The sequence below is a fragment of the Heptranchias perlo genome, chromosome 35 (genome assembly GCF_035084215.1).
Source record: "Heptranchias perlo isolate sHepPer1 chromosome 35, sHepPer1.hap1, whole genome shotgun sequence".
Classification (NCBI taxonomy): Eukaryota; Metazoa; Chordata; class Chondrichthyes; order Hexanchiformes; family Hexanchidae; genus Heptranchias; species Heptranchias perlo.
In genome coordinates, this window is record NC_090359.1 from 21,759,298 (window position 1) to 21,900,538 (window position 141,241).

Consider the following 141,241-nt stretch of genomic DNA (forward strand, 5'->3'; position numbering starts at 1 on the left):
ATCTGACTTTGGAGGTAGTGCAAAATGGACAATAGCAAATTGGCAGCCCTCCGAAGTCGAATTTCACCTCAGGGCTTGGACCAGTTATTTCTTCACAAGGGTGGAGAGAGAAATTCGGAGGACAAGAATTTGTTGTATGCTGTATGTCCCTCTGTAGCTCACTCAGAGAAGTATTTGTGGAAGCAATGAAGCACATTATCTGCCTGCCCTCTCACCTGCAAGTTGCGCATCATCCGCAGAGAGCATAGGAACTGGGCGAAAGTTGAAAGATTTGGACACATAGAAAAACGAAAATGAATAAAACTATATAATTGTAGTATTTACTGAATACTGTAATGACTATTACTGAGACACTTATTACACCATATGTGCTTCAGTGACAATCCCTAATGTTTATTACAATTTTAAATGCTGTAATTATTGCTACTAGTATTTGTTACACATTATTAAATGGTGCCATGATCACGGAGGCACCAGAGATAGATATTGTGGGAAAATGTATGGCAGAATTGAATAGTTGTTTGAGGGAGTTGGTGACTGCTGAGTGTTAGCTTTTGGGACCAGACAAATGGACTGCAGAGTCTTTTCTGGTCCTGTACTTTCCTACAATCAAAACTAATCATTACACAAACTGCTATAATACTATCTGAGCTATTTAGTACATTACAGGTTATACTGAGGTATTTATCACACTACACACTATAATGTAAAGACAGCTGTTCATCCCAATAGCTGCTCTAATGCAATAGTTAAGATAATTCTACACTAAGCATTATAACGCTATACAGCGGAAGTATTTTTCACACTAAGCATAATGGTGCAGCTGTGTTTTTACACTAAGTGCTATAATGCGAGAGCTGTGGCTTTTTCACAAAGCACTATAGGTTGAAGGCATTTATCATACTACATGCTATATTGCTAGAGTTGAAGATTTTATCACACTACCTGCTATATTGCTATTCCTGAAGATTTTATCACACTAAGTCCTATATTGTTAGGAATGAAGTTTTTATCACACTACATGCTATATTACTAGAGATTATTTTTATCGCACCCTGTGCTATATTGCTAGAGATGAAGATTGTATCACACTAAGTGCTATATTGCTATAAATTATTTTTATCACACTACATGCTATATTGTTAGGGATGAAGATTTTATCACACTAAGTGCTATATTGTTAGGGATGAAGATTTTATCACACTAAGTGCTATATTGTTAGGGATGAAGATTTTATCACACAAAGTGCTGTATTGTTAGGGATGAAGATTTGATCATATTAAGTGCTGTATTGTTAGGGATGAAGATTTTATCACACTACGTGCTATATTGTAAGGGATGAAGATTTTATCACACTAAGTGCTATATTGTTAGGGATGAAGATTTTATCACACTAAGTGCTATATTGTTAGGGATGAAGATTTTATCACACTAAGTGCTATATTGTTAGGGATGAAGATTTTATCACACTAAGTGCTATATTGTTAGGGATGAAGATTTTATCACACTAAGTGCTATATTGTAAGGGATGAAGATTTTATCACACTAAGTGCTATATTGTTAGGGATGAAGATTTTATCACACTAGGTCCTATATTGTTAGGGATGAAGATTTTATCACACTAAGTGCTATATTGTAAGGGATGAAGATTTTATCACACTAAGTGCTATATTGTAAGGGATGAAGATTTTATCACACTAAGTGCTATATTGTTAGGGATGAAGATTTTATCACACTACATGCTATATTGTTAGGGATGAAGATTTTATCACACTACATGCTATATTGTTAGGGATGAAGATTTTATCACACTACATGCTATATTGTTAGGGATGAAGATTTGATCATACTAAGTGCTATATTGTTAGGGATGAAGATTTTATCACACTACATGCTATATTGTTAGGGATGAAGATTTGATCATACTAAGTACTACATTGTAAGGGATGAAGATTTTATCACACTAAGTGCTATATTGTTTGGGATGAAGATTTTATCACACTACATGCTATATTGTTCGGGATGAAGATTTTATCACACGAAGTGCTGTATTGTTAGGGATGAAGATTTTATCACACTAAGTACTATATTGTTCGGGATGAAGATTTTATCACACGAAGTGCTGTATTGTTAGGGATGAAGATTTTATCACACTAAGTACTACATTGTAAGGGATGAAGATTTTATCACACTAAGTACTATATTGTTCGGGATGAAGATTTTATCACACGAAGTGCTGTATTGTTAGGGATGAAGATTTTATCACACTAAGTGCTATATTGTTAGGGATGAAGATTTTATCACACTACATGCTATATTGTTCGGGATGAAGATTTTATCACACGAAGTGCTGTATTGTTAGGGATGAAGATTTTATCACACTAAGTGCTATATTGTTAGGGATGAAGATTTTATCACACTACATGCTATATTGTTCGGGATGAAGATTTTATCACACGAAGTGCTGTATTGTTAGGGATGAAGATTTTATCACACTAAGTACTATATTGTAAGGGATGAAGATTTTATCACACTAAGTACTATATTGTTAGGGATGAAGATTTTATCACACTATGTGCTATATTGTTCGGGATGAAGATTTTATCACACGAAGTGCTGTATTGTTAGGGATGAAGATTTTATCACACTAAGTACTATATTGTAAGGGATGAAGATTTTATCACACGAAGTGCTGTATTGTTAGAGCTAAGGTATTTTACACGGGACGCTACAATGCTGTTTTCAAGTTATTTCCTACATATTTGGTTTTCCAGGCATTTATTTCACCAACTGCTATATTTATGGTATTTATTATCAAGCACTGTTCTTAAGGTATATTGAACTGTTCTTGAGGCAGTCGTCACACTTTTACCAAGGCATTTTGAAAATATTAGAGGTATTTATTCCACTATTTCCATTCTTTCCTTCTATTTTTAAAGTATTTCTTCCACTATTTTGAGATATTGCTCTTTCATGGTACTTATCTCACTGTGTTGAAGTATTTGTCACACTGTCAAGGTAATTATCCCACTGTATTGGGGGACTTTATCCCAGTTCTAAGCTATTAAATGTACTATTTTGGGGTATTAATCCAACTGTTTTAGCAGTATTTATCCTTCTTTTGGAGGTCCTTATTCCTCTGTTTTGAGTGGTTTTTCTCCCTGTTTTGAGATATTTAACCCATTTTTGAGGCATTTACCCCAATTTTTGAGGGATTAATTTCCTGTTTTGAGGTATGTATTCCCATTCTTTTAGAATTATTTGCTGTGCTGTTAAGGAAGTTATCCCATTGCCTTTGAGGGATTTATCCCAGTTTTCTGAGACGTTTATCCAAATAAATTTGAGGTATTTATCTCTGTTTTGAGGTATTTATCCCATTCTTTTAGAAGTATTTATCCTAGTTTTACAATTATTTGTCCAACTAATTTCAAGGTATTCATCCTGTTTTTCAAGCATTTATTCCTATGTTGAGGTATTTATCCATTTTTGAGACATTTATCTGACAATTTTATAATTAATTATCCAACTAATTAAGGCATTTATCCCACTTCTTTTGAGGTTGTCATCTCCCTATTTTGAGCTATTTATCCCATTCTTTCAGAAGTATCTGTTATACAGTTTTTGAACCATTTATTCTAGTTTTACTAATTATTTATCCAACTGAGTACTCATCCTGTTTTGAGGGATTTGTCCTACTGTGTTTTTAGGTGTTAAACCCTGTTTTGAGGTATTTATCCATCTAGTTTCAAGATATTTATCTCTCTATTTTGTGGCATTTTCCAACGATTTTGGAGGCATTTCCCCACTGTTTTGAGATACTTATCTCCATTTTTGAATAATTATCCCGCTATTCTTCAGACATTTATCCCAAATTTTCGATTAAATTCTACTGTCAAGGATTTAACCTACTGGTCCTCAAGTATTATTGAACATTTATTCCACTGGTTTTCGAATATTTATCCCACAGTTTTTGAATATTTATCCCATATTTTTAATACTTACTTGTTTTTGATGCATGTCCCAGTTTAAGTATTTAGCCCCACTGTCTATTATTTATCAAGCTTTTTTTTTGAACACTTACGGCAGTTTTTGACAATTATGCCACTTTCCATCCCAGTTTTTTTTAAAATATTTCTCCCAATGATTTGACCCATTTCTCATACCTTTTGGGAAATATTTATCTTGCTGTTTCTGAGGTATCTACCGCCCGGTTTTTGACGCCTTTATCCCGCTGCTTTTTTTTTCAGGTACTTAATTCTCAATTTTTTTTTTGGTACCACGCTTTTCGTTGGGGATTTGACACACAAACACACACATATACAAACACACGGAGAAGTTTTAAGGTAATTTTTCCTCGCGGTTTTTTGTTTGTTTTGCCCGGGGGGGGGGGGGGGGGTTGTTCGGCGTTGATCCGGCGCAGCGTTGATCCGGCGCATTAACTCTTCCGCTCTCGCCCGCCGCCACCGCGCGCCCGGCTGGAAAATCCGCCTCGCGCTCATTTGCCGCCCGCCGGCTCAGCCAATCGACGACCGCCCCCCCGGCTCAGCCAATCGACGACCGCCCCCCCGGCTCAGCCAATCGACGACCGCCCGCCGGCACAGCCAATCGACGACCGCCCCCCGGCACAGCCAATCGGCGACCGCCCCCCGGCTCAACCAATCGACGACCGCCCGCCGGCTCAGCCAATCGACGACCGCCCCCCGGCACAGCCAATCGACGACCGCCCGCCGGCTCAGCCAATCGACGACCGCCCCCCGGCACAGCCAATCGGCGGCCGCTCCCAACCCTCCCGCCCCCTCTCCCACCCGCACCCACTCTCCGCGCATGCGCACCGCTCTGTACGGCGAGCGCTTGGGGATTTGGAGCTGCTGGGCGACCGAAAATCGAAATCCCTTTTCCATTCCCCTCCCCCCCCCCCCCTCACTCCCCTCCTCCCCACCAGTCTCCAGAACATGTATGTGTGTATGTTCTGACGACAGGGCTTCGACCTGAAACGTTAACTCTGTTTCTTTCTCCACAGGCATGACCTGCTGAGCTTCTCCAGCATTTTCTGTTTTTATTTATTCCAGGACATGTAAACCTCCCTCTAAAACCTGTACGGCGAAGATTGGGCCCGACTGGTCCACGCCGGAGTTTACGCTGCGAGAATGGTACAGCGCAGGATGAGGCCGTTCGGCCCATCGTGCCTGCGCCGGCTCTTTGAACGAGCTATCCAGTTAGTCCCACCGACCCCCACACCCGCCCTTTCCCCACAGCCCTGCAATTTTTACCCCCCCGTGCTGCTGTGGGGAAAATAACCCCACATTTAAAATGTACCTCGGGGTTCAGATTTTTGCTCAGACAAACTTCACTCTGGCAGTTTCTTTGCTTTAAAATTGCCGGCCATTTTGAGCAATCTCCTTAGCATAGAGACTACCGCTGGTGATAATAGCGAATCAACGCTTAACGCCTTCGATACCATTGCTTTGTCTGCTCTTTTAACACATATATTAACTCAATTGGTTTAAATTGGCTATGGCCATGCTGAAATAATGAAAGAACTTTCATTGGTACAGTGCCTTATCATGTCGTCTGGATGTCCCAAATCACTTTTAAAAAAATTTTTTATTCGTTCACGGGATGTGGGCGTCGCTGGCGAGGCCGGCATTTATTGCCCATCCCTAATTGCCCTTGAGAAGGTGGTGGTGAGCCGCCTTCTTGAACCGCTGCAGTCCATGTGGTGACGATTCTCCCACATTGCTGTTAGGAAGGGAGTTCCAGGATTTTGACCCAGCGACAATGAAGGAACGGCGATATATTTCCAAGTCGGGATGGTGTGTGACTTGGAGGGGAACGTGCAGGTGGTGTTGTTCCCATGTGCCTGCTGCCCTTGTCCTTCTAGGTGGTAGAGGTCGCGGGTTTGGGAGGTGCTGTCGAAGAAGCCTTGGCGAGTTGCTGCAGTGCATCCTGTGGATGGTACACACTGCAGCCACGGTGCGCCGGTGGTGAAGGGAGTGAATCGAAGGGCTACTTTTTCTTTTATTCATTCTGAGGATAGGGGTGTCACCAGCAAGGCCGTCAATTATTGCCCGTCCCTAGTTGCCCTTGAGAAGGTGGTGATGGGCCGCCTTCTTGAACCGCTGCAGTCCAAGTGGTGAAGGTGCTCCCGCAGTGTTGTCAGATAGGGAATTCCAGGATTCTGACCTATGAAGGAACGGCGATATATGTCCAAGTTGGGATAGTGAGCGACTCGGAGGCGATCTTGGAGGTGATGGTGTTCCCATGCACCTGCTGCCCTTGTCCTTCTAGTTGGTAGAGGTGGCAGAGCTGGGAGGTGTTGTCGAAGAATATTTGAAGTGCAGTCACTGTTACATAGGCAACGGGAATAGGTGGAAAATTGTAGGCCGCCCATGTTCCAATATGTGCTCCAAGACGGGCAATCTCCAAGCCAGAAGTGTCTGATTGGAGGACTGGCTGTGGGAGAGAGTTAGATTGGAGGCTGGAGAGCTGTCAAACTATGATGTCCCAGAGCTGCTAAGTCAGGGAGACATGGTCAGCCTGGCTCAGCTGGTAGCAATCTTGCCTCTCAGTCCAAAAGTTGTGGGTCCAATCTCCACTCCAGGACATGAGCCCATAACCTAGGCTGACACTCCAGTGGAGTACTGAGGGAGTGCTGCACTGTCAGACCTGCCATCTTTCAGACGAAATGTTAAACCAAGGCCCCATTTGCCAGTTGGGGTGGTACTCGTCAAAGAGGAGTGGGGAGTTCTCCTGGCCAAATTCCTCCCTCAACCAACACCACCAAAAACAGATTAATTGGTCATTCATTCATTTGCTGCATGTGGGACCTTGTGTGCAAATTGGCTGCTGCTTTTGACTAATTCACAAAGTAATCCATTCCTTGTGAAGTGCTTTGAGGCGTCTGTGGCTGGAGTGTGTACTACTATCTACAGGGTGCACTGCAGCAACTCACCGACCTCACTTCGACGGCACCTCCCAGCTTTGCCACCTCTACCACCAAGAAGGACAAGAGCAGTGAAATCATGGGATCTTAATCAATATCAAGGTCCCCATTCAAGTTTCACTCCTGGCTTGGGTATACATCGCCGTTCCTTCATCATCTGTGGGTCAACAGCCTGGAATACCTAACGCCATCGTGGAACTCACCATCAGCATAGTCAGGACTGCAAAACGGTCTCCGCTCGCCACTGATTGCCTCAGTGGGGCGTTCGACCGTGAATGGCAGTCACTGTCTGGCATCAAGCCCATGATCCATGGGTGAGCCTTGACAGTGAGGGTCAGCGGGTCCAAACCCAATCCTGTCCCCATTCCCACTTCCAGCACGGGTCACCGGGCAGTGAGCAGGGGGGCAGGACCCCTGGGATACTTGCCCTGCCCCAATCCGGAGAAACTGCGGCCTAACATCGCCCCCTCCGCGGCTGCTTGGCTGGAATCAGCTAACCCAGCACAGACTGAGGAATCGAATCAGAGGCAGCAATTCTGACTTTGAACAATCGGGACACCTCTCCCAAGGTTAGTGGGGGAGCCCGTTATAAAAGGGGGGGCATACTAATTTGCCAGTAACATCACCCGCGGGCGCTAAATGGTTTAACTCTTCAAACAGTACAATTCTTCTTTTGCTGACCTGAATTTTCTTCTCTCCGCTGCTCTCCTCGGGATACCGACTCCTATTGGGGTGTAGTCCCACGACGGACCAGCAGTACTCTGGTACCTCAACCATTCATCATTCATGTGTGAGTTCAGACAGTGACTATCGGCAGGTTATTCCACCGCAAGGACATCACTGTCAAGCCCCTTCCTGCCTTCACTGGGCGTGCACACACGTTCACATTCCAGCAGAGGGTTGCTGGCTAGTGATTAGGATAAGGCGACATGGCTGATTTAAAAAAAAATTGTTTCCCTCTAACCCAAGGCCAACTGTAATGTCCCGACCGTTTCCCTGGCTGATATCAGCTAATTCTTTATTTTAGGCAGTAGGAGGGGTGACCGAAAGCTTGGACAAAGAGGTGGGTTTTGAGGAGGGTCTTAAAGGAGAGAGGAGCGGAGAGATTTACGAACATACTGACAATGATGGACAGGAAAGGGCCCTCTGGTTCAGCCAGCCTGTCCCACACAATTTGCGGTACCTTGCTACCCCGCCACACCCAAAACCGTGTGATTTCCTGGGAGAGGCGAAAAACCAGATAAAAAATCCAGGCCAATTTGGGAATAAAAAAATCTGGGAAATTCCTCTCCGATCCGCTTTGGCGATCGAAACTAGTCCAGGAGTTCACTCTGGCCCTGATAATTCTATCTTTTGGAAGAGATGATCTCCGCCCCCAGCCGGGAACAGGTCCAGCTCTCGCCTGAAGGAATTTAGTGAATTGGCGTCCACCGCATTAGCCGGCAGCTCGAGCCAGAGGCCCACTATTCTCTGGGAAAAGAACCACCTCCTGACATCTAACCTCGATCTGGCCTTACGCAACTTCAAATCGTGACCCCTGGCCCTCCCTAACGTATTTAATTGGAACAAACTGTCAACTCGAACACAATCCACTCCCTTCATCATCTTATAAGCCTCAATCAAATCACCCCTAAGTCTAGGCCTCTCTAAAGTGTAGAGACCCAGGCACTTTTAGCCCATCTTGATAACTAAGATGCTTCAAACTGGGAATTAGTCTAAAGGCCCTCCTCTGCATTCTTTCCAAAGCCTCAATATCACCCACCATGTGAGGAGACCAAAACTGGACACTGTATTCTAACTGAGGCCTGACCACGGTCTTGTCCAAGAGCAAAATAATATGCTTTGTCCGATAGTCAATTGTCCTATAAATGAGTCCCAACATTCTATTCGCTCCAGCTATCGTTTCACGCCATTGCTCAGGAACCTTTAGAAATCCTTACACTAAGACACCCAGATCACTTTCTGAGAGGGTAGACAGGGCCTCGGTTTAACATCTCATCTTAACTTTAAACATGAACACGTCATCAGGCGGAAAATGAAATGAATAAACTTGGCTGATGTCAAGGAGGTAAGACCATTAACACCTTAGGTGACCAACTCCCTGCCTGACTCAAAGGATGTTGCCACGGATGCGTGAATTTTGCAGGGAGACAACTGTGCTTCACAGTGTCTCCCTCATACGTTGCAGGAAAGGATGCCCCGGAGCATGGTACATTGGCGAGACCATGCAGACACTGCGACAACGGATGAACGGACACTGCACAACAATCGCCAGACAGGAGGGTTCCCTCCCAGTCGGGGAACACTTCAGCAGTCAAGGACACTCAGCCTCCGATCTTCGGGTAAGCGTTCTCCAAGGCGGCCTTCGAGACACACGACAACGCAAAATCGTCGAGCAGAAATTGATAGCCAAGTTCCGCACCCATGAGGACGGCCTCAACCAGGATCTTGGGTTCATGTCACGCTACATGTAACCCCACCAGGGTGGGGAGAAATAAGTTATCTGTTTTTAATACAACTGGCCATTCTTTGTCTCTCTCTCTCTCTCTCTATCTTTGTATTTCTGACCGCTTGCGTATTCAGTGGTCTTAGGTGTAATGTTCCCCTGTCTGAACACCATCCATGCTGAGGTGTGATAGCAGGCTTTTACAGATTACAGATTATTACAGATTACAGATTATTACAGATTATCTGTAATCACCAGGCATTGTTCTGTGACTATATATGCGGTGCTTTGATGGAAACCTTCACACACCTGACGAAGGACGAAAGCCCCGAAAGCTTGTGATTTTCAAATAAAACTGTTGGACTATAACCTGGTGTTGTAAGATTCCTTACAGTCCATCACCGGCATCTCCACATCATGTCTAAAAACCACGTGCCGTTTCGTGTATCTAATGCATCGAGACGGCTGGCCACTGATTACCCCGTGACAGGCAAAGGTGTCAGCCTTGGCTCACAGATCGCACTCTCGCCTCTGTGTCAGAAGGTTGTGGGTTCAAGTCCCGCTCCAGAGACTCGAGCACAAAACCTCGGCTGATACTCCCGGTGCAGTACTGAGGGAGTGCCGCACCGTCGGAGGTGCCGTCTTTCGGATGATGCGTTGCAGCAGCAATCGCACGGCACAGAAGGAGGCCATTCAGCCCGTCGTAAAGAACCGGTCCAGCTCCCTCTTGAAGGCGTACAGAGGGTCAGCACCCTCCACACCAGCCAGTAACGCATTCGGCTGTTTGAAAGAGCTATCCAATTAGTCCCGCATTGAATATGTCAAACTGGTGGAATAAGGAGAAACTGTTCTCAGTTCAGTTTCGATGTGCTCAGAGAGTGGGCGCCACAATGGCAAGTGGCGTTTAATTGAGATAAATATAGTATCAGGCATGTTGGTGGGGCCAACACAGAATACACGTATCATTTGCAGGGAACAAGCTTGAAAGAGGTTGAGAGAGATCTAGGTGTTATTGTGCACAGATCACTGAAGATTCATGACAAAGGTAGAAAAACTATAACTATAGCTAAAAGAGTATTGGGTTGTATTAATTGAATCAAAGGACACCATTTTGACACTATACAGGTCGCTGATCAGACTGGAGTATTGTGCCCAGTTTTGGTCCCCCCCCACATGCTGGGTGATATAATGGACCTTTGAAAAGGACCAGAGGAGAGCTACAAGAATGATTCGTAGCTTAAAGAACCTCAGCTTCTCAGATAGGCTCAAGGCCCTTGGTCTATTTACTTCTACGGCGAGTGACTCACCTCCTGACTCCCCAAAGCCTTTCCACCATCTACAAGGCACAATTGGGGAGTGTGATGGAATACTCTCCACTTGCCTGGATGAGTGCAGCTCCAAACAACACTCAAGAAGCTCGACGCCATAGCCTGGATGGTGGTAAGAAGGGCCCTCCCAGCGCGTTCCTTCCAACACGCAGGGAATCTCAGCGCCTCCGCGAGCTGCCCTCGAGGCTGCAGCAGGGAGGAGACCGTTGTCCACCTCCTGATGGGCTGCCCCTTCGTGCAGAGGGTGTGGAGAGAGATGCATTGGTATCAGTCCTGGTTCGTTCCCAACATTTCGGTAACACAGGACGCCGTGCTCTACGTGCTGTTCCCCGGGACGCACACCGAGACAGACATCACCTGCGGCTGGAAGACCATCAGCTCGGTGAAGGAGGCCCTCTGGTCCGCCCGAAACCTGCTGGTCTTCCAGCTGAAGGAGCTGTCCACGACCGGGTGTTGCCGACTGGTACACTCCAAGGACCAGGACTACGTGCTGTGGGACGCACTGAAGCGAGGTGCAGCCTACATAAAGGCTCAATGGGGAAAGGCCACCGTGTAAGGCCATCCCACCTTTTATTGTACAGAATATATTAGAAGATATATACTGTGCTTTAAAATTATAATAATGAGACCATAGTGTATACGATCTGCATTGTATTGCTTTGAACTGTATGCCTCTTTAAATTTTATGAAATAAAGTATATTTTGAAATATTAAAAAAAAGCAACCCGCTTGATTGGCACCCCATCCACCACCCTAAACATTCACTCCCTTCACCACCGGCGCACAGTGGCTGCAGTGTGTACCATCCACAGGATGCACTGCAGCAACTCGCCAAGGCTTCTTCGACAGCACCTCCCAAACCCGCGACCTCTACCACCTAGAAGGACAAGAGCAGCAGGCGCATGGGAACAACACCACCTGCACGTTCCCCTCCAAGTCACACACCATCCCGACTTGGAAATATATCGGCCGTTCCTTCATCGTCGCTGGGTCAAAATCCTGGAACTCCCTTCCTAACAGCACTGTGGGAGAACCTTCACCACACGGACTGCAGCGGTTCAAGAAGGCGGCTCACCACCACCTTCTCGAGGGCAATTAGGGATGGGCAATAAATGCCGGCCTCGCCAGCGACGCCCACATCCCATGAATGAATTTTTAAAAATTACTTTAGAGCTGCGTAGACTTGGAGGTGACCTGATAGAGGTTTATAAAATAATTAAAGGGCTGGATAGAGTGTCTTTTGATAGATTATTCCAGTTTAACAGATTAGGGAGGACCAGGAGACACGAGTTTAAGCAATGGAAGAGCAGGAATAGACTGGGTGTTGGGCGGTTCCTCTTTTCCCAGAGAGTAGTGAGCCTCTGGAATACGTTGCCGGCTGGTGTGGTGGGTGCCGACTCTCTGCCTTCAAGAGGGAGCCTGACCGGTTCCTGACTGGGGGCAGAAGTCACATCAAATAGAAGGTAAGTGTCTTTATAGGTAACACTCAGTCCGTGAGATCTCCTGGGGCTGGTTTCGATCGCCTGAGGGGGTTGGAGAGAAATTTTCTAGTGTATTTTTTCCCTTATTGGCCCTGGGGTTTTTTCTCTGTTTTTTGCCTCTCCCAGGAGATTACATGGCTTGGGGGTGTGGGGGAGCAGGCAGTAGGTGGGAAGGGGGAGGGGGGGAAGTGTTTAGTCATGATGGACTAGCTAGTCTTTTCCTGCCTGTCAATTTCGTATGTTTGTATGGTTCTACTGGCTGGAGGGGCGGTAACCAGAGCACACAGATTTCAGATAATTGGCAAAGGAACCTGAGAGGAGATGAGGAGAATTACTTTTACGCAGCGAGTTGTTATGGTCTGGAATGCACTGCCTGAAAGGGCGGTGGAAGCAGATTCAATAGCAATTTTCAAAAGGGAATTGGATAAATACTTGAAAAGGAAAGATTTGCAGGGCTATGGGGAAAGAGCAGGGGAGTGGGATTAATTGGACAGCTCTTTCAAAGAGCCGGCACAGGCACGATGGGCCGAATGGCTTCCTTCTGTGCTATAAGATTCCAGGTGCCTAAAGAAAGAACTTGCATTTATACAGCACCTTTCACGACCTCAGGACATCCCAAAGCACTTTACAGCTAATGAAGTACTTAAGTGTAGTCACTGTCGTAACGTAGGGAAAGGGGATGAAGGGATCCGGGAACAGGGTGGGTAAATGTGATTAGGAATATCTGTTTGTGTGGAGGGTAAACGCCAACATGGACTGGTTGGGTTCTATGACCTGCTTCTGTGTTGTAACGTCTATGTCTTTCTGTGTTATTCTTTATGATGTAGTCAGGTGCTCTATAAATGAAATAAGAACAGAAAATGCTGGAAATCCTCAGCAAGTCAGACAGCATCTGTGGAGAAAGAAACAGCGTTAACGTTTCAGGTCGATGACCTTTCGAAGGGTTTCTTTCTCCTCAGATGCTGCCTGACTTGCTGAGGATTTCCAGCATTTTCTGGGTTTTTTTTTGGGGGGGGGGGGGGTTTAGGGTGTGTTTATGTACAGAAAAAACCCAAAGAAAACCAAAACCAGTGTCAAATAAAAATTGTATTATTCTCGTCCAGGATGCACTCCGGCCCCTGCGGTGCCCACCGCTCGCGGAAACATTTTCTGTTTTTATTTCAGATTTCCAGCACCCGCAGTATTTTGCTCTATGAATGCGTTTACTTCACAGAGTGATTTCTTTCATTGAGTCGTTGCCCCTTCTCCAAAAGTTAAAGAAAAGCAACCACTGCAGAGCATATGACCTGACGTCACACATGTAAGTTGCAATTTTAGCCCTTTTAACACCTGAATATTTTTAGGTGGGATGGTTGAGGTGTTATTGCAACTTGAAGCGTTATCAGGGGGGGGCGGGGGTTGGAAAACGTACCTAAGGGTTAAAATTTAAATACAGTTCCGCAGAAATCGTTAGGGGCTGCCCGCAATCAGCAGAACCAGTCCTAGTAAACTCCAACCAATTGGTGGCTCCAAAAACCACTTTCTAGCCATTTGCTTCCTGCCAGGACTAGCTGGGTCACTCAGCAGTTGGCAGGAGTTGGAATTTGTCATCTCCAGGACGGGGATAGATTCACTGGGTGCTGTGTCTCTTTGTGGGAGATTGACCACTGTTGAAATGCAGGTGTCATGGTTGTGAGACTGGAGCACTGGTGCAGTAGCCTCCTGGGGGGGGGGGGAGGAAACTACAACTCCCGGCACGCACCGCGCACCCCACCGGCCAGGGATCACGTGGTGCCCCTCCCGGGTCGCGCTCGCACCGGAAGTCGAATTGGGCGCAAACCAACATAAACGAAAGTAAATCAACAGGATAAATATCGCCGCTCGAATGTCGGCCGTGCCCGGGAGGCTCGGGAAGCACATTCCGTGAAGTAAACGCGGAATTTTGTCGCTTAGTTCCCGAGTTTAAGTCGGTTTGTTATCGTCCGATGTTTCGTCGCGTGGAAGTAGATAGGCGGCCGTACTCGTGCCTGTTTTGAAACACGGCGATAATCGCAAAACATCCCCGCCCCCCCCCCACCAACCAATTGATGCCCCGCCGAGACCAACTGATTGTCGGCTCCTCTCTGCGCCATTGCGAATAAAAAAAAAATATTTCTATCGATGGATGAATAAAAAAAAGATAACCGCAGAAGTAAAATATATATTTAAAAAAAATATTTTCTGTCAAGACGCCTATCTTCTCCAGGAGGTAGCCCCGCCCACAGCCTCGATGGTGATTGGGCGAGGGCGGACCTCGGCCCGCCATCTGGAACGGTTTCCTCGGCTTGCGGGGCTGCTGGTTGGCTGAGCCCGACGTCAATCAACCAAGCCGAGGTCCCAGCTCGGTATAAAAAGAGACGCAAGCGCAGTGTGAGGAGACAGAGCGAGTGCGCGTTAATAGCTAAAGGGTCAGGTTGAGGGGGGGTTGTGGGCAAGCGTTCAAAGTAAATTTATTTTTATTTTTTTTTAAAAAAAAAGCAACTGTGTTACTTTATCCGAATTAATAAGCACGGACTGCCGGTGCAGGATTTATTTCTGCACCGCATAAGTTCCACAAACTTGACAATTGAACCTTTTAAAGTTGCCATTTTGGAATTTTATTTTTTTTCTCTCGGTGTTGGAAAAACTGTCAGTGGCGAGAGAGAGAGAGAGGAGGAAAAAAAAGAGAGAGAGACTCGATAAACAAAAAAAAAAGACCCCGTGGAGGAGGAGAAGCGAGAGGGGGTGAATTGATTGTTCGCTAGGTCCCAGAATATGAATAATTCATTTATGTTAATGAGACGCGGCGACGTCACGGGCGACGTGGGATTCCGTTAGTGGACGTACGGCGACGTCGTGGTGGAGCGAAAAGGGGGGGGGGTGGTGGTGGTAACTTGTGCAAGTTTGGGAGCTGAAGTTGGGGGGGAAGGGGGTCCTGTGCATGGGTTGCATTGGAGGTGGAGGGGGAGCTGCAGCAGGGATACTCGTGGAAGTTGCAGCTGCACTCGGTGGTGGGAGGGGGAAAGGACCGACCGACCGACCCCCCCACCCCCCCCTCCGGTGCATGAGCTGAGCTGAGCTGCACCGCCCGGCGATCGCAGTCTTCCCGCTGAGACTCTGCCCATGTTGTCTGATGAAGAAGCTGATGGAGATGTCGGTCAAAGAAGAGTCCGTGAGGGAGGTCACCCTCTTGAAGCCCGAGTACCTGTCGGCTGTCGGGGCCAAGGTGGAGGTGCTGCAGAAGCAGCAGCAGCAGCAGGAGGAGGAGGAGGGCGGCAGGGTGCTGGCGCCCGTCACCGAGGAGGTGGAGGAAGGGGGGGCGGCGGCGGCGGCTGCTGCCGCCGCTGCCGCCTTGTCCCCCGGTGCCAAGGATGAGCTGGGCGAGGACGGGAACGTGGCGGAGTTGACCCGGCCCAGGAACGGCCTGCAGCCCCTCCAGCAGCAGCAGCAGCGGGCCTTCAAGCGCAGGAACAGCCTGAACGTGGGCTTCAAGCACCCCGGCTTCAAGCGCCGCCGCAGGGCCAACTCCGACTGCGACCCGGTGCTGCCCAGCAACTTCCTGCTGGGCGGCAACATCTTCGACCCGTTGAACCTCAACAGCCTGCTGGACGAGGACGTCAACCAGGCGCTCAACGCCGAGACCCCCAAGTCCTCTCCCCTGCCCAGCAGGAACCGCGACCCGGTGGAGATCCTCATCCCCAAAGACATCACCGACCCGCTCAACCTCAACTGCGGCAACGACTCGGGGGTCCTGCCGTCGCCCCTCAAACTCGGCCGCAAGAGGCGGCACCGGCATTACCACCACCCGCCCCAAGCCGCCGGCGGCGGCGGCGGCGGGGGGGAGTCGGCGGAGAGGAGCCAGGCCCCAGCGCTCCACCCCAACGCCCAAGATTGCGAGAAGAAGCAGCAGCAGCAGCCGCCACCACTACCGGCGGCGGCGACGACGACGACGACAAGAACCGAGGCCGCCGCCGCCGCCGCTCCTCCCGAGCCCGAGGGGCCGCAACCCTACGAGCTCAACACGGTCATCAACTGCAGGGACGAGATCGTGTCGCCGGTCCTCCGCGGCGCCGAGCAGAGCTCGGGCGGGACGAGGCACCGCAAGCGCCGGAGGACCTCCAGCAAGTCGGAGCCGGGCAAGGCTCACCCCCCGGGGGCGGAGGACGAGCCCAGGGCGCCGGGGTCGGACGCCAAGAAGCCGACGCCGCCGGAGAAGACGAAGGGGAAGGGGTCCCATCATCACCATCATCACCACCATCACCATCACCACCAACAGCAGCAGCAGCAGCAGCAGCAGCACAGCTACCACCGCCACTCCAGCCTCAACAGGGACGGCAAGGCTCAGCCCAACTTCAAGAGCAAACACAAGCGGTTCCAGTACGGCAACTACAGCAAGTACTACGGCTACCGCAACCCGGGCCGGTGCGAGGACCCCCGGCTCGGCATCCTCAAGCCCGACTGGTTCAGGGGCAAGGACATCCTGGACCTGGGCTGCAACGCCGGCCACCTGACTCTCAGCATCGCCAAAGACTTGAAGCCCTCCCGCATCGTCGGCGTCGACATCGACGGCGGCCTCGTCCACTCGGCCCGGCAGAACATCCGGCACTTCTTGTCCGAGGACGTGCTGCCGTCGCAAGGCGATGGCCGGGCCAAGAGGCACTTCCCCGTCTCGCTGACCAAGTGCAAAGGTCCGATCGCCGCGCCGCCCGTGGCGGTTGATCGATGTGTGCCAGAGTTCCCCAATAACGTTACATTTATCCAGGTGGGTATACTTGTTGCATGTGGTGGGAGATGAGGCTTTTTTATTTCAAGGGAAAGGGCTGAACCAGGCTGGCAGAGCGTAAACTAAACATTCAGAGCTGCTCAAGGCTTCAAAATGACCACTGAATAAAACCCCAATTGTATTGTAAGGAGTCTTACAACACCAGGTTATAGTCCGACAGCTATAACCTGGGGTTGTAAGGCTCCTTTCATTTGTCCACCCCAGTCCATCACCGGCATCTCCACATCATGCCCAATTGTATTTGGGTTAAGGAGGGGGAGGGAGGAGACAGTACCTGTGACTAGCCTGCTGTTTTTCCCCCTAACTTCGGCCAGATCAGCACTGTGGACTTGGTGATTGAAGGAGGAACAGCTCTCAGCGGATCTTGTGCAGCGTTAGATGTGTAACCTTGTCAGCTAATGTGTTCATGAAGCACAAACCAGTGCAAGTGGTAGGATGGGTAAACCAAAACTACTGTTTTTGTTTTCCTTTTTTTTGGTTGTGGTTGGCAAGAGACAAGACCCAGAGGACCCTATTGTTTTTTTTCCAGGGACTGTAACCTTGCTCAAGCCATTGGAAACAAACAGGGAGTTTCTTTGACCCCAGAATTTTATATCTGCCTGGATGTGGAGGAACCCTTGTATAGATTGGTGTGTCATCGGCTGGGTTTCTTGCAGCATACTTTAAATTCTGTTTTCTAAAGTGGGTGTTCAGTGGGTTGTTAAGTAACTTTTAAACTGGGCTTCCAAAAAAAAGCCCACTTAATGTTAACTTTTTCCCCCTTTTTTTTAACTTGGCATGAGTCCATCAAACTTTCATGGGGCCTGCGACTTGCTGTTCAACTGTACCAATTTAAAATGCCTTGCCAATACTGTAACCCATTGCATTGAGTTTTGGGATGTGGTTTATTCTGTCTCCTGAGTGGGTGCTGGAAAATCTTGAAGGTCTGCACGTTTTAATAAAGGAACTTGTTTTGAAGACTGGCCAACGGGAGGTGTCCTTGCAATGGGTGTAGTGAAGTGAGGAACTACTGTTTGTTCTCGAGCTTTGAATTCTCTTGTTGCCTGGGTCTGAACTGAAGAGCTTTCCAGCCTCTGGAACAAACAGCTCCTGAACTCCCTCGAGAGGGATGTCCATTCTCTGAAATGTGATCAGTGTTGGCAGTTTGAGCTCCTCTGGTGCCTTGTTCAAATATTGACCCAGCTATCCAAAGGAAAACTGCTATAATTGCAGAAACCACCTTGGTCTTCAGTAACACTTGGAAAATGGACAGTATACTACTCGATTGAAAGTTACTTAATTTGAATGATTATTGGTAATTCACTTTTTTTGGGGTGTAGTAGTATTGAGCTGCCCAGTTGCAGGTGGTAAAAGATGACCCCAGTTTGAAAGCTTGTGATATAGGGGTTTGCTTTGTCCTCCAGATCAGACTTTGGGTGCAAGTGACATTTTTGTGTAGTTGCTTCTGAATGGTGAATTTCTCTTTCTGACTTCTGTGTGTAGAAGTGTTGCTACATTCCTGAAGGGATCAAGCCCCTTTCGTAGTGGTCTGTGACACTTGGTTGGTGTGTTGCTTGAGGATTGAAAGATTCACCTGGTACGATCACATTAACAGTATACAGCTTTGACCAGTTGTGTCCATCTCTGTCAGGATGAGGAGCCCAAATGTATTTCAGTGCCAAGAGCTGTTATGCTGGCTCTTCACTGTTCATATCTCTGCTATGAGTTGTTCCCTTCCTGATGGACAACTCCAAATGGCTGTCCTTACTGTAACCTGATTTTCTGTTGCACTTTTTCAAATCTGCTGTTGTCACTTGAAATGGCGACAGGCTCTGCAAATGGCTGCCTGGTAGAGTTTAGTTCCAGGGTGAATCTTAGACTGGAAGTCTGCTTTTTTATTTGTGAATAAGCTTGAGCAGACTAGCTGATCTGAAATTAGTTGTTTAATCCTTTTGATAAACATTTGCACGACAGGGACTTCGAATGTGACTATAAAAATGTTTCTGCTCTACCACTGTCTCCCAGGACTTCTCACTTTCTCATCTTACAGAAGTGTTAATTTGGCTCTGAGTAGTGGCATAGGAGGAAGGGGAAAAAAGAGGGTAGGACAAGCTTGCACATGTAGTTTGGGACTATGTGCCGGCTACATTTTGGGGGGGGGGGGGGGAGGGAAGAAAAGTAACAAACTTCAGACCTGCACACTCACTGTTTGCCAATTTTCTTTCCTCAACATGATGACTCCTTGCCACTAGTCCAGAGGATGCAAATCACTGGTGCCTCAGCAACTGTCCATTACTTGAGTTGGGGAGAGGGGGTTTTGCATCTTTCACGTGGTGACCCCCAGACACACTTTGAACAGGAGTTGCTGGATAGTGATTAGGTGCAGAAACCCTGGCTGCTTATCCTACAGTCAGAGGCCAGTTGTAGTGGCCCTTCTGCCAAGCGTCAGTTCTCAGCACAGACTGAAGATCATAACTTGGTGACCACCTTGTGGATAGTGTGCGTGTTGGTCTGTGTAGCGCAGTTAATCACTAGATGCTCAATGAGCAAGTGGAACCAGCTTTGTCAAATTTGGGTACTGAATGCTTTCAATCCTGACTCTCTTGACCTGGGACTTTGTACTGAGTCATGGGATTTTGTGAAGGCTCTTGTAATTTCAGAAAAATTCCTCTTCTCCTCCTGCCCCCCCCCCATACCCATATTTAGAATTGAATTACCCCAGCAGTTTTATTAGTTGGAGAGGCAATGTTTCCCTCCCCCTATTCCCAAATTACACTCTCTCTATACTGTTCCTGAAGTTGATTGCCTATCAGTTCTGACTGGATGCCTTTAGTGTTTTTTTTTGCACCTGCTCAGGCAAGGCTCAAGTTTTAATGCATACAAAACCACTGCCAGTGAAATGATTGACACATTTTCTATCTAAAGCTGTATTTATATAATGCCTTGCTATGTCTCAAATGTCCCAGATCTCTCTCCACATGTTGGTAAATGCAGCAGCCAAGCACAGCAAGGTTCCACAAACAGTGGTGAGTTGAGTGATAGATAATCTGTGTTTGAGCATGTTGGCAAGGGCATCGGGAGGTACTTTGTTCTTTAAATAGTACTGTGGGGGTCTTTTAATAAGAAGGGGTCTAGGTTTACACCACATGACAATGTAGCACTCCTTAAGTAGTGTGCGAGTGTCAGCCTAGATTATGTGTTCAAGTACTATTGAACCCATAACCTTCTAACTCCAGACAATGTTAACAATTGAGTCAGGTGGGCATTTCACTAAGTATAATGTCTAGTCTGTCTCTTTAGAGTAGCAAGGGTTGTCAGGCTGTCTGACTCTATCCTAACTTGCCATTCACGTATCTGCATTTTCCAGCAGGGATTGTCAGATTTGGGGAAATACTCCCCCCCCCCCCCCCCCCCCCACCCCCCTCTCTGCAGTCCAAGGATGGTGAAATTCTAGCATCCCTGTCCAAGATCAACTGACCCAGCACAGACTGGGGACCAAATTTGGGTTCCACCTAGTCTCTGTGGCTCATTGCACTGCCTACTATGTCATTCAGTCACCAAAACTTTTGCTGGTTCTACTGTTCAACTGGCTTCTAGGAATGTTCAAGTGCTTGTCTGCCACTCTGTACACTGGCACTTCTCCTAAACTGTAGAACAGTATTGGGTGCTGATTCTGGCTGCAGTGTCCCATGCACTAAAATATTTTTCTTTCCACAGGGAAACTACGTGCTAGAGAAGGATGAGCTGCTGGAGACGCAGAGGCCGGAGTATGATGTCATTCTGTGCCTAAGCCTGACTAAATGGATTCATCTCAACTGGGGCGATGAGGGGCTGCAACGAATGTTCAAACGTATCTACAGGCACCTGCGGCCTGGTGGGATGTTCATCCTTGAGCCGCAGCTCTGGTCGTCTTATGGGAAACGACGGAAACTTACGGTAAATGAGTGGGTTTGATGCTGTTAAAATTATGGTACCTTTTGGAGTCGGGGTGGGGGGGGGGGGGGGGGGAAAGAGAGGAGAGAAAGGAGGGTCAAATGAAAAGGTTGTGATTACAGCTGACTGGACATGTGTATCATTATAGATATAGCACAAGAGGAGGCCATTCAAAGAGCCAGCACAGGCATGATGGGCCGAAAGAGCTTTCCAATTAGTCTCTTTCCCCATAGTTCTGTAAATTTTTTACCTTTTTAAAGTATTTATCCAAATCACTTTTTAAAAAGTTAAGATTGAATCTGCATTCTAGATCATTACAACTTGCTGCATTTTTTAAAAAAAAAAAGTTTCCTCATGTCGCCTCTGGCTTTTTTGCCACTCACCTTAAATCTGGGTTCTCTGGTTACTGACCCGCCTGCCACTGGTAACAGTTTCTCCTTGTTTACTCTATCAAAACAATTTATGATCTTGAATACCTCTGATATCTCCCATTAACCTTCTAAGGAGAACAACTCAAGTCCCTCATCCCTGGCACAATTCTAGTAAGCTGTACTTTAGCACTTGTGAAATGACTTGCTACTACAGAGAGAGAGAGATGATGCAAAATCCAGGACATTGATAAAAGTTCACCACCAACTGGGGTACTGAATCATTGAGCAAGGTGGTCCTGGGTTTGATCTCCCTAAACTATGGTGAGTTAGCAGTTCTCAGTCGGGGTACTGCAATTGGCCTTGGTGGTCCAGGGTTGCAGTCAAGGTAGCTGCTCTCAGTTGCTTTCCAGTAACTGGATGGATGTTGGGTGAGCTCAGCTATGATGCTATCCACCGTTGAATACCCTACTAGTACCCAGTGGGCTCTTGTATGAAGAATGGCCATTTGAGTTGAGGTGTTGGAACAGCTACTGGTGCCCATTGAACTGTACCCCAGCAGGAGGCAACACCTTCAGGGGGAAAATGGAAGATCCAGGCAAAGAAAAGCCTGACCCTAGATTTTGGGTATTGGCTGGTCCCCCAAACATTGCAAAATCAATATTGAAATGTTAATACTTGTGTTCAGTGGACTTAAGTTGTGCAATAGATCATTTATCAATTCCCTAATTCCCCGGTGAGAATGACTGTCCTTTACATCAAGGCAGCATTTGACAGAGTATGGCACCAAGGAACCCTAGTAAAATTGAAGTCAATGAGAATTGGGGGGGGGGGGGGGGAAGCTCTCCAGTGGCTGGAGTCATACCTAGCACAAAGGAAGATGGTAGTGGTTGTTGAAGGCCAATCATCTCAGCCCCAGGACATTGCTGCAGGAGTTCCTCAGGGCAGTGTCCTAGGCCCAACCATCTTCAGCTGCTTCATCAATGACCTTCCCTCCATCATAAGGTCAGAAATGGGAATGCTAGCTGATGATTGCAGTGTTCAGTTCCATTCGCAACCTCTCAAATAATGAAGCGGTCCGTGCCTGCATGCAGCAAGACCTGGACAACATCCAGGCTTGGGCTGATAAGTGGCAAGCAACATAGGTCATTGCCAGGCACAAATCTCCAACAAGAGTCTAACCACCTTCTTTTGACATTCAACTGCATTACCATTGCCAAATTCCCCCACTATCAACATCCTGGGGTTCACCATTGACCAGAGACTTAACTGGACCAGCCACATAAACACTGGCTACTAGAGCAGTTCAGAGGCTGGGTATTCTGTGGCGAGTGACTTTCCTCCTGACTCCCCAAAGCCTTTCCACCATCTACAAGGCACAAGTCAGGAGTGTGATGGAATACTCTCCACTTGCCTGGATGAGTGCAGCTCCAACAACACTCAAGAAGCTCGACACCATCCAGGACAAAGCAGCCCGCTTGATTGGCACCCCATCCACCACCCTAAACATTCACTCCCTCCACCACAGGCACATTGTGGCTGCAGTGTGTATCATCCACAGGATGCACTGCAGCAACTCACCAACGCTTCTTCGACAGCACCTCCCAAACCCACGACCTCTACCACCTAGAAGGACAAGGGAAGCAGGCACATGGGAACAACACCACCTGCATGTTCCCCCTCCAAGTCACACAGCATTCTGACTTGGAACTATATCGCCGTTCCTTCATCGTTGCTGGGTCAAAATCCTGGAACTCCCTACCTAACAGCACTGGGAGAACCTTCACCACACAGACTGCAGCGGTTCAAGAAGGCGGCTTACCACCACCTTCTCAAGGCAATTAGGGATGAGCAATAAATGCTGGCCTTGCTAGCAATGCCCACATCCTATGAATACTGAATTTTAAAAAAAAATTCAGCAAGGTCATATGCAAAAGTTGGGGGAGGTCAGAACACCAAATAATGGCATTAAAAGTTCATTCTTTTTAAGGCTGTGGTGTTAATCCTTAGCAAATGTGCTCCCACATGCTAGTTCATCTTCCTCTGTAGCAAGTCAACCACGGAGGTTAGGCTGTACTTGAAGGTGTTTGTGACATCGCACTGAGGCTTTTTGGTTTGGGATTGGCCCTAATGGAATAATGGGCCAAAATGCAAAGTCAGATTCCTGTATTTGTTCATTTAGCACATTATTTCTGTTCTATACTAATGGCAAGCACTTGCTGGCCAGTGATGGCCCTTTTCATTTGGGTAGTTGATAATCTTTCAGCAGTTAGTAACTGGCTCCCTTGGAGTTGCTATCTGTAGGATTCCCCTCCCCACATAGTTTCAAAAGCCACTGGGCTAAACTACAGTCTAGATTTAGTTAGAATTAAAATAATTCACAAGTACTGGCATGATACTATCTGATATCAGCACATCTGATAACTTGCAGTAGACAACTGGGGTGGCTGTTACTCCCAAGTATTGTTTGCTCAGCTCCCTTTAGCAAACTGAAAATCTCTAGTGGTAAAACATGTAAGCCATGTTTAGAGCTCTGATGCCTTCAAACAGAACTGCTGAGCAGAGACACCTCCTGTGTTTGAAGGATGTGTTCCCTTTTTGAAGTTGCAAGCAATTTAATTCCAAGGCAGAGAACAAACTATTTACTACCTTGGTAAACAATCGGGTGATGGCCGTTAAGTCTTGTTCCATCTCAGCAGCTTTCCTAGATATCTACTAGACAATCTTGACGTGCAGTTGCCAATCGTTGGCTAAATGCTGTATACATTAAAGGCTTGAATTTGACTAATTCTTGATAAGTGCCAATGATTCCATTGTCTGAGTAGCCACTTCAGTTTTCATTAAAGCTCATGGAAGTCACCCTTTTAGAACTAGAATAATGGGCTTATATATCACACTTGTGCATAACCAGACTAGTTCAATTTTTCTTGTGCAGTAGTAACCTTTGCAGTTGAGACACTTTGTTATTACAAATACAGTGCTCTAGTTCAAAACAGTGGTGTTGCTGGCCAGGGGTGGTAAGGGTTACTTTGTTCAAACTAAAATCCAGCAACACCTCCTATAATCATCCCTGATCACATTTGGGTAAAGCTTTTTTGACTATTAAACTCATGTAATATATTAGTCAAAATCTGCATGCTTCCTAAGATAAAACGTCTTTGCACAAGGGATGGAATTTTTTTTTTGCAATCCTGAGTTGATTTGACTTCTTGGTGAGGGCTGCTGGTACTTTTCCATTTCTATTGACAACTGGTACCAGAAAATACTCCTCAGTCAAGATGTAGCAAGGTTGGATGCAGAGTAAAGTTCCCTCTGATCTGCCTCTGTTCCAACATCTGGGGTGCTGATATATTCTATACAATGGCTATCGTGTAGCCTCTCTGAATGAGACTGCCAAGTTGGGGACAGTTTTGTGTCATGGGTCTATGTCTGTTAGGACCTGGATAGAAACTTACCCAAAAATGGGTTTGGGGCAGTCTCCTTCCTCACCAGATAGAAAAGACTTTACTCTGATTCTAGACTGAATTTGAACCCTGGTTCCAATATCTAAGTTGCTATACCACTCTGTGCTCTCCCTGGTCTAGAGTTTTAATGTTGTGACAGTGATAAAAGTGTCTCAATTCTAGCCACTCGTGGTTGATCCTTGATATTCTTGTAAAACATCTGTTTGTTCTTCCTAGGAGACAATCTACAAGAACTACTATAAGATCACCTTTAAACCAGATCAGTTTACGTCGTATCTGTTGTCCCCTGAGGTTGGATTTTCCAGTTATGAGCTGGTGGGAACACCTCAAAGCACATCTAAAGGTAAGGGATTGTTTTAAAGTAGAAGCAGCATCTATCCTGTTACACTTGGAGCAGTTTGTATTTCACTTTTTGCTCAGCTGAAGGAGCTTTTGGAGTGGTGTGGACACTGACTACAAAGTAGAGTACTCTTCTAGAGAGCCGGCATGGGCACAATGGGTTGAATGGCCTCCCTTCTGTGCTGTAAAATTCTGATTCTATGAAATCATAGGGTTGAATAACAGAAGTGAGAGAACCAACTGAGTTGAAATAGAGACAACGGGTTGCAATTGGCTTTGACCAGACTCTGCAGCTCTTCATTCTTAGCTGTTTTTGGATTTTCACAAAAGCACATGATGCTTGGTGGGATAGAGAAAGTAAGCCAGGACAGTGTTTTCAGATATGCCAGGGCAACAAGACATGGGTTTGAAGTTATGAAAGGCAAACTGCATGGATGGTTATGACACTGGATCTGTAAGAAATGGTTAGATGTTGTAATTAGATCTAAAATGGTTAAATTAGGAGGACAGGTTGCATAGACCAGGTTGTGTTCCCTCGAGTGTAGAAGATTAAGGGGTGATCTAATTGAGGTATCCAAGATGATTAAAGGATTTGATTAGTTTCTCCATCTACCCTATTTCCTCTGGTGTGGGAGTCCAGAATGAGGAGGAGGGGGGGGGGGGCATAATCTTAAAATTTAGAGCTAGGTTGTCCAGGGGTGATGTCAGGAAACACTTCATGCAAAGGGTAGTAGAAATCTGGAAACTTTCCCCCCCACCCCATCAAAAGAATTGTTGGGGCTGAGGGTCATTGAAAATTTCAAAACTGAGATTCATAATTTTTTTTTGTTAGGTAAGGGTTATGGAACCAAGGCTGGTAAATGGAGTTAAGATACAGATCAGCCATGATCTAATTGACTGAACAGGCTTGATGGGCTGAATGGCCTCCTCCCTGTTCCTAATGGGGCAATGGTATGATCGGTACCCTTCAAGGGTGACATCAAATGGGCTGAAGAACTATCTTCATCTGAATCTCTTGTGATTTTCCCTACTAGGCTATGGTGTAGCTGTGCGAGGCCTAATGAAGGTATGCGTTAGTAGTATGTGGATTTTGATATGTTCTGCTTGGCAATGATGTGGAGCATTTTATTCTGCCAGTTGGAAACTAGAAGCCATATTGAAATTACTGGAGGTTGTGTATAAAGGAGTTGGGGGAGCTGAACATAAAATGTCACTTAGTTTGTTTGAATCCCTCCATTAGGTTAGACTTTATCTTTTTGTTTACGGATATCCAAAGCAGTATCTCGTCACCAAGCTTGCAGTTACCAAAAAATAGGCATGTTAGATGATAATTAGTAATGTAACCAGATTTGGATAGTTTAGGTGATTGGGACACAGTTCAGTGCCCAAAAGTGGGAGCTTGCTATGCTACTTTTCTAAGAGGGCATTACATGATGTGTAGGTTGCTTTACCTGAACTACATTAGTGAACTAGTTGCATCTTTACAACAATTAGGCTTTCATAGGTTTTTCAAATTCAGATTAGTGAATTCAATTTCACAATTTGCCATGGTATGATTTGAACTCCTGACCTCCAGATTTCTAGACCAGTACCATAACCACTATGCTACCATCCCCATACGACCATTAATCCAGGCAAACTGCTCACCATGTCAATAGATTCAAATATGTAGGCATAGCTTTTTAAAACTAGGAAATGGGAGTTTAGTTGCACTATATTGAACTGGGTTGGGGGGCGCAGTGTAATAGAGGTATAAAAGAGTGGCATTTTTATGTAGCACTTTTCACAACCTCAGGATGTCCCAAAGTGCTTTACAGCCACTTCTTGAAGTGTAGTCACTGATGTAGGAAATGGTATGTGGCAAGTTACCAGGGAATGGTGATTAGTTGGACTTTATTAATCTTGGGTCGGTGGGGGGTACATGGGATGTTACCAGGGATGGCTGCTGATGCAGGGTGTAAAAAAGTTGGTTAGAGATAACGAGATGCATTTCTGGAGAGATGAGTGATTGAGATCAATCAAAAGGACAGACAATTTACTGTTCACTTTCTTTATGTATTGGCAGGCTTTCTGTGTAGTTAAAGGCATTGAAAAGTCAAGTGATCAATTCTGTTGGTTTAAGGTATATGAAATAGCAGAAGAGCTAACATTTTGGGTGTAGTTCCTTTGTCTTCTCTGTACAGATGCTGGCATTTTCTAGTTCAGATTGTTTGTTTTTGTGTTGTTTCAACATCCAACAAAACTGATTCTTCTCTCTGCAGGGTTCCAGCGTCCTGTTTACCTCTTTCACAAGAGTCGTCCATCCAGTGCGAACTAAGACTTCCACAGCCAGCTCCTGGCTGCTTTTTCTGTTTTTTTTGTTCATCGATGGCTATTTCCTGACCATCTCCTCTCTCGTCGAAGCCAATGGAAAGACCCTGCAGGGGACACCTGGTCCATTGTCACAAGCACTGCCTTTTGGTTGTTTTAAATTGACATGCTGTTATTTCAAACTGCTTCATATAAAAGGCTCACGAATGTAAAAAAAAACATTTAGGGTTATAAAGACTGCATTTGCTGGGTTTAGGCACCTCTTGGGAAGGGGTTGTGACTTTGAAAGGATAATTTCCATTCTTGAATTGCAGTATCCAAATATGTTGACAAATATTGTTGGTGTTGCATCCAGGAAAACCCCTCTTCTGTCAAACTCCCATTGTTTGAGTGTGCTATAGATCTGTTGTGTGTTGGAGAGAGGGATATAGACTAAATGCAAAGACACGTTACAGCAAGATAGTAACCTACGCCTTGCATTAGGTGTTTTTTTTTATGGGACATACTTGCTATCAACCACTTGTCCTGGTAGGGTAATTTTCCACTTCATTCTCCCCAACCCACTCTGAGGAAAAGTCTTTCTGGAGGCTGTAAACCAGCCTCCTCCTGAAACCAATTGGCCGTAGTCATCCAGATGGATGCAACTAAAATCAGCCATCTTCATTTTGCTAGCATAGTGAGCAGTGACTTGGCAGTGTGTTTGGAGGATATGATTATGGTGAGCTGTGTGCAGACCCTTGTTCTGTTTTGGTGACCACTTCCGTGGTCTAGTGGCAGAGCAGCATATAGGTAAATGTTTTGGAATTTACAGGACACTAGCAACTTCAAGCTTGGGATCCTAACGTTTGTGGCCAGTGTATTGGAATTCCCACTTGTAATCTGATTCCAAAAAGGGAGGAAAAATTGCTCAAGTTGGCACTGATTCTTCCCCCCCCCCCCTTAACAGACACAATTGTCTCATCTGTGTTTCTAGCTCACACATCCCTCGTTTGGGGGAGGGAGGTGATTAGATGTTCATGTCTTTCTCCTCCTGAGGAGCCTCAAACCTCAACAAATCCATTTTGTTTGTTCTCAACCCCCCACCCCCCAACGAGTGCATCCCGAGCTAAAGTATTGAACTCCTTCTGTACACGCATTAGTATGACATGGCCTGTTTGATTAAAAGGTAATTTTAAAACATGGTGATAGCAACAAGTATGGGAGTGGGGTTAAGAGGTCTGAGCACTGAGATGCTGTATTGTCGGGACTTGCTTTTTAGATGCATAGATGTTACTGCTGTGTAACTGAGCAGGCTACGGTTTGCATTTCCCCCCCCTGTGTGTAAGTGCCACCTCTAGAGCCCATTGGAATCTGTTTTAAAATAATTTTTTTTCCTCTTTCTTCACCTCACACCACCCCCCCTCCCCCTCCCGCCCTAAAGTAATCTGCCTTTAGCTGGCACTGCTCTGCTTTTGGGCTAGTGTTGGTCTGGTTCACTAACAGATATAATGAAGTGAGATGATTGTTCTAGATATGACTCCAGGTGTTTTTTTAAAATCACTAGAGTTTAGACTTTCCTGCCCTTTTTGTGTGTGTTGGGGCGGGGGGAAGGAAAGGGAGGGAAGAGAAATGGGATTTGTATACAAGCTAAACATCCTGAAACTAACACATTTTAAACTAAAGAACTGTTAAGTAACATTAGTTGCAACAATGGGCCCACTGCACTTGTTTTTAGTTCTGCTATTTTATTAGACTAATGACTAATTTTTGGAACTCCAGCTCTTTAGAAATGGACATGGCAGCGTGCGCATGTACTGGAGGAGTTTTATTTGTCAGAGACTAAAAGTTTTCCTTTTCTTCCCGTGCCCCCCCCTCCCCCCATCTCTTTGCAAACTGACATTAATCTGTGGTGAAGATACAGAATAAAGTGCATGTTAACACTTCCCTCCCTCATCTGGACCAATGAGCTAGACTGATGAGTGGCTGTGTTGGATGCATGCAGTAACCCTTTGCCATGCATTTGTTGCTACGCACTGTAAATATATCTGCAGTACAGTATGGAAATGATGCTGTTACTGATGTAAGTTTTTTTTAAGTAAAGAGGTTTCCTGACTTCCATGGGCCATTCACTGTTTTATTTTGGCATAATAACATCCTGACTCCTCTTATCTTAACCCTCCTAGGTTCCTGTTCAAAAGGCCCACGTGCTAGTAATAGGGGGTCCAGGTAGATCCAGTGCTTGTTTGCATTATGTGCTAAAGCCAAACAGCTGTTCTGGTTTGGGGGGGGGGGAAGCTCATGGCCTTATCAGTGTTTTTGGGTCCATGTAGACCTGTGGATCCTAGGAGAGTTAACTATTCTATTGTGCTGTACAAAGAAATGTGATTTTATTTTTTATTTCATTGGTAGACCAGTACAAGCCTGGGGCCAGGGCTGAACGTCTTTTATATAAAAGTTTGTTTTCCTCTGACCCTCACTGGGACACTCTGTCGGCTTTGGATGCTGGTCCATGTAGAATCCACCCACTTGTCAACCTATGGAGGCCACCACCGCCTATTTGACCCAAATGTAAGGAACACAAGGGCAGATCGAGATTATTTGGTTCTGATCTGATATCAATATCCGGGGAACCTGGGATCATAGATTTCTTTTATCTGTGGTAAAAGGGGGCGTGTCTGTTTCATCCCTTCCTGACTTCACAATCTTTTTGTGTACAGTTTTGTGGTTTGTATCGTAAGGCACTTAACGATCTTTGTCTAGATTAGAAGCCCCCTTTCCCCAAACATTCACCTTTGCTTCATGGGGCTGCCTCCTCTGAATCTGCCTACAATATTGCTAACCCTTTGAACTTGTTCACTGAAGTTCAGGTTGGGACTTTTAGTGCACATTCTTCCCAGATGGTCAAAGATGTCTGTTCTCCATCTGGGTTTCAGTCACATGGAGTTTTAAGGATCCTGCTTCCACTTGTTTATTGGCAGGGAGGTGGGTTTACATGTACATTGATGCTATTGCCTTTTGGGTGAATCCCTTTTGTCAGACACCGAACTGATAGATGACTTCTACCCTGTAGGAGCTCGACTTGGCAGCAGAGAGCCTCCCGTTCCAGAATAATATCCAGATAGATTTATCCTTTGGCACTTTGTAATCTATCCTTCTTTATGATTCTTAAACTTTCAACCCTATCAACTTTTTTTTTCCCCCCGTTCCCTGTTATTTAAAACTTCCAGTACAGAGGTTGAATGGCCTGCTTATCACTCTGCTGGCTCTCATTTTGGAGCTAGAATCACAGTAGCTATTTCCCTGCTCTGCCCGCCCCCCGTCGTGCCCTTTTCAATTTCTCACAGGTTTTGCAAACCCTGCTCCCTGAGAGCAAGCAGACGATTAACCCGTGCTTCTGAAGAGCTGTGGCTGCCTTAAGACCTGGGCCACAGCGTCAGTGTGGCAAACGTGATCTGCCAATAGCAGACTGAGCCTGTAGGCAGTTGTACTGGTCTATCGGTTATTTTTTAATTAAGCCATGTCTTGTAAAAGAGGTGCTTTTTCCAGCTATTTACCAGCTCTGTACAGGAGATTTTCTTCAGTATGATAACACTGTATCTTTGACAACTGGTTCACTGCAGCTTCCAAACAGGGAGGGAGGGGAGGGTGGGCAACTGTATGTACATGTCTGCATTACAGGGGATGGCAAGTGCAAATAAACTTGAGATTCTAGATTTTTAAGAAAAAAAGTAAATAAAATAAAATGTTGTCTTTGATAAAAAGTTTCAGGAAAAAAAATTGTCATTTGTGAATTTTTGTAAAAAAAAATAAAATAAAATGCTGCAAAAATCCAATGTCAAACATACATCAAGTGTCATTACAATAAAGGAATAGAAAGTGTTAAACTGGCTCCTGTCGTTTGATGTTATTTTCAAAATCATTCTTCGTTCATACACTGCTTTTAATTGCTCTTTTTTTCTGCTTCCCACCTTCCTGAGCTCTGATCAAACATGGGACCTTTCTAGGTTTTGGAATGCTACAGCACAGGAGGCCATTTGCCCCATCATGCCTGTGGCAATGCTACGTGGTTGCATTTAGCTGTGGAGGTGAATAGGACTCTTTGACTGCTTTACAATCTGCAATACAATTTTGTGTTTCTTTTTTATATATTCTCTTGCATTTCTAGAGTGCCTTTCATGATTGCGGGATGTCCTAAAGCTCTTTACAATCAATGAAGTACTTTCTTTTTTGAAGTGTAGTCACTGTTGTAATGTAGGAGCAGGTTGCAAATATTAGACTGTGCTTTCTGGAAGAGAAAGTTTGGTTCATGTTCTGCAGTCTCATTTAGTAAAACCCCAAAATATTCAGATACTGACTAACCTGTAATGCATTTTCAGCACTTAAATTTCTTGTTTCTGGCAGCTGAGATTTCATGTGTGTACTTTGTTATTGCTGTCTTAATTTTAAACCAGGGTCCAGGGCTGAAATCCACTGGTTCAGAAACATAACTGGCCCATCAAGTTTTTTTTTGTGTGTGTGTGTGTTGCTATTGGTTTTTCTAATCTTTCGGGTGGATAAAGTACAAAACTCCATTCAGTGCTTCATTAACTCATCCTAGCTGAGATTGGGCAATATGAGACGGAGCAATGAGTTTGATAGGGAACCATCCACCAGCTTGACTCCAGTGTTTCGTTAATGGGAGCGTTGAGTCTGCAGGTGCCACCAAACTCCCCACATCTGAAGTACTAGGTTGTTTTATGCAGTTTCAAAAAGTGGGCAGCCCAAAGATTTTGCAAGATGACAATTGTTCATTTGAATAAGTTGTGCTACTGAAAGGGAGTGTAGGATTTGGAAAGTTTTTTATATATACACGATCAGCTCGAATAGTGAAGTTTTTGGAGGCAGATAAATTTGTTTCCCTCACGCAAGTTATAAATTATTCCATATATTTTCACTGTCCTTATGCATAGGGTATGGGTTTCTATACATGTACTAATTTGTGTATTTCCTCTACCAAATTACTAATAGTACTTTGCTACTAAAACTTCTGATTAAATATTGAAAATCAATGTAAATCAGAACAGAATCTCTTTTTTGCTGTTAATTTTTCTCCAAGAAATATTTTAAAAATGCAGCTAATTTAGAATATCAGGGCAGTACTGAGGGAGTGCTGCACTGTTGCAGGTGCTGTCTTTCGGTTGAGACATTAATCTGAGGATCCGTCTGCCCTCCAGTGGTTTTTTAAAAAAAAAAATCCCATTGCACTATTCAAAGAAGAGCAGGGGTGTTCTCCCTGGTGTCCTGGCCAATATATATCCCTCAACCAACATCACTTAAAGCAGATTATTTATGATGTGGAGATGCCGGTGATGGACTGGGGTTGACAATTGTAAACAATTTTACAACACCAAGTTATAGTCCAGCAATTTTATTTTAAATTCACAAGCTTTCGGAGATTTTCTCCTTCCTCAGGCAAATGTTTCAAGAACTCCTTGAAGCCTACGCATTTATACATATAGAACAATACATGGTGTTTACAGACTGCCCCTGCAACTGCCCGATGCCAAGGCAATCACCGTGTTCAGACAGAGAGGTGTCACCTGCAGAACCCCCGAATACACATTCAACAAAAAAACAAACAGGGAAAAAAAACAGTTTTTTTTTTCTCTTTTTTTTCCCTGTTTGTTTTTTTGTTGAATGTGTATTCGGGGGTTCTGCAGGTGACACCTCTCTGTCTGAACACGGTGATTGCCTTGGCAACGGGCAGTTGCAGGGGCAGTCTGTAAACACCATGTATTGTTCTATATGTATAAATGCGTAGGCTTCAAGGAGTTCTTGAAACATTTGCCTGAGGAAGGAGAAAATCTCCGAAAGCTTGTGAATTTAAAATAAAATTGCTGGACTATAACTTGGTGTTGTAAAATTGTTTACAGATTATTTAGTCATTGATCTCATTGCTGTTTGTGGGAGCTGTCTGTGTGCAAATTGGCTGCTGTGGTTCCTACATTACAACAGTGATTATACTTCAAAGGTACTCCATTTGCTGTAAAGCGCTTTGGGATGTCCTGAGGTCATGAAAGGCGCTATAGAAATGCAAGTTATCTTTCTATGTTAGAAAATAAGACTGAATGATGCCAAAGTACAAAATTTCATTTGTAACATGTTTGTTTACTAAATAATCAATCCCTTGAATAGAATTAAGTTCTTTCATCTACTTGGGGGAAAAAGTTGAGTTCATTCTACTCCTAAAAATGGTTACCATCAATTTTTTTTTTATTGATAACCTGTAGTGGATGTGACTTACAAGCACCAACTCTGTGAATGACCAGGGTTTCAGACAATCGTATTAAAAGAATCTGGGCGGTGTAGGTACAGGTGTGTGTTGGGAGCTGTATTTTGCCATCTTGGGGCTTGCTCCCCTGTTTAAACAGTGATGGCTCTGGGAAGCCCTGTGAACTCTTAACCTCTGGCTCCTCGGTGAGGCACAAGTTTCTGACTGGAACCGTTGTTTGAGTCGTTTTGTGGGATCGCGTCGTAAATTGTGTGCATTTTTTTTGTCTTTTTATTGTGTTACAAAACTTAATTCCAATAACAAGACCACAGCTTAGTGGCGAAGCCAAAAGTATTTTTTAAAAAAATATTTGGAGGGATCTGATTGGTTCCCTCTTCTCTCATAGTATCATAAAAGGTACAGCACAGGAGGAGGCCATTCGGCCCATTGTGCCTGTGGCAGCTCTTTGAAAGAGCTATCCAATTAGTCCTATTCCTCTGCTCTTGTAATTTTTTTTCCCTGCAGGTATCTATCTAATTCCCTTTTGAAAGTTACTATTGAATCTGCTTCCACAGTAACTTTCAAAAGGGAATTAGATAGATACTTGAAGGGAATAAATTTACAGGGCTATTGGGGAAAGAGCAGGGGAATGGCTCATTGGTACATTTGATGCTTGATTCATTGCTTTCAAGTATCAGTTCCTCGTTGAGAGATTTTTTTTTTCACCCATGTTAGTTGCCGCTTCAGTTGTGAATTGTTGCGGCTTTATGAAGGTGAAGCTTGTGCCGATTAAGTGCAATAAATTTCCAAACGTACCAGCGTGACGGGCAAATCGCGCTAGCTGTGAGGGGGTTTTATTAGCAGTAGCTGTTTCATAAGGCCGGGAACATTAGACCATATGAAAAAGGACTTGCATTTATGTAGCGCCTTTCTTGTCCTCAGGACATCCAGCCAATGAAGTACTTTTGAAGTGTAGTCGTTTGTAGAGAAATACGGCAGCCAATTTGTGCAAAACTAGGTCCTACAAACAGCAATGAGATGAATAACCAGATAATCTATTCTAGTGGTGTTGGTTCACAGAAAAGCTCCCCTGCTCTTCAAATATAGTTACGAGACATCCACCTAAGGGCAGGCAGGACCTTTGTTTAATGTCTTATCTGAGAGAAGCACCTCTGACAGTACAGCACTCCTTCAGTACTGCACTGAAGTGTCAGCCTAGCTTATGTGCTCAAGTCTCTGGAATGAATGTTGAACCCACATCCTTCTAACTCTTGAGGTGAGAGTGCTATCACTGAGCCATGGCTGACATCTAAAGTGTAGGTGTGGCTCCTTTTAAGGCTACAGAGTCTTGATTGCTGTTAAATAAACACCAGTGTTCAGATAGTGACCGATTAAGAGACTATGGGAATTCTGGCTCCAGTATTTTGTGCTCTTGGAGAGTGTTTCTTCATACATTTCTTGAAACATGGGCAAGAAGTGCATCTTAGATGTAGAGATTTTCATAAGTGTTGCTTGTAGGAAATTAGAGGATGTGCTGTTTTCTAAGAATAGAGATATTACACCATGTGATGTAGAATATACATGGTGATGAAATAAGTGAAATTGAGTATTGGGGCATTGTTTGTTTTTAGTTGTGTTTTGGGGATCAAATTGTGCTAAAATCTTTCAGTGAAAACTAAATCTGGGCTTCGTAACTATTATGTGTCGGTTTAGTTATGGATTTAATTGTTACATGTTTTGTATTTTAATGGAATACTATACAGGAAGATGGTAGGATATCTTTGGAGGTTCATCATTTATCGTTCTCCCACTGATACGGCCGGAGCACTGGATCTGATAACAATTTGCATTTATAAAGCGCCTTTAACGTAGTAGAGCGTCCCAAGGCGCTTCACAGAAACATTATCGAATAAAATTTGACACTGAGCCGCATAAGGAGATATTAGGACAAAAGCTTCGTCAAAGAGGTGGGTTTTAAGGAGCGTATTAAAGGAGGAGAGAGAGGTTTAGGGAGGCAATTCCAGAGATTCAGGCCTAAGTAGCTGAAGGTAAGGCCGCCAATGGTGGGGCAATTAAAATCGGGGATGCTGAAGAGGCCAAAATCAGAGGAGTGCGGAGATCTCGGAGGGTTGTAGGGCTGGAGGAGGCTACAGCGATAGGGAGGGGGTGAAGCCATGGAGGAATTTGCAAACAAGGATGAGAATTTTAAAATCAAGGCGTTGCTGGACTGGGAGCCAACGTCAGTCAGCGAGCACAGGGAGTAACGGGTGAACGGGACTTGGTGTGAGTTAGGATACGGGCAGCAGAGTTTTGGATGAGCTTAAGTTTACAGAGGGTGGAAGGTGGGAGGCTGACCAGGAGAGCATTGGAATATTCGAGCCTAGAGGTAACAAAGGCATGAATGAGGTTTCAGCAGCAGATGAGCTGAGATGGAGTGGAGACGGGCCATCCTTTTAACAATGTAGATGTTAACCTTTCAAGAAGCCTCCTCTTTCTCTGATGGTTTCTGAAGAAGTGCTGAATTGAGACAAGCTTGCCCAAGATATACTGTCTAACTCCTTCGAGATTTAACCAGGAACAAGGGAAATCAAATATATATAGCTCATGGCTGTCAGCCATAGGGTATCACAGATAATGGCTCTGCTTCCCAGAAACTGAGGGACCAAGGAACTCAATTCAATAATCTGCATGGAAACATCTAACTGGAAATATATGCAAATAAAAAGACAGGGCACTGCCAACCTAATAACTATTGGAACAATCTGATTAATATCTAGTTGTAACAACCCCTCTGAACTAAGAACAAAATAAGCATCTGTTACATAGAATTTACAGCACAGAAACAGGCCATTCAGCCCAACTGGTCTATGCCGGTGTTTGTGCTCCCTCCATACTTCATCTAACCCTATCAGCATATCCTTCTATTCCTTTCTCCCTCATGTACTTATCGAGCTTCCCCTTAAATGCATCTATGCTATTCGCCTCGACCACTCCTTGTGGTAGCAAGTTCTACATTCTCACCACTCTCTGGGTTTCTCCTCGAGTTCCTTATTGGATTTATTCGTGACAATTTAATGTATTAACATATCTCCCTGATACCAAGAACTGACATGTCATCTGATTTAGGTTGTGCATCAAGCAGATTTTTTTTAACGTGTTTGGTTTTATGCCTCAAGGTATAAAACAAAATTCCAGGGACAAAACACTGCAGGAGTAGGGGGAGGGAGTTTGTAAGGCCTGGGAGCTTTGTGGAATGGGATCAAGACGTATGCAGGGGGGGAGGGGAGTCCCAAGTCCAGTATCATTAACAGACATCCTGGAGTTTGGAAGCACCGTTGAGTTTGAGAATGTGGCACTTACAAGAGTAAGGAAGTCTTGCTACAGTTGTACAGGGCTTTGGTGAGACCATACCTGGAGTACTGTACAGTTTTGGTCTCCTTATCTAAGGAAGGATATATTTGCCTTGGAGGCGGTGCAACGAAGGTTCACTAGATTGATTCCTGGGATAAGGAGGTTGTTCTATGAGGAGAGATTGAGTAGAATGGGCCTATACTCTCTTGGAGTCTAGAAGAATGAGAGGTGATCTCATAAGATTCTGAGGGGGCTTGACAAGGTAGATGCTGAGAGGTTGTTTCCCCTGGCTGGAGAATCTAGAACTAGGGGGCATAGTCTCAGGATAAGGGGTCAGCCATTTAAGAGTGAGATGAGGAGGAATTTCTTCACTCAGAGGGTTGTGAATCTTTGGAATTCTCTACCCCAGAGGGCTGTGGCTGCTGCGTCATTGAGTATATTGAAGGCTGAGAAAGATAGATTTTTGGAGTCTAGGGGAATAAAGGGATATGGGGATCAGGTGGGAAAGTGGAGTTGAGGTAGAAGATCAGCCACGATCTTATTGAATGGCGGAGCAGGTTCGCGGGGCCGTATGGCCTACTCCCATTTCTTATGTTCTCTTGGACAGGGGCAGACTCGAGCAGCATTGAGGGGAGGAGGACCCTGAGTCGTATTTATATAGTGGTTTTGACGTAGAAATTATATTCTCTTGTCCAAAAGCTTGTCAAAGAGGTCGTGTTCAAGGAGGGTCCTAAAGGAGAGGGAGGCGCAGAGGAGGAGGAGGGGTTTAGGGAGGGAATTCTAGAGCATAGGGCCTAGGCTGCTGATAGCACCTTTAATAATGGTGGGGGTGAAGCAGGGTGGGTGTACAAGAAGCCAGAGTCAGAAGAATGGAGAGATGGGGGTGGGGTGGGGAAGGAGTGTAGGGCTGGAGGAGATTAAATGCAAATTGTTGTTCTATGGGTGGAAAATATTGCAGAAATAGGGAGGGTTGAGGCTATTAAGGGACTTACCTACAACAAAAAGAATCTTAGGCCGGAGGCATTGGGGGAATGGGAGCCAATGTAGGTTAGCAAGGACAGGGGTGATGTGTGAGGGGGCTGGTGTGGGAGACGATAGGGGTAGCAGAGTTTTGGATGTGCCAAAGTTTACCGAGGGTTGGAGTGGGAGGCCAGCCAGCAGAGCATTGGAATAGTCAAGTATGGAGATGACAAAGGCATGGATGAGGGCTGCAGTGGCAGATGGGCTGAGGTGGTGGCAGGCAATGTTCCAGAGGTGATACAGAGAATATGTGGTCAGAAGTCAGCTTGGGGTTCAATAGGACGTCAGTCTGGTTCAGCCCGAGCTAGGGGTGTGGAATCATTTGCAATGGTACGGAGTCTGTGAGAGGGGCCGGAGACAACGCCTTCAGTCTTTCCCACCTTTGGCTGGAGGAAATTGTGGCTCATCCAGGACTGGAAACAGTGACAACAAAGAGTCAGTGAAGAGGCCAAGAGATGGTGGGGAGGAAAGAGCAGGCTGCTGGCAGTCCACAAGTGGAAGCTGTCCCCATGTCTGCAAATGATATTGCCACGGGCAACATGTAGATGAGAAAGAGAAGAGGGTTGGGGGCAAGGATAGATTGTTTGGGGACTTGGAGATAACGGTGTAGGAGTGGGAAGAGAAGCTCTGACTACAATCGGATAGGAAAGAGTGCAACTAAATGAAGGCAGTCCCTGGAGGAATGACGTTGGAGGAGGATGGTATGGTTTGGTTGACCATGGAAAAGGCTGCAGAGGATGAGGAGGTGCGGGGATAATACATCATGGTCATGGTCACAGTTACAGACAGTATCTTTCATGACCTGAATTAAGGCCATTTCAGGAGAATCTGGACCTAGCCAGCTCTGCACCACATAACCAGGCAGTCAGCCTTTTCCAAGGCCTGAAGCCAGCTGAAAGGTGCTGTAATAGCATTGTTGATGATTGCACACTTAATGTGTAACCAGCACGGCTTTATGTAGTTAGAATACCATCAGATAACACAGGTGGTGGAATTAGCTTCTGAAGCACAAAGGTTAAAATGCAAGTGTGTAATTAGGTTGCTCCAGGTAACGGAAATGTTTTCAAAATTCAATTTCTTTTTAAAAGATAGAAAAGATCTGCAAATAATCTTTCTAGGATAATAAACGGAAAAGAAAAACTGCATTTCACTATTACATAATTAGAAATGCACTTTTTTCTCGATTGAGCTGCTCTGACTTAGGATCATAGAGCACGGGAGGCCATTCAGCCCATCATGCCTGTGCCAACTCTGAAAGAGCTATTCAATTAATCCCACTACCCTCCTGCTCTTTCACCATAGCCCTTCAATCTTTTTTCCTTTTTAAGTATTTATCCAATTCCCTTTTGAAAGTTACTAATGAATTTGCTTCCACCGCCCTTTCAGGCAGCGCATTCCACTCACATAGAATTAAGCTTTGGTGATAGTTTATATGTGAAAGATTACCTGGTTTTAGTGTTTAAACATTCTCCAGGTAGTTTACACGACATTTCCAAACACAAAGAAGCATAAAAGCAGCAAACACCAAGGGGATAAAGCTTGTACTGTACTTGGGAAAAATCCAAAGAGGGACTTGCTGGTGTATCCTTGGAAATTCTTCAAACCGCACACGCTCAGATTGCATGGGTTGGTTTGTAAACCTCATCACCTGTTCTGGGGGGAATAGCTGCAGCTTTTAAGGCAGGCGGAGACACTGATTGTTAATAAAGACACAAACAGCAATCTTATGAGTAAATTTAATCACGTTAGTGTGAAATGCATGATTCGTTGAGGTTTTTATGTTGGTTGCAGTCTCATTTTGGAGGTTAAAAATTACAATTACTAAGGGGATAAAAAATTGATCGACATAACGTCTGGGCGTTCAAGTGACTGGATCGCTTTGCCTTCTTCAATTCGTAGATTCTTCTGACTGGTTCTTCAGGATTCCTTTCTCTTCACAAGTCCGTAGCAGTTTCTTACTGGTAGATTTGTCGCCGCTTTCCTCGCTATTGGTTGGTACATCTCTACCCCCACCTCTTCAATTCGGACTTGCTGCTGCCAGTCAACACAGTGCGAGATAAAGGGATGGTGGGAAAAGTGACAGAAGGGAGTCACAGAAAACGTTGGGATCAGATACCAAAACCGTTTGCGTATTACTAGTGGATCTCACAGCATTACTCATGGTGAGGCTGGAGATACACAGACTTATTCCATGTGGCACAGAATATATCCGGGCCACTGATTCAGTGATTAATAAAAATGCAGCTGACTTACTCACACAGTATAGTGGGAATGATAGTTGTACTTTCCGGAGTAAATTCTATTATGTCCAAATTAACAGTCTTTATTATTTATATGCCCATTTAACTTACGCAGTTAATTTTAATTTTCCCTTTCAAAGTTTAGGATACACAGGAAGATGCTGCAGGAAGGAAGTGTGTGGCAGTATGAGGGTTGCTATGTGGTTTGGTAGTGGTGGGAGAGCGGACTGGAATGTGACAACACTGGGATGGAGCGGTAGAGTCTGGCTGGGGTAAAGGGCAATACTTGGTGCCAGGGGTGGTGGGCCAGTGTTAGATAGCAGTTTTGGGTGGTGGCAGTGATGAGAGGGTTGGTGCTGGGAGTACTGAGGAGAGGGTCCTAGGACAGCAGGGTTTGGAAACCCTGGGAGGGGGCTCCTGAATTTTGGAATGGAGGAGAGGTCTCCAGGTGTTGGGAGAGAAAAAAAAAGTAGGGGAGGGGTTCCTGTCATCTGGGGGTATTGGGGGAGGGGAAAGAAGAGTCCTCAGTCTGGGAGAACTAGGGGAGGGTGGGTTCTAGAGTGTGGGACTATCAAGGTGGTCATTGGAGAGGTGAGCAGTACCACTGGGGTCCTAGGGTCCTTCAGTAGTGGAAAGGATATTGCAAGAGCAGAGAGTCTTTGCAGGGTGGTCCTGGGAAGCAGAAATACTGGAGAGGAGGTCCCAGGGCTGAGGAGTGGGGAGCAGGATTTTTGGGAGTCCCTCGACGCTGTTACCATTAGGGGTGGGTCTCCCGGAGGTATCAAGAGGGGGAGCAGAGTGGAATGTGGCCCCAATTTCCCCTGGCTGTTTTGGAATCAATGGGAAACCCCTCTCCCTCAAGGTCCCCACCCCAACTCAACCCCTGATAAGTAGGCGGCATTTCACATTTTAGAGTAAACAAATGGAAGAACTGGATCACTGGCTGGCCACAGAATCCGGGAAATCACATTGTTCTAAAAAGGGGCCGAGATGGATTGGGGGAACGGCAGAGGATTAAATAGCAGAGGGGGGGAGGAGGCAGCAGCGACAGGATAGAAAGGTGCCTTATGTGTTTTGGGTCGGGGAGTGGGGGGAAGAGCAGACTTGCTGAAGTAGGTGGTCCCGTGGAGAACACAGCCAGAGTGCCACCCAGCTTGGAGTCGGAGCATCAAACAGAGGTACGTGTCGTAGAGGTATGTTTTTAAGCGTGACAGTAACATTATATACAAGATTTTTAATATATTACAGATGTGATGACTGTAAAAGAAATATCAAGAGTATTATAAGTCCTTAAATCCGGTAACACTTCGAAAGAAAGTGGTAGATTTAGTTTGGCAATGTGAGGAATTTATTAAGATATCCAGTTAAAACAACACGTCCAATGTCTCCTTAGAGTGAATCAGTTTAAACAGCAAGGGACCAAATAACCACCGGATGATCAGTAATACACCAATAGAATTACACATCAGTCACCAACCGCCCCTGGACAGACAACAGGATGCAGCTGGTACAGTGAAATGCAGACTGCCAGTAGCACACAGTTGTGTCAGCAGAAGGGATCAGTTGGATCATTTTTCGATTAAAACTACAGAATGAGCTTGAGTATTAATTATAGGTCTTCTATGTTCCTATTATGCATCGTTTTCAAAAACCAGTATTGCTGGGCCCCCGATTCCTGTACTGGCTCCTGATACCACTTCCCTCTTTGAGTTCTCATTCTGAACACGGAGCCAGTCAGAGCAAGCTTGTTTCTGACATTATCAAATGATCCGTTTAAGACAGCGTCTCAGTGCAAATGATCTGGGGCAATTCCTGTTTCAACTAAACTGGGTCCTAGCAGACCACAGAGATATTATCGCTGGTCATCAGACCCAAGAATACCGGCACGTTATAGGAGGAAAGAGCACTTTTAGCTTTAATGTTATGTAATAATGCTTCAGCCCACTGAGGCTTTCATCATGGTGTTGTCCGTAGAATCAGGACAGTAAAGCCACTGGTTCCAAGGGCCAATATTCTAGTGATGCTGAGGAATCAATTGATAAAGAGATTGATTCAATCCTTGGAGCTCCAATGCAGCTGGCTGCGGACACTGAAATAGAATCATTCCACATGGGTTGCAGTAGTGGGTACTCTGAGGGAGGGAGCTTTCCTCTGTATCTAATCTGGTCTGGGATTGCTCAACATCCAAAATGCTAAGCACTCCATTCCCTTGCACAAAATTTCTGCCACGAGCACAAAATTCACACTAAAATGCTTAAAGTAAGAGAAGGAAAATCTATAATCATATCAGTGGTTAATAAACACTTCCAGGACAGGTTCGCTCTCTCTACCTCAGCTGTTACAATCTTTTTCTGCAATGATCCTTCAAGTTGCAACCACAACCCTTCACCATGATCGCCAGCACCTTAAGCCTGAGGAACGTCCGCCTGCTTATTTACAGTCGACACAGTGCTCGTGAGGGTTGCCAGTCTGTTCTGAAACATACTCCACACCTGATCAGAAGGAAGCCAGGAAGTAGATTAGTCTAACAAACATTTAGAACCATTTTGCATTCATAATTGATGCTACGAAGGATTACGGAGAGCGACAAAGTTACACACAAGCCACTGTACAGCATGGTGTATATTACTTTCCATTAAGAAATACTCAACAGTTCTACTTATCAATGGCTATTTATGGTATAGAATTATACTGTCATGAGGTGGTGTGATATTGGGTGCTGCTTATTCTAATGGTGGAGCTGCTCTCTAAAACTTAGCACAAGGCTCCCCGTGGGATTCTCGAGTAAAGCACCAAGCCAGGCCCGGGGTCATAGGTTGAAATCCTAATCTGATCCCAGTTGATTACAGCTAGCCTCTGCGCAGAGGGAAAGACAGCCATAGTTTTTCCTCCGTGATGACTATCGAGTGACCCGACCGGAAAGCCTGCACATCAGGCGCAGGTTGGGCCTCAACAACTTCCACCATCAAACAGGTGGCTGAAACTTTCCAGAGTCACACATGGAGAATGGAGTCCAGACAAGTAACCTCGGGCTGCAAGCAACACGGAACCGTAACCACGCACAAGTCAGAAGAGAGTAGAAAACTCCCAACTTCTCATCCAATGGCGTAGCTGCTACTATTTATCACCGCACAGACTGGTTCTCACACTGGTGAATCCTTGTTGCTGTGACGGAATGGGTTTTCACTTGTGAAACTTCACAGCACACACTTAATGGTATACTTTCCATGACTGTGGCTGTGTGCAAACTAAAGTAGAGACACTTGAATCAATATCGATACGGCAACAGGGCGAATCCCAAACACTGACCTGCGCCAACTTCTCCACATCTCCTGTTTTTTCCGCCCAGTAGGAAAGGTTCTTGTTTAGTTTATTCATCAGTTGTGCAGCTTCTTCCAGCTCCTACAGGAAAACATTAAGACCTGATAATGTACAGGGCATGAATATCCAGCAATTCTAAGTAACACCTCTTCCTTTCTTTATCCCAGGATACTGCTCTAAGTAGCCCTGTCTCTATCACTTCCAGTCTTCTGTAGGGCTGTTACTCTCTGTCCCGGATTGGTCCTGTGTGTAACCCGGTCTCTCTCTCTGTCCCGGTTTGGTCCTGTGTGTAACCAGGTCTCTCTCTCTGTCCCGGTTTGGTCCTGTGTGTAACCCGGTCGGTCTCTCTGACCTGGTTTGGTCCTGTGTGTAACCCGGTCTCTCTCTGTCTGTCCCGGTTTGGTCCTGTGTGTAACCTGGTCTCTCTCTCTCTCTGTCTGTCTGTCCCGGATTGGTCCTGTGTGTAACCCGGTCGGTCTCTCTCTCTCTCTCTCTCTCTCTCTGTCCCGGATTGGTCCTGTGTGTAACCCGGTCTCTCTCTCTCTGTCTGTCCCGGTTTGGTCCTGTGTGTAACCCGGTCTCTCTCTCTCTCTCTGACTCGGTTTGGTCCTGTGTGTAACCTGGTCTCTGTCCCAGTTTGGTCCTGTGTGTAACCCGGTCTCTCTCTCTCTCTCTGTCTGTCTGTCTGTCCCGGTTTGGTCCTGTGTGTAACCCGGTCTCGCTCTCTCTCTCTCTGTCTGTCTGTCTGTCCCGGTTTGGTCCTGTGTGTAACCCGGTCGGTCTCTCTCTCTCTCTGTCTGTCCCGGATTGGTCCTGTGTGTAACCCGGTCTCTCTCTCTCTGTCCCGGTTTGGTCCTGTGTGTAACCCGGTCTCTCTCTCTGACCCAGTTTGGTCCTGTGTGTAACCCGGTCTCTCTCTCCCTCTGACCCGGTTTGGTCCTGTGTGTAACCCGGTCTCTGTCCCAGTTTGGTCCTGTGTGTAACCCGGTCTCTGTCCCAGTTTGGTCCTGTGTGTAACCCGGTCTCTCCCTCTGACCTGGTTTGGTCCTGTGTGTAACCCGATCTCTCTCTGTCCCGGTTTGGTCCTGTGTGTAACCCGGTCTCTCTCTCTCTCTCTGACCCGGTTTGGTCCTGTGTGTAACCCGGTCTCTGTCCCAGTTTGGTCCTGTGTGTAACCCGGTCTCTGTCCCAGTTTGGTCCTGTGTGTAACCCGGTCTCTGTCCCAGTTTGGTCCTGTGTGTAACCCGGTCTCTGTCCCAGTTTGGTCCTGTGTGTAACCCGGTCTCTGTCCCAGTTTGGTCCTGTGTGTAACCCGGTCTCTGTCCCAGTTTGGTCCTGTGTGTAACCCGGTCTCTGTCCAGGTTTGGTCCTGTGTGTAACCCGGTCTCTGTCCAGGTTTGGTCCTGTGTGTAACCCGGTCTCTGTCCCGGTTTGGTCCTGTGTGTAACCCAGTCTCTGTCCCAGTTTGGTCCTGTGTGTAACCTGGTCTCTCTCTCCCTCTGTCCCAGTTTGGTCCTGTGTGTAACCCGGTCTCTCTCTCTCTCTGTCCCGGTTTGGTCCTGTGTGTAACCCGGTCTCTCTCTCTCTGTCCCAGTTTGGTCCTGTGTGTAACCCGGTCTCTGTCCCAGTTTGGTCCTGTGTGTAACCTGGTCTCTCTCTCCCTCTGTCCCGGTTTGGTCCTGTGTGTAACCCGGTCGGTCTCTCTCTCTCTGTCTGTCCCGGATTGGTCCTGTGTGTAACCCGGTCGGTCTCTCTCTCTCTGTCCCGGTTTGGTCCTGTGTGTAACCCGGTCTCTCTCTCCCTCTGTCCCAGTTTTGTCATGTGTGTAACCCGGTCTCGCTCTCCCTCTGACCTGGTTTGGTCCTGTGTGTAACCCGGTCTCTCTCTGTCCCGGTTTGGTCCTGTGTGTAACCCGGTCTCTCTCTCTCTGTCCCGGTTTGGTCCTGTGTGTAACCCGGTCTCGCTCTCCCTCTGACCTGGTTTGGTCCTGTGTGTAACCCGGTCTCTCTCTCTCTGTCCCGGTTTGGTCCTGTGTGTAACCCGGTCTCGCTCTCCCTCTGACCTGGTTTGGTCCTGTGTGTAACCCGGTCTCTCTCTGTCCTGGTTTGGTCCTGTGTGTAACCCGGTCTCTCTCTCTCTGTCCCAGTTTGGTCCTGTGTGTAACCCGGTCTCTCTCTCCCTCTGTCCCAGTTTTGTCATGTGTGTAACCCGGTCTCGCTCTCCCTCTGACCTGGTTTGGTCCTGTGTGTAACCCGGTCTCTCTCTGTCCCGGTTTGGTCCTGTGTGTAACCCGGTCTCTCTCTCTCTGTCCCGGTTTGGTCCTGTGTGTAACCCGGTCTCGCTCTCCCTCTGACCTGGTTTGGTCCTGTGTGTAACCCGGTCTCTCTCTGTCCCGGTTTGGTCCTGTGTGTAACCCGGTCTCTCTCTCTCTGTCCCAGTTTGGTCCTGTGTGTAACCCGGTATCGCTCTCCCTCTGACCTGGTTTGGTCCTGTGTGTAACCCGGTCTCTCTCTGTCCCGGTTTGGTCCTGTGTGTAACCCGGTCTCTCTCTCTGTCCCGGTTTGGTCCTGTGTGTAACCCGGTCTCTCTCTCTCTGTCCTGGTTTGGTCCTGTGTGTAACCCGGTCTCTCTCTCTCTGTCCCGGTTTGGTCCTGTGTGTAACCCGGTCTCTCTCTCTCTGTCCCGGTTTGGTCCTGTGTGTAACCCGGTTTGGTCCTGTGTGTAACCCGGTTTGGTCCTGTGTGTAACCCGGTCTCTCTCTCTCTCTCTGTCCCGGTTTGGTCCTGTGTGTAATCCGGTCTCTCTCTCTCTCTCTGTCCCGGTTTGGTCCTGTGTGTAATCCGGTCTCTCTCTCTCTCTGTCCCGGTTTGGTCCTGTGTGTAACCCGGTCTCTGTCCCAGTTTGGTCCTGTGTGTAACCCGGTCTCTGTCCCAGTTTGGTCCTGTGTGTAACCCGGTCTCTGTCCCAGTTTGGTCCTGTGTGTAACCCGGTCTCTGTCCCAGTTTGGTCCTGTGTGTAACCCGGTCTCTGTCCCAGTTTGGTCCTGTGTGTAACCCGGTCTCTCTCTCCCTCTGACCTGGTTTGGTCCTGTGTGTAACCCGGTCTCGCTCTCTCTCTGTCCCGGTTTGGTCCTGTGTGTAACCCGGTTTCTCTCTCTCTGTCCTGGTTTGGTCCTGTGTGTAACCCGGTCTCTCTCTCTCTGTCCCGGTTTGGTCCTGTGTGTAATCCGGTTTCTCTCTCTCTGTCCCGGTTTGGTCCTGTGTGTAATCCGGTTTCTCTCTCTCTGTCCCGGTTTGGTCCTGTGTGTAATCCGGTTTCTCTCTCTCTGTCCCAGTTTAGTCCTGTGTGTAACCCGGTCTCTTTCTCTCTTTGTCCCGGTTTGGTCCTGTGTGTAACCCGGTCTCTCTCTCTCTCTGTCCCAGTTTGGTCCTGTGTGTAACCCGGTCTCTCTCTCTCTCTGTCCCGGTTTGGTCCTGTGTGTAACCCGGTTTCTCTCTCTCTGTCCCGGTTTGGTCCTGTGTGTAACCCGGTCTCTTTCTCTCTCTGTCCCGGATTGGTCCTGTGTGTAACCCGGTCGGTCTCTCTCTCTGTCCCTGTTTGGTCCTGTGTGTAACCCGGTCTCTCTCTCTCTCTGTCCCGGTTTGGTCCTGTGTGTAACCCGGTTTCTCTCTCTCTGTCCCGGATTGGTCCTGTGTGTAACCCGGTCTCTCTCTCTCTCTGTCCCGGTTTGGTCCTGTGTGTAACCCGGTTTCTCTCTCTCTGTCCCGGTTTGGTCCTGTGTGTAACCCGGTTTCTCTCTCTCTGTCCCGGTTTGGTCCTGTGTGTAACCCGGTCTCTTTCTCTCTCTGACCTGGTTTGGTCCTGTGTGTAACCCGGTCTCTCTCTCTCTCTCTGTCCCGGTTTGGTCCTGTGTGTAACCCGGTTTCTCTCTCTCTGTCCCGGTTTGGTCCTGTGTGCAATCCGGTTTCTCCCTCTCTGTCCTGGTTTGGTCCTGTGTGTAACGCGGTCTCTCTCTTCCTCCTCAGCTGCCGGCGTCACTCTCGGTACCTGGTTAATCCCCCGCTGGTAGGCCCGTTTCGCCTCCTCAAACTCCACCGCCCCGCTTCTTCGCGCCATTTTACAAACGGCCGTCGACGCTGCCTCGTCACCATGTGCGCATGTGCGGCGAGGCGCAACCACCGCCCCCGTGCGCAAGGGGCGCCCTGCAACCACGCATGCGCTCACGGGTCTCTGGCCTCCCTGGAGCACGTGTCCCTCGGCTGGGATTCCGACCCAGTGCGCCTGCGGCAATCTGCAACATGTGCGGAATTGGCCGACTGCGCCTGCGCATTGTGAAAGTTTTGTCCCTGTGTGCTGAGCCTGTTTAGGAGGGCTTGCATTTAAACAGAACCTTTTAAAGGGTCGTCCGAGGCCGCGACTTCCCTCTCAGATGGATGTAAAAGATCCCTTGGCACCATCTCAAAGAAGAGCGGGGGAGTTCTCCCCCCATGTCCTGGCCACTATTCATCCCTCAAAACAACAGATTATCTGGTCATTATCGCATTGCTGTTTGTGGGATCTTGCTGTGCGCAAATTGGCTGCTGCATCTCCTGCAATACAACAGTGACTACACTTAAAAAACGTACTTTATTGGCCGCAAAGCACTTTGGGGGGCGCCCCTGAGGTCGTGAAAGACGCTATAGAAATGCAAGTTCTTTCTTATAATCATCCATGTGAGAGCAGCCATTGGCAACTCTCCACGGGAGGAAGCAGCTCTCTTTCCCCACCACCACCCCCCCAAAAGCAGGGATCAATAACTCATTGCATGGTGGATAATAAGGTGTCAACATGGCTCAGGTGGTGGCCTCAGAATCTGAAGGTTGTGGGTTCAAGCTTCACTCTGTGTGACAGCCTCTGTGCAGTGCTCAGGGAGTGCTCCATTGTCAGAGATGCCATCCTTCATACAAGATGGTAAATGAAGGCCCTGTCCATCTGTTCAGATGGATATTGCATAGTACTTACAGCACAGAAACAGGCCATTCGGCCCAACAAGTCTATGCACCACACGCGCATCGTCGCACCACACGCGCATCGTCGCACCTTACTTCATCTCAACATATCCTTGTATTCCTTTCTCCCTCATGTACTTATCTAGCTTAACAGGTCCAAAAGACAGCACCTCCAACAGTGCAGCAGTCAAACATCCCATGGCATTATTCCAAGAGGACGGCCGTTGTCCTGGCCACCAATTCTCCCTTAATTAATATCACAAAAAAAATACATTCACTGATCGTCTTAATGCTGTTTTCGGTTCCTGGCGCAGATTAGCTGCCATATTTGCCTACGTAACAGTCACCGCACGCCAAAAAATAGTTTGTTGTGTGAAACACCGAGATGTGATAAAGGTGCTAAATGAAAGGAAGTACTGATCCTTTTCTTTCAAACAGGTTATAAGCCTCAACACTCCATGACACTCACTTTGACGTGTTTAAAAACACAATTACATTTTGAAAACTGTAAACTGATAAAAGCCAACCTTGGAGACAAAAGAAAAAACAACCTGAGCTTTAATTAAAAAATATACTCTTACATCAGTTTCTAATGTAACAAATTACAAAATCTACATGGTTAAAATTGGCAACATACATTGAAAGGGTAAGTGGTTGCATTATCTATGATCAAGATCATGAATGTCGTTCAATTGCAAGAGGGTAATAGCCATGAAATGGTGCAAAACAAAGTGAAGCAAATGAAAAGTTTTTATTTGTTCTCATCAAGGTGATGATCATGTTGGGAACTGGGACACTTTCCATTTCAGGTACCCTGTTGTCAGCATTAAGCAGCCCCCAGGTCAAGAACAGCGTGGCTTCGATGCAGAGTAAAGCTCCCTTTACACTGCCTTAATCTGAGTGTCCCAACCGCACATTTTGCCACTCTGCTTTAGAGTCGCTGAGGGAGACTGCCAATTAGAGGCAGTTTCGTGCAGTGGGCCCAATGCCGGCTAGGAACTGGGTTCAGACTGCCTGAATCCATTTCATGGACCCTTACAGCCAGCAGACATTGCCCATCAATCTGGGCTGGATCTGAACCCAAGTCCCAGAGGTGAAAGGCCAGTGCTTATCCCACTGTCACCCAGTCCTCAAAAAAAGTGTTATAGAAAGTTGCGTTCCCATTATTGCTACATTCCCTGTCGGATGGAGCTGCCTATTTGGTGTATTTATTCCGACAGCAATTTAGTATCTACGCTGCTACACTGAGCTGCGCATTATGCAGACATTACAATATGGAAAATGGCTCCTTGAGGTTGTGATAAATTAAAGGTACAATTTAAAATAGGTCGGCGAACCAGCTATCAAATGCAATTGAGTGAATAGACAGAATTGTGTGTGTGTTTTAAGTTTCTCCTGACGCTGCCAGATCTTACTGGGGATTGATTATACAGACCCAACCCTGACCCAGCAAGTGACCATTCTTCACGTCTAAGCCTGGACATTAGGCATCGGCAAGATTTGGGGGGGAGGGGGGGGGAGTGCATGGCAGCCTGGCCCAATTCCACCCTCATCAGACGCCAGAAATGCACACTCTCCAACAAAGCTGGATGTTAAGATTCAAGAAACAATTCAAAGAGAAGGAGGTGGTGGGGGGTTCTCCCAGTGTCCTGGTTAAGGTTGCTCCCTCAAGCAACACCACCAAAAACAGATTAACTGGTCATTCGTCTCATTTGCTGTTTGTGCGAGCTTGCTGTGCGCAAATTGGCTCCTGCATTTCCCACCAAGCAGTGGTGACTGGACTTCAAAAGTAATTTGTTGGACATGAAATCCTTTGGGACAACTCTAGGCTGTGATCAGGTGCTTTACAACAGCAAGTTATTTTTCTTGATGATGATCGAGAGTGGGAACCCCGGCTGATTTATCGCTGCTCGGTGACACTGAGGCCAAGTGTGGGACCCATATTGCCCTCCCCCAATCAGCTAACTCTCGAGAGCCCGGGGAGCAGACCCAGGGCCTTTCCGGTGGGGCATCGACAAGACAATTTAAAAACATTTAGGAATTTCTCTCTGTCCTCCCAGGGGTGTCAAAGCTGTGGCTTAAGAGTTACGTAAGAGTCACGTGTCGGGGGTGGTGGTGGGGGGACAGAGCCCGGGCAGCCTGCCTCTCAAAGTCCTAGTTGCGCTTATATTGTTTTTTACTGGCTGGTTTACCCTGTTTGAATTTCGTGGGCCTGGAGGTTTGGAAAGGGGCTGTTCTTAGTGCTGTTGCCTCACTGGTGGGTAAATCCTAAATCAGAACACAGTGGTCGGTCTGCATCAGCGACTCGAGGTATATTAATGGCCTCGGAAGATCCATGGTACTCACATAAGCTGCGCACAGCGGCAAAAAGGTTCCGAAGACACATTCTGGCACTACCAAACTTAAAATGCTTTGCCCGCCTTCTGGCTTCACACAATGTCCTGTGATGTTGCAAAATCCCCAGTTATCATAAATACAATTCGGAAAGACTTTATACAGGTGAAAAGACTAATAAATATTAGATATATACTTTTTTTTATATATACAAAATCCATACTCCCGCCGTTTTTCCACAGCTTTTCCAAACTGCTGCTCCCTAGGCTTCCCACTGTTTCAGCTTCCGATAAAGGTCAAAGGGTGAAGTTGCTGGTTTCGGCCTTGCCTGCAACTTCAGTGCTGGCAGGCCCTCCACAGTGAGGTGGGGGATCTCAGTCAACAGCTCCGAGGGCACGTACATCATCATCAGGTCGGGGGCTTCTGTCCCGACAACCTGTAACAGGAGCAAAAACAAATTAACACTTCTGCAATCCCCTCGTCTGCTTGTTCTAATACTTTGGGGTGGAAACCATCAGGTTCTGGAGATTTATCTATTTTTAAGTCCCGTTATTTTCTCCATTACCATTTTGTTACTTATATTGAATCCAATAAGTTCCTCCTCTTGATTTATTTTTAGTCTCCCTTCTATCACTGGTATTTTATCCGCTTCCTTTGCTGTGAGAACAGATACAAAGTACTTGTTTAATAAATCTACCGTTGCCTTGTTGTCTGTTACAGTATCACCTGCGTCTGTCTTTAATGGGCCCATATCTCCCTTAGCCACTCCCTTACTCTTAATATATTTACAAAATCTTTTATTATCCAGTATATTACTTGCAAGTTCTTTTTCGTATTCCCTTTTTGCAGCTCTTAATATTTCCTGTGTCCTTTTGTGGCTTTCTATATTCCTCCCAGTCTGCTGGATTACCACTTTTCTTGGCATTTGTGTAAGCCATTTCCTTTAGCTTTATACTCCGTCTTAACTCATACGTTGACCATGGTTGCTTGACTTATGTGGAACTTTTGCTCTTCTGGATCCCTGATTTTAATCACTCAACCATTGGCGGCCATACCTTCAGCTGCCTGGGCCCTAAGCTCTGGAGTTCCCTTCCTAAACCTCTCTGTCTCTCTCTCCACCTTTAAGACGCTCCTTAAAACCTACCTCTCTGCCCAAGCCTGTCCAAATATCTCCTTATGTGGCTCGTGTCAAATTTTGTTCGATAATCGCTCCTGCGAAGCGTGTTGGGACAGTTTACTATGTTAAAGGCACTATATAAATGCAATTTGTTGTTATCGTATTGGTCTAGGGGAAAAATTACGGAATAAAGATAGAGTCGGGGACAGTTTAAAGGCGAGGCATTACTGCACGCAGCCTTGATTTGGACACGTGAAAGTTAAGTTCCTCTCATTTAGAAGAGTGGGGTGGACAGAGCAGCAGGGAAAGGATGGAGCAGGCAGTTGGCAGTGGAGTACAGAGCTTTATAGTTGCTACTGTTCTCTCTTGGCTAGAGAGAAGACGTTGATGGTGAGATGCATGAGTCAGGTGTGGCAGTGAACAACCTGAAGGGACATTTGAGCTCGTGACCCATGGAGGGGAGCTCTTTTACCAATGGGCGCCAGGTGCACGAGAGGTTGGCCAAAACAGAGTGGGAGTGAGGATAATAAAGGTGGAGGTGAGGCTATCGTGGGAGAGATTAACAAAGGCTTAATTATCAATAAGGGCGCCTGATTTCATTGTTTGGTCGTGGCTTTCACATTGATAGGTCTGAATCTCCGAAGAAACCTTGACCCTGGACTGCAACCTCCACCTCAGACAGCTCACAGACATTCCAGGACCTAACACCCCAGCCTCCGAACGCTCCAGAGAACTAGTTTTTCTTTTAAAAGCCCGCAACGGCTCAGTGGGCAGCGCTCTCGCCTCTGAGTCAGAAGATCGTTGGTTCAAGTCCCACTCCAGAGACTTGAGCACATAACCTAAGCTGACACTCCCAGTGTCAGTACTGAGGGAGCGCGGTACAGTCGGAGGTGCCTTCTTTCGGATGAGACGTTAAACCGAGGCCCCGTCTGCCTTCTCACGCGGAACATAGGAACTGGAGGAGGCCTTTCAGCCCCTCAATCCTGTTCTGTCATTCAATTAGATCATGGGCTGATCTGTATCTCAACTCCCATCTACCCGCCTTGGTTCCGCATTCCTTAATACCCTCACCCAACAAAAATATCAGTTTTGAAATTTACGATTGACCACAGGCCTCAACAGCTTTTTATTATTAATTGAGCTGGCATCTACTGCTTTTTGTGGGAGAGAGTTCCACACGTCTACCATCCTTTGTGTGAAGAAGTGCTTCCTGACATCACCCCTGAAAGGCCTAGCTCTAATTTTAAGGTTATGCCCCCTTGTTCTGGACTCAACCCCACCAGAGGAAATAGTTTCTAACTACCCTATCAAATTCTTTAATCATCTTCAACACCTCAATTAGATCACCCCTTAATCTTCTATACTCAAGGGAATACAAGCCTAGTCCGTGCAACCTGTCCTCATAATTTAACTTTTTAAGCCCTGATATCATTTTGGTGAATCTGGACTGCACCCAAGGCCAATATATCCTTCCTGAGGGGCGGTGCCCAGAGCTGAACGCAGTGCTCCAGATGCGGTCATAGAATCACAGAAAGGTTACAGCACGGAAGGAGGCCATTTGGCCCATCGAGTCCGTGCCGGCTCTAGCTTCTCAACATTTAGAAAATGCTCTGATCTATCTTTCTTAGGTTCAGAGTGGATGACCTCACACTTCCTGGATGTAAGCTCCAACATTGGCCGCTGTGCCTTCAGCTGCCTAGGCCCTAAGCTCTGGAATTCCCTCCCTAAACCTCTCCGCCTCACTCTCCTCCTTTAAGACGCTCCTTAAAACCTACCTCTTTGACCAAGCTTTTGGTCACCTCTCCTAATATCTCCTTATGTGGCTCGGTGTCAATTTTTTTCTGATAATGCCCTTGTGAAGCACCTTGGGATATTTTACAACGTTAAAGGTGCTATATAAATACAAGTTGTTGTAAGTGGATGTAAAAGATTCCATGACAGTATTTGAAGAAGAGCAGGGGGAGTTCTCCCCGGTGTCCTGGCCAATATCTATCCCTCAACAAACATCACTAAAACAGATTATTTGGTCATTTATCATGTTAATGTTTGTGGCATCTTGCTGTGCGCAAATCGTCGACCGCGTTTCCTACATTACAACAGTGACTACACTGCAAAAGTATTTCATTGGCTGTAAAGTGTTTTGGGATGTCCTGAAAGATCTTTCTTTCGATCTGAAGTCGTGCTGAAAGAGAAACTCACTGCGTGTGAGCGGGCTCGTTACCTTTTTATTCTCCGCCCTGGGTTTGACCAGCATCATTTTCTCCTGCGCGGCCGTACTCAGCACCTTGTCCACGGGCACCTCCAAGCTGACCAGCCCTCTGTAACGTTGGAGATCCTTTGGCACGTTCAGGCCTGCAACAGAACAGCAAGTATCATGGTGGTTCTCGTCTAGCCCCGCCGGGTCGGGGCAAACCAGAGCGGCCTCCATTCTGGCTCCGAGCCGAATTGCCATCCAGCGGAGAGGCCGCAAAAAAAAAAGCCTCTCCAAGCCAGTAAAAGGCAAATCGCTGGAGATAAGATCTTCCTTAATGGAGAGTCAATAGGCTCCCATCCATCCATAACCCTCTCCACCACCAATACCTTCCTTGCCCAAGGAAATGAACAGAGTTGTGCAGCATTGCGACTGCCAACTAAACAAGACAGCAAACATAAGAAATAGGAGCAGGAGTAGGCCATACAGCCCCTCGAGCCTGCTCCACCATTCAATCAGATCATGGCTGATCTTCGACCTCAACTCCACTTTCCCACCCGATCCCCGTATCCCTTGATTCCCCTAGAGTCCAAAAATCTATCGCTCTCAGTCTTGAATATATTCAATGACTCAGCATCCACAGCCCTCTGGGGTAGAGAATTCCAAAGATTCACAACCCTCTGAATGAAGAAATTCCTCCTCATCTCAGTCCTAAATGCCCGACCCCTTATCCTGTGACTATGCCCCCTAGTTCTAGACTCTCCAGCCAGGGGGAAACAGCCTCTCAGCATCTACCCTGTCAAGCCCCCCTCAGAATCTTATACGTTTCAATAAGATCACCTCTCATTCTTCTAAACTCCAGAGAATGTAGGCCCATTCTACTCAATCTCTCCTCATAGGACAACCCTCTCATCCCAGGAACCAATCTAGTGAACCTTCGTTGCACTGACTCTAAGGCAAGTATATCCTTCCTTAGATAAGGAGACCAAAATTGTACACAGTACTCCAGGTGCAGCAAGACTTCCTAACTCTTGTACTCCAACCCCCAAATTAAACTTTCAAATCACTGCAGGAAAAGGGAGGGTCACAGGGTATGTTTGGACAAAGAGGGTTCTTTGGTCCATTTCAACTCATCCTTCCAGAATTCTAATCTTAATTTCCAGTGCATTTCTTTTCTCTTAAAAACGTCCGCTGGAACAGATAAGACAAGAATTTGAGATCTCATTTGAAGGACTCGCTCACTGGGGTGTCAGTCTAGATTATGTGCTCTGTGGAGCTTCATACCACAGCCTTCTGCGCCGGAGGTGGGAGTGCTACCAATTGAGCTGAGCTGGCTTTATAGTCACGAGTCGTGGATTTGATTCTGTGTGACAGGCCGGGCGGGAGATGCTCACCACTGTACTGGCGAGCCACCAGACGGGCCTTGGAGAGGGTGCAGAGGAGATATACTAGAATGATATCAGGTGAGGGACTTGGCTGTCGGGGTTCCTACATTACAACAGTGGCTATACTTCAAAAAAGTGCTTCATTGGCTGTTAAGCGTTTTGAGATGTCCTGAGATTGTTAAAGGCGCTGTTTAAATGCGAGTTCTTTCTTTCTTTAGATCCTCACTCGTTGTGGTGGGTGGAGTGGCAGGCAAGAAACTGCACGCCATATTCTGCGTTGGCAGGTTAGTAGAGCCCGTGCGCCCCAAACTCCCCCCCCCTTCTGTTAGGCTTTTAGCAAGCTGCAGCCTTTCTCTCGACCGTACCGCTCGACCTAGTCCCCTTTTACCTTCTGCCACTTTCCCCTCCACGCACTGCCGCGTCACCGACGACCTCTTCAGCTGGTCAGCGGCCGCTCTCTTTGCGTCGAAGCCCGCTTCCTTCAGCTGCTGCAGCTCCTGCCCCAGTGCCAGGGTGGTGTTATACTCGGGGGTGGCCAGGGGTCGGTCCCCGTGGGGGTCGGCACCGTCCAGGAGCACGCCCTGCCTCGGAGGCTTGCACGCTTTATTCGGTCCGACTGCTTTCACCTGTCTGTTCTTCCACGAAGCACTGTGGGCCAGTCCTTTGCCCTGTCGGTCACTGGAGAAAATGGAGGACGGGTTCGTTAGGGTGCGGTCGTTAGATTCCCCCGCTTCAGGATCCAATTGCGGAGCTGGATTTACAGGGCTCGCAGCCTGCTCCCTGCTGTCTGGGTCCCTCGGGATTAACTCTTCCTTGTCATGGCTCTCGGACTCACAGCCAGTGTCAAAACGGACCTGTAACCGAAAGCAAATTGGATTCAAAATCGGACATTTCGCAAACAGCCAAGGGCTGACTCTCTGCACGCACACTCTGGCGCAGGTCCTCGCCCGCCGGCTCACATAATTGGGAGATCGTGGGCGCCCGTCTCGCGACTGTCCGTCCATTGAAGAGAATGAAATCATGGGGAGCGCGGCCACAATTTCTTGGTACGTGCTGCTGGCACTACATTAGCTCCCAGCCCGGCAATGCCTCGATTTTAAAATTCTCATCCCTCCATGACCTTGCCTCTCCCTATCTCTGTAACCTCCTCCAGCCCAACAACCCTCTCAGATCTCTGGGCTCCTCCAATTCTGGCCTCTTACGCATCCCCAATTTTCATCACCCCACCATTGGCGGCCGTACCTTCAGCTGCCTCGGCCCTAAGCTCTGGAAATCGCTCCCTAAACCTCTCCGCCTCTCTCTCCTCCTTTAAGACGCTCCTTAAAACCTACCTCTTTGACCAAGCTTTTGGTCACCTGTCCTAATATCTCCTTATGCGGCTCGGTGTCAAAGTTTGTCCGATTACACTCCTGTGAAGCACCTTGGGGACGTTTTACTACGTTAAAGGCCCTATATAAATGCAAGCTGTCGTTGTTGAAGCTTCTCGTTACCTGCCGACGGCTGACTCTTCCACTCATCACATTGCCGACCAACCCGTCCCGCTTTTTCAGTATTCCTGTACATTTGCCGATTTTGTCCGGTGTGAGGGAAACGTCCAGGTCTGAAAGGGTGTCCATCCGATCTGGTCCCATGAGCAGGGGTCTCGGGACTGCCCGAATGGGGAGACTGTCTTCATCCGTGTAGTTCTGAGGAGCGTACATCTTCGGTGGGAAGGCCGAGGCGTCGATCTTCATCTTCAGCAATGGAGAGGAACAAACGCCCACTTACACTGTAACAAGAACAGGTCGATAAAGGTCGCACCTACACAGAGTCCTTCCCCACCCCAAAACCCTGCCCGTTATAGAGAGAGATGTTAATAAGAAATTACAGAGATCTTAGATAGAATTTACAGCAGAGAAACAGGCCATTCGGCCCAACTGGTCAATGCTGGTGTTTATGCTCCACACGAGCCTCCTCCCACCCTGCTTCATCTCATCCTATCAGCATATCCTTCTATTTCTTTCTCCCTCATGTGTTTATCTAACTTCCCCTTCAATGCATTTTTTCTATTCGCCTCAACTACTCCGTGTGGGAGCGAGTTCCACATTCTCACCACTCTCTGGATAAAGAAGTTTCAGCTGAATTCCCAATTGGATTTATTAGTGACTATCCTATGTTTATGACCCCTAGTTTTGGATTCCGCCACAAGAGGAAACATCTTCTCTACGTCTACCTTATCGAACCCCTTCATCATTTTAAAAGACCTCTATCAGGTCACCCCTCAGTCTTCTCTTTTCTAGAGAATAGACCCCAGCCTGTTCAGTCTTTCAGAGACCTTGCATGAGATGGGGTGAGGAGCACATGATTAGGACAGTTATGCATAGACAGTGGAACGATGAGGCTTGAGGGGGAAATGGCCTTCTCTCAGAAGATAATTATGCAAGAGGAAGGCCATTCGGCCCATCTTAATTTATCATTGTGAGGATACGAAAGGTGCAGTATAACTGAAAGTTCTTTATTGGTTATGCCTGAAGGGATAGGCCTGGTAGCCACTTCACTGAAGCTCACAAAATAACCAGTCCAACTGCAAAGTGCAGTTCCAATTACAAATCACTGACCGACATAGGAACAGGAGGCGGCCACTCAGACCCTTGAGCCTGTTCCGCCATTCGATCAGATCATGGCTGATCTGTATCCTAACTCCATCCACCCGCTTTGGCTCCATATCCTTTAAAACCCTTGGCTAGCAAAAATCTTATCGATCTCAGATTTAAAATTATTAATTGAGCTGGCATCTACTGCTTTTAGTGGGAGCGAGTTCCACACGTCTACCACCCTTTGTGTGAAGAAGTGTTTCCCGACTTCTCTCCTGAACGGCCTGGCTCTGATTTTAAGGTTATGACCCCTTACATAAGAAATAGGAGCAGGAGTAGGCCATCCGGCCCCTCGAGTCTGCTCCGCCATTCAACAAGATCATGGCTGATCTTCCACCTCAATGCCATTTTCCTGCACTATCCCCATATCCCTTCTCCTAGACTTCCCCAATAGCAGAAAAGGTTTCTCTATCTACTCTATCAATTCCTTTCAAAATCTTTTAAAAAACCTCAAATCAAATCACCCCTTAACCGTCCTCATTCCAGGGAACACAAGCCTAGTTTATATAATCTCTCCTCATAATCTAACCATTGGAGCCCTGACAATGCATCGTCTCCAGAGATCTCAACCACCCTCGGGTTTCCAGAAACCTCCTAATGCAGATCTACCTCTTGTTAAAGCCCAACGTGATATAGAAAATGCAGGAAGACACTTGAATCAAAGTCAGATGAATGAGGACGACTTCTGAAGAAAACTCCCCCTCCTTCTCAAAAGGCCGCTGCTGGAGCGCCACAGTTGGCCTCAGCACCCCTGAGCTATGGGGAGGGAAATCAGCCAGGGTTCCTGCTCCCGACTGCCACCTTCGACTTCCGGCTGGAAAGTACACACGCATGTCAGGCGACGACAGGATGGGGCTTTGGCTGTGATGCTCCCCACGGTAGAACATTCTGCTGACATTCACTGTCTGGGCTCACACGGCGGAATGGTCGCTTGGGTAAAGTACCGGGCAGGAAGAGCCTGCAAAAACCTCACACCAGCCGGGATCTCAGCGGGAAAATCGGTAAATGAGAAAGAAAAAAAAATGCGCCCTCTACGCGGACAAACATTGCCAGATCAGGCGCTCCGACTGAGATTTAAGATAATTGGCAAAAGAATGAGAGGGGGAAAGACAAGAATTGTTTTTACGCAGGGAGTGGTTATGATTTGAAATGAAAGGGCGGTGAAATCAGATTCAATAGTAACTTTCTAAAGGGAATTGGATAAATACTTGAAATGGAGAAATTTGCAGGGCTGTGGGGAAAAGAGCCGGGGGGGGGAGTGGGACTAACTGGACAGCTCTTTCAAAGAGCCAGCACAGGCACGATGGGCCGAACGGCCTCCTTCTGTGCTGTAAGATTCTATAACAGCAGCAGCCGGGACAAGGATGGGCTCTGGATAGTGTTTGACTCCTGTCAGATTATTAACCTCAACCTCACTCTTTTAAAATAAGATTATAAAGCTGCCATTTTGCTCACGTCTTAATTCCACGCGGAAATAACGTTTAAACACCGAGCGGGCGCGTTCACCGTGGGGGAAAAAAAACCAGGACACCAGGCTGTAGGTCCAGGCACAAAGAAAGTCAGTCAGTCATTTACATCCGCCCGCCCGCTCTCCCCGGGGGCCTCTCTCCGTGTCCCGGGGTCTCTCTGTCCCCGGGGGCCCGCTCTGTGTCTCCCCCCCCCCCGGGGGCCCGCTCTGTGTCTCCCCCCCCCCGGGGGCCCGCTCTGTGTCTCCCCCCCCCCGGGGGCCCGCTCTGTGTCTCCCCCCCACCGGGGGCCCGCTCTGTGTCTCCCCCCCCCCGGGGGCCCGCTCTGTGTCTCCTCCCCCCCCGGGGGCCCGCTCTGTGTCTCCCCCCCCCCCCGGGGGCCCGCTCTGTGTCCCCCCCCACCCCCCGGGGGCCCGCTCTGTGTCCCCCCCACCCCCCGGGGGCCCGCTCTGTGTCCCCCCCACCCCCCGGGGGCCCGCTCTGTGTCCCCCCCACCCCCCGGGGGCCCGCTCTGTGTCCCCCCCACCCCCCGGGGGCCCGCTCTGTGTCCCCCCCCACCCCCCGGGGGCCCGCTCTGTGTCCCCCCCGACCCCCCGGGGGCCCGCTCTGTGTCCCCCCCACCCCCCGGGGGCCCGCTCTGTGTCCCCCCCACCCCCCGGGGGCCCGCTCTGTGTCCCCCCCACCCCCCGGGGGCCCGCTCTGTGTCCCCCCCACCCCCCGGGGGCCCGCTCTGTGTCCCCCCCACCCCCCGGGGGCCCGCTCTGTGTCCCCCCCACCCCCCGGGGGCCCGCTCTGTGTCCCCCCCACCCCCCGGGGGCCCGCTCTGTGTCCCCCCCACCCCCCGGGGGCCCGCTCTGTGTCCCCCCCACCCCCCGGGGGCCCGCTCTGTGTCCCCCCCACCCCCCGGGGGCCCGCTCTGTGTCCCCCCCACCCCCCGGGGGCCCGCTCTGTGTCCCCCCCACCCCCCGGGGGCCCGCTCTGTGTCCCCCCCACCCCCCGGGGGCCCGCTCTGTGTCCCCCCCACCCCCCGGGGGCCCGCTCTGTGTCCCCCCCACCCCCCGGGGGCCCGCTCTGTGTCCCCCCCACCCCCCGGGGGCCCGCTCTGTGTCCCCCCCACCCCCCGGGGGCCCGCTCTGTGTCCCCCCCACCCCCCGGGGGCCCGCTCTGTGTCCCCCCCACCCCCCGGGGGCCCGCTCTGTGTCCCCCCCACCCCCCGGGGGCCCGCTCTGTGTCCCCCCCACCCCCCGGGGGCCCGCTCTGTGTCCCCCCCACCCCCCGGGGGCCCGCTCTGTGTCCCCCCCACCCCCCGGGGGCCCGCTCTGTGTCCCCCCCACCCCCCGGGGGCCCGCTCTGTGTCCCCCCCACCCCCCGGGGGCCCGCTCTGTGTCCCCCCCACCCCCCGGGGGCCCGCTCTGTGTCCCCCCCCCCCCCGGGGGCCCGCTCTGTGTCCCCCCCACCCCCCGGGGGCCCGCTCTGTGTCCCCCCCACCCCCCGGGGGCCCGCTCTGTGTCCCCCCCACCCCCCGGGGGCCCGCTCTGTGTCCCCCCCACCCCCCGGGGGCCCGCTCTGTGTCCCCCCCACCCCCCGGGGGCCCGCTCTGTGTCCCCCCCACCCCCCGGGGGCCCGCTCTGTGTCCCCCCCACCCCCCGGGGGCCCGCTCTGTGTCCCCCCCACCCCCCGGGGGCCCGCTCTGTGTCCCCCCCACCCCCCGGGGGCCCGCTCTGTGTCCCCCCACCCCCCGGGGGCCCGCTCTGTGTCCCCCCCACCCCCCGGGGGCCCGCTCTGTGTCCCCCCCACCCCCCGGGGGCCCGCTCTGTGTCCCCCCCACCCCCCGGGGGCCCGCTCTGTGTCCCCCCCACCCCCCGGGGCCCGCTCTGTGTCCCCCCCACCCCCCGGGGGCCCGCTCTGTGTCCCCCCCACCCCCCGGGGGCCCGCTCTGTGTCCCCCCCACCCCCCGGGGGCCCGCTCTGTGTCCCCCCCACCCCCCGGGGGCCCGCTCTGTGTCCCCCCCACCCCCCGGGGGCCCGCTCTGTGTCCCCCCCACCCCCCGGGGGCCCGCTCTGTGTCCCCCCCACCCCCCGGGGGCCCGCTCTGTGTCCCCCCCCCCGGGGGCCCGCTCTGTGTCTCGCCCCCCCCCGGGGGCCCGCTCTGTGTCTCCCCCCCACCCCCCGGGTGCCCGCTCTGTGTCTCTCCCCCGGGGGCCCGCTCTGTGTCTCCCCCCCGGGGTGTCTCTGTCCCGGTGACCGGCCGCGGTTTTTTTTACCTCACCCTCAATCCGCCTTTAAATCTCCCGCCGCCATCTTTCCCACCGTTACCAGCCCGACCTCTCACCTTTGCACTTTAACCCGACACAAAAAAAAGGCTAAACACTAAACTGTTGCACAAATGGCACCGAAACCACTTGAATATCACCAAACCTGTCACTTTTTGAAAGAAATTTCAAGTCGAAGAATACTTTCTTTTTATTGTTTCTATGCCAATGACAACCTGAACCGTCGCTCCGGACGTGAGATAATTAAAAGGAGGGGGCGGGAGCAGCAGGATGATGGACAGCGGGAGCAGCCAATCATAGGAAGCAGACATGATTGACAGGTGAATGGTATCGGGCATGATGGCCAAGGCCTGATTACAGCTGCAGTGTGAGCATGTGTGTATACGTAATGAGTGTGTATATGTAATGTGTATATACATGTAAAGTGTGTACATGTAATATATATGTAATGCGTATATATGTGTGTATGTACATGTAATTTGTATATGTATGTAGTGTGTGTGTGTATGTAATATGTGTATATGTAATATGTAAGTCTCCCCTCAATGAGACCATCCAACCGTTTCTTGACTGATTCCAAACTTATTGCCTCTACAGTACTACCCTGCTTTTATCGGGAGAAGTTGCTGTAGTTTCGGTCATGAGTTCCGTTTGCTGTAGTTCATAGACTCTCTTTAAATAGACTCTGTGGACTGTTTGCTGTAAGGTGCGCCGTTTGCTGTGAGTCCCGCCCCGCCCCGCCTCCAACTCATTGGCTGACACAGTGGCGTCACTAGACACTCGGTGAAAAATCTGCTGCTGTCTTTCATTTGCCTCTTTCCCAGTAGTTTGAGAAACGGTTTAATTGAATCGGAATTAGCGTTGATGATGCGTCACCTCAAGAGATGCACAGGAAAATCGGGGTGTCAAATTACGTGCGTAAAATCAGTCCCAGTCACTTAACAGCAGTGCGGTCTCCAGGAGTGATGACGGGGAAATTACCCAATTATCTCCATTCTGGCCGGGAACAGTGGTCTCACCATATGCAGCCGATTTTTCATGGTAAAGTAATTCCTCCCAAGTAGCCAACAGCCACTGCTGTTCAACTCTATAAGTACATGAGGGAGAAAGGAAGAGAAGGATATGGTGATAGGGTGAGATGAAGTAGGGTGGGAGGAGGCTCATGTGGAGCATAAACGCCGGCGCAGACCCGTTGGGCCGAATGGCCTGTTTCTGTGCTGTAAAATTCTATGCAATTCTGAGAGGCCCAACGGCCGCCTTCATTAAAAAGGTCAGAGGTCCTGAACACAGGCTTCCAAATTCGGATGACATTTACGGTACATCCTCCACACCCTCTGAAATGGACAGCACTGACTGTTCATCTTCTGATGTCGTCTCATGGAAGAGTTCATGTGGAAAGGGCTGACTACCACTTAATGTAACCGACCCATCACAGGGGAAGATTTAAAATCACATCACCTTTATTTCATCCTCTGCATTCGCTGGTTCACACCTGGCACTGGGTCAGGAGAGTCGGGTGGGAGGGTGTCGGGAGAGTGTAGGCGGAAGGCGGTGCTGGATCGGGAACGGGTAAATCCCTTCAACGTATCCGACAGCTGGAGGTCAGCCGGACCCGTTGACCCTACATCAATCTCTCCATATTATCAAATGTTTTTGCGTTTGTACAAACTCCTTTCGCCCAAGCATCCCATGCACTGGAAACTGTCCATCAGCTGTTGCTGCCACCACCTCCACAGCCCCCCCTCCACAACTTCCCCTCCCGAGCATCACCTCCCCCACTGACTCCCCCTCCCGCGCATCACCTCCCGCCCACCCCTCCCCCACTGACTCCCCCTCCCGCGCATCACCTCCCGCCCACCCCTCCCCCACTGACTCCCCTCCCGAGCATCACCTCCTGACTCCCCCTCCCGAACATCACCTCCCCCACTTGATTCCCCCTCCCACACATCACCTGCCGCCCACCCCTCCCCCCACTGACTCCCCCTCCCGAACATCACCTCCCCACTTGACTCCCCCTCCGAGCACCACCTCCTGCCCACCCTCCCCAGCTGACTTCCCCTCCCGAGCATCACCTCCCACACCTGACTCCCCCTCCCCCCCCATCCCGAGCATCACCTCCCACCCCCCCAACTGACTCCGAGCATCACCTTCACACCCACTCCCCCTCCCGAGATATGCCCGAGCATCACCAAGGTTAGCCATTCATACACCCCCCCCGCCCTGCTGACCACAAGCAACACTACGGGAGAAGATAGGAACAGGAGTAGGCCATTCAGCCCCTCGAGCTCCACTTACAGTACACACTCAGATTTTCAAGAACTGTTCACACAGGGCAAATTTAATATAATTACTTTTATTGTGAATTTATATTAATTAAAATACTCAATAGCAAAGCCTCTTCAATATACTTTTATCTCGAACCTTAAATATAAGGTGCTGCTTTGAAGGGATCGAGCTGGGCTGGGATCTGGGCGAGACGGGACTTGTCCCTCAGAGCAAAGGACTGCAATCCATCAACTCGTTCTGTAATTTAAAAACACCCAACCCCACCTCTCCCTCCCTCCCTGCCCCCCCCCCCCCCCCCAAATAGTGCTGCGGGCAATAAATAAATATAAGTTAGTTATAGATTGCCGTTCAAAGCCTGTTCGGTTTGGGGCTGGAGATGCTCTCCAGCCTGTGGAGAACGGAATTGTGCAACCCCCGCCTCACTCAGAGCCCATGACCCCAAGTCTATCTCACCCGAAGCCTCGCCCAGTGTCCCCATCTACTCAGACCCCACCTCAAGCTTGTGACGTGCTTTGGAGTTTCAACCACCTCTCCCCCCACAACACCTTTTCCTCTAAGGCGCCGACTCTTACTGGGGTACGGTTGCAAAGATGCCCATCTACCCTCCCGGTGCCTTGCCAAAGTGGCCCTTCTTCATGCGGGGGTGAGCCTAGACCCAGTCGGCTATTCGACCACCGGAGGCAGCCCCGTTCACCCGGCCATCCGCAAACATAAAAAAAGGTGCATTTTGCAGCGAAGGAGTTATTTCAGCCCCTCCTCGCCCACGGGGCTGCTCGAGCAGAGCCTGGGACGTGCTGGGCCTCCCTCGGACAGAGAACAGAACCGGGCAGTGGCCAACTGGTCAGCTAACCCGGGCACAGACCAGAGAGGGAACTTCCCTGGGGACACTCTGGGCTGTATGGCTCTCACCTGCTCAGCCAATGGGGGGAGCTACCGTGCAGTTCCGTATGTCGGGCCCTCCACCCTCCCTGATTGCGTTGACTGCCATAATGGAGGGCTGGAGCCCACAGTCACGGACACATCTCAACCAACCTCCTCTCCCCGTCCCAATAAACTCAAGGCCCACCAACTGTGAGGCGGGGTGGGGGGGAGCCCGGATATAAGACAGGGGAAGCTGGAAATCGGATCCTGGGAACTCTGCGTAACTGCGATTGATTGGCGTCAGAATTCGGTTCAAAAGAGAAACAAATTGGAAAATGGGGGTTCGAGGGGGAGAAGAGTTGAAAAGCAGAAATTCACCTCAGACTGGGTTAGCAACTGAAAGGGAGAGAAATGGAGGGGGGGGGGGTGAGGGGGGCTAGTGGGAATGGGGGGGAGGGGGAGAGAGAAAGCGAGAGAGGGGAGAGGAGGGAGGGACAGCGAGAGCAAGGAGAGAAAGATGGGGGAGTGAGAGATGGGGGTAGGGAGGGGGAAGAGAGCAAGAGAGAGGAAGAGAGCGAGAGCAAGGAGAGAAAGAGGGGGAGTGAGAGATTGGGAGAGAGAGATGGGGAGAGAGGGAGAGAGAGAGATGGGGAGAGAGAGAGAGAGAGAGAGAGATGGGGAGAGAGAGGAGAGAGAGAGAGATGGGGAGAGAGAGAGAGAGATGGGGAGAGAGAGAGAGATGGAGAGAGAGAGAGAGATGGGGAGAGGAGAGAGAGAGATGGGAGAGAGAGAGAGAGAGATGGGGAGAGAGAGAGAGAGAGATGGGGAGAGAGAGAGAGAGATGGGGAGAGAGAGAGAGAGAGATGGGGAGAGAGAGAGAGAGAGATGGGGAGAGAGAGAGAGAGATGGGGAGAGAGAGCGAGATGGGGACAGAGAGCTGAGATGGGGAGTGAGAGCGAGATGGGGAGTGAGAGCGAGAGAGAGAGCGAGATGGGAGTGAGAGAGAGATGGGGAGTGAGAGAGAGATGGGGAGTGAGAGAGAGATGGGGAGTGAGAGAGAGATGGGGAGTGAGAGAGAGATGGGGAGTGAGAGAGAGATGGAGAGTGAGAGAGAGATGGGGAGTGAGAGAGAGATGGGAGTGAGAGAGAGATGGGGAGTGAGAGAGAGATGGGGAGTGAGAGAGAGATGGGGAGTGAGAGAGAGATGGGGAGTGAGAGAGAGATGGGAGTGAGAGAGAGAGGGATGGGATGGGGAGAGAGAGAGATGGGGAGAGAGAGAGAGAGAGATGGGGAGAGAGAGAGAGAGAGATGGGGAGAGAGAGAGAGAGAGATGGGGAGAAAGAGAGAGAGAGATGGGGAGAGAGAGAGAGAGATGGGGAGAGAGAGAGAGATGGGGAGTGAGAGAGAGAGATGGGGAGTGAGAGAGAGAGATGGGGAGTGAGAGAGAGAGATGGGGAGTGAGAGAGAGAGATGGGGAGTGAGAGAGAGAGATGGGGAGTGAGAGAGAGAGATGGGGAGTGAGAGAGAGAGATGGGGAGTGAGAGAGAGATGGGGAGTGAGAGAGAGAGATGGGGAGTGAGAGAGAGAGATGGGGAGTGAGAGAGAGAGATGGGGAGTGAGAGAGAGATGGGGAGTGAGAGAGAGAGATGGGGAGTGAGAGAGAGAGATGGGGAGTGAGAGAGAGATGGGGAGTGAGAGAGAGATGGGGAGTGAGAGAGAGATGGGGAGTGAGAGAGAGATGGGGAGTGAGAGAGAGATGGGAGTGAGAGAGAGATGGGGAGTGAGAGAGAGATGGGGAGTGAGAGAGAGATGGGGAGTGAGAGAGAGATGGGGAGTGAGAGAGAGATGGGGAGTGAGAGAGAGATGGGGAGTGAGAGAGAGATGGGGAGTGAGAGAGAGATGGGGAGTGAGAGAGAGATGGGGAGTGAGAGAGAGATGGGGAAGTGAGAGAGAGATGGGGTGTGAGAGAGAGATGGGGAGTGAGAGAGAGATGGGAGTGAGAGAGAGATGGGGAGTGAGAGAGAGATGGGGAGAGAGAGAGAGAGAGAGATGGGGAGAGAGAGAGAGAGAGAGAGATGGGGAGAGAGGAGAGAGAGATGGGGAGAGAGGAGAGAGAGAGATGGGGAGAGAGAGACAGAGATGGGGAGAGAGGAGAGAGAGAGATGGGGAGAGAGAGGGGGAGGGAGAGAGAGGGGGAGGGAGAGAGGGGGTGGAAGGCCGGGGCGGGGGGGGGGGGGGGGGGGGGCGAGGGCGGGGAGAGGGGCTAACGTTTGGGCAGAAATCTTTGATCAGAACTGGCCCAGAACATTCTCTCGTTCAGGTGCAGACCTGTTTGGGGCGTTTTCTATTTATTTTTATTTTAGATTTCTGGTTGTTCTTTTCTCTTTTCAAAAAAAAAGTTTCTATGGCCCTGTTGGGAGATGGGAGTTGGACGCCCGAGACTGCGGTGTCAGAATAAGCTGGGGGAGTGACCCCTGGGTGAGGTCGTGACCCTTGGGTGAGGTCGCGACCTCCCCGACTGCACTGCTCGAAGCTTCGAGGAATAAAATGATTGCCATCCCTCCCGGAATTATTATTATTATTATTTTTTTTCTTTCAGTGTGCTTTGATTTTTCCTCGTGAACTGAAAAGGAGCAAAAATTTGCTTTTGTTTTTTTTTAAAAAAAAATGTAAAAATGGATTGAATGACTAGTCCCTTTTCGATTTCACGTCGTGTTTTTAGTTCGAGAGTCACTGTGGGCCGTTCAGTGGCTGCGGTACAGGCCGACGGTCTCCATTCCCGCATTCGACAGCAAACTTTCCCTCCGGCGACCGTTTCAAGTCGCGTGGAGATAGCAAAAAAAAAGTGGACTGACGCACGAGAGGCCGGCGCGCCACGCTCGTGCGAGGGGTTCGGGCGCGCCACGCTCGTGCGAGGGGTTCGGGCGCGCCACGCTCGTGCGAGGGGTTCGGGCGCGCCACGCTCGTGCGAGGGGTTCGGGCGCGCCACGCTCGTGCGAGGGGTTCGGGCGCGCCACGCTCGTGCGAGGGGTTCGGGCGCGCCACGCTCGTGCGAGGGGTTCGGGCGCGCCACGCTCGTGCGAGGGGTTCGGGCGCGCCACGCTCGTGCGAGGGGTTCGGGCGCGCCACGCTCGTGGGAGAGGTTCGAATGCCACGCTCGTGCGAGAGGTTCGGGCGCGCCACGCTCGTGCGAGAGGTTCGAACGCCACGCTCGTGCGAGAGGTTCGAACGCCTCGCTCGTGCGAGAGGTTCGAACGCCTCGCTCGTGCGAGAGGTTCGAACGCCTCGCTCGTGCGAGAGGTTCGAACGCCTCGCTCGTGCGAGAGACTGGCACGCCACGCGTGCGAGAGGTTCGAGCGCGCCACGCCCGTGCGAGAGGGTCGAGCGCGCCACGCCCGTGCGAGAGGGTCGAGCGCGCCACGCCCGTGCGAGAGGTTCGAGCGCGCCACGCCCGTGCGAGAGGTTCGAGCGCGCCACGCCCGTGCGAGAGGTTCGAGCGCGCCACGCCCGTGCGAGAGGTTCGAGCGCGCCACGCCCGTGCGAGAGGTTCGAGCGCGCCACGCTCGTGCGAGAGGCCGGCGCGCAAAAAAAAACATGCCCGAGTGCTCAGTTTGAGACGGGGAGATCGCCTCTGTTGTCATCAAGGACTGCACGGTGGGGGAGGGGGATCGAATCGCCACCTCGCCCTGCCGCAAGGGGATCGATCGACGGATGCCGCCACTCTGTGGCCAGTGGACCGGCCCGAGAACCAGCGATTCGCCCCAGCGCCCGCCCGCACCCCCCCCTTTCAATATCGCCTCGCACGCGTGTGGTGAAACGCACGCGCAACAGTCGGGACCAAGACGTGCGCAACACAACACGGTCGATGAGCACCTCGATCTTCCCGAATCGAAAGTTTTGGGCGGTTTCCCCAGGAAAGTTTGCCTGTTTTAAAGACCGTACGTCGCCAGATAACGCACCCACTGAACGGCCCCGCTCCTCCCCCTGGGCGCCGGCCTGCCTGAATCGCTGCGGCCCCGCGCGGTTAGTCATAACTGCGTTGCCGTGTCGCCTGGGCCCCGGCCCTGCCGCCGGGGGCCGCCGCTCTCCGCGGGGAGGCCTCGGGCCTTGGTGCTGGTCTTTGGTTTGGGCGGCCAGTCCGGGTCCACCAGCAGCTCCTGGGCCAGGCGCTTGTACTTGGCCTTGGGGCTTCGGCCTCCTTTGCCCCACAGTCTCCTCCAGCACGAGGCCGGCTCCGAGTCCAGCTGAACACACACACACAGAGAGAGGCCAAAATAAGCAACACATTTCAAAAGGTAAAAAAAAAGAGGCGGGGTGAAGGTACAATCTTGTTAACGGGCACCTTCACCCCCTCCGCAAGCCTGGGGTGAATTTCGTTTTTCTAATCATTCATTAATTCTCGGGATTTGGGCGTCGCTGGCAAGGCCGGCATTTATTGCCCCGTGATCTGACTGAATGGCGGAACAGGCTCGAGGGGCTGAACGGCCTCCTCCTGTTCCTGTGCTCCCAACCTTAGTCGCCCCGAGGTGGTGGCGGTGGTGCTGGACCACTTCAGAGGGCAGTTAAGAGTCAACCACGTTGGTGTGGGACTGGAGTCACGTATAGGCCCAGATCGTGAAGGGTTTCCTTCCCTAAAGGACGTTAGTGAACCAGTTGGGTTTTTACCACAATCCAACACTTTTACTGAGACCAGTGGGATTTGACCTCACGTTCTCTGGATTATTAGTCCAGTACGCGACCATATTTCATGCCCTAGATATTAGGGTCCTGAGCATCGCTGCTCAGTTATCCGAGAGAGACCGCAGTTCCACACATTGCCACTCGGCAATCACACCCACTGAGTTCACCCCTTTATAACTGAGTCAGGAACAGAGGGCTCAGAATCAGTGATTACAACAACTTGCATTTATATAGCGCCTTTGACGTGGCAAAATGTCCCCAAGGCGCTTCGGAGGGGTGTTAATCAGACAAAATTTGACACCGGGCCACATAAGGAGATATTAGGACAGGTGACCAAAAGCTTAGTCAAAGAGATAAGAGCGTCTTAAAGGAGGAGAGAGAGGCGGAGAGGTTTAGGGAGGGAATTCCAGAGCTTAGGGCTGAAGGCACGGCCGCCAATGGCGGGGCGATGGAAATCGGGGGATGCGCAAGAGGCCAGAATTGGAGGAGCGCAGAGATCTCGGAGGGTTGTAGGGGCTGGAGGAGGTTACAGAGATAGGGGAGGAGGCGAGGCCCATGGAGGGATTTGAAGACGAGGATGGGAGAATTCTAAAATGGAGGCGTTGCTGGACCGGGAGCCAATGTAGGTCAGCGAGCGCAGAGCAGGGGGTGATGGGTGAAGGGGACTTGATGCGAGTTAGGATACGGGGCAGGAGAGTTTCGGATGAGCTGAAGTTTACGGAGGGCGGGTGGTGGGCCAAGATTAAGAAAAGGAAGGTCGGGGTGGGGGGAGTGGAGGGCAACACTTTTTGTTCAAAGCCCCCCCTCCTACTTTATAAGATAAAACAAGATACGCGGATAAAATGTTTAGACAACAACTTGCATTTATATAGCGCCTGGAACATAGGAAAACGTCCCAGGGCGCTTCACAGGTCGGGGGGGGGGGAACACAGAGACACAGGAGGAGAGGTTTCTATTGGGGAAACAGCAGGGGAATGGGACTGACTGGATTGCTCTCACAAAGAGCCGGCACGGGTTCGATGGGCCGAATGGCCTCCTTCTGTGCTGTAACCACTCTATGGTTCTATGTTAGGGGAGGGGCGACCAAAAGCTCGGTCAAACAGGTGAGTTTTAAGAAGGGTCTTAAAAAAGGAGGCGAGAGAGAGGTGGAGAGGTTTAAGGGTGGGAATTGCAGAGCGTGGGGCCTCGATGGCTGAAGGCACGGCCGCCATTGACGGGCCAAAGGTGCACTAGAGGAACAGAGACATCCTCCTGGCGATCTATCGGCTCAGCTCGGCCTCTCCGCCGGGGGCGGGGTGGGGGAAGCTGGCTACATCACCGCGGAGCTTCCACCGGCCGTAACGTGCGTCCATCGAATCGCGACGTAACGCCCAGGGGCTGAACCGTCTCCCGCATTTCAATCGCGGAGAGGAGCCTCCCCTCCCCCCCCCTCCCCCTCCTACCGAGCCCCAGTCCCCCTGAAAAGTGCTGTCTGACTACCCCCTCCCTACCTGTGGGTAGATACTGGGGACAGGATGCTCGTCGTGGCCTCCTGTGTACAGAATCCTCAGCCACTGGAAGCTGCAGTCGCACAAGAAATTCTGCAATGAACCGATAAAAACAGTAATCAATGACACTTTATTTTAGCTGCTTGCTTCGCCTCTCCTCCTCTCCTAAAGGTGCTGATTCTTGCTGGGGCCCTTGGGCAAAGACAGTCATCCTAAATATTCACTCCCTCCACCGTGGCTGCAGTGTGTACCATCCGCAGGATGCACTGCAGAAACTCGCCAAGGCTTCTCCGACAGCACCTCCCGAACCCGTGACCTCCACCACCTGGAAGGACAGGGGCAGCAGGTGCGTGGGAATGCCATCACCTCCAGGTTCCCCTCCGAGTCACACACACCATCCCGACCTGGGAGATACATTGGCCGTTCCTTCATCGTCGCTGGGTCAAAATCCTGGAACTCCCTCCCTAACAGCACTGTGGGAGAACCTTCACCACACGGACTGCAGCGGTTCAAGAAGGCGGCTCACCACCACCTTCTCAAGGGGCAACTAGGGATGGGCAATGAATGCCGGCCTCGCCAGCGACGCCCACATCCTGAGAATGAATTAAAAGCTGGCTGCATACAGTGACACCACAAGTCCCAGCCCAGAATGGAGATGATTGGGTAATTCCCCCATGAATCACAACTGGAGACCGCACAGCTGTAAGTGACTGGGATTGATTTTACACACATAATTTGTATTATGTAACTATCCTCCGCTCTCTGCATTTTGCTGGAGAGATAATCAATTTGCATTAAATAGACTCTGTTTGCTGTAAAATAGACTCGGCTGTAAAATAAACTCTGTTTGCTGTAAAACAGACTTGCTGTGAGTCCTGCTGTAATTCCCGCCCTGCCTCCAGTAAATTGGCTGACACAATGGTGTCAATACTCACTCTGTTTAAAAAAATACCTCACCCAAGTGCCCATCAACTTGTGAATGCAGCAGGATATTCCAGTTTGGAGAGGGAAGCATCGTGGCCCGGCCTGTTCGTACCCCTAGCTACCTGCACTGTCCCAAACAGACCGGGGAATAAACTGGGTACAATTTATAACACACTAGTCGCTGCCTTTAGCCACATGGCCAACGGGCGAGCCCCGTTCGACGGATGTCAAGTTAAGTGCGGCAAATGATACGTACACAGGCCATTCGGCCCATCGTGCCGGTGCTGGTGCTGTGCGAAGGTACCGTTGCCCAACAGTGTCATGCTCCCCAGAACGCAAGGTGGCGAGGAAGAACGATCGAGGCGTCAAAACAATTTTTACCGAACTTTTCCGCCTTCTAATTGGCCTGGGTTTTTAAATCTGGTTTCTCGCCTCTCCCAGGAGATCTCATGGCTTTGGGGTGGGGCGGGGAGTGTAGATATTGTGACGCAGAGGGTGTCGCAGCTGTCTGGACCCATTGGGTCTTTTCCTGTCCCGCCATTGTTCGTATACGTATATGCAGAATAGAATCGTAGAAAGGTTACAGCACAGAAGGAGGCCATTCAGCCCGTCGAGTCCGTGCCGGCTTGCTGCAGGAGCAATCCAGCTAGTCCCACTCCCCGTAGCCCCGCACATTTTTCTCCTTTCAAGTACTTATCCAGTTCCCTTTTGAAGGCCACGATTGAATCTGCCTCCACCACCCCCTCGGGCAGTGCATTCCAGATCCTAACCACTCACTGCGTAAAAAAGTTTCTCCTCATGTCACCTTTGGTTCTTTTGCCAATCACCTTAAATCTATGTCCTCTGGTTCTTGACCCTTCCGCCAATGGGAAACAGTTTCTCTCTATCTGCTCTGTCTGGACTCCTCATGATTTTAAATGTGTCGGAAAATGGAAAAATAAAATGCTTATTCCTGTTTCATGCCCTTTCTACCCCCACCCAGCCTTGATCCTTCTGCAAATCCTTGATCCAGAACAATACTGGTCACCTCTGAGAATTCGATCTTAAATACACGATTACGAGGGGTGCCTGCACCTCCACTCCGCCCCCCCCCACATAGGTTTTTTTTTAAAGAACAGGTTGACTGAACTCTATGCCTCCCTTGAGCGGGAATCTGGCCGCGCCCCGTCTTCCACGGGTCTCCCAGCTCCGAGAACAGCCAGGAGGCCGAGGGAGAGCGTCAGGTCCACATGCACTCACCTCCACTAGAATACAAACGGCTACGTTGGCCAGAATTAAAAGCAGCATCTTATTCCGCCAATCCGAGGGTACGCAGACCAGCTGGAAAAGAGAGAGAGAGAGAGAGAGAGAGGCAGAGTTTGATTATCAGGTCATTGCATCAATCATCAAAAGATATTTTTCTATTAAATCCCTCTCCCCCCCCCAGTTCTTCTCGTTTCTCTCTTTTCCTGAAGCCGGGGTACAATTCCACAGCAGTTGACAGGTCTCCGGTCATCGGCCATGTCGTCAGGCTATTCGACTGCAAGGGGCATCTCGTTGAGCCCGCCGCCCAACATCCACACAAGTGCACTCTGCAGCAAGGGTCGCTGGGTGGTGATCGGGAGTGGGGGAACCCGGCTGCTGTCCCCTCCCCACTCCCCCATCGTAATCCTGAGGCTGATTATAGTGACACAACTGCCTCCCGACTAAGATCAGAACACTCGGTGCACAGAGACCACCCCTCCCCACCACCCCTCCCCCCCAACTCCCACATCCATCCCCTGGGGACAACCTGCTTCCAAGTCCCCTCCAAACTGCTCCACGGATTTTCCGTCACTCCCACCGCCCCCCCCCCCCCAACCCCGTCACGCACCACCGTGCTGGAACTTCCATGGTTTCAGCAGGCCACCCACAAGGGAACGTCTCCGAATGTCTTAGAAAGAACGCCAAGCACGAGGCAAGAAGGGAGGAGAAACGAACGCAAGGGTCGAAGAGGGACTTTTCTCAAGGGGTTTTTGAAGGGAGGGAGAGAGGAAGTAGTTTACGGGGGAAAAGTCTGAGATAGCAGGGAACATAGAAACAGGAGGAGGCCATTCAGCCCCTTGAGCCTGCTACGCCATTCAATTAGATCACGGCTGATCTGTACCACAACTCCATTTTCCCGCCTTTGTTCCATATCCCTCGACAAAAATCTATCGATCTCAGTCTTGCAAGTTCCAATTGACCCCCAGCATCCACAGCCTTTTTGGGGGGGGGGGGGGGAAAGAGAGTTTCAGATTTCCACTCCCCTTTGTGTGAAAAAATGCTTCCGGATTTCATTCCTGAACGGCCTGGCTCTAATTTTAAGGTTATGCCCCCTTGTTCCGGACTCCCCCCACCAGAGGAAATAGTTTCTCTCTATCGACCCTCTCAAATCTGTTTATCATTTTAAACACTTCAATCAGATCACCCGTCAACCTTCTAAATTGAAGGGAATACAAGCCGAGTTTATGCAACTCTTAATTTGACCCTTTAAGCCCCGGTATCATTCTGGTGAATCTGCACTGTATGTCCCCTCTAAGGCCAATATATCCTTCCTGAAGAGCGGTGCCCAGAACATAATGGACTAAAAAGATGGCCTTTAATGGTGGAGGGCAGGGCTGGGATATACAGCTGGAGAAAATTGCCGGGACAGCCACATGTGCAGGAAGTGTCGTCAGCTGGTGGAGCTCAAGCTCCGGGGTTTGGACCTTGAGCAGCAGCTGGCGTCACTGCAGTGCATCCGCGAGGCTGAGAGTTTCGTGGATAGCACGTTTCAGGAGGTGGTCACCCCGCAGATTAAGAGAGCGCAGGCTGAGAGGGACTGGGTGACCACCAGACAGACAAGGAGGACCAGGCAGGTAGTGCAGGAGCCCCCTGAGAGCATTTCACTCTCCAACCAGTGTTCAGTTCTGAGTACTGGTGGGGGACAGGGTTTCTCTGGGGAGTGCAGCCAGAGCACCATGGGTGGCTCAGCTGTACAGAGGGGGAGGAGAAAGGTTGAGAGAGCAATTGTGATAGGGGATTCTATAGTTAGGGGAGCAGACAGGCGTTTCTGCGACCGCAAACGTGATTCCAGGATGGTATGTTGCCTCCCTGGTGCCAGGGTCATGGATGTCACTGAGCGGCTGCAGGACATTCTGAAGGGGGAGGGTGAACAGCCAGAGGTCGTGGTACATATCGGTACCAACGACATAAGTAAAAAGAGGGATGAGGTCCTACAAGCAGAATAAAAGGAGCTAGGAAATAAGTTAAAAAGCAGGACCTCAAGGGTAGTGATCTCAGGATTACTCCCAGTGCCACGTGCTAGTGAGTATAGGAATAGGAGAATAGATCAGATGAATGCGTGGCTGGAGGGTTGGTGCAGGAGGGAGGGATTTAGATTCCTGAGGAATTGGGACCGATTCTGGGGAAGGTGGGACCTGTACAAGCTGGACGGGTTGCACCTCAACAGATACGGGACTAATATCCTCGCAGGGGGGGTTTGCTACTGCTGTTGGGGAGGGTTTAAACTAGAATGGCAGGGGGATGTGAACCTGAGCGGGGAGTCAGGAGAGAGTAAAGTTGAAAGCAGCAAGAGAGGGGAGGACCCAGGGGAAATTTACAATACAAATAGTACAAACAGTTGTTCAAGAACAAGTGAAAGGGAAAAGCGTGGAGCAGCAGAAAGCAAGTGTACTTTAGGCACTGCAGATAAAGTAAAAATTAGAAGGTGTAAGGTGATTAACCCAGCATCAAAGCTGAAGGTCAGGCTAGGGTGTGTGGCCCAACTAAGAGTTCTATATACAAACACACGGAGTATAAGGAATAAATTAAATAAACTACAGGCACAAATTTAAATTGGAGGGTATGACATGATAGCAATTACTGAGACATGGCTGCAGGATGGTCAGGATTGGGAACTAAATATACCGGGTTATAAGGCCTACAGGAGAGACAGGGAAAATGGAAGAGGGGGAGGAGTAGCCTTAGTGATTAGAGATGAAATCACTTCAATGATAAAGGAGGATATAACGAGAGGTAAGCAGCCATCAGAGACCTTATGGGTTGAATTGAGAAATAGGAAAGGATCTAAGACTATAGTGGGAGTTGTGTATAGGACCCCTGGCAGCAGCTCTGAAGTGCTAGATTGTATAAATGCAGAGATTAGACAAGCGTGTAACAAAGGCATAGTGGTCTTAATGGGGGACTTTAACCTTCACATAGATTGGGAAAAGCAAACTAGCAACTGTCGGAAAGGTAGTGAATTTCTTGAGTGTGTCCGGGATAGTTTTCTACAGCAGTATGTCCTCGAGGCAACAAGGGGGCAAGCCATACTAGATTTAGTAATGAGTAATGAACCAGATTTAGTTAACAGCTTAACTGTGCGTGAACATCTATCCAATAGCGATCATAACATGATCGAGTTCAAGGTAGTGTTTGAAAGGGAAAAAAGTGAATCAGCTGCTAAGATTCTAGACTTGGGTAAGGCCGACTTCAATGGGATGAGACAGAGACTGTCCACAGTAAACTGGGCAAATCTGTTAATGGGTAAAACGACTGATGATCAGTGGGAAATGTTTAAAGAAACATTTAACGAGATACAGAACCGGTTTATACCCCTGAGGGGCAAGAACTCTACTTGCCAAAAAAAACAGCCATGGACAACTAAAGAGGTAAGGGACAGTATAAGACATAAGGAAAGGGCATACAAAAAGGAAAAAAATGGCACAGATCCTGGCAAATGGGAAAGATACAAAGATCAACAAAGAGTCACAAAACAGATAGTAAGAGCTACAAAAAGAGAGTATGAAAAGAAAACCAATACGAAGAACTTTTATAGTTATATTAGGAAAAAGAGGGTGGTCAGGAGCAGTGTTGGCCCCTTAAAACTGAAAGTGGGGATATTGTCATTGACAATGGGGAAATGGCGGACATGTTGAATAATTACTTTGCTTCAGTATTTACAGTAGAAAAAGAGGATAGCATGCCGGAAATCCCAAGAAAACTACTGTTGAATCGGGACAGGGACTCAATAAAATTAACATAAGTAAAACAACAGTAATGAAGAAAATAATAGCACTAAAGAGTGACAAATCCCCAGGACCAGATGGTTTCCATCCCAGGGTTTTAAAGTAAGTACGTGAGCACATTGCAGATGCCCTAAATATAATCTTTCAAAGTTCTCTAGATTCAGGAACCGTCCCTCTGGATTGGAAAATTGCACATGTCACTCCACTTTTTAAGAAAGGAGAGAGAGGGAAACCAGGGAATTATAGACCAGTTAGCCTAACATCTGTTGTGGGGAAAATGCTGGAGTCTATAATTAAGGATAGGATGACTGAACGCCTCGAGAATTTTCAGTTAATCAGAGAGAGCCAGCATGGATTTGTGAAAGGTAGGTCGTACCTGACAAACCTGATTGAATTTTTTGAAGAGGTGACTAAAGTAGTGGACAGGGGAATGTCAATGGATGTTATTTATATGGACTTCCAGAAGGCATTTGATAAAGTCCCACATAAGAGACTGTTAGCTAAGATAGAAGCCCATGGAATCGAGGGAAAAGTACGGACTTGGTTAGGAAGTTGGCTGAGTGAAAGGCGATAGAGAGTAGGGATAATGAGTAGGTACTCACATTGGCAGGATGTGACTACTGGAGTCCCGCAGGGATCTGTCTTGGGGCCTCAATTATTCACAATATTTATTAACGACTTAGATGAAGGCATAGAAAGTCTCATATCTAAGTTTGCTGATGACACAAAGATTGGTGGCATTGTAAGCAGTGTAGATGAAAACATAAAATTACAAAGGGATATTGATAGATTAGGTGAATGGGCAAAATTGTGGCAAATGGAATTCAATGTAGACAAATGTGAGGTCATCCACTTTGGACCAAAAATGGATAGAACAGGGTACTTTCTAAATGGTAAAAAGTTAAAAACAGTGGATGTCCAAAGGGACTTAGGAGTTCAGGTACATAGATCATTGAAGTGTCATGAACAGGTGCAGAAAATAATCAATAAGGCTAATGGAATGCTGGCCTTTATATCTAGAGGACTAGAGTACAAGGGGGTAGAAGTTATGCTGCAGCTATACAAAACCCTGGTTAGACTGCACCTGGAGTACTGTGAGCAGTTCTGGGCACCGCACCTTCGGAAGGACATATTGGCCTTGGAGGGAGTGCAGCGTAGGTTTACTAGAATGATACCCGGACTTCAAGGGTTAAGTTACGAGGAGAGATTACACAAATTGGGGTTGTATTCTCAAGTTTAGAAGATTAAGGGGTGATCTGATCGAAGTTTATAAGATATTAAGGGGAACAGATAGGGTGGATAGAGAGAAACTATTTCCGCTGGTTGGGGATTTTAGGAGTAGGGGGCACAGACCTTTCAGGAGTGAGATTAGAAAACATTTCTACACACAAAGGGTGGTAGAAGTTTGGAACTCTCTTCCGCAAACGGCAATTGATACTAGCTCAATTGCTAAATTTAAATCTGAGATAGATAGCTTTTTGGCAACCAAAGGTATTAAGGGATATGGGCCAAAGGCAGGTATATGGAGTTAGATCACAGATCAGCCATGATCTTATCAAATGGCGGAGCGGGCTCGAGGGGCTGAATGGCCTACTCCTGTTCCTCTATTCCTATGACAGGATAGTGCATGTGTGGGATTGAGAGACTGAAACGGTGTCCTGTGTTTCCCCCCCTCCCTCCCTTTGAGGTAGGATGGTGGAGCTGCCGCACCATTGCACCGCCCCCAAAACCCGTGGGGAGAAGCAAGAAGACCACACCTTTCCAAAAAAAAATTACCCCAACCGTACCAAGAGACCAGTTAGAAAATGCCCTGTGCAGTGAGGTTAGACCCCTTTCCCACTGGCACGGGTTTGAATCGAGCCCCGATGGGCGGGGTGAGCACGGTGCTGAGCCTGGTGAATTTGGATCGCTCCGAGTTAAACAGAAACCCTATTTCTGTTACCTGAAAGAAGTCATCAATAGTGTCGATCGGGTACATCATAATCAGAATGATGAAGCCGTATAGGACCAGAATACAACCCATAAATAAATCTGAAACAGAGAGTCAGAGAGGTCAGAATGTGAACAGATTCCAGCCTGTAACTCACCCCTGGGTATCTGTTATTCTATATATAAACCCCCCGAACCCCTTGATTAGATTCCAGCCTGTAACTCACTCCCGGGTATCTGTTATTCTATATATAAACCACCCGAACCCCTCGATTAGATTCCAGCCTGTAACTCACTCCCGGGTATCTGTTATTCTATATATAAACCACCCGAACCCCTCGATTAGATTCCAGCCTGTAACTCACTCCCGGGTATCTGTTATTCTATATATAAACCACCCGAACCCCTCGATTAGATTCCAGCCTGTAACTCACTCCCGGGTATCTGTTATTCTATATATAAACCCCCCAAACCCCTCGATTAGATTCCAGCCTGTAACTCACTCCCGGGTATCTGTTATTCTGTATATAAACCCCCCGAATCCCTCGATTAGATTCCAGCCTGTAACTCACTCCCGGGTATCCGTTATTCTATATATAAACCACCCGAACCCCTCGATTAGATTCCAGCCTGTAACTCACTCCCGGGTATCTGTTATTCTATATATAAACCCCCCGAACCCCTTGATTAGATTCCAGCCTGTAACTCACTCCCGGGTATCTGTTATTCTATATATAAACCACCCGAACCCCTTGATTAGATTCCAGCCTGTAACTCACTCCCAGGTATCTGTTATTCTATATATAAACCACCCGAACCCCTTGATTAGATTCCAGCCTGTAACTCACTCCCGGGTATCTGTTATTCTATATATAAACCACCCGAACCCCTTGATTAGATTCCAGCCTGTAACTCACTCCCAGGTATCCATCGTTCTATGTGACATACCCTTGATTGTAGGGTCTCTAGGTGAGTGGCGCCAGTTCCTTATGTGTGGTTCAGTATGACAGCAAAGCGCAAGACTCCGAAGCTGGGAGCACGGGCGCACTCCCCCGTTACGACGGAGACTGAAAGGTTGCTGGCAGGTGAGCAAAGTGCCCCAACACCCGCCGTGTAACAGCGTGGCCCCACCCCCATCGCCCACCACAGAATCACGTCACCGGCTAGCGAGAAGCGCCATCCGCCGTGGCCTTCGGGCAGTCAGATGCATGCCTCCCTCTGAAGGATATCATTGAGGAGACAGGAAGGCACACGGTGGGTATAATAAAGAGGAGGAGGAAAGAACTTCCATTTATATAGCGCCTTTCACATCCTCAGGACGTCCCAAAGCGCTTCGCAGCCAATGAAGTACTTTTTTGAAGTGCAGTCACTGTTGTAATGGAGGAAACGCGGCAGCCAAATTGCGCACAGCAAGATCCCACAAACAGCAATGAGTTAAAATAATGATGTGGAGATGCCGGTGATGGACTAGGGTGGACAAATGTAAGGAATCTTACAACACCAGGTTATAGTCCAACAGTTGGACTATAACCTGATGTTGTAAGATTCCTTACAGTTAAAATAATGTTAGTTGAGTGAGGAATGTTGGCCAGGGTACGGGGAGAACTCCCCTACTCTTCTCTGAATTGTCCCGTGGGATCTTTTACGTCCACCTGAACTCAGTATTAACAGCACAGAAACAGGCCATTCGGCCCAACAGGTCTGTGCTGGTGTTTATGCTCCACACGAGCCTCCTCCCACCCTATCAACATATCCTTCTATTCCTTTCTCCCTCATGTGTTTATCCAGATTCCCCAGAACAGGCCCAAAAGACGGCACCTCCGACAGTGCAGCAGTCCCTCAGTGCTGCAGTGGAGTGGCAACCTACATTATCACGCCCAGACCCTGGAGAGGGGCAAGAACCCCACGAATGAGCCAAGCTGGCACCCCTAAAACGCGCTCAAAACAAGACACAGGCTGTCGTTTGACTTACAGTTTCTGTAGACGGGCTGTTGAAAGGGCTTTCCCTTCGAGAACACAAAAGCAACTGCCAGATACTGGCAACAGGAGACAAAAAAAAGTGTAGTATTTTCATAATTCGAGATATTGTGCTCGTCCACTTCAGTCCCATTGAGAACTGAAATGCTTGTGTTTGTCAGCTCGTCACCCCGACTCCTGTTACAAGCACTGGGAAAAGAAGACAAGTCGCATCCAGTTATATAAAGTCCATATCGTAGATGTTTCAGCATTAAAAAATGGTGCTCATTGAAATCAGGGACAATGGTCCTTGGAATTTCATGTCAGGCATCCAGCAAACACTCCCAGTGAGGTACAGCATGGGTTAGATACAGAGTAAAACTCCCTCTACACTGTCCCATCAAACACTCCCAGGGCAGGTACAACATTGGTTAGATACAGAGTAAAGCTCCCTCTACACTGTCCCATCAAATACTCCCAGGGCAGGTACAGCATGGGTTAGATACAGAGTAAAGCTCCCTCTACACTGTCCCGTCAAACACTCCCCAGGCAGGTACAGCACGGGTTAGATACAGAGTAAAGCTCCCTCTACACTGTCCCATCAAACACTCCCAGGGCAGGTACAGCACGGGTTAGATACAGAGTAAAGCTCCCTCTACACTGTCCCATCAAACACTCCCAGGGCAGGTACAGCATTGGTTAGATACAGAGTAAAGCTCCCTCTACACTGTCCCATCAAATACTCCCAGGGCAGGTACAGCATGGGTTAGATACAGAGTAAAGCTCCCTCTACACTGTCCCATCAAACACTCCCAGGGCAGGTACAGCACGGGTTAGATACAGAGTAAAGCTCCCTCTACACTGTCCCATCAAATACTCCCAGGGCAGGTACAGCATGGGTTATATACAGAGTAAAGCTACCCCTACACTGCCCTATCGATGCGTCTCAGCTGCAATCTTAAAAATGAACTGGATTGATATGGATCTAAACTCATTTCCTGTAGGAAATGAAAAAAATTTAAAATGAGAATCAGAAATAAAAATCAGAAAATTGTGCAAATACACAGCAGGGACTGTGAGTTAAAAGGTTCGGGGTGAATCAGAATTAACAAAAATTCGCAACTCAAAAACAGGCCTGCTGCGTACTTGCAGCATTCTCTGTAGGACCATTACAGGCACCTCGAGAAGGATATATCGGCCTCGGAGGGGGTGCAGCGCAGAGTCACCAGAATGATACCGGGGCTAAAAGGGTTAAATTATGAGGACAGGTTGAATAGACTAGGTTTGTGTTCCCTCGAGTATAGAAGATTAAGGGGTGATCTGGTCGAGGTGTTTAAGATGATTAAAGGATTTGATGGGGTCAATAAAGAGAAACTACTTCCTCTGCTGGGGGGAGTCCAGAACAAGGGGGCATAACCTTAAAATTAGAGCCAGGCCGTTCAGGGGTGATGTCAGGAAGCATTTCTTCACACAAAGGGGAGTGGAAATCTCGAACTCTCTTCCCCCAAAAAGCTGTTGAGGCCGGGGGGTCAATTGAAAATTTCAAAACTGAGATTGAGAGATTTTTGTTGGGTGAGGGTATTAAGGATTACAGAACCAAGGCGGGTAAATGGAGTTAAGATACAGATCAGCCCGTGATCTAACTGAATGGCGGAACAGGCTCGAGGGGCTGAATGGCCTCCTCCTGTTCCTGTGTACCAAGTAGAGCTGCTGATTCTCACTCAGTGTATTCATTGTATTCAGATCATGAGTATAACACAGCCTTGCGCAGGGTTTCATAACTGCCAGCCACCCTTCAACACCTCGCCACCCGCCCCCCCCTCCCTCCCTCACGAAGTGGCCAGGGGTGTCCGCCCGAACGCTCTCGGCAGGGTATTTGACTGCGGGGGGATCGACGGTTGCAGCTGTCGTCACCGGACACGCAGGTCAGCAGGGATCACGGGATAGCGATCGGGAGCTCGTTTTTACATAGCAGCTTTCCCGGTGAAACGTCCCAAAAGTGCGCCACGTAGTGAATTACCCGTTGGAAGTGAAAGGGCTGCCGTTGCGTGGACCAACGCAGCGGCCAATTTTGCGCACAGCGCGATCCCACATTCAGCCGGGCGACGAGCGGCCAGTTAGTCGGTCTGAGGAACGTCGGCCAGGGCGCCGGGAGAACCGCCTGCTCTCCGAATAGAGTCACGTGATCTTTGAGGTCCACCCGAACCTCGGTTCAAAGTCCCATCTGAAGGGGCAGATGATTCCCCCACCCCACCTAACCCCAGCCCAGTGGCACTGAGGCCAATCACTGCCCCGGCTAAACGCAGCACAGACAAGGATTCGGCTCTGGGGCCTTCAGGCCAGTACGGCTCAGTACTACACCGGCCGTTGCCTTTACCCTCTAGGCTAGAAGGGGAATCTCCTTCCTGTGGTTACCGATGGATTCTGAAGTCAGAGTCGGGGGGAATGGGGGGAATGGGGGGTGGAGGGGGGGAGACCCTCTGCTCCATAACCACGTGCTGTAATCGGTGATCTCGCAAACCCACGACTTCCACCCCCTAGAAGGACAAGGGGCAGCAGGTGCACTGGAACACCACCACCTCCAGGTTCCCCTCCGAGTCACACACACCATCCCGACTTGGGACATATATCGGCCTTTCCTTCATCGTCGCTGGGTCAAAATCCTGGAACTCCCTCCCCCAACAGCACCTGTGGGAGCACCTTCAGCACACGGGACTGCAGCAGCTCACCGCCACCTTCTCAAGGGGCAGGCAATAAATGCCGGTCTTGCCAGCGACGCCCACATCCAGGGAACAAATTTTTTAAAAATGTCTGTCGTCACTGAGTGACGCTTACTTTGAGGAGGGGGTCCACGTCTCGTACCAGGGCTGTTCCTTAACCAGCAGGAATGCCGTGACCTGGAAGGCCAGTGAGAGAAAGATCTGCATCGACACAGACAGCAGCATCGGCACGGACATCAGGCTGGACGGTGGCCTCTGCGGGACAAGCTCCTTCCAGGATGAATTCACGCTCACTGCAAGGCAAGGATTGTAAGCGTTATAGACGTCCCTCATTTCTAGCTTCCCTTACTCATCCCCCCAACAACTTCCGGTCTCAGTCAGACCCTTCCGTACATCTACTGCCTCTCGGTGGCTGGACCTGGCTCCAGAGACCCAAGCAGAGAGGCGAGAACAGGACCAGGTTAAACTACCTCCTGCCTGTCCCGGTCATGCTAACCACCCACTTCCCTCTGCCCCAGGTCATAGGCCCTTGGCCTAAACCCACCCCTCTCTTTTCAGGGTTACAATCCATTTGGGGTTTTTTTTTTGGTGTTGGGCTGATTGAGGTGAGGGATGTTAAGTGCTGGGGATTTTGGATTCTTCCCATTTCAGGCGCCCAGTGTCTGCATCCAGCACAGAGTAAAGTTCCCTCTGCAACGTGTCTCAGTCTCAACCTGAGGAGAGCGAACCAAAATATTCTTCCAATTTCCCACACTGACCGTCCTGTGGCTTCACCGAGTGAGACTGCCAAATGAGGAGCAATACGAACTTTATTCATATGGGTACACAGGACCCTTACAGCCAGCAAAAACAGGAGACTTTCATCCCATCAGCCTGGGCCAGATTTGAACCCAGGTCTCAGAGGTGAAAGGCCAGAGGTGAAAGGCCACTGTGTGCGGCATTTTATCTGATAACTTTGAGCCAGAACACACCCAGCCATTTGTTACATTTGACTCGCAGTCCCTAAATCATAGAATCTTACAGCACAGAAGGAGGCCATTCGGCCCATCGTGCCTGTGTCGGCTCTTTTAAAAGAGCTGTCCAATTAGTCCCACTACCCCCTGCTCTTTCCCCAGAGTCCTGCAAATTTTTCCTTTTCAAATGTATATCCAGTTCCCTTTTGAAAGTTATTATTGAATCTGCTTCCACCGCCCTTTCAGGCAGCGCATTCCAGATCGTAACAACTCGCTGCGTAAAAAAGATTTTCCTCATCTTGCCTCTGGTTCTTTTGAAAATTTATCTTAAATCTGTGTCCTCTGGTTACCGACCCTCCTGCCAGTGGAAACAGTTTTGAACATCTCCCCGTAACCTTCTCTGTTCTAAGGGGAACAACCCCAGCTTCTCCAGTCTCTCCACATAACTGAGGTTCCTCATCCCTGGTACCATTCTAGCAAATCTCTTCTGCACCCTCTCTGAGGCCTTGACATCCTTCCTAAAGTGCGGTGCCCAGAATTGAACGCAATTCTCCAGCTGGGGCCTAACCAGTGTTTTATAAAAGTTTAGCGTAACGTCCTTGCTTTTGTACTTTACGTCTCTATTTATAAAGTCCAGGGTCTCCTATGCTTTTTTAACAGCCTTCTCAACTTGTTCTGCCACCTTCAAAGATTTACGTACGTGAACCCCCAGGTCTCTCTGTTCTTACACTCCCTTGAAAATTGTACCATTTAGTTTATGCGAAGCTTTAAATCAAAATGTGGCTTCTGCACAAAAGGCGTTGCATCTTCCATCTCTAAGCCCCTCTCCTCTGCCCCGACCTGTCGATTGCCCCCCTACCACACCCAGTGTGACAGCCAGAGGCAGAGGACTTGCTGTCCCTTCATCTGCTGAGCGACGAGTGGATCTTCTGGGGTTTTAAAAAAAAAAAAATCGCTCTGACTTCTCTCCATCTCGGAATCCTGCTCAAGTACGGGTTTCACGGGGGGGGGGGCCCGGTACCTCACTCAAGTGGTTTGTTCTTCATAGTCAGGTTTCATGACCCTGGCAAAGAGCACACCTCTACCCCCACCAGGCATCCACTCACAGGGCAAAGAGCACACCTCTACCCCCACCAGTCACTCACTCACAGACGTTCCAACGGTTCTGGGCACCGCACCTCAGGAAGGATATATCGGCCTCGAAGGGGGTACATCGCAGGTTCACCAGAATTAAAGGGTTAAATTACGGGGACAGGTTGCATGGACTAGGCTTGTATTCCCTTGAATATAGAAGATTAAAGGGTGATCTAATTGAGGTGTTTAAAATGATAAACAGATTCGATAGGGTAGGTACAGAGAAACCATTTCCTCTGGTGGGGGGAGTCCAGAACAAGAGGGGCGTAACCTTAAAATTAGAGCCAGGCCGTTCAGGGGTGATGTCAGGAAGCACTTCTTCACACAAAGGGGAGTGGAAATCTGGAACTCTCTCTCCCAAAAAGGCTGTGGATACTGGGGGTCAAATGAAGCTTTCAAGACTGGGATTGATAGATTTTTGTTGGGTGAGGGTATCGAGGGATAGGGAGCAATGGCGGGAAAATGGAGTTGAGGGACAGATCAGCCATGATCTAATTGAATGGCGGAACAGGCTCGAGGGGGCTGATTGGCCTCCTCCTGTTCCTATGGATAGCCGTCAGGAGCAGGAACCTTGGCTGACCTTTGCACTCTCTCGCCCAGGGATGCAAAGGCCATTCTCGGTGCTTCTACTGCTGCCCTGGACTAAGTTTGGCTAATTCTGGGTCTACAGAGCAGAGAGGTCAGAGGCTGGTCTGTGCTCAGGTCCGTTGGGATAGACGCTGAACGGTTACAGTCTGCCGGCACTTCAGTCTCCGATTACAAGCGTGGCCACCGTCCGATGAGGCATCCCCGACGCAGGCGTTCTATCCCGTCAGCCTGAGCGGCCCCGCTCTTACTCACTCGTGAACGCGATGGACATGATGATCGCCAGGTCGATGAACAGGTACTGAACGTCTCCGAGATTGCTCAGGACCTGCAACCAAAGCAATTCAAAAAGTACATCACACAACATGACAAGCAGATAGTTTTACTTCTTATTACACGGTGAGTGTGCGTGACGCAGATGGACAACAGCTGGACTATCCCACCTACACGCTGCCAGTATCAACGTGTCTAACAGTCTGATAACAGCTGGAATATCTCACCTACACACAGTCTGTATCACCGTGTGTAACAGTCTGATAACAGCTAGAATATTTCACCTACACACACTATCTGTATCACCGTGTGTAAGTCTGATAACAGCTAGAATATTTCACCTACATATTGTCTGTATCACCGTGTGTAGCAGTCTGATAACAGCTGGAATAGGTCACCTACACGCACTGTCTGTATCACCGTGTGTAACAGTCTGATACCAGCAGGAATATCTCACCTACACACACTGTCTATATCACAATCTGATAACAGCTGGGATATCTCACCTACACAGTCTGTATAACAGTCTGATAACAGCTGGAATATCTCACCTACAGTCTGATAACAGCTGGAATATCTCACCTACACAGTCTGATAACAGCTGGAATATCTCACCTACACACAGCGGGCAAGGATCGAGGCCCCAGCGACCAGCCTCAGTCGCCCGTGTTTCAGGTTTTGCTCTCATCATAATTTTCCTCGTCCACCCCCACTCCCCCTCCTCCCCGCTGCCTCAAAACCCCCGAAGCAGAAAAGTAACGACCTACCGAGTAAAGCAGCAAGACGGAGAGGTACTGGATGATGCTGTACAGAGCCATGAATTTAAAGACACAGAAGGAAGTGACCAGAGCCGCCCGACCCTCTCTGCGGAAGAAAGGTTCCATTAAAAACAGCAGCAAAGTAAAAGACCTTCCCAATTTCGAAGGCGAACGGAGACGGTAAATGAATTTCGGGCGACGTGCCGTTTACCTGATGAGATCCGGCACGCAGGAAATGTCCGGAGTCCTCGAGGTAAAAGGAGAGGCGACGGAAGCTTCGAGTTTCGAGAGGGAGATTCCGGCGTGAGCTCGTTTCAGCGCCTGAGACACGGATACAGGGATGGTCAGCGTAAACCAGCAGGCGAGCGCTCGACACAGCAGGGAGTCTGCGGGGGGGGGGGGGGGGGGGCTGGGGGAATACGAAGCAATAGTAACGCAGCCAGGACCAGGGATAAGGAGCAGCGAAACCAGCCACGTTGTCTGGTACCTGCCCGACTCTCCTCAAGTCCGTGGTTCATAGAATCATCTAATTTTACAGCACAGAAGAGCTCTCCCCTCAGTCCCATTCCCCTGCCCTTTCCCCCATTCGGCCCATTTCCCCCGTTCCCTCTCTCTGAAGGGGCTCTCCCCTCAGTCCCACTCCCCTGCCCTTTCCCCATTCGGCCCATCTCCCCTGTTCTCTCTCTCTGAAGGGGCTCTCCCCTCAGTCCCATTCCCCTGCCCTTTCCCCCATTCGGCCCATCTCCCCCGTTCCCTCTCTCTGAAAGAGCTCTCCCCTCAGTCCCACTCCCCTGCCCTTTTCCCACTATATCCTTTTAAATTTTCTTCTTTCAAATATTTCTCCACCTCCCTTTTAAAAGCTGTCGTGGATTCTGTTTCCCCCACTGTTTCTGATCGGTCATTCCATGTCCTGACAACCCTCGGTGTCCAATAAAGTCCCCCTAACATCTCCCCTGGTTGTTGCCAAATTTTATTTTGGCGGGGTAGAGAAACGGGGGTAGGGGATGTGCAAAAACTAGCGTGAATTTGAGGGTCCATTCGGTACAGCGGGGGCGCTTTTTTTATTTGGGTCCCAATTCCAAATCTTGGGATTTGTGTTCGAAATACACAACAGTTATAAAATTATGTGCAAAAGCCCCAAATTATACCCAAGGTGTGGAGAGACTGAAGGAGCAGCAATGATTTGCATTTTAATGTCAAAGTAAACCGTAAGAACAAGACGGCCTCGGAGGGCCTGAGGGTCGACCCCTGGGCTGCGTTGACCCCAACACTAGGGGACCGGTACATAGGAACAGGAGGAGGCCATTCAGCCCCTCGTGCCCGCTCCGCCATTTGATAAGATCACGGCTGATCTGTGATCTAACTCCATATACCTGCCTTTGGCCCATATCCCTTAATACCTTTGGTTAACAAAAAGCTACCTGTCTCAGATTTAAATTTAGCAATTGAGCTCGTATCAATTGCCATTTGCGGAAGAGAGTTCCAAACTTCTACCACCCTTTGTGTGTAGAAATGTTTTCCAATCTCACTCCTGAAAGGTCTGGCTCTAATTTTGTGCCTCGTACTCCTAGAATCCCCAACCAGCAGAAATAGTTTCTCTCTATCCACCCTATCTGTTCCCCTTAATATCTTATAAACTTCGATCAGATCACCCCTTAACCTTCGAAACTCTAGGGAATACAACCCCAATTTGTGTAATCTCTCCTCGTAACATAACCCTTGAATTACAATTAGCTTCAGTGCATTTGGACTAAGGCGGGCGAGATCAGCCAGGGTTACCACCTCCGATCGCTAGCCAGTGACCCTCACTAGGGGAGGTGCGTACGTGTGTAAACACACACACACAAATTCAGGCACAGACGGAATCGAAGCTGGGCAGTGATGCTTCCCACGGTCGAATGTACAATACGTGTATGAACTCAGGACAAGCAAATGCCATCGGGCCCATTCGCATTTGCCCCACTACTCACTGCCCTGCTGACACTCACCGTCTAGTCCCACACACGAGGCAAGGGCGCGAAGGGTTAAGTACCGGAGGGCGGCGGGTACTCAATAGATCAGGGCAGGGCATGCGCCAGCGCTCTCGGCGGGGTTGGGGGGGAGGTAGAAGAGAAACAAGTTGCAACTGAAACGAATCGTTCTACCAGATCTAACGATCTGCCACTCACCCCGCAGTCATTCGCACCATCGCCACACATTCCGACGTAATAGCTGGTTTAAAACAAAAATGCAGATTCAGGATTAGAAAGCCTTCTTAATTACACTGAGCTCCATCTATGCAAACTACCTGCCTCGCTGTGGCTCCTCCAGCCAACACACACTGCCCGTCACTTCTCACTGAGGCAGCACTCCCCAACAGCGGGTCGCGCTCTCTCACCTCCGAGCCAGAAGGTCGTGGGTTCAAGCCCCACCCCAGAGACTTGAGCGCAAAATCCAGGCGGACGCTCCCAGCGCCTGTACCCGAGGGAGCGCCGCGCTGTCGGAGGTGCCGTCTTTCGGGTGAGACCTTAAACCGAGGCCCCGTCTGACCCTCTCAGGTGGACGTAAAAAGATCCCGCGGCCATTATTTTGAAGACGGGCAGGGGAGTTCGCCCCGGTGCCCTGGGCCAACATTTATCCATCAACCAACTTCACTAAAAAAAAACAGATTGTCTGGTCATTTTCACATTGCTATTTGTGGGATCTTGCTGTGCACAAATTGACTGGCCGTGTTTCCTACGTTACAAACAGTGACTACACTTCAAAAAGTACTTCATTGGCTGTAAAGCGCTTTGGGACGTCCTGAGGTCACGAAAGGCATGATATAAATGCAAGTCCTTTCTTACTTTTGCTTATAAATTCCTACACTCACTGTGTGTAATGAGATCTGCTCCCCGAGCACCACAATTTGGAATTAAATAGAATCATAGAGTCAGTGAAAGCTCTGGTTTCCGAGCGGTCTTGAGTGCTAACAAATCACTTGGTTACAAGGCGCTACAGCAACGTACCGTATATTCAGTTATGTACCGATATTGGACAGCGGGTAAATGTTCATACGCCAAAAAACACAAAGAGGAAAAGAGATGCTATTAGTGTGCCCAAAACACTTCTAGCCCTGCCCCAGGGGCAGCGTCTGTACTCACTCCACTTTCTGAAATGCCTCCACCAGCTGAGTTTTCTGATCCGGGGCCATTCGAGCATAAACCGTCCCGCACAGGAGCAGCTGGACAGGGAGCAAAACAACGAGGGTCAAACCTCCGACAGTAACCCACCGGTAACGCAGACACAAAGATCCAATGCTGGTACCTCAAGGCGCTCAAATTATTTCTGGGGCATGAGTGAAGTGAGATTTTACACAAAATAAAGTACATACATTTCATCCAGCCCCCAAGGGAAACCTGTCCTCAGCACGAACTCGCCCTAATTTGGCCACAAATCTCACACAGAGCATGCTTTTACTCTGTATCTAACCAGTGCTGTACCTGCCCTGGGAGTGTTTGATAGGACAGTGTAGAGGGAGCTTTACTCTGTATCAAACCCTGTACCTGCCCTGGGAGTGTTTGATGGGACAGTGTAGAGGGAGCTTTACTCTGTATCTAACCCATGCTGTACCTGCCCTGGGAGTGTTTGATGGGACAGTGTAGAGGGAGCTTTACTCTGTATCTAACCCGTGCTGTACCTGCCCTGAGAGTGTTTGATGGGGACAGTGTAGAGGGAGCTTTACTCTGTATCTAACCAGTGCTGTACCTGCCCTGAGAGTGTTTGATGGGACAGTGTAGAGGGAGCTTTACTCTGTATCTAACCCGTGCTGTACCTGCCCTGAGAGTGTTTGATGGGACAGTGTAGAGGGAGCTTTACTCTGTATCTAACCCGTGCTGTACCTGCCCTGAGAGTGTTTGATGGGACAGTGTAGAGGGAGCTTTACTCTGTATCTAACCCCGTGCTGTACCTGCCCTGGGAGTGTTTGATGGGGACACTGGGTGCAGAATATGGAAAGTGTTCATTTCCCCAGCACTGAGATTGAGCAGGAGACAGGAAGGATTCAGGGGAAGAGAGGGGGCATGAATCGGGAGCACAGTGACAGAGATGGGTTCTTAAGGTTGCTTTTGAAGGAAGGGAGAGAGGGGCAAGGGGGCGAGTAGAAGGCAGGGGAAGAGAAGAGGAGGGGGAAAAGTGGGGGATGTGGCATGAAGTTATGTAGGTGTGGTTCAGATCAAATCAAAGATGCATTTAAGGGGAAGCTGGATAGGTTGATGAGGGAGAAAGGAATAGAAGGATATGCTGATAGGGTGAGATGAAGTAGGGAGGGAGGAGGCTCGTGTGGAGCATACACACCAGCATTGACCAGTTGGGCCGAATGGCCTGTTTTTCTACTGTAAATTCTATGTAATGTAAAAAAAAAAGGGGGTCAGGGTTGCAGCCCAAAGCTGGTTCTAAGATTTCTGTCACTTTCCCCACAGATAGCTGAGAGAAGCAGACGAGCATTCAAAGCCCCTCATGGGAGTCGTTTCCAGTGCACTGCACACACAGGCCAACCGGCTTCTACTGACTGGCAATTGGAATGTAAGCAGCGGCTGGGGAGGGATAAACATTGCAACAGGAGGAGGCCATTCAGCCCCTCGAGCCTGCTCTGCCATTCAATCAGATCATGGCTGATCTGTACGCTAACTCCATTTACCCGCCCTGGCTCCATATCCCTTAAAACCCTTGGCTAGCAAAAATCTATCGATCTCAGATTTAGAAGTGTTAATTGAGCTGGCATCTACTGCTTTTAGTGGGAGAGAGTTCCACACGTCTACCATCCTTTGTGTGAAGAAGTGTTTCCTGACTTCTCTCCTGAATGGCCTGCCTCTGATTTTAAGGTTATGACCCCTTGACCTTGACTCCCTCCACCAGTGGAAAAAAGTTTCTCTCCATCCACCCAATCAATTCCTTTCAAAATACTAAAAGCCTCAATCAGATCCCCCCTTAACCTTCTATATTCCAGGGAACACAAGCCTAGTTTGTGCAATCGCTCCTCGTAATCGAACCCTCGGAGCCCGAGGTGACGGAGAGAAAGGAAACCCATAACTAACCTTGGGAAGCAGGTCGGGGAAGTGCTCCGTGATCACAGCGAAAGACTTCCCGCTCATCGCGAAATGGTAGCAGGCTTCAGGTGGCTGGGGCCTGTCTTTCAGGCCGTCGTCCTCCACGTTTATTCGGAGATCCTGAGAAGTCAACGAGGGCAACGCATGAAGCATCGGGGCTAAGGAGCAGTACGGCAGCGGCTTCTTGTGTCTCCCACTGTGGCCGGGGCAGGCCCCACATTAACAGGGGCTCCATCGGTGCCATCAGATGGTGCTTGGTTTTAAGTGGGACATCCTGTGCCCTCCCCACCCTCCTCCGCCCGATACCTCAACCTGCTGATGGTGCTTTTTAAAAATAAACATTTCTTTAATTCATTCTCGGGATGCGGGCGTCGCTGGCGAGGCCGGCATTTATTGCCCATCCCTAATCGCCCCTTGAGAAGGTGGTGGTGAGCCGCCTTCTTGAACCGCTGCAGTCCGTGTGGTGACGGTTCTCCCGCAGTGCTGTTGGGGAGGGGAGTTCCAGGATTTGGACCCAGCGACGATGAAGGAACGGCCGATATATTTCCAAGTCGGGATGGTGTGTGACTTGGAGGGGAACGTGCAGGTGGTGTTGTTCCCATGCGCCTGCTGCCCTCGTCCTTCTAGGTGGTGGAGGTCGCGGGTTTGGGAGGCGCTGCCGAAGAAGCCTTGGCGAGTTTACCGTGAACAATATGGCGAACACAACCGTGCACAGAACTCCAAGTATGGGAGGTGGGTAAATATTTGGAAAAGATATAAATTTAAAGGATATGGGGGGGGGGGGGGGGGGGAAGGTGGAAAGGCAGGGGAACGGGACTGAGTGAATAGTTCTGCGAGAGAGCTGGCACAGGTACGAAGGGTTCGACGACTTCCTACCATTCTAAATGGAATTCTGAAATCGTTTTTTTTGCACCTCCTCCAGCCCCTCGATATCCTTTTCGATGTACGAGAGGGGCGGGCGTCGGTGGGCTCTGTGGCCGTTGCCCACCACCCTCCCCCGGATCTGCCTACCTTGGTGTCGATTCCCACGCGAGTCCTCCAGCTGCTCGGCTCGTCGGCGTACTGCCAGTTGATGGTGGCGGCCTGGCCCTCCCGCGGAGGCGACGCTTCCGTGACGATCACCTTCCCGTGCGGAGGGATCATCCCGCACTCCCGAGCCACGGAGACCGCGGTCAACATGTTGTCTCCTGCGTGTCGGAGCGAAGGGTGGGTTTGACTGCGCTGTCTGGAGACAACCCACTCCCCCCCCCCCGCAGCCCCCCCCCCCCACTCCAGGACGCGCGTCTACAGCCCAGGGAGCAGAGCGGCCAAGCTTGTTACTGACCTTTCACCCCCCCCCCCCGCCAGGGGTCAGGGTTCAGGGGGAACCGTTCAGACTCGTTTTTCAAAAAAGTTTTAGCCCCCAGTCTCTGCCTGTCTCGTCTCTTCTTTAAGGTGTTTGCTGTGGTTCAGCGGGTCGCACTCTCTCGCCTCTGAGTCGGAAGGTCGTGGGGTCGAGCCCCACTCCAGAGACTTGAGCCCATAATCCAGGCGGACACTCCCCAGTGCCGTTACCGAGGGAGCGCCGCGCTGTCCGAAGTGTCGTCTTTCGGATGAGACGTTAAACCGAGGGTCCCGTCTGCCCTCCTGAGTGCACGTAAAAAGATCACCCCTTGCCACTACTGGAAGAAGAGCAGGGGGAGTTCTCCCCGGTGTCCTGGGGCCAATATTTATCCCTCAACCAACATCACTAAAAAATAGATTATCTGGTCATTGTCACATCGCTGTTTGTGGGATCTTGCTGTGCGCAAATTGTCTGCCGTGTTTCCTACATTACAACAGTGACTACACTTCAAAAGTACTTCATTGGCTGTAAAGCGGTTTGGGACATCCTGAGGTCGTGAAAGGCGCTATATAAATGCAAGTTCTTTCTTTTCTTTTTGTCTATTTCTTTCTGTCTTTTGTCACGCTTTCTCCCTCTGTTTACACTCCCCCCCGACCTCACCCTCCGCCGTGGATCCCTAGTCCCGGGTTCAGTCTCGGACTCTCAGCCACCTACCTGTCACCATCACCGTGCGGATACAGGCTCTCCGAAGCTCATTGAGGATGGGAACAGAGCGGGGTTTCAGCTTGTTCTGCAACATTATCAGCCCCAAGAACTCCATGTTGCCTTCGATGACGACCCTGTGGAGAGTGAGATCCTTTTTATTTGTTAAGCCCATCGCCCAAGGCAGGCGTCCAGCAAATAGAATACAGTCCACATGAAACAGGCACAGTAGGGGATGCTCTCCTACACAGCAAGCTTCCGTAACATAGGAGCCAAAACACAACAGCTTTATTACAGAACGACTGTTAGAACAGAGTCTTGTAGCAAGGGCTAAATCTATCACCAAGTGACGTACTCAGCTGGCTGGTTGTGAAAGGGAACGATTCATCCAGGGTATGACTGAGGATGTGAGCATCAGGGAGCGCTGGGACTGAGGGATCGGAGTGTCAGGGAGCGCTGGGATTGGGGATCGGAGTGTCAGGGAGCGCTGGGACTGAGGATCGGAGTGTCAGGGAGCGCTGGGATTGGGGATCGGAGTGTCAGGGTGCCCTGGGACTGGGGGATCGGAGTGTCAGGGAGCGCTGGGACTGGGGGATCGGAGAGTCAGGGTGCCCTGGGACTGGGGGATCAGAGTGTCAGGGAGCGCTGGGATTGGGGATCGGAGTGTCAGGGAGCGCTGGGATTGGGGATCGGAGTGTCAGGGAGCGCTGGGATTGGGGATCGGAGAGTCAGGGAGCGCTGGGATTGGGGATCGGAGAGTCAGGGAGCGCTGGGATTGGGGATCGGAGTGTCAGGGAGCCCTGGGATTGGGGATCGGAGTGCCATGGAGCGCTGGGATTGGGGATCGGAGTGTCAGGGAGCGCTGGGACTGGGGGATCGGAGAGTCAGGGAGCGCTGGGATTGGGGATCGGAGAGTCAGGGAGCGCTGGGATTGGGGATCGGAGTGTCAGGGAGCGATGGGATTGGGGATCGGAGAGTCAGGGAGCGCTGGGATTGGGGATCGGAGAGTCAGGGAGCGCTGGGATTGGGGATCGGAGTGTCAGGGAGCGCTGGGATTGGGGATCGGAGTGTCAGGGAGCGCTGGGATTGGGGGATCGGAGGGTCAGGGAGCGCTGGGATTGGGGATCGGAGTGTCAGGGAGCGCTGGGATTGGGGATCGGAGTGTCAGGGTGCTCTGGGACTGGGAGATCGGAGAGTCAGGGAGCGCTGCGACTGGGGGATCGGAGTGTCAGGGAGCGATGGGATTGGGGATCGGAGAGTCAGGGAGCGATGGGATTGGGGATCGGAGAGTCAGGGTGCCCTGGGACTGGGGGATCGGAGTGTCAGGGAGCGATGGGATTGGGGATCGGAGAGTCAGGGAGCGATGGGATTGGGGATCGGAGAGTCAGGGAGCGCTGGGATTGGGGATCGGAGTGTCAGGGAGCGCTGGGATTGGGGATCGGAGAGTCAGGGAGCGCTGGGATTGGGGATCGGAGTGTCAGGGAGCGATGGGATTGGGGATCGGAGAGTCAGGGTGCCCTGGGATTGGGGATCGGAGTGTCAGGGAGCGCTGGGATTGGGGATCGGAGAGTCAGGGTGCCCTGGGATTGGGGATCGGAGTGTCAGGGAGCGCTGGGATTGGGGATCGGAGAGTCAGGGAGTGCTGGGATTGGGGATCGGAGAGTCAGGGAGCGCTGGGATTGGGGATCGGAGAGTCAGGGAGCCCTGGGATTGGGGATCGGAGTGTCATGGAACGATGGGATTGGGGATCGGAGTGTCAGGGAGCGCTGGGATTGGGGGATCGGAGTGTCAGGGAGCGTGGGATTGGGGATCGGAGTGTCAGGGAGCGATGGGATTGGGGATCGGAGTGTCAGGGAGCGCTGGGATTGGGGGATCGGAGTGTCAGGGAGCGTGGGATTGGGGATCGGAGTGTCAGGGAGCGATGGGATTGGGGATCGGAGCGTCAGGGAGCGATGGGATTGGGGATCGGAGTGTCAGGGAGCGATGGGATTGGGGATCGGAGAGTCAGGGTGCCCTGGGATTGGGGATCGGAGAGTCAGGGAGCGCTGGGACTGGGGATCGGAGTGTCAGGGAGCGCTGGGATTGGGGATCGGAGTGTCAGGGAGCGATGGGATTGGGGATCGGAGTGTCAGGGAGCGCTGGGATTGGGGGATCGGAGAGTCAGGGAGCGCTGGAATTGGGGATCGGAGTGTCATGGAGCGCTGGAATTGGGGATCGGAGTGTCAGGGAGCGCTGGGATTGGGGATCGGAGTGTCAGGGAGCGTGGGATTGGGGATCGGAGTGTCAGGGAGCCCTGGGATTGGGGATCGGAGTGTCAGGGAGCGCTGGGATTGGGGATCGGAGAGTCAGGGAGCACTGGGATTGGGGGTTCGGAGTGTCAGGGAGCGTGGGACTGGGGATCGGAGTGTCAGGGAGCGCTGGGATTGGGGATCGGAGTGTCAGGGTGCCCTGGGATTGGGGATCGGAGAGTCAGGGAGCGCTGGGATTGGGGATCGGAGTGTCAGGGAGCGCTGGGATTGGGGGTTCGGAGTGTCAGGGAGCGCTGGGATTGGGGATCGGAGTGTCAGGGAGCCCTGGGATTGGGGATCGGAGAGTCAGGGAGCGCTGGGATTGGGGATCGGAGTGTCAGGGAGCGCTGGGATTGGGGATCGGAGAGTCAGGGAGCGCTGGGACTGGGGATCGGAGTGTCAGGGAGCGCTGGGATTGGGGATCGGAGAGTCAGGGAGCGCTGGGATTGGGGATCGGAGTGTCAGGGAGCGCTGGGATTGGGGATCGGAGAGTCAGGGAGCGCTGGGATTGGGGATCGGAGCGTCAGGGAGCGATGGGATTGGGGATCGGAGTGTCAGGGAGCACTGGGATTGGGGATCGGAGTGTCAGGGTGCCCTGGGATTGGGGATCGGAGCGTCAGGGAGCGCTGGGATTGGGGATCGGAGAGTCAGGGAGCGCTGGGATTGGGGGATCGGAGTGTCATGGAGCGCTGGGATTGGGGGATCGGAGTGTCAGGGAGCGCTGGGATTGGGGGATCGGAGTGTCAGGGAGCGCTGGGATTGGGGGATCGGAGTGTCAGGGAGCGCTGGGATTGGGGGATCGGAGTGTCAGGGAGCGCTGGGATTGGGGGATCGGAGTGTCAGGGAGCGCTGGGATTGGGGATCGGAGTGTCAGGGAGCGCTGGGATTGGGGATCGGAGTGTCAGGGAGCCCTGGGATTGGGGATCGGAGTGTCAGGGAGCGCTGGGATTGGGGATCGGAGTGTCAGGGAGCGCTGGGATTGGGGATCGGAGTGTCAGGGAGCGCTGGGATTGGGGATCGGAGTGTCAGGGAGCGCTGGGATTGGGGATCGGAGTGTCAGGGAGCGCTGGGATTGGGGATCGGAGAGTCAGGGAGCGCTGGGACTGGGGGATCGGAGTGTCAGGGAGCCCTGGGACTGAGGATCGGAGTGTCAGGGAGCGCTGGGATTGGGGATCGGAGTGTCAGGGAGCGCTGGGATTGGGGATCGGAGAGTCAGGGAGCGCTGGGACTGGGGGATCGGAGTGTCAGGGAGCGCTGGGATTGGGGATCGGAGTGTCAGGGAGCGCTGGGATTGGGGATCGGAGTGTCAGGGAGCACTGGGATTGGGGATCGGAGTGTCAGGGAGCGCTGGGATTGGGGATCGGAGTGTCAGGGAGCGTGGGATTGGGGATCGGAGAGTCAGGGAGCGATGGGACTGACGATGCGAGCGAGATCACCATTTGCTGCTGTGCGATTAGTTGTTACCATCACGTAGATATTTTACTGCTCTCTTGATGGGCTCAGGTTGATAAAGTTTAACTGAGGCACAGACCAGATGGCCTCAGGTTTAATACCTGGTCCGTCCAGAGTTAGCAGGAGGGGCTGCAATTTGCCTCAGCATCCTGGGCTAGCGGAGGGGCGAGGGGGAATAACGAGCCAGGGAACCAGCTCTTTATCTCGTGTTTTCTGCTGGGAAGTACGTGTGCGCGGGTTGTTGTGTGAGCTCAACTGTGATGCTCTCCCTGGTCGAACAGCTTGCCGATGCTCCTAACGGGGATAATGAGCAACTGGGTTGTGGAACCGTTCCAAGGCAAAGCGGTCAACGGGGGGGGGGGGGGCGGGGGGGGGGCTAGGGGCAAGGGTTATTACCTGACCCTTATTACCTGTTAACGCTCTGCACCTTGTGCCAGGTGAGCTTTGCCTCCAGTTTGCGGTGTGCCAGTGCGATCACCCTCAGCCCCTGCCTGGTGTACTTCTCCAGAACGTCGGAGAAATTCTCCGGGACTGTCACACACAAACAAAAAAGAAAAACGCCGCACGTCAGCCACACAGGGATTGGTAAAACTGATCCATTCTTGCCTGTTGAGTAACCAGCTCGGCCGAAACAACAGGACTAAAGCCTCCTGCCTGGAATCTCACAGATCACAAAGGCCGGGCTCCACACGAGCCTCCTCCCTCCCTGCTTCATCTCACCCTATCAGCTTATCCTTCTATTCCTTTCTCCCTCATCTGTTTATCCAGCTTCCCCTTTAAATGCATCTACGCTATTCGCCTCAACTACTCCTTGTGGGAGCGAGTTCCACATTCTCACCGCTCTCTGGGTGAAGAAGTTTCTCCTGAATTCCTTATTGGATTTATTAGTGAGTACCTTAATTTTGTGGCTCGTAGTTTTGGTCTCCCCCACACTTTACGTTTACCCTATCGAACCCCCTTCATAATTTTAAAGACCTCTATCAGGTCGCCCCTCAGCCTTCTCTTTTCTAGAGAAAAGAGCCCCAGCCTGATTGTTATAGCCTCTCAGCTCTGGTATCACCCTTGTTAACGTCCCCTGTCAAAACACTCAGAGCCCGTCCCACACGTACGCACGAGCGCCCGCGCGGGACGCGAGCTGCGCCAACCCATTTATTTGACGCAGCCAAGTGGCTGGCGGGGGGGGGGGGGGGGGGCGGGGGGCGGAAAGAGAGACCCAGACGCACCCGTCTCTTTTTTACACAGGCTGGCCACGGTCTCCGGCGCCCCCTTCATGTACGCGGTCAGCCGCCTTTGGCCCAGGGTCCGGGTCACCACGCTCATGCGCTGCAGGGCGGAGGAGAAGGGGAACTGGCTGATGATGCCGATCTCGTAGGAATTCTGAAAGGAAGCAGAGAAAGAAAGAAAGAAATTAAGTGATTAAAAGTCGGCCAGAGACACGAGGAGTTAACGAACGAGCTGCACCGTTTGCTGCCGATGATGCTCGTGCTTATACGACGCCTCATCAAAGAGCGAGGGGCGTGACTGTCGTCGTGCCAACGAGGCTGCCCTTTTGTGCACAGCAAGATCCCACTTGAAACGAGCTACCCAGTTAGCGTGCTGTTTTGGTGGTGTCGGTTGAGGGAGGAATGTTGGCCCAGGGGAGAACGCCCCGGCTCCTCTTCTTGGGATCTTTTGGACCCCCCCCCCCCCTCCCCCTCGAGAAGCACAGGTCCTCAGAGCAACATCTCGCCCTCCCTATCTCTGGTTACCCAGTTCTCCCTCCGCCATCGATGGCACAACTTCGGCCATCGCGGCCCTACGTTCCGGAACATTCTCCCTTAACCACCCCTCACCTCCCCCACCCCCCCGCACTCTCTCCTCACCTTCAAAAACCCACCTCTTCCATCCAGTCTTCAATCATCTCTTCTCCCACCGAGAGTACTCCCCCTTCCCCCTCCCTTTTTGGGGAGCACCGTGGGGGGTCTTGCTATGTTAACGCCGGTACGCCTGTCAGCAAGTTTTTCTTTTAAGCAGATAAACCATGTAATCCCTCCGTGGCCTCGCTCTGTAACCCTCTACAACCCTCCGAGGTCTCCGCATTGCTCCAATTCTGGCCTCTTGTCCATCCCCCACTCCCTTCCCTCCACCGTTGGCGGCCGTGCCTTCAGCTGCCTGGGCTCTAAGCTCTGGAATTCCCTCCCCAAACCTCTCCGCCTCTCTCTCTCCTCCTTTAAGACGCTCCTTAAAACCTATCTCTTTGACCAAGCTTTTGGTCACCTGTCCTAATGTCTCCTTTTGTGGCTCGGTGTCAAATTTTGTTTGATAATCGCCCCTGTGAAACACTGTGGGACGTTTTACTGCGTCAAAGGCGCTATATAAATGCAAGTTGATGTTGCAAAGACGCTTACTGTGACAAAAGACTCATGAGCCTTGGGTGCAAGAAGTGACACGGGCCTCAGGTATGCCCTCCATGTAATCTTCTCTCCCCTCCCCCCCCCCGTAAGGATTACCATCTCCACGATAACCCACTGCCTCACGCTGGAAAGGTTCGTCAGCTTGTGTTGGGTGAGGTCTCACATGGTAGAATTGCAGCTCAGGCCCTTGTTTGTGGGGGGGGGGGGGGGGGGGGGGGGTGAAGGGGGAGGGGGAGGAAGCATGAAACCGTCGGGCTAGTCCCGCCGACGCGCCAGGGAGGTACAGGCGCAGCCGAGGGCCGCCCGGCGAGGCGCCTGCGGTACAGACTGTCAGAAGCCCCCCCACCCCACGGTCGGAGGGACAGGGAGAAATAACACGGCAGAAACAGCCCCGAGGAGGAGAGTGCCGTACTCACCATCAGCTCTTGAAGCTCCTGCAAAGGAAGGTTGGAAAAAAAAAGAGAATCTCAGTATGAGGATGTTCACAATTAGCTGACTGCCCGTGGAGTTGCTCATGGATACAAATTAACAAAAGAATAACTGGAGTACATGCATAAATGAATCAACAACACTGTACCCCTCACTCAGTCCCGTCACAGATTGATACATTGCTGGTGGTGCTGCTAGAGAGAGAGGGAGAGAGAGAGAGAGAGAAAGAGAGAGAGAGAAAGGGAGAGGGAGAGGGAAAGAGGCAGTGAGAGAGAAAGAGAGAGCGAGAGAAAGAGAAAGTGAGAGAAAGAGAGGGGGAGAGAGAGAAAGAGGCAGTGTGAGAGAGAGAGAGAGAGAGAGAGAGAGAAAGAGAGGGAAAGAAAGAGAAAGAGGCAGTGAGAGAAAGAGAGGGGGAGAGAGAGAGAGAAAGAGGCAGTGTGAGAGAGTGAGAGAGGGGGGAGAGAGAGAAAATGAGTCAGTGTGAGAAAAAGAGAGAGAGAGAGAGAAAGAAGGCAGTGAGAAAGGGAGAGAGAGAGAGACAGGGCGAGAAACAGAAGCATACAAACAGAAAAAGAGAGAGAAACAGAGAGAATGAGAATGAGAGAGAGAGAGAGAGAGAGAGAGAGAGAGAATAGTTTCCTCAGTCAGACTCCTTCCCTATCAAGCTATACTTCAGTACTGTGCCCAGTTCTGGTCACTGAGACGCAAAATAAATATTCAACCAAACAAGATAGGTCCGACTCAGGGTTTTACACCCAAAAAGTCAGTGTGTGCTATAAGTTCAAAGAGTGACCAACACATGGAACAGGCTCCCAAGTAGGGGAGTGGAGGCAAAAACCGGGAATCAAAGAATTGGCCACGCTGTAGGACAGTATGTAATACAATAAGAAAGGTGCTTAACAATACAGAAGTCCATCCCACCATCAAGCTCACCATGGACTACTCCTCAGAATCAGTTTCTTTCTTAGACACACGAATCTCCATCAAAGACGGGCACCTCAGCACCTCACTCTACCGCAAGCCCACGGACAACCTCACGATGCTCCACTTTTCCAGCTTCCACCCTAACCACGTCAAAGAGGCCATCCCCTATGGACAGGCCCTGCGAATACACAGGGTCTGCTCAGACGAGGAGGAACGCGATGGACACCTACAGACGCTGAAAGACGCCCTAGTAAGAACGGGATATGACGCTCGACTCATCGATCGACAGTTCCGACGGGCCACAGCAAAAAATCGCATAGACCTCCTCAGGAGACTAACACGGGACGCAACCAACAGAGTACCCTTTGTCGTCCAGTACTTCCCCGGAGCGGAGAAACTACGCCATGTTCTCCGCAGCCTTCAACATGTCATCAATGAGGACAAACACCTCGCTATGGCCATCCCCACACCTCCACTACTCGCCTTTAAACAGCCACCCAACCTCAAACAGACCATCGTTCGCAGCAAACTACCTAGCTTTCAAGAGAACAGCGTCCACGACGCCACACAACCCTGCCACGGTAACCTCTGCAAGACATGCCAGATCATCGACACAGATACCACCATCACACGAGATGACACCACCCACCAGGTGCATGGTTCATACTCCTGTGACTCGGCCAACGTTGTCTACCTCATACGTTGCAGGAAAGGATGCCCCAGAGCATGGTACATTGGCGAGACCATGCAGACGCTGCGACAACGGATGAACGGACACCGCGCAACAATCGCCAAACAGGAGGGTTCCCTCCCAGTCGGGGAACACTTCAGCAGTCATGGACATTCATCCACCGACCTTCGGGTAAGCGTACTCCAAGGCGGCCTTCGAGACACACGACAACGCAAAATCGTCGAGCAGAAATTGATAGCCAAGTTCCGCACCCATGAGGACGGCCTCAACCGGGATCTTGGGTTCATGTCACGCTACACGTTACCCCACCAGCGAACAAATGTTATCTGTTTTTAATATAATGGGTCATTTGCTGGCTCTCTCTGCCTTCCGGATGTTTCTGCCTCTCTCTGTGTTTTTTTTTCTCTGTTTTTTTTCCCTGTTTGTTTTTTTGTTGAATGTGTATTCGGGGGTTCTGCAGGTGACACCTCTCTGTCTGAACACGGTGATTGCCTTGGCAACGGGCAGTTGCAGGGGCAGTCTGTAAACACCATGTATTGTTCAATATGTATAAATGCGTAGGCTTCAAGGAGCTCTTGAAACATTTGCCTGAGGAAGGAGAAAATCTCCGAAAGCTTGTGAATTTAAAATAAAATTGCTGGACTATAACTTGGTGTTGTAAAATTGTTTACAATTGTCAACCCCAGTCCATCACCGGCATCTCCACATCATGAATACAGAAGTCAGTATTGGTATCTTTGTATTATAGGAATGTATCCTGTGTGATACAGGGTAACACATGGTTTAGATTAAGGACTGTGCAGGGGAATGCTGAGTAACTAGGAGATGTCAGGTTTGTGCAGTTCTACAAGCTTCAAAGGGTTTGCGCAAGAATTATAGTTAGTTTGGAGCCAACATGTCTAGAATCGAGCTTTTAAGGTGTGATGTTTATTGCCATGGAACACGGTCTTATCTTCCGCTGATAAGGAACGAAACAACATCAGCATTCCAGTGAGAACGAGGCGTATGTGGTGCGACATTGCCATCTACTGGTGTCGTGGCATAAGACACCTAAAAGACAATAATCTCAGAATGGACAGGTTCAGAGCAAGTCATCTGACGTTGCTCACTTTCAGTCATTACTAGAATGCACAGCACAGAAACAGGCCGTTCGGCCCAACGGGTCTGTCCGTGTGTTTATTCTCCACACGGGCCACCTCCGATCCGATCAGCATACCCTTCAATTCCTTTCTCCCTCGTGTGTTTATCTCGCTTCCCCTTAAATGTATCTCTGCTATTCGCCTCAACTGCTCCTTGTGCTGGCGAGTTCCACATTCTCACCACTCTCTGGGTGAAGAAGTTTCTCCTGAATTCCTTATTGGATTTAGTAGTGACTGTCTTATATTTATAGCTTCTAGTTTTTGGTGTTATCCACAAGTTGAAACATCTTCTCTACGTCTACCCTATCGAACCCCGTCGTAATTTTAAAGACCTCTATCAGGTCACCCTTCGGCCTTCTCTTTTCTAGAGAAAACAGCCCCAGCCTGTTCGGTCTTTCCTGATAGTTATAGCCTCTCAGTTCTGGTATCACCCCACGTAAATCTTTTTTGCACCTTCTCTGTTATTCCGTGCTGAGAACTCGCCTGGATTGGTTAGTAATCCGCAGACCCGATGGATATCCTACTGGTACGTATATAGATGTATAACTTGCTTGTACTTTCTGTCGATATTAATTAAACCAATAAATGGATTGATCTGTCGTCCGAACCTATAGAATTTGGATTAATCTACTGGGTTGATCTAACAGAGGACATTAGGGTCTTTTCGAGATGGAGGTAGATGGACCGAATGGCCTGGCGGTAACACTGTTCCCCGGGGTGGGGGAAGAGAACGAGGCCATTTGCCCTCCCTGGGTAGAACGACGCCACAGAGCTCTCGCGCCTCCGTGTGTTCCATTCATGACCGAAAACTCAACGCTTTCCCGGGTACCCCCCCCCCCCCCCCAACACCCACGTACCATGTCTGCGTCGCCACAGCTGGGTGTCGCAGAGGTGGTCTGCCGTGGCGGATGCACGACCGTCGGCATGATCTGGTCGTGTAGGGCCGTCTCCTCGGTGGTGGGCTCCTCCAGGACCTGTGAACGGAGAGAAGAAAGATGACAAACAATAAAAAGAAGAGAGAGTGTGAGGAGGCAGGAAAAGAGCTGGTCGGCGTCAACGTTCTCCCTGTAGGGACGATTAGAATCGGAATCGGTGAGCCACACGGGTCTTAGTTCAACAACAACAATTTGCATTTATATAGCGCCTTTAACGTAGTAAAATGTCCCAAAGGCGCTTCACAAGAGCGTTAATCAAACAAAATTTGACACCGAGCAACGTAAGGAGATAATTGGGACAGGTGACCAAAAGCTTGGTCAAAGAGGTAGGTTTTAAGGAGCGTCTCAAAAGAGCAGAGAGAGGCGGTGAGGTTTAGGGAGGGAATTCCAGAGCTTTGAGCCCAGACAGCTGAAGGCAAGGCCGCCAACGGTGGAGCGAGGGAAATCGGGGACGTGCAAGAGGCCAGAATTAGAGGAGCGCAGAGATCTCGGAGGGTTGTAGGGGCTAGAGGAGGTTACAGAGATAGGGAGTGGGGGCGAGGCCGTCGAGGGATTTAATAAGGAGGATGAGAATTTTAAAAGCGAGGTGTTGCCAGACCGGGAGCCAATGTAGATCAGCGAGCAAGGGCGGGGGGTGATGGGGTGAACGGGATTCGGCGCGAGTTAGCATACGGGGAAGCAGAGATTTGGATGAGCTCAGGGGTGGGGGGACTGAGGGGGATGGGGTGGGGGGAGTGAGGGGGTTGGGGCGGGGAGGCGGGCACTCAGCCAGCGAGTTGCTTCGCCCCACTGCAAGTCTCCTCACCCAGCCGGTCGCCTCGAACATCTTGCAGTCCAGCGGGTCTCCGGAAATCTTCCCCTCGATGTTCGTCAGGGAGTGGCAGGTTGCCATGGCAGCGATGAAACGGGAGCGGGTGAGGCTTTGGGTGGTGACGTCACGCTCCAGGGACAAGAATCTGCGGAGACGAGCGAGAAAGAGAGAGATTACTCGTCTGGGCTGAATTAGGTCGTCTCAAGCCGGGCAGGGGTGGGGGAAAGGCTGCATATCGTGACACACAAGTCCCGGCCAGAGTAGCAATGATTGGGTAACTTCCCCCATCAATCATGCCTGGAGACCACACTGCTGTTAAATGACTGGGATTGGATTTCACGCATATAACTACGTAACTATCCTCCACTCTGTGCATTCTGCTGGAGAAATAACATGAATAACAAACATTGCTGACAGCTAGAATTTAATTCTCAGAGTGAAGAGAGATAAGCCTGCTTTTATCGGGAGACTCTGCCGTAGTTTCGGTCCCGAGTTCAGAGACTCTCAAGTCCCACCTCCAGCTCATTACTGACACCACTGTGTCATCCAATCACTCTGGGAAAAAAAAAAATGCAGCCATTCGGCCCCTCGTCACAATCCAGGGGTCCCCGCTGGAAGGGGGTGTGCGTGGGGGGAGAGGGGAAGCGCCAGGTGACGCCAGGATCAGGCCGAATCGTGGTCAACCTTGGCTGGGATTTGTCCCCCCCAGCATGAGTCAGGAGAGGAAAGGAGGACGTTGGTGGGGGCAGGGGGGGCATTGTTCCAAAAAGGAACGGCACAGTTCGGGGTCAATGACGGGACCCGTACGCCCGTCTGCCCTGCGATCCACAGGCAGAAGGGAGGCATGAGTGGTGGAGGCCCGGCCAGCGGATATTTAGTGCACATTTCCCCCCTTCCCTAGTTGGTGGTGGGCCTTCTAAGCTTTGATTGTCCATTGCTAGGCCATTTGAAAGGGTGTGAAGAGTCGACCAGGTCGTGTGGGACTGGAGTCACGTGTAGGCCCAGACAGACCGGGGGCGGCAGCTTCCCTTCCCCGAGGGGCATTAGTGAACTGGTTGAACTTTTACGAGTGGGAGTAATTGGGTAGCTCTTTCAAAAGGGCCAGCACAGGCACGATGGGCTGAATGGCTTCCTCCTGTGCTGGGCGATTCTACGACTTGGTCAAATTTCCTGGTGCCAGCCCACAAATTGCCGGATTAACTGAATTCAGTTTCGCAATTTACCCCGGCGGAATTTAAACTCGCCACCTCTGGGTTGCGAGTCCAGTTCCTTAACCGCTGCGCGACAGTCGAAGCTCGAGAGGGAGCACAGACCGCAGGGTGTGCGACATTTGAACGTCACGTCCCCACCGGGGCCGCAGTCAACCGGAGCCGTAAACAGGAGCGAGCAGATTATCGCAAGGCGGAGACCCCCAGTTCACGCACCCCCACCACCCCTCCCCGGGCACGTCCGGCAATGCCCCCCCACCCCACCTCCTCCATAGACACGGCCTTGGCTGGGGGGGCGGGGGGCAATGCATTCGTGTCCTCACCTGCCATCCTGTGCTCGGAGGAAGCCCCACGTGTCCAGCCCGTCCTCAGTCAGCGTCCCCGTCTGCAGAGTGATAAAAGCAGTGTTTTAATAAAAGGAGATATTCAGCCACCTGGGGGGCGGGGGGGGGGGGTGAGGCAGGGGGCTGTGCTGGGGAGATGGGGTAATCCTACCACGCACACATGCCCGTGTGAAGAATAGCCCCACTGGGCGAGGCAGTGGAGGGAGGCTGGTGCCCATGGGACCTGCACCCCAGCAGGTGTAAGTGCCTGCAGAAGACATTTGGAAAAACTAATTGAAAAGCAGGGAAGTTTATGTTAAACTTGTTTAGAACCTTGGTTAGACCACACTGAGTACTGGGCACAGTTCTGGTCTCCATATTTATAAAAAGGATATAGAGGCACTGGAGAAGGTGCAAAAAAGATTTACAAGGATGATACCAGAACTGAGGGGATAGACTTATCAGGAAAGGCTGAACAGGCTGGGGCTGTTTTTTCTTTTCTAGGGTTGAGAGGTCAGCTTTAAAATTATGAAGGGGTTCGATAGGGTAAACGTAGAGAAGATGTTTCCACTTGTGGGGGAGACCAGAACTAGAGGCCATAAATATAAGATAGTCACTAATAAATCCAATAGGGGAATTCAGGAGAAACTTCTTTACCCAGAGAGTGGTGAGAATGTGGAACTCGCTCCCACAAGGAGGCGAATAGCACAGATGCATTTAAAGGGGAAGCTCGATAAACACATGAGGGAGAAAGGAATAGAAGGATAGGGTGAGATGAAGTAGGGGAGGGAGGAGGCTCGTGTGGAGCATAAACACCGGGATAGACCAGTGGGGCCGAATGGCCCGTTTCTCTGCTGTAAATTCTATGTAATTCTGTGTAACTATTAAAGATACAAGTGAGTTAGAGCTGAGATTCAGCAGACTGAGACTGGCAGTGACGGGAAGGCCGGGCGTTAATCCTTCGCCCACACGGAGGGTTAAAAAACCGTCTTTCCTCTCCTGAATCATTCAAAATGCAAAAGAGATAGATTTCTTTCAGAAAATCTAACATTTTGGGATCCAGTATGTGGGCCATTCGAGACGTGAGCTGTGGTGAGTGTAACAGACTTGGGAGGAACAGGTGACTTTGGGCCTATGGTCCCCAAAGCTCTCCGACCACTGGGGGCTGTTCCTCACCTCATGTCTCAGTCTGCGGGAGACTGATTGAGAGAGATTGATCGCTACGATTAGTCAATAATTCCCATTATCGTTGAATCATGTGGGATGGCAGAAGGCCGACTGGATGGACCTGTGGCCTTTCCCGTGCAGCAATTCCCATGATGATTTTCGCCTGGGCGACTGGCCCTCCGATACCTCGCCCAAACGGTACATTCTTCGCGCCACGGTGAGCCTCGGTGGTGACCGTCAGCGGGCCATTCGGCTGCAGAAGGCATCGCACCCCATCCTGTCCTCACCCGACATACCGCGCGCACAGGCGCTTTCCAGCTGCTGGAGGGCAGCGGGGGGGGGGGGGGGGGCGGGGGGTTTACGGGAGCAGGGACCCACTGCATCGTGGCCGAGGGATGCGGCCGAGGCCAGTTAACGCAGCATCGGCCAGGGACCAGAACTGGAACCGGGGACCGTTCTGGTTTGTATGGCACAGATATTCACCGTCATAACCTGGCACGGTGTGTGTGTGTGTGTGTGTGTGTGTGTGTGTGTGTGTGGGGGGCGGTGTCCCACACATCTCGAGGACCGGACCCCCCCCTCCCACGAAGGGCGACTGACCTTGTCGAAGCAGACCAGGTTGAGCTGGCCGCACACGTTGATGCGCTGCGGGCTGATGGAGTAGATTCCCTTCCGCTTGAGGCGATGCTGCGCGTAGACGATGCCGGCGGTCATGGCGGCCGGGAGCGCGGGCGGCACGGTGATGGTGATGATGTCCAGCGCCTCCACGATGATGCGGTGAGCCTCTTCCTGAGGCACAGAAACGGGGAGAGGTCAGTAAAGGTCAGGCCCCCCCCCCCCCACCCACCCCACCCCCAAACTGCGCAGATACGTTGGTTATTACGGTACGTACGTTAGTCGCCATGGCGGTTGGCACCAGTCGCGGCGTGGAGGTCCGACCAGGGGCCGGTAAGCTGAGTCACCCCGGGGGAGGGACCTGTTGTGCCGAGACCGGCAAACTCATCTCTCACCGTCCGCCCCCTGCGGCTGCACGATTCCAGCTGTGATGGTTCTGCAGTGACGCATGGCAAGTTTGCACGTCATATACAGACAGCCATCTTTGAGGGCGAAGGGCAGGTCCATTCGCCCCCCTCTCTCTCCCCCGAATGGTTAGACCCCCATCTGGAGCACTGCGTTCAGTTCTGGGCACCGCACCTCAGGAAGGATATATTGGCCTCGGAGGGGGTGCAGCGCAGATTCACCAGAATGATCCCGGGGCTAAAAGGGTTAAATTATGAGGACAGGTTACACAGACTAGGCTTGTATTCCCTCGAGTGTAGAAGATTAAGGGGTGATCTGATTTAAGATGATTAAAGAATTTGAGAGGGTCGATAAGGAGAAACTATTTCCTCTGGTGGGGGGAGTCCAGAACAAGGGGGCGTAACCTTAAAATTAGAGCCAGGCCGTTCAGGGGTGATGTCAGGAAGCACTTCTTCACACAAAGGGGAGTGGAAATCTGGAACTCTCTCCCCCAAAATAAGCTGTTGAGGCCGGGGATCAATTGAAAATTTCAAAACTGAGATTGATCGATTTTTGTTGGGTGAGGGTATTAAGGGTTAGGGAACCAAGGCGGGGAGTTGGAGTTAAGATACAGATCAGCCATGATCTAATGGAATGGCGGAACAGGCTCGAGGGGCTGAATGGCCTCCTCCTGTTCCTATTGTTCTCCCAAATCTCGTCCAGCCGTACTAAAATACCTCTTCTATCTCCCACACATCCAAAACTATCTCATCTCTTTACGGGTAAGGACCAACCTGCTGTTTATTTCCAGCGTCTTAACGAAACTGTGTCTTTGTGCGGGTGCCCGTACATCACAGGCAATTCCAGATCGCCCACCACCCCCCCCGCACCCCAAGTCCTCCCGTCACTTCCCCCAACCAGCGTCCCCGGTTGAAATGACCGGGGATCAGACCTGGGGCCGTCTGGCGCTCAGTCCCAACATCGAGGACGTGCCTTCTCCCGCTGAGCCCATCATTTCCACGGCAACGGCCAATCGCAACAGGGGCAACGGGCCAGCCCAGACGGTGAGACGCAATAGCCCCAGTAAATGGGCAGCAGACAGAGAGCCCACCCCACCCCCCCCGGTTTATCGAGCCCCCTCTACGCACCCCCTTCAGGGCGCTGCTGATGATGCTGTACATCATGCCGATGCCAGCCACGCCCACCAGGCACAGCAGAAAGCGATAGGCGTCGCGATACAGCTTGAAGTTGGTGGGTTTCGGATACAGGATCGAGCAAACCAGCTGCCCTTTCGAGGTGTAGAAACCTGAGGCGGGGGGAGAAAGAACACCCACATTTAATCAGTTGGGCTATCACGAGGCAGCTCGAAACTCCGGCTAGTACCCACCCAGAACGGCCCGAAACTGCCACCAGACACCCGCCCTGCACGGCCCAGACTCCCCCCCAGACACCCACCCTGCACGGCCCAGACTCCCCCCCAGACACCCACCCTGCACGGCCCAGACTCCCCCCCAGACACCCACCCTGCACGGCCCAGACTCCCCCCAGGCACCCATCCTGCACGGCCCAGACTCCCCCCAGGCACCCACCCTGCATGGCCCAGACTCCCCCCAGGCACCCACCCAGCAAGGCTCAGACTCGCCCCAGGCACCCACCCTGCACGGCCCAGACTCCCCCCAGGCACCCACCCTGCACGGCCCAGACTCCCCCTAGGCACCCATCCTGCACAGCCCGAGACGGCCCCAGACACCCACCATGAACGGCCCCAGACACCCACCCTGCACGGCCCCAGACACCCACCCTGCACGGCCCCAGACACCCACCCTGCACGGCCCCAGACACCCACCCTGCACGGCCCCAGACACCCACCCTGCACGGCCCCAGACACCCACCCTGCACGGCCCCAGACACCCACCCTGCACGGCCCCAGACACCCACCCTGCACGGCCCCAGACACCCACCCTGCACGGCCCCAGACACCCACCCTGCACGGCCCCAGACACCCACCCTGCACGGCCCCAGACACCCACCCTGCACGGCCCCCAGACCCCACTTCCAGACACGGCCCCCAGACCCCACTTCCAGACACTGCCCGAGACTCCCCCCAGGCATCCACGGTGCACGGCTCGATCTGAAGACTCTGCTCGGACGCTGACCCATGGACCCTGTCCGTACCTGTCCGAACGACGACAGCTTTCACCGGTTCTCCGCTGTAAAACCGGGTCTGGATGACGGCTGTGCCGCAGAAGAGAGTGTGGCGCTTGTGGTTCTCCGGGCTGTACACTTCCTCCTGCATTGCCCCGCTGGTGCACCGGGCGGGGTTCGGGAGGTTGGTTTTCAGGACGGGCACGCTTTCCCCTGCAGACCAGAGACGCCGTCACACGATATCGGTCAATTCACGGGTGACACAGCCCGGTATAAACAACCCGCACACAGAGGAGGAGACCTTGGGAAGCACCACCGGCCGGCCGTGAATTTTGGCTCAAGATTATTGGAGCCTGTGATGTGTTAACCTAGAATCATACAGCACGGAAGGAGGCCATTCGGCCCATCGTGCCTGTGCCGGCTCTTTGAAAGAGCTATCCAATTAGTCCCGCTCCCCCTGTTCTTTCCCCAGAGCCCTGCAAATTTTTTCCTTTTCAAGTAATTATCCAATTCCCTTTTGAAAGTTACTATTGAATCTGCTTCCACCGCCCTTTCAGGCAGCGCATTCCAGATCGTAACAACTCACAGCGAAAAAATAATTTTTCCTCATGTCGCCTCTGGTTCTTTTGCCAATTACCTTAAATCTGTGTCCTCTGGTAACCGACCCTTCTGCCACTGGAAACAGTTTCTCCTTATTTGCTCTATCAAAACCCTTCATGATTTTGAACACTTCTATCAAATCTCCCCTTAACCTTCTCTGCTCTGAGAACAACCCCAGCTTCTCCAGTCTCTCCACATAACTGAAGTCCCTCGTCCCTGGTACCATTCTAGTAAATCTCTTCTGCACCCTCTCCAAGGCCTTGACATCCTTCCTAAAGTGTGGTGCCCGGAATTGGACACAATCCTCCAGCTGGGGCCTAACTGGTGATTAATAAAGGTTTGGTGTAACTTCCTTGCCCAACTTTAAACCCTTTGAATGTCGGCTAGCAGACCAGCACGTGCTGCACCGCGAGCGCAGTCTGACCATCCCGACTCCATTAACCCCTTTGGCGACTGACGCACTGAAGTTGCTCGACTGGCAGGGGTGGGGGGCTCCCCGACGCCATTGCCTGCTGGGGAGGCGGGCGTGGGAGAAGCCAAGCGACAGGCACCGTTGCCAAAGCGGGAAGATATCCACCCCCCCCCCCCACCCTCTTTTATTCTCCCCCGCACCCAGCGGGGAATTTCCCTCCCTCCTCCCGGCACAACGCTACGACAGACCCGTTCCTCACCGGTTAACAAGCTCTCGTTGACCACACACGTCCCGCTGATCAGCACCGCATCGCACGGCATCATCAGGCCGTTGGTCGGGATGACGACGACGTCACCGGGTACCAGGTCGGTGGAGAAGATTTCCTCGGTAACTGCAGACAAGGGAGGAACTTAACACCCGCCCTCGCAGGGAATTATAGGGGGAACATTTCACCCACCCCACAAACGAGCCTGGTGTGGTACTGAGAGAGAAAAAGGAGAAAGAGCGAGAGAGAGGACAAGAGAGAGACAGAGAGGGGGGAAGAGGGAGCGAGAGGGAGTGAGAGAGAAAGCGAGAGACATTAGGAGAACAAGAGAAAAAGAAGAAGAGCGAGAGAGAGGACAAGAGAGAGACAGAGAGGGGGGGGAAGAGGGAGCGAGAGAGAAAGCGAGCGACATTAGGAGAACAAGAGAAAAAGAGCGAGAGAGAGAAAGAAGAGACAGAATGCAAGCGAGAAAGTGGAAAAGAAAGAGCAAGCGAGAGGAGAGGCAGAGGACGCGGTTCACGAGAGGGCGCGGTACGCCCGAGGAGAGACATAGAGAGGGCACGGTACGCGAGAGGGCGTGGTACGGGAGAGGAGAGGGTCCGGTACACGAGAGGAGAGACAGAGAGGGTGTGGTACGTGAGAGGAGAGACAGAGAGGGCGCAGTATAGGAGAGGAGAGGGGCGTGGTACGTGAGAGAAGGGCGCGGTATGCAAGAGAGGGCGCGGTACGCGACAGGCAAGAGAGGGTACAGTATGCGAGAGGACGCGGTACGCGATAGGAGAGGACGCGGTACGCGAGAGGAGAGGACGCGGTACGCGAGAGGAGAGGACGCGGTACGCGAGAGGAGAGGACGCGGTACGCGAGAGGAGAGGACGCGGTACGCGAGAGGAGAGGACGCGGTACGCGAGAGGCGGACTCACCGTTGTTACTCCGGTAAACCCTCACTCGGACCACATTGTGCGCGGCCACCATGTCGTGCAAGAGGACGTATTGCTGAGGAGATAAAATGAAAGGAGCGACTTGAGAAGGTTTGAGACAGTGTCCCGGCCGGTTTACTGATGGTTGGACAGTGACTGAGGTCTCTTACCTTTCTCACGGTGTACAGGGAGGTGCAGATGGAGACCATCGACATGAACACAATGGCTGAAGCATACAGGTAATAATCATCAAAGGACCAGAGGATCACACTGAAGACTTGGAAAATGTAGAAAGGATTCAGCACCTACAGAGAATGGGAGAGGTCAGTGAGCAAATTAAAAAAGGGACTCACTTCAGAGTAAAGCTCCCTCTACACTGCCCCATCAAACACTCCCAGGGCAGGTACAGCACGGGTTAGATACAGAGTAAAGCTCCCTCTACACTGTCCCATCAAACACTCCCAGGGCAGGTACAGCACGGGTTAGATACAGAGTAAAGCTCCCTCTACACTGTCCCATCAAACACTCCCAGGGCAGGTACAGCACGGGTTAGATACAGAGTAAAGCTCCCTCTACACTGCCCCATCAAACACTCCCAGGGCAGGTACAGCACGGGTTAGATACAGAGTAAAGCTCCCTCTACACTGTCCCATCAAACACTCCCAGGGCAGGTACAGCACAGGTTAGATGGATAATGAAAAGGAAATCACCAATTCTGTGTTTAATTGCAGGGATGGCGAGCACAGCAAACTCATTTCTCGTTGAATCCCTACAGTCAGCAGTCGGGGTAGTCTTTATCCCGTCCGCCTGCTTTGTCCCAGAGCACCAGGCCCACCTGCCCGCCCCCCCCTCCGCCACGATTCAGACTTTGATCACCCAGCAGCTCCTACATTAATCACAGGGCCCCCTTCCTGCCCAGCTCTGACCCCTTGCACCAAGCGCAGAGTGAGGGGGGAAGGGGGAACGTCAGACGGTGACCAGGGTTGTCTAGCCGACATTCAGAGACTCCGTCTGCAGGGAGTGGCTGCGATCGAGCAGTGCCGCTCGCTCCCCCTGCCACCGGGATCAGTCCAACTGGGCGGCCGTGTGGCTGTTTGCTTAACAGGGACCCCTGGGTAAAGGGGACAATGTTTTGTTACCCGGACACTTACCTCCTTGACCAGGAGCTGGGGGATTGAAGGCACTTTCACATCGATCTGATTCTCTCCATAAAACAGTTTCCTGCCGAATAAGAATAATCGTGAGGCCTGAGACGTTCCCCCTTATCCCCAGCCCCCCAGGGGGAACAGTCCCCCTTATCCCCACTCCCCCAGGGTGAACAATCCCCCTTATCCCCACTCCCCCAGGGGGAACAGTCCCCCTTATCCCCAACCCCCCAGGGGGAACAGTCCCCCTTATCCCCACCCCCCCAGGGGGAACAGTCCCCCTTATCCCCAACCCCCCAGGGGGAACAGTCCCCCCTATCCCCAACCCCCCAGGGTGAACAATCCCCCTTATCCCCACCCCCCCCAGGGTGAACAATCCCCCTTATCCCCACCCCCCCAGGGGGAACAGTCCCCCTTATCCCCACCCCCCAGGGGGAACAGTCCCCCTTATCCCCAATCCCCCAGGGGGAACAATCCCCCTTAACCCCACCCCCCCAGGGGGAACAGTCCCCCTTATCCCCAACCCCCCAGGGGGAACAATCCCCCTTATCCCCAACCCCCCAGGGGGAACAATCCCCCTTATCCCCAACCCCCCAGGGGGAACAATCCCCCTTATCCCCACCCCCCCAGGGGGAACAATCCCCCTTATCCCCACCCCCCCCAGGGTGAGCAATCCCCCTTATCCCCACCCCCCTAGGGGGAACAATCCCCCTTATCCCCACCCCCCCCCAGGGTGAACAATCCCTCTTATCCCCACCCCCCCAGGGGGAACAATCCCTCTTATCCCCACCCCCCCCAGGGTGAACAATCCCTCTTATCCCCACCCCCCCAGGGTGAACAATCCCCCTTATCCCCACCTCCCCAGGGTGAACAATCCCCCTTATCCCCACCCCCCCCAGGGTGAACAATCCCTCTTATCCCCACCCCCCCAGGGTGAACAATCCCCCTTATCCCCACCTCCCCAGGGTGAACAATCCCCCTTATCCCCACCCCCCCAGGGTGAACAATCCCCCTTATCCCCAACCCCCCAGGGTGAACAATCCCCCTTATCCCCACCCCCCCCAGGGTGAACAATCCCCCTTATCCCCACCCCCCCAGGGGGAACAGTCCCCCTTATCCCCACCCCCCAGGGGGAACAGTCCCCCTTATCCCCAATCCCCCAGGGGGAACAATCCCCCTTAACCCCACCCCCCCAGGGGGAACAGTCCCCCTTATCCCCAACCCCCCAGGGGGAACAATCCCCCTTATCCCCAACCCCCCAGGGGGAACAATCCCCCTTATCCCCAACCCCCCAGGGGGAACAATTCCCCTTATCCCCACCCCCCCAGGGTGAACAATCCCCCTTATCCCCACCCCCCCAGGGTGAACAATCCCCCTTATCCCCACCCCCCCCAGGGTGAACAATCCCCCTTATCCCCACCCCCCCCAGGGTGAACAATCCCCCTTATCCCCACCCCCCCAAGGAGGAACAATCCCACCTATTCCCACCTCCTCCAGGGAGGTACCACCCTCCTGATGCCCAGGGACGAGCAGCCCCTTCCCCCTCGGGCTCCGTACCTAAAGTCCTTCTTGGGCTGGCCCAGCCCGTTGCTGTGACGGGAGTGGATCACTGAGCACGGGACTCCCTCCTCCAGCGCCGACAGCCTGCGAAACGCCAGTGCCCTCGGGCTCCACAGGTACTTCATGTTTTGATGGATGAAATATCGAACCTGGGGGGTGGGGGAGGAAGGCAGGGGGACGAAAGGAGACAAACAAATCAGGGTCCGGAGTCGACACAGCCTGTCACACAGTCTTTCGCTTCTCGACTGACCATTCCCACCGGTGTTGGGGCCGTCCGCTCCCCAGCTCCTCACCGAGTGGCCCCCCCTCGCAGCCTAGGCAGGCGTGCAATAGCATGGGGTGCATCGCAGCCGAGCCCCTCCTCCCCACACACTGTGTCCCACAAGGGATCACAGGTTTCAGGAGCAGGAGTTTTGCAGAGTTCTCCCAACCCCTCCGTCTTCCTCTCTGGCTCACGACGTGATTCGAAGCAACGCCCCCCCTCTCCCCCCGACTCAGATCAGCTCACACGATTCCTCAGGCACCTCTGGTCCGTCACTCGGATCTACCCCCGGCGGTGCATTTACACACTGAGCCACGGGGGTTGGGGGAGGGCGAGGAGAGCAGGGTGGGAGAGGGCGAGGAGGGCGGGGGGTGGGACAGGGCGAGGAGGGCGGGGGGGTGGGACAGGGCGAGGAGGGCGGGGGGGTGGGACAGGGCGAGGAGGGCGGGGGGGTGGGACAGGGCGAGGAGGGCGGGGGGGTGGGACAGGGCGAGGAGGGCGGGGGGGTGGGACAGGGCGAGGAGGGCGGGGGGGTGGGACAGGGCGAGGAGGGCGGGGGGGTGGGACAGGGCGAGGAGGGCGGGGGGGTGGGACAGGGCGAGGAGGGCGGGGGGGTGGGACAGGGCGAGGAGGGCGGGGGGGTGGGACAGGGCGAGGAGGGCGGGGGGGTGGGACAGGGCGAGGAGGGCGGGGGAGTGGGACAGGGCGAGGAGGGCGGGGGGTGGGACAGGGCGAGGAGGGCGGGGGGTGGGACAGGGCGAGGAGGGCGGGGGGTGGGACAGGGCGAGGAGGGCGGGGGGTGGGACAGGGCGAGGAGGGCGGGGGGTGGGACAGGGCGAGGAGGGCGGGGGGTGGGACAGGGCGAGGAGGGCGGGGGGTGGGACAGGGCGAGGAGGGCGGGGGGTGGGACAGGGCGAGGAGGGCGGGGGGTGGGACAGGGCGAGGAGGGCGGGGGGTGGGACAGGGCGAGGAGGGCGGGGGGTGGGACAGGGCGAGGAGGGCGGGGGGTGGGAGAGGGCGAGGAGGGCGGGGGGTGGGACAGGGCGAGGAGGGCGGGGGGTGGGACAGGGCGAGGAGGGCGGGGGGTGGGACAGGGCGAGGAGGGCGGGGAGTGGGAGAGGGTGAGGAGGGCAGGGGTGGGAGAGGGCGGGGGAAGGGGACGAGAGCGGAGGGGACAGACAAGGGGTGAGTTGGAGTAGGAGACGGTGTGATGAGTCTCGATATCAACACAGTGAGGAGGAAGAGTGCGTCGGACGGTAGTGGGCGGGGTTTTGGAGTTTAGAAGCAATGAGAGGGGAAGGTTGAGAGGAGCACTGACCAGGGTAATAATACTTGCTCCATGCGATCTCCTGGACTGGTTTCGATCGCCTGAGGGGGAGTCGGAGAGGACATTTCCAGAGTATTTTTCCCCCCCTTTTTTTGCCTCTCCCAGGAGATTATGTGGCTGTGCAGGGTGGGTGGGGGAGGGAGGAAGGGTCTGGTCATGATGTGCAGGATTGGGTGGACCAGCTGGTCGTTTCCTGCCCGTCATGTCACGGAGCGAGGGGAAAGCTCTCGTCAAATCCAGTCGCCCGTGTTACAGAGCGCGGTTATAACGCAAGGCGGAGCAGGTTACGGTCACCGGTTATACCAGCATGTGTATCCCACCGCGTCGCAGCAACTGCAAGACATCACTGCAGGCCTGTCCCGATCTCTCAGAGTGAGTGGGAGGGGAATGAGAAGGGGAATGAAATCAATTGCAATAGACAGATACATGACCCCCTACCCCCCAATTCTGACCTGAATACCCTCCACTTCCAGAGTCCTGGGTAACAGACCCTTTTCGCATTCCGAGTGCTGGATCACGGGTGTGGTCGGACTGTTTGCGGCCTCCTTGCTGTCGCTGGGCCATGGCGAGCCCAGGGGTTCGTATCCCGGAGCCTCCATGCTGTGCACTCTCACCCTGAACCAGGTGCGGAACTCGTCCTGCGGTTAAACACACGTCAAAATTTTAAAAAAGAGAAACCCGTCACTCGGTCCAAATCAGCGAGTCCCCTTTTAAAGGAGGCCGCAGCAAGCACACTTCCCATTTCCGGGACCGGAAAGCATTCATTTTAATATCTGCCCGCATTATTCTTCCTCCAAATCATTTACGTTGTCAGCCACAAACTCAGAAAATGTTCCTCGCTGATCTACATTGGCACCCGGTTCATGGCCCCTCCATGGCCTCGCCCCCTCCCTATTTCTGTAACCTCCTCCAGCCTGACAACCCTCCGAGGTCTCTGCGCTCCTCCAATTCTGGCCTCTTACGCATCCTCGATTTTCACTGTTCCACCATTGGCGGCCGTGCCTTCAGCTGCCTCGGCCCTAAGCTCTGGAATTCCCTCCCTAAACCTCTCCGCCTCTCTCTCTCCTCCTTTAAGATGCTCTTTAAAACCTACCTCTTTGACCAAGCTCACCGTCCCAATATCTCCTTATGTGGCTCGGTGTCAAATTTTGTCTGATAATCGCTCCTGTGAAGCGCCTTGGGATGTTTTACTTTGTTAGAGGCTCTATATAAATGCAAGTTGTTGTTCTTGTTTGGCTCAAGGGGCTCCCATCGCCCTCCGCTACCTCACTATCCAACTGCACCCCCATTTATACCTCCTTTTGTCTTTCTAACGCCTTTCATTGCTTTCTAACGCCTTTTCCCATAGCTTTTTAACTGAATTATGGAGATTGTTAAAAGTATTAACTACCTCTTGGTGACAGCTGTTAATTCTGCCTGACTCTTTTTGCCTCTGTTATTCTACCCTGTTTAACTTGCTACATCCAGTTTTCTAATTCTCAGGAGGGGTCGCATTTTAACTGCATGTTTCTCTTTAAAAATTCTGACAGACTTCCGACACATTTCCAACATTCGCAGTGGGGGGGGGGGGGGGGGGGGGGGTGGGGGTGGAAAGAGACTGCTTGGTTGAAGGAATGTATCATCCCAGCGGATTTAGTAGTGGAACAGCTGGCTGCAGGTGGCACTGGACAACCGGGCTGCAGTACCACTGACCACCTGCAGGTGGCACTGTATACTGCATGCAGTATCACTGACGACCTGTAGATGGCATTGTAACTGCATGCAGTACCGCTGGCCACCTGTAGGAGGCACAGTATACCACATGCAGTACCACTGACGACCTATAGAGGGCATTGCAACTGCATGTAGTACCACTAACGACCTGTAGATGGCAGTGTATAATGCATGCAGTACCGCTGACCACCTGTAGATGGCACTGTACATCATATGCAGTACTACTGACCACCTGTAGGTGGCACTGCACACCACATGCAGTACAGTACCACTGACCACCTGTAGATGGCATGGTACACCACACGCAGTACCACTGACCACCTGTAGATGGCACTGTATACTGTATGCAGTACCCACTGCCCACCTGTAGATGGCACTGTATACTGTATGCAGTACCCACTGCCCACCTGTAGATGGCACTGTATACTGTATGCAGTACCCACTGACCACCTGTAGATGGCACTGTATACTGTATGCAGTACCCACTGACCACCTGTAGATGGCACTGTATACTGTATGCAGTACCCACTGACCACCTGTAGATGGCACTGTATACTGTATGCAGTACCGCTGACCACCTGTAGATGGCACTGTACACCACATGCAGTACCCACTGACCACCTGTAGATGGCACTGTATACTGTATGCAGTACCGCTGACCACCTGTAGATGGCACTGTATACTGTATGCAGTACCCACTGACCACCTGTAGATGGCACTGTATACTGTATGCAGTACCCACTGACCACCTGTAGATGGCACTGTATACTGTATGCAGTACCCACTGACCACCTGTAGATGGCACTGTATACTGTATGCAGTACCCACTGACCACCTGTAGATGGCACTGTATACTGTAGGCAGTACCCACTGACCACCTGTAGATGGCACTGTATACTGTATGCAGTACCGCTGACCACCTGTAGATGGCACTGTATACTGTATGCAGTACCGCTGACCACCTGAAGATGGCACTGTATACTGTATGCAGTACCCACTGACCACCTGTAGATGGCACTGTGTACTGTATGCAGTACCCACTGACCACCTGTAGATGGCACTGTATACTGTATGCAGTACCGCTGACCACCTGTAGATGGCACTGTATACTGTATGCAGTACCCACTGACCACCTGTAGATGGCACTGTATACTGTATGCAGTACCCACTGACCACCTGTAGATGGCACTGTATACTGTATGCAGTACCCACTGCCCACCTGTAGATGGCACTGTATACTGTATGCAGTACCCACTGACCACCTGTAGATGGCACTGTATACTGTATGCAGTACCCACTGACCACCTGTAGATGGCACTGTATACTGTATGCAGTACCCACTGACCACCTGTAGATGGCACTGTATACTGTATGCAGTACCCACTGACCACCTGTAGATGGCACTGTATACTGTATGCAGTACCGCTGACCACCTGTAGATGGCACTGTATACTGTATGCAGTACCCACTGACCACCTGTAGATGGCACTGTATACTGTATGCAGTACCCACTGACCACCTGTAGATGGCACTGTATACTGTATGCAGTACCGCTGACCACCTGTAGATGGCACTGTATACTGTATGCAGTACCCACTGACCACCTGTAGATGGCACTGTATACTGTATGCAGTACCGCTGACCACCTGTAGATGGCACTGTATACTGTATGCAGTACCCACTGACCACCTGTAGATGGCACTGTATACTGTATGCAGTACCGCTGACCACCTGTAGATGGCACTGTATACTGTATGCAGTACCGCTGACCACCTGTAGATGGCACTGTATACTGTATGCAGTACCGCTGACCACCTGTAGATGGCACTGTATACTGTATGCAGTACCGCTGACCACCTGTAGATGGCACTGTATACTGTATGCAGTACCGCTGACCACCTGTAGATGGCACTGTATACTGTATGCAGTACCGCTGACCACCTGTAGATGGCACTGTATACTGTATGCAGTACCGCTGACCACCTGTAGATGGCACTGTATACTGTATGCAGTACCGCTGACCACCTGTAGATGGCACTGTATACTGTATGCAGTACCCACTGACCACCTGTAGATGGCACTGTATACTGTATGCAGTACCCACTGACCACCTGTAGATGGCACTGTATACTGTATGCAGTACCCACTGACCACCTGTAGATGGCACTGTATACTGTATGCAGTACCGCTGACCACCTGTAGATGGCACTGTATACTGTATGCAGTACCGCTGACCACCTGTAGATGGCACTGTATACTGTATGCAGTACCGCTGACCACCTGTAGATGGCACTGTATACTGTATGCAGTACCGCTGACCACCTGTAGATGGCACTGTATACTGTATGCAGTACCGCTGACCACCTGTAGATGGCACTGTATACTGTATGCAGTACCGCTGACCACCTGTAGATGGCACTGTATACTGTATGCAGTACCGCTGACCACCTGTAGATGGCACTGTATACTGTATGCAGTACCGCTGACCACCTGTAGATGGCACTGTATACTGTATGCAGTACCCACTGACCACCAGCGAACAAATGTTATCTGTTTTTAATATAACGGGTCATTGACTGTCTTCCTTATCTCTCTCTCTCTTTTTTTGATCACTCTTTTTTTGGGGGTTGTATATTCAGTGGCCTTTTAGATGACACCTCTCTGTCTGCTCACTGTGATTGCCTTGGCAACGGGCAGTAATCACCAGGCTTTGTTCTGTGATCTTAAAATGCAAAGGATTCGAAATTGTCTTTTCCACACTGCCTGAGGAAGGGGAAAGCCCCCGAAAGCTTGTGGGATTAAAAATAAAATCGTTGGACTATAACTTGGTGTTGTAAAATTGTTTACAATTACTAACCACCTGTAGATGGCACTGTATACTGTATGCAGTACCCACTGACCACCTGTAGATGGCACTGTATACCGTATGCAGTACCCACTGACCACCTGTAGATGGCACTGTACACCACATGCAGTACCGCTGACCACCTGTAGATGGCACTGTACACCACATGCAGTACCGCTGACCACCTGTAGGCGACACTCTACCCCCAGTTTCTGATCATTGCCCAATGGTTGCGGGAAAGCATTAATTTCTCCCCCCATTCTCTCCCCTCCTCCCTCGAAGGTGCCAACTCTTGCTGGGCTAGATCGATCGGCAGCCCCGTCTGCCCAACGCACCACTGCACGTCTCGAGCCCACGCAGCTTCCCCGGGCTGTTCACAGCGGTGGGGTGGGAGGGCGTCTGCAACCAGGCCTGATCCAGTCCTCATCAGACACTTGGTGGTAGTTATCATTGGATAATGATCAGAACCAGGAACCACCCTCCCCTTTCCCAGCCCAGGATACACTGAGGCCAACTGCAGCGTGTTTATGCTCCACACGAGCCTCCTCCCTCCCTACTTCATCTCACCCTATCAGTATATCCTTCTACTCCTTTCTTCCTCATGTGTTTATCTCGCTTCCCCTTAAATGTATCTACGCTATTCACCTCAACTACTCCTTGTGGGAGCGAGTTCCACATTCTCACCACTCTCTGGGTAAAGAAGTTTCTCCTGAATTCCCGATTTGGATTTATTGGTGATCATCTTATATTTACGACGTATATACGTCACACCGAGCATCACACACCATCTAAAGTAAATTTCTGTGACAAGCTTAACATCAGAGCCAGAACGTCAGCAGCTTCTTAAACCGACCTCCCGACCTCCATCACCGGCATCTCCACATCATCCCACAATAAAGCCAGTGTTCAGAGAATGAAACAGCACAGAAGGAGGCCATTCGGCCCATCGTTCCTGTGCCGGCTCTTTGAAAGAGCTATCCAATTGGTCCCACTCCCCTTGTTCTTTCCCCAAAGCCCTGCAAAATCTTTCCTTTTCAAGTGTTTATCCAATTCCCTTTTGAAAGTTACTATTGAATCTGCTTCCACCCCCCTTTCAGGCAGCGCATTCCAGATCACAACTCGCTGTGTAAAAAAAATTCTCATCTCCCCTCTGGTTCTTTTGCCGATTATCTTAAATCTGTGTCCTCTGGTTACCGAGCCTCCTGCCGGTGAAAAGAGTTTCTCCTTATTTACTCTATCAAAACCCCTCATAAACCCTCCATCTGCAGCTGGACCTATAACTAACCCCAACATTCATTTCAATGATGTAGAGCAGTTCCACCTTATAGAATTAAAGGGACACACAGCTACGCTTTAGCAACAGAATAAAACCCTACTGTGCGCAAATTGGCTGCCGCGTTTCCTACATTACAACAGTGACTACACTTCAAAAAGTACTGCGTTGGCTGTAAAGCGCTTTGGGACGTCCTGAGGTCATGAAAGGTATGATATTAATGCAAGTTCTTTCTTTATCATTTAATATATCGTGTTTTATATTATTATTATGTCTGGTCCTTTATAAAAACAGCACATCCTCGGGCTGACCATGAACAGGCCGCCGGAGACAATTCTGTACCGGTTCCCATAGGGAAGAGGGGGAAGTGACATCCATCAGATTCTCTCGTTCCCATGTGTACACGACCATCACTGAGCACAGGACACCCCGTGACACCGGGCGCAAGCGAGACAAACCTGACGCAGCCGCGACACCCCGGACACAACCGCGCCACGACACACCAACACCCGCACGTAACCGCGACACACCCAACGCATCGGACAAGCCTCGACACCAGAGGTGAAGCCAGCAGGGGGAATGATGCCAACGGGGGGGAAGTGATCGAAGATGGTGTGAACTTGCATTTATATAGCGCCTTTCATCACCTCAGGACGTCCCAAAGCGCTTTCCAGCCCATGAAGCACTTTTGAAGTGTAGTCACTCTTGTAATGTAGGAAACGTGACAGTCAATTTGCACACAATTGAGGGATAAATACTGGCCCTGGGATCTTTTATGTCCACCTGAGAGGGCAAATGGGGACCTCGGTTTAACGTCTCATCCAAAAGACGGCACCTCCAACAATGCAGCACTCCCTCAGTACTGGCACTGGGAGCGTCGGCCTGGATTTTGTGCTCAGGTCTCTGGAGTGGGGCTCGAACCCACGACCTTCTGACTCAGAGGGGACAGCGCTACCCACTGAGCCAAACATTTATACCGAACTGAAACGTGATTATCTTTTAAGAAGCAAGAAAACAGAAAGGTTAGCGGGTCACAATTTTATTTTGCCCCTCTTAAAGCCGTCGCGGCCGTGGGCCCCGCCGCTGGTCGCTTACCGTGGTCCGAAGCAACAGCACCGAAGCCTCTTTGAGCGAGACCTCTTTGCACATCCACTTGACGCTCCACTCCGGCATCCAGTAGAGAAAGAGGAGCAGCAGCCCACCGCTGCACACAGACCCCGTCCCCACCAGGACCAACTTCCACCAGCATGGCCGGTAACCTAATACCTCCTGCGGAAACACCAGAGCAACGATCGTCAGCAGAATCCGCACCCACCCGGGGGGGTCGATAACCGCAACGCTGAAAGATTTCAACTCTTCCCCAAGCAGCAGCCATTTAACCCCAACTATCTCCCCCCCGCCCTCCAGCCGTCTCCCCAAACCCCGTCCCACCCTCCAGCCGTCTCCCCGTCCCACCCTCCAGCCATCTCCCCAACCCCGCCCCTCCCTCCAGCCGTCTCCCCAACCCCGCCCCTCCCTCCAGCCGTCTCCCCAACCCCGCCCCTCCCTCCAGCCGTCTCCCCAACCCCGCCCCACCCTCCAGCCGTCTCCCCAACCCCGCCCTCCAGCCGTCTCCCCAAACCCCGTCCCACCCTCCAGCCGTCTCCCCGTCCCACCCTCCAGCCATCTCCCCAACCCCGCCCCTCCCTCCAGCCGTCTCCCCAACCCCGCCCCTCCCTCCAGCCGTCTCCCCAACCCCGCCCCTCCCTCCAGCCGTCTCCCCAATCCCGCCCCTCCCTCCAGCTGTCTCCCCATCCCCACTCTAGTCCAGCCAACTCTCTGCCCCTCACCCTAATTATCTCCCCATCCCCCGCCCCTCCCTCCAGCCGTCTCCCTATCCCACCCTCCAGCCGTCTCCCCAACCCCGCCCCTCCCTCCAGCTGTCTCCCCATCCCCACTCTAGTCCAGCCAACTCTCTGCCCCTCACCCTAATTATCTCACCATCCCTCGTCCCACCCTCCAGCCGTCTCCCCAGTCCCCGTCCCACCCGTCTCCCCATCCCCCGTCCCACCCGCCTCCCCATCCCCCATCTCCCCAGTCCCCATCCCGCACGTCTCCCCATCCCCCATCCCAGCCTCCTCCCTATCCCAGTGCAGGCAGGCCTGTCCCCATCTTGAGTTCTCCCAGGCACCCCCCCCCCCCCAACAACATGGCTGACAGTCATTTTCCTCTCCCCAAAGCACAATGGACGGAGTTACTCTGACTCACCATCTCATCCTCGCCCTCTGCGTTAAGGTACTTCTTCTCCGTTCTTTCCATTTGTCCCTCTGTCGCACCACTCTCCGACCCCACCGCTGCAGCCCTGCAGCAACAACACGGCCAGTCAGAGGCTTTCAACAGTTGGCCCCGGGACACTGACGGACAGAGGGTCACAGGGGGAGCGTTTGCAGGACTGCCCCCTTGGGGACGGAGGGTCACAGGGGGAGCGTTTGCAGGACTGCCCCCTTGGGGACGGAGGGTCACAAGGGGAGCATTTGCAGGACTGCCCCCTTGGGGACGGAGGGTCACAAGGGGAGCATTTGCAGGACTGCCTCCTTGGCCTCACCCCCGATATACTTGGGTGGGGGGGGGCGGGGGGGGGGGGGGGGGGGAAGAGGAGAAGGGGAGAGACACCGTGACGTCTCCACTATCGGCCTTGGAGGGAGTGCAGCGCAGATTCACCAGAACGATACCGGAGGTGAATTGCGAGGACGGGTTGCAGAGACTCGGCTTGTATTCCCTCGAGTATAGAAGACTGAGGGGTGATCTGATCGAGGTATTTAAAATGATAAAAGGATTCGGTGGGGTAGATACAGAGAAACTATTTCCTCAGACGGGGGAATCCAGAACGAGTGGGGTGCAGGGGGGGGGAGGGGGGGGGTCACAATCTTAAAATTACAGCCAGGAGTGAAATCAGGAAGCACTTTTTTTTCCCACACAAAGGGTAGTGGAAATCTGGAACTCTCTCTCGCCCAGAAGACTGTGGATGCTGGGGGACAATTGGAGCTTTCAAGACTGAGGTAGATAAATTTTTGTTAGGTAAGGATATCAAGGAATACGGATGAAAGGCGGGTACAGATACAGATCAGCCATGAACAAATTTAATGGCGGAGCAGGCTCGAGGGGCCGAATGGCCTTCTCCTGTTCCTACGATGACACTTTCTGATTTGGGGTTCGCTGGGGGTTATGGGCTTCAGGAATACTGACAGATCAGTAACCTGGATTTCCTTCAGAAACTGCATCCTCCCTAATCAGTGATTGGGTCTGTGTCCTTGGGTTACTTGGTCTCCGCCTGTAAACCGCTGATGAGAGACTATTTCCACTTGTCGGTGAGACTGCAACCATGAATTTAGGGTCATCGCCGGACGATGGAGAGGTGAGTAGAGTTTTTTTTTTAAAAAAAAAACAAAAGGGGGATGTTAGCACGTGGAAGGTCCGACCAGAAACAGTGGGAAAGCAGAATCCATCGCAGCTTTTAAAAAAATGTAAAAAGGGCAGGAGAATGGGACCGAGGGGGGGGGGGGGGGGTGGAGAGCTCCTTCGGAGAGAGTGCACGGGCACGATGGGCCGAACGGCCACCTGTGCGGTAAAATTCTAGGATTCCTGAAAACGAGGAAAACCATTAAATTTACAAGAAGAGCCGGGAATGTTGTAAAACGAGAAACAGAAATAGTAAAAGCACTAAACACGCAGCTGGTCTGTCGGGGACTGCAGGGGGAACGGGAAGGCGAGCGATTAAGTGAGCGGGCTAAACCACGGCAGACGGATTTCAACCCGGGTAAATTCGAGGTCATCCGTTCTGGACCAAAAAAAGGACAGATCCGAGTATTTCTTAAAAAGGTGAAAAACTAGGAACAGGGGCGGTCCAAAGAGGTTATGGGGTCCACGGACACGGATCACTAAAATGTAATAGTCAGGTACAATAAATAATCAAAAAGGCTAATGGAATGCTAGCCTTTATATCTGTAGGGCTAGAATATAAAGGGGAGGAAGTTTTGCTACAGCTATACATGAGAACATAAGAAATAGGAGCAGGAGTAGGCCATTCGGCCCCTCGAGCCTGCTCCGCCATTCAATAAGATCATGGCTGATCTTCTACCTCAACTCCACTTTCCCGCCCGATCCCCTTGATTCCCTTAGTGTCCAAAAATCTACCGATCTCAGTCTTGAGCATCCACAGCCCTCTGGGGTAGAGAATTCCAAATTTTCACGACCCTCTGAGTGAAGAAATTTTTCCTCATCTCCTAAATGTCCGACCCCTTATCCTGAGACTATGACCCCTAGTTCTAGACTCTCCAACCAGGGGAAACAGCCTCTCAGCATCTACCCAGTCAAGCCCTCTAAGAATTTTATACAAAGCCCTGGTTAGGCCACATCTGGAGCACTGTGTACAGTTCTGGGCACCGCACCTTCGGAATGATATATTGGCTTTGGAAGGAGTGCAGCGCAGATTCACCTGAATGTTACCAGGGCTCCAAGGGTTAGATTGTGAGGCGAGATTACATAAACCAGGCTTGTATTCCCCGCAATATAGAAGGTTAAGGGGTGATTTGATTGAGGTTTTTAGGATTTTGAAAGGAATTGATTGGGTGGATGGAGAGAAACTTTTTCCACTGGTGGAGGGAGTCCAGGACAAGGGGACATAATCTTAGATCAGAGCCAGGCCATTCAGGAGAGAAGTCGGGAAACACTTCTGCACACAAAGGATGATAGACGTGTGGAACTCTCTCCCACAAAAAGCAGTAGATGCCAGCTCAATTAATAATTTTAAACCTGGGATCGATAGATTTTTGCTGGCCAAGGGTAATAAGGGATATGGAGCCAAGGTGGGTAAATGGAGATAGGATACAGATCAGCCATCATCTGACTGAATGGCAGAACAGGATCGAGGGGCTGAATGGCCTCCTCCTTTTCCTATGTTTTGAGTGCGATTCCTAGTCACGACTCACGATAAGCTGCCTTTTCTTCCTCCTCCATTTCGGATCCTGGATACACGTCACAGAAGTCCAGCACCCGTTTTTTATTTATAATTAATGCCCGCACAAGCTTCCCTTCAATCTCAGGGCCCAAGCTCCATGCAGTGCCTGTGCACGCGCGCGTCTGTCTGTCTGTCTGTGTGCGTGCGTGCGTGTCTGTGTGCGTGTGTGCATGAGTGCGCGCGCACGTGTCCGTGTGCATGTGCGTCCGTGTGCATGTGCGCGCCCACGTCTTTGTCTGTGTGCGTGCGCGTGTCTGTGTGCGTGCGCTGGCCTCGTTTTGAGGGGGGGTGGAGGGGTTTGGCAATGAGTAGAGTGGAGCTTCCAACTGACCTTCAGGGGGGACATCTCGTCACAGAGTGCAAGCGGACAGCTGGGAACATAGGATCAGGAGTAGGTCATTCGGCCCCTCCTGCCTGTTCAATCAGATCATGGCTGACCTGTAACTTGACTCCCATTTACCCGCCTTGGAGGCACCAAATTCGGGGTGTGCTGTTGCAACATTCCAGGAATTCCACCCCATCTCTCAGGAGCCCGTTTCATTTCTTTGGCTAAGTATATTTTTTTGAGCTGGCTGTCTGCAGCAGGCCAGGCTCTCAACCTGCTCACAGGGACGGGCAAGGCACAAGAGGGTACGATGGTGTGGTGGTTATGTTACCAGACTGGTAATCCTGAGGCCGAGGGGATAGGAGTTCAAATCCCACCATGGCAATCTGAGAATTTGAATTCAATTTTTGAAAAAAAATGTTGATTTAAAAATTTTTTTTAAAAAAAAGCTGGTATATTTGACCGTGTAGCAGTTGGATTGTCGTAAAAACCCAACTGGTTCACTAATGTCCTTCAGGGGAAGGAAACCTGCCGTCCTTACCCCAGCCTGGTCCACATTTGACTCTTAATGTGGTTGATTCTTAACTGCCCTCTGAAATGGCCCAGCAAGCCCCCTCAGTTAGAAGACCTACCACCGCCAGCTCACGGTAACTGGGGATGGGCGCTTTATGCCAACCTTGCCAGCGGTGAGTTGTTACGATCTGGAATGCGCTGCCTGAAAGGGCGGTGGAAGCAGATTCAATAGTAACTTTCAAAAGGGGAATTGGATAAATACTTGATGGGGAAAAATTTGCAGGGCGGTGGGGGAAAGAGCGGGGTGGAGTGGGAATAATTGGACAACTCTTTCAAAGAGCCGGCACAGGCACGATGGGCCGAATGGACTCCCTCTGTGCTGTGTGATTCTAGCAGAGAGAGGGAACGAAAGAGACAGTAAGAGGCAGCGAGATAGAGAGAGGAAGAAGCAGAGGTAGAAAGGGATATGAAGTGATGCAAAAATCTTTTCTCATAAGCTGTTAAACAAAAAAAAATTCCCTTACTAAAAACAAAAAGGATTCTGACTAAAATGTTTCCCAGTCACTGGTGTGTGTGAGGAATGAGCAACACTGCTGGTTTACGAGTCCTTGGCTCCGTGCCCAGTTATCAACATAGGGCAGGGAACCTAAGCACATTGGGCAACACCATGCCATAATCAGCCAGAGCAGTAACTCTTCCACTGCTGAGGTCCCGAGAGACTCTCACCTCACAGTCAAGCCCCTGGGACCCTGTCACATTGCGGAGCAGCTTTTGTGTCAATGGTCCTGCAGCGGGGCGGGGGTGGGGGGCAGGGGCGGGAGCCTAAAGGAGGCGAACCCCAGCCTCCGCCTGCCCCCTCACACCGGGGACAGGACTTCTCTTGGGGTCTGAGGGAGGAGCTCGGACTCGCAATTAAAGCGAGACTCCGTCACGGGGGGGGGGGGGGGGGGGGGCAGCGGAGGTCGAGGGCAGTACGTGGAACTGGAGGGGGGTCTCTGCTCAAACTCAGGCTCTCCGGGTGTCCCAGCGCCAACAGAAGACAGAGGGGGGAGGCGGAGGGGGATTGGGAGGGGGAGGGGGAGGGGGAGACAGTGAGGGAGGGGGAATCGGGAGGGGGGAGACGGAGGAGGATTGGGAGGGGAGACGGAGATGGAGGGGGAGACAGAGAGGCATTGGGAGAGGGAAGGGGAGACGGAGATGGAGGGGGATTGGGAGGAGGAGGGGGGGGGGGATTGGGAGAGGGAGGGGGAGACAGAGGGGGATTGGGAAACTCAGAAACACAGCGAGCACTGAGGCCCAACAAGCCAATCTCAGAGAGAGAGAGGAGGGGGAAGTCTTTAATAATACATGTCAGCACCCCATCCTTAAGATCTGTTCCAGGTTTTTCTTTCTCCCATGTGCGTGTGCTTGTGTGTGTGTGTGCCAAGAACGATCAGTGAGTCAGTTTAATTTGACGGGCGAGTCAGCGGAAACGATGAGAAACATCTTGACCAATTTTCCCCCAAAGAACAGCCACCGTCAGCATCGAGAAGCCGGGTCCACGGAGGGGGATTTAAGCCAATGAATTTGTGCTGAGCCCGCTGTGGTGCTGTGGGTCCCATTGGCCCAGTTAAAGCCGGCTCCTGGGAGCTTTGGCTTTGGGGCAAAGTGCGCCCTGGCCGCAAGGCCTCACTCCGCCCCCCCCCCCGAACTCGACAGGCGCCGGCCCGGGGAATAGAAGTGCAGTCGGGACGGCTCCGGACTCGATCCTACAGTCTGGGGTGTCTCGTCTCGGGGTGGCCAACGAGCGTTTACGGTGCTGCAATTACCCTCGACGCCACCGGACTACGAAGCAGGGGGAGGGGATGAGAGGGAGGAAGAAAGAGGAGTTCTGATTACGATTACCTCGAGACTCCGTGCCCTCCGCCCACCCTTTTATTCACGTGCAGTAAACCCTTTCCACCTCAGACGCAGCCTGGAGCTCCTGCTCCCGATCAGTGACCCCCTTGCGGGGAGTGTGGGTCAGTGGCGATGACCCCCACTGGTTGAGCAGCCTCACTGTACAGGCTCGATATTGGGCAAAGTGCAGCACGTGTGAAATTGTCCCCCCAGCACTTTTGGGGAAACGGGGGGGGGGTGAGACGTAATTTGGGGGGGGTTTAAAAGATCTGCAGAAGTCACGGACGCCCTCCGCCGCCCGAACGGCTTCCCTTTCATCCATTAGCGTTCTCCGAAAACCCGGGACAGGCCGGATTTTGAGACGCTCGTGTAAACTCCCGCCCCCCCCCCCAACCCCACCCAGTTCGAGGACTCACCTCCGCGGTTCCGGTCTCTATGTCAGCTGAAGTGCTGCCACTGCACGTCCCAGACTCTTTCCTGAGGGCTCGATCGGAAGATTGCCTGCGGGAGAGAGAGAGAGAGAGAGAGAGGCAAGACCGTCAATAAAAGCAGCCCGCGAGTTGGCGCATGGTGCCTGCGACCGTCTCTCTTGGCCCCCGGGGCGGGGGGGGGGGGGGAGCAAGTCCCCACGCGGATCAAACCGCAAAGCTGGTAGACCAGACAGGCAGACACCGAGGGCAGCCTGCCCACGATTGCATGACAGACACGCGTGCCAGAGTCTGTGCTTTAGAGATCCCCCACCCCCCGGAATTCCTACAATTCGGTGGACCCTCCCCCCTCCCCCATAACAGTGAGCTGGACTGCAATTTCCCCGTCGCAAGCCACCAATTCATGCCCTGATCAGCTCGGAGAACCTGAGAGGGTGGCAGAATCGAGAAGGTGGGGGCGCCCATGGGGTTCGCCTGTGGGGGAGGGAGTGGGGCTCTCTCGTGTGGGAAGCAGTCATTACGATTACCTCGAGACTCTATACCCGTCCCCCAAAACCCACCCTTTTAATCTCAGTCTGCAAAGTGATTTCAACACAACCCCTTCCACCTCAGACGCAGCCCACAATAGGTGTGGGTCGTCAGCCAATACCCACGAGTTTCCTCCATAAAGTTGGCCATTTCCTGCGCGTTCCCGCCATAAAGTTGGCCATTTCCTGCGGGTTCCCTCCATAAAGTTGGCCATTTCCTGCGAGTTCCCTCCATAAAGTTGGCCATTTCCTGCGAGTTCCCTCCATAAAGTTGGCCATTTTGCGCGAGTTCCCTCCATAAAGTTGGCCATTTTGCGCGAGTTCCCTCCATAAAGTTGGCCATTTCCTGCGAGTTCCCTCCATAAAGTTGGCCATTTTCTGCGAGTTCCCTCCATAAAGTTGGCCATTTCCTGCGAGTTCCCTCCATAAAGTTGGCCATTTCCTGTGAGTTCCCTGCAGAAATGTCGGCCTTGAAAGGTTCAATCTGTTCACCAACCCACTCATCAAAACTGGCCTCAAACCAGAGAGGCAGGGCGACTCGGCTATAAACAGAACGCGGCTGTGCCTGGCCTCGGTGCTTATTTGTGCAGCTGGCCCGACAAACACTCCGTGGAGCTGCTCGAGCCGGCAGGTCGCTGGGAGTCAGCTCGGGGAGTCCTGACACCGTTACTCACTCCCTGGCACTTCTGCGCCCAACAGTAATGTTGCTCCTTTAGAAGGGACCATCACCAAATCATTCCCTCCCCCCCATCCCGCTGAGGAATGTAGAGATTTTAAATCCAAATAAAGGCAAACTGATAACCCAGTCTGTATCTCCGAGCTTGGATGGGAGAGATGGGTGACCTCCTCCATCTCCTTCTTAAAAAGGACAGGGTTCAGCTAAACACACAAAGAAACTGCTCCTGCCCACAAGCCAAAAGGACAAAAAAAATCCCACTTGTTTCATTCCTTGCCCCCTCCGCCAGTTCACTGTGTTCACCCCCCCCCCCCACCAGTTCACTGTGTTCACCCCCCCCCACACCACCAGCTCTCCGAGTCCTGCCCCTCCGCCAGTTCACTGTGTTCACCCCCCACCAGCTCCGAGTCCTGCCCCCCCCACCAGTTCACTCCCCCACCACACCAGCTCTCCGGGTCCTGCCCCCCCCACCACACCAGCTCTCCGAGTCCTGCCCCCCCCCACCCTCGACACCAGCTCGCCGAGTCCTGCCCCCCCCCCCCCCACCCACACCAGCTCTCCGAGTCCTGCCCCCCCCCACCCTCGACACCAGCTCGCCGAGTCCTGCCCCCCCCCCCCCCCCCCACCAGCTCTCCGAGTCCTGCCCCCCCCCACCACACCAGCTCTCCGAGTCCTGCCCCCCGACACCAGCTCTCCGAGTCCTGCCCCCCCCCGACACCAGCTCTCCGAGTCCTGCCCCCCCCCGACACCAGCTCTCCGAGTCCTGCCCCCCCCCGACACCAGCTCTCCGAGTCCTGCCCCCCCCCGACACCAGCTCTCCGAGTCCTGCCCCCCCCCCGACACCAGCTCTCCGAGTCCTGCCCCCCCCCCGACACCAGCTCTCCGAGTCCTGCCCCCGACACCAGCTCTCCGAGTCCTGCCCCCCCCGACACCAGCTCTCCGAGTCCTGCCCCCCCCCCCCGACACCAGCTCTCCGAGTCCTGCCCCCCGACACCAGCTCTCCGAGTCCTGCCCCCCACCACACCAGCTCTCCGAGTCCTGCCCCCCCCCGACACCAGCTCTCCGAGTCCTGCCCCCCCCACCACACCAGCTCTCCGAGTCCTGCCCCCCCCCGACACCAGCTCTCCGAGTCCTGCCCCCCCCCCACCACACCAGCTCTCCGAGTCCTGCCCCCCCCCGACACCAGCTCTCCGAGTCCTGCCCCCCCCACCCGACACCAGCTCTCCGAGTCCTGCCCCCCCCGACACCAGCTCTCCGAGTCCTGCCCCCCGCCCCGACACCAGCTCTCCGAGTCCTGCCCCACACCTTTCAATGACTTTACTTAGTGAGCAGCTGAGCCCAGGAGAGCCGCAGTTTCGATCCCTAGTCCGTGACGATCTCAATGCACGTGGCAAGGTACCTGGCGTCGAGGGTTGTGGGGGAGACTGTGGAACTATCGACACCTCCGACAGTGCAGCACTCCCTCAGTACTGGCACCGGGAGTGTCGGCCTGGATTAAGTGCTCAAGTCTCTGGAGTGGGGCTCGAACCCACGACCTTCTGGCTCAGCGGCGAGAGAGCTACCCACTGAGCCACGGCTGGCACCTTAAAGGATGGCAGGGAGCAGACCGTATGTCGGCACCTTACCAGTCCCTTCTGCTAATTGTATCCATGTGATTTATATATCAATTAGTTTTAATTGTATTTAGGTGGTGTGTATCAATTGGGACTCTCTTGCATCCATATATAAAAGAGCTTATCTAGGGCTAGGGGGTGGTGTGTGTAATGTTGGTCTCTGTGAATAAAGGCTTAGAAGCCAACTGAAGGCCAGGCTTTAGTATTCTATCCTCTTCCACCACCACCTGGCTATCTAGTTTATAACATCTACACTGAAACACTGTGCTGGGCAGACATTTTCATTGTAGTTTAACATCTGGTGGGTTGGGTGGTAGTAGCCGAATGGTTGAAAGACACTCCCTCCGCAGTATTGAGAGACGCTCCCTCCACACTAAACGTACTGGACACATCCTGCTGGCAGCTGTAGTCGCTGCCTGGTCTGCAATGTCTGGGGATTAAAGCCTAGGGAGACAATTGATCACGTTCAGCCCCGGGACGGACAACTGGCAGATTCCGTGACACCCCGCCCCCCACCTCCCCGAGGCCTTCGTCGCTGGTTCGCTGGCTGGACAGAGAGGTGGGTAGAGGGAGGGAGAGATTTTTTTTTTTAAAAACTCATTATGAGTCTCGAGAACAGTTAAACTCCGTCTCTCCCTCAATCGCTCAGCAAATTTATGCAGTCAAGTAACTGGAGCCTTGATTTTAAAATTCTCATCCTCGTGTTCAAATCCCTCCATGGCCTCGCCCCCTCTCCCAATCTCTGTAACCTCCTCCAGCCCCCACAACCCTCCGAGATCTCTGCGCTCCTCCAATTCTGGCCTCTTGTCTGTCCCCGACTCGCTTTGCTCCATTGTGCCTTCAGCTGCCTAGGTCCTAAGCTCTGGAATTCCCTCCCTAAACCTCTCCGCCTCTCTCACCTCCTTTAAGACGCTCCTTAAAACCTACCTCTTTGACCAAGCTTTTGGTCGCCTGTCCTAATATCTCCTTATGTGGCTCGGTGTCAAATTTTGTTTGATAATCGCTCCTGTGAAGCGCCTTGGGACGTTTTTCTACTACGTTAAAGGCGCTATATAAATGCAAGTTGTAGAGACAAACCGACCAGGGCCTCAACCCGCCTGAGCGTGGGTTGGTGGAGGGAGGGGTGGTGGTGAGCTGGAGGGAGAGAAAATCAGCCAGGGTTCCTGAAACACTCAATGTTAATACTGTCGGGTGTGCGCTCGCCAGGATCTCAATGTGATCCGTTTCCCCCCCAAGTATCGTAAAACAGCATCGTGATCATCCCCGCCCACCCATCCTGGGGAGGTCTAACCCATCCCGTCCTGAACTCTACACCCAATGCCTTACCCAACCCTACATTAAGTCCACCCCCAGGCCCCAAACCACCACTCCCTCCCCACTTTCCTGGGTTGGCTGCTCAGGGCACACCCTGATCTCTATCCCATGACGAAGAGCTGGAACGTGCTTGTGCACATGTCTGGGTGAGGGCAGGATCGGGTGCACTCCGCGCGCCCTCCACGGTCGAATATGCTGTCAACACTCACTCTCGCTGAGGGCGGGGGAATTACACCCACTGGGTGGGGGGGGGGGGAAATGAGGAAGCATTACGGGGGGTTTTGTTGGGCCATAAGAGCAAACCACTCACTATTACAAGTGCCCGAGGTGAACTGCCTGGCCTCGGCTCATCGAGCCAATCCTGCTCTCTAACCGGCTGCCGGCGGAGTCGCCGAGCGGGGAAGCAGGAACTTGCGGCGGGTGGAAATCGTGGTGAAGAGCCTGGGTCCGAGCCAGTCCAGGGCAGTGTCGCTCGGCACGTAAACACGCCCGGCATGGCGAAGGGGCAGCGCAGCTCCTGAGCATTTTTAATACCCGGTGATTAAAAGGTTCAGCGTCTCACAGGCCCTGTCTGATTGCTGGGTGAACTCCATTATTCTTTTTATAGACTCATCCCATAAACCTGCAATTATGTCATTTCCTGCCTAGTTTCACGTTTTCATTTACATTTTACAGCAACGTCTGTAGTTACAGGCAGCAGTCTGCACTGGCTGTAGCTACAGGCAGGCGCCTGCACTGGCTGTAGCTACAGGCAGGCGCCTGCACTGGCTGTAGCTACAGGCAGGCGCCTGCACTGGCTGTAGCTACAGGCAGGCGCCTGCACTGGCTGTAGCTACAGGCAGGCGCCTGCACTGGCTGTAGCTACAGGCAGGCGCCTGCACTGGCTGTAGCTACAGGCAGGCGCCTGCACTGGCTGTAGCTACAGGCAGGCGCCTGCACTGGCTGTAGCTACAGGCAGGCGCCTGCACTGGCTGTAGCTACAGGCAGGCGCCTGCACTGGCTGTAGCTACAGGCAGGCGCCTGCACTGGCTGTAGCTACAGGCAGGCGCCTGCACTGGCTGTAGCTACAGGCAGGCGCCTGCACTGGCTGTAGCTACAGGCAGGCGCCTGCACTGGCTGTAGCTACAGGCAGGCGTCTGCACAGACAGGCAGACGGCCGCGCTGGCCGCAGTTGCAGGTAAGCATCTATACTGACTGTAGTTACCGGTGCGCGTCTGCGCCCGGCTCTAGTTACCGGTGGGCGTCTGCGCCGACTGTAGTCACTAATGGTGTAGTTACGGACTAGCGTCAACTCTGACTGCCATTATGGGGATACGGGTACAGTTTTAGAGACAGGCGAGTGCATCAACTGTAGTTACAGGCGCAGATGCAGACAGGTGTCTACACTAACTACAGTTAGAGATGCTACACTTACATAGTCTGGCGCCTGTACACCGTTTGTAGTTCAGACTAGACACGGGTACATTACACGCACAGGCATCTGCGCTGACTGTAGATTCGGGTGTAGTTACATGGACAGGTTTCTACGCTGATTGTAATTGCAGGAGAGACAAATACAGAGACAGAAGTCTGCACCGATTGTAGGTACAGTCACACAGGCGGGGCTGTGTGCTGAACGCAGTACTGTAGAGGAATACACCAGAGCAGGGACGGGGTTGGAAGAGGCACAAAGGTGGAAGTGAAATTATGCAAGTTTGAATCCTGGCAGGGAAGCAGTAATGGCTGTTCCCAATAGATCATTCATTTCTTTACACATTAACTAAACCCTCAAACTGGTACAAACTGCCGTACATCTCACACAAATAGAAGATGTCCCAGGACCGTGACACACGGGGACTCATTAGACAGAAGAGAGAGAGAAAGCGTAAGAACTTGCATTTATATGGCGCCTGTCCCGACCTCAGGACGACCCACGGTGCTTTACAACCAAAGAAGTACTTTATGAAGTGTAGTCACTATTGTAATGTAACAAACACGGCAGCCAATTTGTGCACAGCAAGCTCCCACAAACAACAATGAGATAATGACCAGATCATCTGCTTTAGTGATGTTGGTTGCGGGGTAAATATTGTCCGAGGACACCGGGGAGAACTCCCCTGCTCTTCTTCCAATACTGCCATGGGATCTTTTACATCCACCTGAGAGGGCAGATGTTTAACGCCTCATCCGACGGTGTAGCGCTCCCTCAGTGCTGCACGAGGAGTGTCAGCCTGGATTACGGGCTCAGGTTTCTGGAGCGCGAGCCAAGACTGACAGCTAATTTGGCGTTATCACTCTCTAGAATCTTTTTTACTGATTCAGTAGTACATGCGTCAGAGAAAAAACTTTCGTGCCAGATCAGCCCAATAGAACAAAAGCAACAGGACCGATACAGCTAACCAGATGATGCACGGTTGTACAAAATTAGACATCGAATCATGAAAGGAGCATTTACAGAGCTCAACAAGAGAACCATACAAGGGCACAATTCTCTGCTGCTGAACAGGTTCGGTATGCATTTGCAATTTTGATCAAAACTGTAATAACATTTTTTTTAAAAAAAGTGTCAAATTTATGTACGCACAGTCCACAGCAAGATCAGACTTCACAAGTCATCGACATCGTGCTGGATTTTCATCGAAAGGATACCAGAATCCCTCAGCGTTGGTCCCTAGCACACTTAAGTCATAAACGGAGTTTCTACTCCGCAGTTCCTGGGCTCTCTACCAAGCTACGCCACTGCCCTCCCACGGTCGATCAACACTCACTGTCCAGCAGTGTCAGCCCTGGCAGCACTCTCGCCTCTGAGTCAGAAGGTCGTGGGTTCGAGCCCCACTCCAGAGACTTGAGCGCATAATCCAGGCCGACACTCCCCAGTGCCAGTACCGAGGGAGCGCTGCACTGTCGGAGGGGTCGCCTTTTGGATGAGACGTTAAACCGGGGCCCCCGTCCGCCCTCTAAGGTGGACGTAAAATGCCCCACGGCCACTATTTCGAAGAAGTGCAGAGAAGTTCTCCCTGGTATCCTGGCCAACATCACTAAAACACATTATCTGGTCATTATCACATTGCTGCTTGTGGGACCTTGCTGTGCGCAAATTGGCTCCTGCTTCTCCCTACATTACAACAGTGACTACACTTCAAAAGTACATAACTGGTTGTAAAGCACTTTGGGACATCCTGAGCTCGTGAAAAGCGCTATAAGATTGCAAATTCTTTCTTTCTTTGCCGCAGCGTGAACTCGGGCTGTGATGCACCCCTGGTCGAACGACGCTCGCTGTCCGTTGGATTTCCGGCCAAGGTACCAGAGCTCAGCCAATGCCACATGCTCACACATACACATGAGTCAGCGCCTTCAGGAGAAGGCTGAGAGCAGGGACAAAAGATCAGAGACAAAGGGTAGTTACGCAAACCCATCACCAACCAGCCAGTGCCTAAGCATCAGAGAGAATTACTGCAACGCACCTGCTTAGCAGACAGTGCAAGCCTCCGAGTCGGCTCCCAAGAGGACGCAAAGAGAAGGATTTAGCCTCAGTGTCCCCCCCCCAGCTTGCTCTCTCCCGGCTCCTCCGTCTCCCAAACTGAAAGCCAGCAGTGAGCAGCCACCGCATAGTCTTGTGGCACAGTACAATTACAGGAGGTGCCCAAACAATGTACACAGCGGCCAACCCTGCACTACAAAAGGGCTTTAGAAAAAAGCGTCTTCCTGAAATCACTTCCTTGGAAATATACTGCCATTTTATCAATTCTCAAAGCCGAAGCTTTCTTTGTGCATGTGTATTGTTTTCTTGTTTTAAGTGCTTGCCATCTGCAGCGAACACAACGCACGCAAGCAAAGGCGGGGGGAGAGCGAGACGTGGGAACTGCACCCCGAGAAAGGGGGTCATTTCATAGCTGGGGGCCTTCTGGAATTCTCTCCTCTCTCCCCTCCATCCTGGCACCCCCCTCCCCCCCCAACCTTTGCTGGAGTCTGGTTCCACGGCAACTGCCAGCTTGCCGAGGCGGCCATTCATCACACGTGAGCTCAGGTGGTGACTACCGGCGGGCTGTTCAACCGCAGGTAGCATCGCAGTTGAACTCGAACCGGCATGTGCAGGAGTCATTAACCAGTGATCAGAAGCAGAAACTCGGGACGGCTTCCTCCCTCCGCCCCACCCGCAAGAATGCTGAGGTAAACCGCAGTGCCTCCGCTACCACCTCCCTCACACCCTCTCCCCAACCCCTTCAGCTCAGCTAACACCACATGATTTAAGCTCCCTGTCTTTTTTCCTGTATTCTTCCAAAAATCCCCTTAAAACAATTTACATTTATTAGCACCTTTCACGACCACTAGATGTCCCAAAATGTTTCACAGCCAACGAAGGTCTTTTTGAAATGTAGTCACTGTTGTAATGTAGAGAAACGCAGCAGCTGATTTGCGCACAGCATGATCCCACAAACAGCAATGAGATAAATGACCAGACAATCTGTTTCGGTGATGTTGGTTGAGGAATAAATATTGGCCCAGGACGCCGGGGAGAACTCCCCTGCTCTTCTTTGAAAAGTGTCATGGGATCGTTTACGTCCATCTGAGAGGGGCAGACGGGGCCTCGGTTTAACGTCTCATCCGAAGGTTGGCACCTCTGACAGTGCAGCACTCCCTCAGTACTGGCACTGGGAGTGTCGGCCTGGATTATGCGTTCAAGTCTCTAGAGTGGGGCTCGAACCCACAACCTTCTGACTCAGAGGCGAGAGTGCTACCCACTGAACCACGGCTGACATCACGTATGACGCTGTGGAATGTGTCGGGCACACCAAAAGCAAAACATTTACTCAAACAGAGATAAATCCAACACACTTTCCGAAAAGCCCACACTAAATCCTACAAGCCTTATGCTTTGTGGCGATTAACTCAAAACTATTTAATTGATCGGTAACTAGAGGGAATCAATTTAAGATCATTATTAAAAGAACAAAGGGAGAGATTAGGACAATTTATTTAACACGGAGGTCATGAATGTGCAATCAAACACAGTGAGGGAAGCAGAAACCATCATAAAAGGGAAGTGGGGAAATATATCAAAAAGAAAAATTTAAAAAAAGATGTGGAGGGAAAGGGCAGGGGAATGAGAATAAGTGAAGAGCTCTTACAGAAAGCCGGCCTGGTACGATGGGCTGAATGGGGAATGTGACAGGGGAGAGCTCTTTAAAAGATCCCATGGCACT

At 51.2% G+C, this 141,241-nt stretch overlaps 3 protein-coding genes across 6 annotated transcripts in view; 1 reads left to right on the forward strand and 2 right to left on the reverse strand.

Moving 5' to 3' along the window:
- The first annotated feature begins 15,122 nt into the window (after nucleotides 1-15,122).
- LOC137302421 (7SK snRNA methylphosphate capping enzyme-like) lies at nucleotides 15,123-40,229 on the forward strand. 3 transcript variants are annotated; one of them, XM_067972071.1, is made up of 4 exons: nucleotides 15,123-16,957; nucleotides 20,675-20,893; nucleotides 24,939-25,065; nucleotides 39,871-40,229. In XM_067972071.1, exons 1-4 carry the CDS (start codon nucleotides 15,329-15,331, stop codon nucleotides 40,029-40,031), a joined length of 2,136 nt encoding a protein of 711 aa, XP_067828172.1. In that variant the 5' UTR covers nucleotides 15,123-15,328; the 3' UTR covers nucleotides 40,032-40,229. The 3 variants fall into 3 exon arrangements, with proteins under 3 accessions (XP_067828172.1, XP_067828174.1, XP_067828173.1); XM_067972073.1 differs by lacking the exon at nucleotides 39,871-40,229 and adding an exon at nucleotides 27,323-31,234; XM_067972072.1 differs by lacking the exon at nucleotides 39,871-40,229 and adding an exon at nucleotides 26,096-26,266.
- Nucleotides 40,230-49,060: 8,831 nt separating this feature from the next.
- On the reverse strand, nucleotides 49,061-61,978 carry ppp1r35 (protein phosphatase 1, regulatory subunit 35). 2 transcript variants are annotated; one of them, XM_067972075.1, is made up of 5 exons: nucleotides 61,915-61,978; nucleotides 57,038-57,315; nucleotides 55,936-56,401; nucleotides 54,193-54,323; nucleotides 49,061-51,290 (listed from the first exon to the last, which is right to left on the reverse strand). In XM_067972075.1, exons 2-5 carry the CDS (start codon nucleotides 57,278-57,280, stop codon nucleotides 51,117-51,119), a joined length of 1,014 nt encoding a protein of 337 aa, XP_067828176.1. In that variant the 5' UTR covers nucleotides 57,281-57,315; nucleotides 61,915-61,978; the 3' UTR covers nucleotides 49,061-51,116. The 2 variants fall into 2 exon arrangements, with proteins under 2 accessions (XP_067828176.1, XP_067828177.1); XM_067972076.1 differs by having other exon boundaries at nucleotides 61,910-61,977.
- Nucleotides 61,979-68,693: 6,715 nt separating this feature from the next.
- Nucleotides 68,694-141,241, reverse strand: part of LOC137302419 (polyamine-transporting ATPase 13A3-like) — a 74,602-nt gene continuing 2,054 nt past the window's right edge. The window contains exons 2-33 of the mRNA XM_067972070.1: nucleotides 131,917-132,001; nucleotides 126,036-126,129; nucleotides 124,884-125,057; nucleotides 118,410-118,595; nucleotides 116,366-116,517; nucleotides 114,815-114,884; nucleotides 113,834-113,968; nucleotides 113,667-113,739; nucleotides 112,741-112,872; nucleotides 111,500-111,682; nucleotides 110,473-110,630; nucleotides 108,926-109,114; nucleotides 107,159-107,220; nucleotides 105,622-105,772; nucleotides 104,739-104,855; nucleotides 101,115-101,132; nucleotides 99,529-99,682; nucleotides 98,716-98,836; nucleotides 94,578-94,702; nucleotides 93,551-93,726; nucleotides 92,528-92,659; nucleotides 90,596-90,675; nucleotides 89,642-89,684; nucleotides 87,685-87,794; nucleotides 87,483-87,579; nucleotides 86,698-86,770; nucleotides 83,886-84,063; nucleotides 81,067-81,260; nucleotides 79,108-79,196; nucleotides 73,396-73,476; nucleotides 71,236-71,325; nucleotides 68,694-69,309 (exon numbers count right to left, since the gene is read on the reverse strand). Coding sequence (XP_067828171.1) covers nucleotides 69,094-69,309; nucleotides 71,236-71,325; nucleotides 73,396-73,476; nucleotides 79,108-79,196; nucleotides 81,067-81,260; nucleotides 83,886-84,063; nucleotides 86,698-86,770; nucleotides 87,483-87,579; nucleotides 87,685-87,794; nucleotides 89,642-89,684; nucleotides 90,596-90,675; nucleotides 92,528-92,659; nucleotides 93,551-93,726; nucleotides 94,578-94,702; nucleotides 98,716-98,836; nucleotides 99,529-99,682; nucleotides 101,115-101,132; nucleotides 104,739-104,855; nucleotides 105,622-105,772; nucleotides 107,159-107,220; nucleotides 108,926-109,114; nucleotides 110,473-110,630; nucleotides 111,500-111,682; nucleotides 112,741-112,872; nucleotides 113,667-113,739; nucleotides 113,834-113,968; nucleotides 114,815-114,884; nucleotides 116,366-116,517; nucleotides 118,410-118,595; nucleotides 124,884-125,057; nucleotides 126,036-126,086 — 3,810 coding nt within the window. The 5' untranslated portion in view covers nucleotides 126,087-126,129; nucleotides 131,917-132,001 and the 3' untranslated portion in view covers nucleotides 68,694-69,093. The remainder of the gene's footprint in view (nucleotides 69,310-71,235; nucleotides 71,326-73,395; nucleotides 73,477-79,107; nucleotides 79,197-81,066; nucleotides 81,261-83,885; nucleotides 84,064-86,697; nucleotides 86,771-87,482; nucleotides 87,580-87,684; nucleotides 87,795-89,641; nucleotides 89,685-90,595; nucleotides 90,676-92,527; nucleotides 92,660-93,550; nucleotides 93,727-94,577; nucleotides 94,703-98,715; nucleotides 98,837-99,528; nucleotides 99,683-101,114; nucleotides 101,133-104,738; nucleotides 104,856-105,621; nucleotides 105,773-107,158; nucleotides 107,221-108,925; nucleotides 109,115-110,472; nucleotides 110,631-111,499; nucleotides 111,683-112,740; nucleotides 112,873-113,666; nucleotides 113,740-113,833; nucleotides 113,969-114,814; nucleotides 114,885-116,365; nucleotides 116,518-118,409; nucleotides 118,596-124,883; nucleotides 125,058-126,035; nucleotides 126,130-131,916; nucleotides 132,002-141,241) is intronic.

Excerpts from the sequence above, each read along its gene's own strand:
- LOC137302421 (XM_067972071.1), top strand. The coding sequence starts at position 15,329 with ATGAAGAAGCTGATGGAGATGTCGGTCAAAGAAGAGTCCGTGAGGGAG. Across the intron at positions 16,958-20,674 it reads ATAACGTTACATTTATCCAG|GGAAACTACGTGCTAGAGAA; the intron begins GTGGGTATACTT and ends TTCTTTCCACAG. Across the intron at positions 25,066-39,870 it reads ACCTCAAAGCACATCTAAAG|ATTCTTCTGACTGGTTCTTC; the intron begins GTAAGGGATTGT and ends TTCAATTCGTAG.
- ppp1r35 (XM_067972075.1), bottom strand. The coding sequence starts at position 57,280 with ATGAAGATCGACGCCTCGGCCTTCCCACCGAAGATGTACGCTCCTCAG. Across the intron at positions 56,402-57,037 it reads GAAGAGTCAGCCGTCGGCAG|GTCCGTTTTGACACTGGCTG; the intron begins GTAACGAGAAGC and ends TTTCGGTTACAG. Across the intron at positions 54,324-55,935 it reads GGAGGGGAAAGTGGCAGAAG|GCCTGAACGTGCCAAAGGAT; the intron begins GTAAAAGGGGAC and ends GTTCTGTTGCAG.